At 39.8% G+C, this 144,179-nt stretch overlaps 1 long non-coding RNA gene across 2 annotated transcripts; it reads left to right on the forward strand.

Annotated features, from left to right (window-relative positions):
• The first annotated feature begins 11,088 nt into the window (after window positions 1-11,088).
• LOC102020199 lies at window positions 11,089-92,869 on the forward strand. 2 transcript variants are annotated; one of them, XR_262748.2, is made up of 6 exons: window positions 11,089-11,224; window positions 11,592-11,679; window positions 14,141-14,293; window positions 18,557-18,704; window positions 73,171-73,288; window positions 92,457-92,869. It is a non-coding gene; the product is annotated as an uncharacterized LOC102020199 (long non-coding RNA). The 2 variants fall into 2 exon arrangements; XR_262749.2 differs by lacking the exon at window positions 92,457-92,869 and adding an exon at window positions 90,068-90,103.
• The last annotated feature ends 51,310 nt before the right edge of the window (window positions 92,870-144,179 follow it).

Genomic DNA, 144,179 nt, shown 5'->3' on the forward strand with positions numbered 1-144,179 from the left:
GTCCTCAGTGTCTAGAGCCTTGCTGGCTCTCCACTTCTGCTCACCCTTGCAAGGTCACACACTTTTATTTATGTTACATTCAGGCAGAAAGCAGCCTGGAGCACTCTAGGGGCATTACCCAAGAAGAAATACAAATCAGATTTGACCAAAGAAAAAAGAAGCCTCAGACAGCTGCATGGGAATAGGAAGGATATTATATGCTACTTTACCTGGTCTCCTTCCTGCTCAGGGAAGTCAATGGATAAATGAGAAAATTTATAGCGCATGGAGGGTTGAGAGGCAAGATTCGCAGCATTTGATTCTGAGTTCCTGTCCTGGAAATGATGTTTATTCTGCTCCTAAATCCCTCATTTCCAAAGGAATCTGCTCTATTACTCAACAGCATCTTCTCAGTCTCCGTGTCCTGAGTGGGAGGTAGTGCCAAAGGCATGTCTATTTTGAAGGTGAGCAATGCACACTTTTTAGTTAAAATGGTTTTTTCTAAGGAAAAGTATGTTGTGGAATTGTGCATTCCTAAAGCTGCAAGAATCTTAGAATTCATGCTCCTTATTGTACAGGGAGAAAACAAAAGCATGGAAGAAGTAACAGATTTATTTAATGTGTCAGAAATATGAAGCAGAATGCACACTGCAGATATAAGGTAAAAATTCCAATTCCAGCCCTGAAAAGATCAGGTGGTAGACCGAACCTTGCCATCTACACAACGGAATCATCCTCTTTTCTTGTTACACGTTGGTTGGTTCTCATCCAAAAATATCCAGCTCAATCACTCACGTTGTCATCTGATACATGTGAGTCAGGTCTAATTCCTGTGTGGCTGCTATAGGAAGCAGTGCTTGTTCTGTCCAATTGCATTGGTATTGCCAAGATTTTGTGGACTCGGAGAAAGGAATTCCAGTGAACTTTTGTGTGAGCCTAGCACTGTTGGAACAGACATGTAATATACAAAGTGTATGAATGCAACTTTTAAAATCCGGTATACGTGGATGTTTACCCTCTCTGTCTTTGTGCCCTCTGTCATCAGAATCACAGGAAAAATCTAAGGTAGCTTGCTGGGGAATAAGAGACACATATCTCGCTTTGCTGATTGCCATGGCTGACAGCAAAGCAGCTGCCAGACTGTATAAATAGGACCGTCCTGCCTTCAGCTGGCCTTCCAGCCTAAGTAAGTTCATAAGCAGTTCAGGAGAGATCACCAGGGCTTGCCTAGACCAGATCTACTCAGTCAACCCAAAGAATCACAAGGCTAAAAAACAAATGGATGTTGGGCTGGGGGTATAACTCAGCGGCTTAAGCATTTGCCTGGCAAACCTGAGGTCATGAGTTTGATTCCCGGTACCAAAAAAAACCAACCAAACAAATGTCTGTTGATTGAAGCCATCAGGTTTTGAGGTGGCTTATTAGGCAGCCAAAACTAACTGATGCTCCTATGTATTCACACCCCAGATGAATGAGAGACAACATATGTAGAGAAGATGCCAAGAACCCTCCACCAGCAAAATTCCTTCCTCAGCAGAGAGGGTGGTTTGGCACAGAGTTATCTTTACCGTCTCCTTTTCGGGTGAATAGGGTCGTTGTGACCCCAGAAAGGAGACTGCTGGTTGGGTGCGGTGGATGACCAGGACATGACCTTGCCTCATTAACACCATGCTCTAAGCAGCTGAGCCAATCGGCTTTGCCTCTGTCTTCCTGGAAACTCGTACCACCCACTGTCTCCCACACTAAAGCACCCCACCCATCAGTCTTCCTGCTGAATCAAGACAGAAACATCATGGTAGAAGAGCATGGTAGAAGAAAGCTGTGAACCTTGTGGCAGCCAGGAAGTGAAGAGGGAAGGGAGGAGCCAGGGAAGGAGATAGAGCCTCCAAAGATAAGTGACACATCTCTTCCAGCCAGGCCCACCTCTTAAGGGCACATTTAGCTATGAACTTCTCAATGGATGAACTCACCAACAAGTATAGCTCAGCCATGATCCACTGACCTTTCAAAACCTTGCCTTAGACACTTTAAATCTAAACCTCTCTTCCTTTAAGTTGTGGGTGTTGGGTATCATGTTTTAACAAGTGGGGTAAATAGGAAAGAATCACAATGGGGTGTCGTTGGCTCCTTGGGACTATTTGCCAATCAGTAAAGAAAAATTCAGTATTCTATCAACCAAAACATCTATATTTGAACAGCTGGTAGAAATGTGATGTCATTTGGAGGCCCCTGCTACTCATCTGCCCTAGATTTCTCCTACAGACAATGTTAGTGTTCAGTTGGGAGCCTGAACTGATCCTACTGCTTTGATGGTGGCCTGCACAAAATTTACTGGAAAGGCAAATGCGTTTTGTTAAAAAGTGTACTCGTCTAGATATCTTTGCAAGGAAGAAACTGTCAGCCTCTTGGCCTACTATAGCTACAGTTCTTATGCTATTTGGAAATGAGAGAAAGTATCCGAGAAATAATAAGTAAGGTCATCATGGAATTTCAAGACCAGAAAGGAACTCACAAGTCTTTCTTTGAAGTCATTTATGTACAAATAAGGACACTAAAGCTCCAGGAGAGGAGGTAATTTGCACACTGTCACATTTGGGAAAAAGATGCTAGGGAGAGAAATAGCAAGGAATAAACAGGAAGAGAGGGGGCAGGTATGAGACAGCAAGGTAGGGAGGTTGCTCTATGTGGTTGTCCAAGAATAGGGAAGTGAAATTACAACCCCTCCAACAACGAACCTGTCCACTGCTTGGCTCCTAAAATCACCCAGGAGGAATTGTTTCAGTTTTTTTTTTTAAAGAAATTGCAAATAATAGTTATTAATATTGGTGTTATGATTAGTAAAATGTCCAGATGTGCTCGTATGAAATTTTTGACATTACTATACACTGCCTACTCTGTATGATGGATGCAACTCTCTGACCTTTATTGACACTCCAGCATCTGCCTCCTTAGACTGCTTAGATTACACAGCAGAAATTCTGACTTCAGGTTTCTCAGTGGTGTAATGCCGTCCTTCAGAGATGGAAAAGTTAATCTTAGCTGGATAGCTCATTCTCTTGTAAATCAGCTGATGGATCAGTTTTATTGAAATTCAGAGATTTTTACTGAAGCAGGCGTTGGGTTCTAAGCAAAGGCAGGCACCATGGAGAGTGCCTGACTAAGAATAGGAAGACCTGGAGTTTAGCCCAGGCCTTGACACTAACCAGCTGTGTGACCTCAGATGCGTCATGCTTCTCACTGTAAAACAAGCAGTTTGCACCGGATGACGTCTGAGATGACATCCAGCCCTGCCATCCTGAGGTTATGCTGGAGAAATGGGGCTGATCTGCCCTGACTTCCTGGACAGTCAGCTGGTGAGCAGGATATGAGCTCACAGGGAGGGGCCCACAGGAAGACTGAGGGTGGAGCACTCTGGTAAGACATATCCAGGTTCAGAACAGTCTCACATACTCCCAGAAGTTGGAGTGAGTGTAGGGTTAATAATCCTTACTTATTGTGGGCTCATCAGACCTACAATCTCCCAAATAAGTGGACAGTGAAGGCTTCAATAACAATTGAAGACAATTGAAATGATTTTAGGGTTCAAGATGGTCCAGCTCTCTTAAAAAATTTAGGATTCTCTGGGTAAAGACCCGGACTTCCCTAGGTGGCCTGTATTTATTTGGTGAAGAAAAGGCAGGAATCTGGGCACGACTTAGGAATCCCTTTAAGGACTTCTCCAAGTAATACTTTGTTATTTAGGAGAACTATGTTATCTCCAGGAAGGCCTTTGCTGCAGGAATGAGATACCTACAGCTACAGTCTCTTCAAGTTAATGGGGGTTGGAGCCAGACATCCTCAGCTGTGGCCTTGTCTTGTCTTTTGAGGCCTCATGCCTTCACCCACCATTACAGGCCTCAGTAGGGACCAGTGACTTACAAGCAAACATGGAAAGCCAGTTGGTTAATATAAGTCCTGCTCAGAGCTACTTCATAGTGGTTTCCATCAAGTGAGTGACCAGGGTAAGCTCTAGCACATTTTTCTCTGGAGTCATTCAAACAATACATTATTTTCCACCTTTAAGAACTGTAGAATATCCAAACTAATTATACACTTACAGGGAAATAAAAAACAGGCTGTGTCTACCTGCTAGCTATGGAAACATGAACTGGGGCCACCTCATTGAAGAGCAATTATCAATATCCATCAAAAAGATAAACATACATTTCTCTGACTTAGCAGTTCCTCACTACAATACACAAGTGCCCTCCTCCCCCAGTTGATGTGTTGAAACCCTAACCCCCAAGGTGATGGTATCAGGAATTGGGACCTTTGGGAGGTGATTGGGTCATGACAGTAGATTCCTCATGAATGGAATTTATGCCCTTAATGGAAGAGGTCCCAGAGAGACACTCAGCCCTTCTGTCATATGAGTACACAGCAAAAAGACACCATCTGTGAACCAAGAAGTAGGCCCTCACCAGACACTGAATCTGCTGGCAACTTGATTTTGGACTTCTCAGCTTCTAAAAATTCTGAGAGACAAATTGTGTTTGTAAGATAGGCCATTTATGGTATTTTGTTATAACTGGCCAGGTAGATTAAGAAACTCATCCAGGAAATCATCTGGCATTCTACTAACATACCTATCATCATAGCTGGTTTGCTTCTAATAACAAATAACTGAACACAATATGTGTTAATTAATAAGAGGCTGGTTAGCCAAATGGCTGTGCAAGAGCAATCTCTTCAGCTGTGAATTAAATGAGTATTTTAACAATCGGGGCTGATTTCTAAAGCAGCTGATGAGAAAAGCAAAATCTGCAGTAAAGAAATACTAAAAAAATTATAATGAAAGAATTGTGTGAGGAACCAACTGACAGAGCTCCTGATAGCCAAAATTGGAACAATGTGAGCAGTAAAATAAAGTACTATTGGATTATGCTATGGAATGAACTGTTTTCCAAAATTCATTAAAAAAGACTGCGAAGGTGACTATCTGAAGATTAAGTTTTAGGAAATGATTAAGGTTAAAGGGGGTAATAGGTAGGGCCCTGATCCTATAGGATTATGTCCTTATAAGAAGAGACAGAAGAGAGCTTCTTCTCTCTTTCTACCATTTAAAGAAAGACATAAGGAGAAAAAGCCTGCCTGCTATGCAGAAAGAATGCCTTCCAAGAAACCAGATTGGCAAGCACCTTGATCATGGACTTCCTGGCCTCCAGAACTGAGAGAAAATAAATTACTCTTGTCTATGGTATTTTTATAGCCACCCAAGTAGACTAATATAGATTCTAACACAAAATACAAAATAATGGGCCAGGGATGTAGCTCAGTGGCATAAGTACCTGCCTGGCAAGCACAAGGTCCTGAGTTCGATTCTTGGTACCAAAAAAAATCAAAATACAAAATAATATTTGTGAGTACATATTCCTACAAATAAATGACTGAATAAAGAAGAGGAAAATCTCTGTCCAAAGAACTCTAAATAATTCATGCAGATATCAAGATAAAGCATAAATTTCACTCAAACATAGACTGCATATAGTGACTTCCTTCTAAAGAACATGATATACAAAGAGTGAAACAAAAAGTTATCCTTGTTGTAGAGGAGAAGCTTGCAACCACATTCAGTCACCTGACCAAGGTTTATGAGTACCTTTGTTATGAAAGGGTCCTTTATCTCTATGGTCTTCCACCCATAACCATAGTCTATCAGAAAATCATCAGAGAAAACCCAAATGAGAGATGGTAAATAAAATACTGTACCTGCTCAGTACTTTTCAAAATTGTCAAGGTCTTTAAAAAAGCAAGGAAAATCTGAGAAACTGCTGCATACACAGGAACCTAAGAGGACACACAGACTAAATTTAGTGCATTGTCCTGGATAAGATCCTGTGACAGGAAAAGACACAAGGTTAAAAAAAATGAATTTAGAATGAAGTATGGGCTTTCAATAACAATATCATTACTGGTTCATTATTGTGACAAACCTACATTATTGATGTTAAGATGGTATTAGTAGGGGAAACCACTGAGGTAGGTGATGGGAATTCTATACTGTCATTGAAACTTTTCTATAAATCTAGGACTATTCTACAATTAGAAGTTCATAAAATGGTCCATATCCATATGTTTTATCATTATCTTGTGTTTTTAAAGGGGAAAAAGGACGTAGAAAGGAGAAAAGAACAAATATCTCTCAGAAAACATACAAAACTGGAGACTAGAGTAGGTAACACTTTCTGTGGTCGTCCCTTTTGTACATTCTGACTATCATTCTATGGGGATATATCATTTTTAAAGAAAATTAAATATGAAAAATATTGGAGAGCCCACTAAAAACCATTCTCCTTAGTACAAGAAGAGATGAAAAGACCTCAGAGCTCTCTGCAAACTTAGGGTTGTGAATGACCCTAAAACAATGACACTCTAACCTGTGTGGCGGGTAGGCACTGCCTGACACGTGGAGTGAGTTGCTTCCAGGAGAGGTGACAGAGCTTTGGAAGCTTCACAAGATCCTCAGCATCTGGAGAAGGGAGTTGAGGGACTGAGAGGGAAGGAGCAAGGTGAGATTTAAAGCCACCATAAAAGGTCAGGGCCACTGGTCCAGATGGTCCCATCTGGTTTCAGGCCTCTTCATGCTCCTTTCCCCAGGAAAGGATGTGACAACAATGTTAATTGGAAATAAGAACTTGGGTGCAGGAAGTCCCTTGTCTTGGGGTTCTGGGAGGCACTTGGGCGTTTCATGGTTTGTTTGTGTTGTTGTTGTTTATTCTATATGTACAGAAATACTTTAACCTTTTTGTATTACTATTTATTTTGTTGAAGTAGTTTCAGAAATTTCCTATGCTCCAGCCTAGATGCTTTAGTTTGGACAGCTTTGTGGACAAGGTCGTAATTCTTCCACCATCCACACAGCGTATTTAGGCCCTGATTAATTAAGTACTCAGCTACATCTGTGCACCTTCCTGCATTGTTCTCCAGAGACAGCAGAGCAGGAGGCTGTGCCCTCCCCATAATTAGCATACTCCTCAGAGAGGAAGCGTGTCTGTGCATCCGGTACATCCTGCAGCCAGCTTGGGGACAGATGAACAACTACTCCATTGTTTTAGACCAACCACACTATTCTGTCCCCTCATCTTCTGTGGGAGTGTATTTGTTCACTGAAGGGAGTGTAGAAACTATTGTCTCAAATAAGGACACTTTCAAGAGTGAAAATGTGGTGATTTAATAGTAGTGTGGGACATCAGGGTAAGTGGGGAATACCTCAGGGCAAACCAGGATGTTAGCTCAGGCCACCTGTATCACTTGCTATGTCTAGGAGTAGAGAAAAAAAGAGTCCAAATACCTGAATATCTAAAATCTATAGAGGAGAGTAAAGAAGTATTCAACAAATATGCACTGTCCTGATATGATATGATAGCTGCGGTGAGCTGGCTCCAGTCTCAGCTCTTGGGCCCTGGATCCTGGATCACCTCTTTTTTCTCTCTCTGGGGACCTTCCCACACCATGAGGAGCTTGGAGGGATATGTAAAGACTAACCAGCTCATGTTCTAAGTTCAATTCCTGCTTCCAGAATTAGCTGCCTCTTGACCACACACTGTGTGAGATGCCCACTCCTTGGGAAGAGAATTCTAGGGCCCCTGTGTCCCAGGATGTGGTCTAGAAGGTAGAACACCAGCGGTGGATGGGCCTGGTCCTGTGGTCTTGCAGACCCTTCACCCTCTGGGGGAGAGGATGACCAAAGGGAGCCAGAGCAGCATCTGTAAAGTGTGGCATAGGCAAGGCTCCTCTCACCTGGTGCTATAGACTCAATTGAGCCTTTACTTCCCAAGGTGACTGTATTTGCAGATAGCTGCCTTAAGGAGGTAAAATGAAATGAAAAAAAATCATATTAAAGTTATAAGGGCAGGGCCCTAAGACCAGAGGACTGGTGGCCTTATAAGAGGAAGATCTATCAAAGACCTCTCTCCTTGATCATGGACTTCCCACCTCTCGCACTTGAAGAAACACATGACAGTTGTCTAAACCCCCATCAGAGGTACTTTGCTATGGCAGCCTAAGCAGACTAATAGACCTGGGAAAGAATACAATCCTGTTGTTCAGAATCACCCCATCTAAGGCATGCTCTCTGCCTGGAAATGGGAGACCTAGATTAAGCAAAAAGGAGAAGGAGGTAGAATAAAGCAAACTGATAGGTCCAAAGCATGGAGCACTCTCAGGAAGACTGAGTCCCTGGGGCACTGTTCATTCATTCTTGCACCCATTTAACAAGTATGTGTTCAATTCCTACTTGTGCCAGGCATTGGGCAAGGCAGTAGAAACACAGTTTTGAAAAAGTGAAAGTCCTTGCACTCAGTTCACGTACTTTCTAGTAAGTTCACAGGGTGGTAGTGTTAGCATGGTTTTCTGAAAGAGTAAAGAGTTGGAGGAACAACACCCTTTCAGGAAAGCTTACTGGTCCAGGGATTCCTCAACTTCATTCTCCATATGTTCTTCATCTCAGATGGGGACTCAAGAGGGAGGAGACTCCCTGTGTTGCCTTGGTGATCACCTCTCCCCTGACACCTCTTGCAGTTACCAGGAGTGTGATAAGTCCTTGAAGCTCCTGAGCTCAGCTGGGCCCCGGATGTGGCTCTGGGGAGTGGTAGGATTGGGAGGTCGCAGAGAGGTGAGCTCACACAAGCCCTCTAATTCCCACATCTGTCTGTGAAGAGGTCAGGTCAGTGCAGCAGCTTCAGGATGGGAGGTTTCAGCTTCCTGAATGTTCTGAGTGGGCATAAGTGCCTCCAGGCTTCTTCCTTTCTGTCAATGGGCCAAAACCTTCCTGGACTTTCAGGCTACTTAATGTACCTAGGACTAACTTTGATTTTTACCTGCCCAAGAGGGATCACTTAGCACTTTCTTGTATTTTCTTTTAAAAAGAAAGAAAGGAAAAGTTGAGCTTTCCTTCTCCCTTTCTTCCTACCCCTTCTTTACTCTCTTCCCAGTGTGTGACTTCTGGAGCTCAGTTCAGTGTCCTGATTGACATTATTGGCATACTTGTGAGTCAGGATTTCAGTGATGTGTAAACCTCAGGGCCTTAACCTAAAGCCAGACTGATGAGCATTGATTATCTATATAAAACTTTTAAAAGCACTCGCTTATATTTTCAATTTCCCATCTCACCTCTTTGTATTGTCTGCCCTTTAAAAATCTATGAATGTCCAGATTCGTCCCATTCCAGAACATGCCTCTGGATTTTCAAAGTATGGAAATTAGAGGGAAAAGAACCCAAAAGTTACAGTTACTACTTCCAAGGCAGTTGAATGAAATGAAAGAGGAATGAGAGAGAAGTATATTCAACTCTTGAAAGTATCTTGACCATACAAATATTTCAAAATATTCTGAATATGGTTTGAATTTTTTTCTTTCTGGAAATTTTAAGCAAACAAATTTCAAATGCAAAATTTTTTTTCAAATAACCCTCCAAAATACCAAAGAAAGAGTCAAATCTCATATTTTTAAGGCCACTTTTAATTGAAAGGACAACCAGTAACTTGTGATTCTGAATGGAGTGGTCAGTCAGTCCTTGAGTTCATTTTCATTCTGGCTGTCTGACTGTCTTCCTTCCTCAATTCTTTGGGTCAAGTTATGGTTGTCTTTTAGTTCTAGAAGGATTAGTGTAAAAGAGCTATGCAAGCAGAGCAGATTCTGCTTCTGAAATGGAGTTAATGGAGAAAGTTAGTATCTCAACCAAAAGTACCTTTGGTACTTTCGTACACCTGCACTGCCTGCTTCATGGAACCATAAAGTCTTCCTCTTGCTTGCTCTTGAAGAGTCTTAGGGCTAGAATTTAGCTTTGAATCTTCAGTGGCCATCATCCAAGATTCTCACCCTCAAATCTGATCCCCACCCAGTCCCTGGATCTAAAATTAGTGTTTTCCCAGTGTGCATCAGCCTGGTCTCCCTGGCTCATCACTCACTCATTGGGCTGGATTTTCTGGCTACTGATGCAGGAAGCCTGCAGGGCAGAAGAAGAGATGGCACCAAGAAGCCTTCACAAATTCCCAAGGAGGCCAGCCTGGCACAAGTCTGCAGTGTATAAGAGCTACAGTTATCAGGATGCCTTGTCTCGACCTAGCTGGGGATCCTGGCCCTGTGTCCCTCCCAGCTCTAAAAAAACTCCTAAAATTTGTCCACCTCCACAAATCCCTACAAAAAAAACCAATGAAAACAGGAGAGGGTAGGGCTCTTGTTATTCAAATGTACCACTCGCAAAACATATGGCATCCATCATTATCAGATATCTACCCAACTGGCAAGACCAAGCATGTGTTACAAGGCACCAAGCTAAGCAGAAAATAAACAGAAAAATGACAAGCTAATCTCTAGTGAACTTGTGCAGAATGCTGCAATAAAAATATCTAGGGTGGGGGGAAGCTATTTTCCCTTGAGTAAAACTTGTTTTATCTTCTTAAAATGTGAATGTTGCATCAATTTTGTTCCTGTACCTGGGTCTCTTAGTGTCTTATTCCAAGCTTGCATATCATGGAAGCATCGCCAGTTCAGAGATTCTTACAGATGAGAATAGCCTTAGTTGTCCTAACTAGTTGTGTGACCGTGGTCAGTATAACTTTTCTGAGCCTCAGTTTCTTTTTGTGTCAAGTAAATAATTGGCCTCAATGTTTAAAATCACTTTCAGTTCTAAAAATCTGTGATGCTACAGCTTTATAGCAGTAGATAGCCCATGCATCAGTGGTACCCAACATTTTTGGCACTAGGCACCAGTTTAATGAAAGAAAATTGTTTTCCATAGATGGGGTTAAATTGGCAGTTCTGGATTAGATTCTCATAGGGAGCACGCAATCTAGAGCCCTCAAATGTGTAGCTCAAGGTAGTGCTTACTCTCCTATGAAGAATCTAACAGTACTGCTGCTGTGACAAGAGACAGAGCTGAAGAGGTCATGTGCTATAAATACAGATGAGTCTTCACTGGCAGTCCCACCACTCACTTGCTACTGTGTGGCTTGGTCCCTGACACCATGGACTCGTACCTGCAGAAAGGGAGCACCTTCCCTAATCTCACCTGTGCCAAGCTGCCTCCTGCCCCTCTTTTTTGAGACAAGGACTCAGTGTGTAGTCCAGGCCAGCCTTGAACTTTGACTGCACTTTCTACGCAAGCCATGCTAACCTCAAACTCAAAATCCTTCAGTTTTTCACAAGCCTTCTACCTGGACCAGTCCATGGCCTGGGGTTTGGACATCTGCTCTGCATAAACCAGGTGAGGTATAAGTCAACTTGTTCAGTTCTATACAATTGATTGCTGTCATTGTAGATGGAAGTCGTAGAAGCCACAGGCTTCTGTGGGGGCAGGGATGGAGCTCTGAGATGCCTTTGAATGGCTGCTCCTGTGAGAAATGGTGCATAGTTTGAAGTAGGAGGGAAAATGCATCCTCGAGGAGGCAAAGGACTCTCTAGGACTTGGGTACTCAGCACAAGCTGTGAACCTGTGAGAACCATGTTCCCAGGAAAGAGACTGGTAGAAAACAGACACTGGGCCCACATCTGCGCAGTTCCTGGAGTGCACAGTTCTTACTCAGCTCAGCCATGGAGAAAATGAAGTGTGCCTTCTCTGTCTTCCTTTCCAGATCCAGCCTGCCACCCCCAAAAGCAACCCTGGTGGTAGCCTGCCTGGGTGGTGACCTCTTGGGGAATGCAGTAAATCCCACCCTGCAGGTAATCTCTAGAAAACCTTCAGGCTTTGGTGCCTTGTGACTCCTGTGAAAACCTGGGCTCTTGGGAAAGGGGGTTGATTTCCAGGGAATTAGCCACAGCCCTATCTGTAATCAAAGACCCTCTCAGTCTTCAGCTCTGCCTGGGATATTGGAGACTGGCAGTCCACAGTAGATGCTACCTGCATGAAAGAGCAGCAGCCTCCTTGCAGTACTGTGCCACCACTTTGGACAGGTTCTACCAACATCATCCACGCAGGCTTCTTAGAGGCAGGGAGCTGGAAGTGTTTTAAAGGAAGAGGAGGCTAGGTATGGTGGTACATACACGTAGTCCCAGGAGTCCCAGAGTCTGAGGCAGAAGTACTGTGAGACGCTGGAGGAGTTTGAGTTTGAAGTCCGCATGGGCTGCATAGAAAGTTCAAGGCAAAGCTCAAAGCTGACCTGGACTACACAGTGAGTCCTTGTCTCAAAAAAGAGGTACAGGAGGCAGCTTTGCTGATCTGAGATTAGAGGAGGTGCTCCTTTGCTGCATGCAAAACCAAACTCATTAATTGCCTAAGTGCTAGAGGTTATGACCTCTGTGTACTCCTTCAGCGGGGGGTCTAGCCGTTATGAAAATTACCTGTTGACCCCCAAGAGAAAGCGGTGAGTGTGCTGCCCCCAGGTTTGGGCTGCTTGAGGGGTCCCTTCAATCCAGGGCAGGAGGCAGCCAAAAGCCCCAGTCAGTGGAGACCAGGCAGAGGTGAAGAGGAAAACGTGGTGGTGAAGTCTCAGGAGGGGGAGTCAGGATCTGCTCCTCTTTTTCTCCCTCTACTCTCCAAGGCCTTCCAGAACAAGCACTTTTCCCACCAGATGCTTTGAATAGGCTTTCCCTTCCTAACTGAAGACAGCTTTTCTTTTACTAAGCAAGGAGGAGGAACATATCCTGCAGCCCTTTCTCTCTCCTCCACTGTCTTTTTAAGGGTCTTTCACATTGCCTCCCATCTCCAGAATCAAACTCAATGCACAGAAGCCTGGGGCAGGGAAGCTCTCCATTTGCAAGCTTGGAGAGTGTTATAGATTGATCACCCAGCCACTTCCCAGCAAAAAGCATTCTCAGAGGGAAGCCAGTCCCCTTTTCTGGGGAGGAGGATGTGGTCTTCACCTCAGGCACCCTACCATTCACCCCATGGGCACTCACTTCCATCAGATATCTACAAATCCTTTCCTTCAGGTAACGTCACTTTCCAACAGTCATCAGGACCAATGCCTCTTTGGGCTGGACCAGACTTCTTTCTCTGGAAAGCCCTGAGGCCAGTCAGAAAAACCACTGACTCTTCTGCCCAGTACTACTGCAACCAAGGAGTTACAGATTACTACAGTGTAAAACAAGTCAGTCCCCCAAGGGCAGCAAATTAGTATCAGAATTCCTTTCACTTTCCTAGTGGCTCTGCATTTGCTTGCCCCGGGCTTCTGTGCATTGAGTGTGATTCTGGAGATCTGAGGCAAAGTGAAAGACCCTTATAAAGCACGGGTGGCGTAGCATCCCTTTCATTAATGGCCTACATTTTCCAGACCACCAAGCTTAGGGACAAAACCAGGATCCCACGAGTACACACACACACACACACACACACACACACACACACAAACACACACACACACAGTTTCTCCAGGAAAGTAGTCTGTTGTGGGGAAATTTAAGCTCTTTCTCAAATTTCTCCAGTAGTCCTGGGTTTCTGTCTCCCTTGATATCTCATCAGCAGCCTCTGGGGGTGTGTCCTGTGTACTCTGCAAACACATGTGACATCTGGTGCTTTTATTCTCTCCTACCCTAGCTCATGTAAGGCAATGACTCCAGTCACTGCTCATGTCTGCCTAAAAAGTTCAGTTACTGCCAGTGTCCGGTGCCAAGGTCATTAATGCGTATGGTATGACATCCTTGTCAGTTACTACAGAAAATACCAGCAACCATTCTGCTGAAGCCCTGCAAAGTAACAGCCTGGCCCTTTTTTTTTTTTTTTTGGCCTGGCTGTATCATAAATCCCACAAAATCATAGTGACTCATAGCCAACACAGATAGAATCTTCCCTTTCCTCTAGAACTAGTGGTGCCATATCCTGATAGCAAATACTTGTGCCCTGACACTAACTTCAGTAACAAGTTTTGTGTTTCCTTGTGTAAATACTCATGCAGAATGACCCCCATACATTTTCTGCATATGACACATCTCTTCTGAATAATTCTCATTTAAGCTAAAAATGACTCAGAATTACTATGACAGTGCTAGTTAAATGTTTGGATTTGAATCCTGGGTCTATCATTCACTCTCTCCCAGCCTTTATTTTCTCATATGTAAAAATGGATATACTAGTTCCTACATCACTGGGTTGCATTAAAAGCAATGTATGTGACTTCATCTAGTGTTTAGAATGCAGTCAGTAAATGTTGACCATTATAATTATCATTACTTTTTTTTCTTAAAGAGCAAGAGCTGAAATCAAGAGGACTGAGCTAGGATAACTTAACCCCAAGATCATACAGCCAGTGAATAGCAAAACCAATACAACCCATCTCCAGGTATCCAACCCCCGTTGAGTCAGCCTGAACACATCACAGTCCTTCCTACAGCTCCACAGGTGAGTTTCCACCTGCGTTATACTCACTTGGCAGTGTTTTATTCCTATTTTATGGCACTGCTGAGAACCTAACTGAAAGAACTTAGTAGACAAAGCCAGGGAAAGATGTGTAAAGGCACCAGACTACAAACTCCAGTGAAGCAAAGGAAATATTCATTCACTCTTCCATGGTGACCAGTGTCTTTAGCTCCTTGTTTTATGGAGAAAGAAGACAACACATTGGTGATTATTCCCTTATTTTAAAAATTCACACTTGAGACCACCAAAGCAAAAGGAACTTGGCTGTATGACACGTTCAGATCCAGGCAGAGCTTGAATAGAAGCTAGGTTTCATGCCTATTTTAATGTGGTGCTGATCTGAAATGTTTCCCTAAGGTTCCAGGGTCGGGATTTGAGAAGGAACACACTTCCCTCATCAAGACATCAGCTTCATACAAAGTGGGCACATGCAGGCAGCCAGAGGGAAGCTAAGAAGGCCTTGCTCATCTATTCTTCTTGCTACTGAGTCTTAGATGCCAAGGTGTTGGGAGTGGGAGAGTATATTTTCTAATGGGCTACTTTTTGAACAAAATAGGCAGCTGCTTTCACAGTGTAAGAGAGGTTGGTTAATTCTCAGTACTAGCTATAGATTGCTGCATTACAAATTACTCCTAAGCCTAATGGTTGAAACCAATTAGCAATTATTATCTCAGTTTTCCTTGCGTTGGAAATTTGAGAGCAGCTTAGGAGGGTAGTTCTGACTCAGAGTCTCTTGTGAAGTTCCAGTCAATGTCACAGGTGGGGCTGCTCTCATCTGAAGGCTCAGCTGTGGCTGGAGGATCTGTTTTCAAAATGATGTCCCTGCCAGCCATGGTCCTGCATGCCAGTAATCCCAGTCCTCAGGAGGCTGAGGCAGGAGAATCACTCACTACATAGTGAATTCAAGGTCAGCTTCAACTACATAGTGAGACCCTGCCTCTAAAAAATAAAATGGTATGATCAGATGGTCTTGGGACTGAAGTTGACTCCTTGTGATACAGGGGTGAAGAATCAGATATGGCAGCTGATGTGCCCTGGAAGATGTGTCAAGACAGACACCAAAGAGGAAATTGCAATGCCATTTATGACCTCACCTCAGAAGCCATACAGTGACATTTTTGCTATCTTCTAATCTTTAGGAGCAAGTTGCTAGGTCCAGTTCACACTTAATGGAAAAAGAATTAAGCTCCACCTCTTGAGGGAAGAATACCAAATTTGTGGATTTATTTTAAAATCATCATGTGCTCTATCTGCCTCAGCCTTATGCATGTGTTTGACATTACACCGTTAGTGAACTGAAGTGAAATAAGAGAATAATTTGTTTTCATATTCCAAACATTTTAAATTTATGTTAGTTATAAATTTAGGGATAAATTTATAGGAGTCAGAGGATCAGTTTCTATTTTACACCCCATTTCTGACATGCCATAAACCTTAGACATCTCATTCTCCTTCTGGGTTTCAGTTCCCTCATTTGTTCAGTGAGGTTCCTGCCTTTTCAACAAGTAGTCCTGGGGAAACTTGATATGTACATGCAAACCAATGATGCTAGACACTTACCTGCCACCATACACAAATGTTAACTCAGAATGGAAAAAAAGCCTATGTCTTGATTACTTTTCTCTTATTGCTAGGACAAAATACTCAACACCCAAATTAAAGAGGGAAAGGTTTATTCTGCTTACAGTTTGTGGAGGTTTCCAGTCCATAGTCAGCTGGTTCCACGACAGAGTGGCAAATGACAGAGGGCAAGAGTTCATGGCCAGGGAAGACAGCAAAAGCAACAAGAGTAAGAAAGGAGGAGCAGCAGCAGCAGCAGAGCACAAGCCTCTTACCCTCCCTTATATTGTATGCAAGGTACCTACCCCAGGGTGGGTGTAGCACTCACACCCACAATCCCAGCATTGGACCATAAATCAATCACAGACTCTAGAAGCCTGCCCCATGACTGCATGAGGCTTAGTGGGGGACATCCAGACACAAAGCATAACACCTTATAAAACTTAAAACTATAGACCCGTTAGTAAAAGTTAGGGCAAAAGCTTTACAACACTGGATTTGGCAATGACTTCTGGGAAGTCACACCCTGAAGGTATAGTAAACAAGATACAAAAAGGCAAATGTCACAAATATTTAAAAATAATTTGCGCATCAAAAATAAGTGATTGCTGAGTAAAATGTCAACCCACAAAATGGCTGAAAATGTTTGCATGTCACATATATGACAAGGAATTAATATCCAGTATTTGTAGAGAACTCTTAAAATTCCACAACAGAAAAACAAATAGCCCAATTTAAAAATGGCCAAAGGACTCCAATACGAGGCATACAAAGAACCAATAAACAAATCAACAGGATACAAAATCCAAAGATGTTATTCACAAAAACAGAAAAAAACAAACCTAAAATTCATGTGGAAGCACAAAAGATCAGAATAGCCAAAATAAATCTAAGCAGAGAGAGGAAGACTTGAGACAGCACAATACCTGATTTCAAATTATACTACAAAGCTGTAGTGACAATAATAACATTCATTGTATTGGCACAAAAATAAACACATAGACCAATGAAATAGAATAGAGGACACAGAAACAAATCCACTCAGTGACAGCCAGATGATTCTTGAAAAAAGAGCCAGAAACATATGTTGGAGAAAAGGCAACCTTTTTTACAAATGATACTAGGAAAACTGGATATCTATAATGCAGAAGATTGAAACTAGATGCCTAGCTCTCATCCTGTACAATTTAAAATGGATCAAAGAACTAGGTATAAGGCCGGAGACTTTGAATCTGCTAAATGAAAACATAGAGGAAATACTTGAGGTCCTAGGCACAGGCAAAAACTTCATGAATAGGATTACAGTTACACAGAAAATAATAGAAAGAATCAAGAAATGAGACTGCTTGAAATTAAAGTTTCTTCACAGCAAGGGAAACAACCAACAGAGTGAAGAGACAGTCTGCAGAATGGGAGAAATCTTTGCCAACTACGCTTCTGACAGAGGGTTAATATTTAGAATATAAAAAGAACCCACAAAACACCAAAATAGTCAAACAGCCCAATCAATAAATGGGCAAATAAATTGAACATATTTCTCAAAAGAAGTACAAATAGCCAATAAGTATGTGAAAAAAAAATCAATATCTTTAACTACCAGAGAAATGAAAATCAAAATTACACTGAGATTCCATCTCACCCCATCAGAATGGCTATCATTAAGAATACAAGGAACAATAAGTACTGGTGAGGATCCAGGGGTAAAAGAACCCTCCTACACTGCTGACGGGAATGTAAATTAGTACTGTGCATCTTGTATGGAAATCAGTATGGAGGTTCCTAAAAAGAACTAAAAATAGAGCTACCATTTGATGTAGCTATATCCCTGGTTGGTGCGTATATACCCAAACATATAGAAATATCTGCACACTCATGTTTACTGTGGCACAAGTCACAATAGCCAAGGTATGGAACAAGCTTAGATAAATGGACAAAAACAATGTGAGATACCTGATATATATAAATGTATGCCTGTATATACCAGAGTATTATTCAGCCATAAAGAAGAACAAAATTATGTCATTTTTAGGAAAATGAATGGAACTGGAGGTCATTGTGTCAAGCAAAATAAGCCAGGCCAAGAAAGAGAAGTATCATATGTTCTCCCTAGTATGTGGGGCTAAGAAAGGATGACATGAAAGTAGAAGCAGGACTATTATTAAACAACAGGAAAGGAGTGTGTGGATAGGGGGATTAGAGAAGATGAGTGGGTACTAGGTAAGATGTATATGATCAAAATATATTATACACATGGAAAACTAGTAGGTTATAAATTTAACAGGAACTAAAAAAAAAGGGCCAGTGACATAGCTCAGCAAAATAAGTGCCTGCCTGGCAAGCACAAGGTACTGAGTTCGATTCCCAATACAAAAAAAAAAAAAGAATAAATTTAATAGGGACTAACAAAAGCATTTAAAAATAAAAATAGTAAATCAAACAAAAATGTACAAAATAAAACAAATTTTGGCCAGAAGGTAGCAAAACTAGATTTCTTATACATCTTTGGTGAGAATGCAAAATGGTATAGTTGGTGTGGAAAATGATATTGTAGTTTTTCAAAATGATAAAAATGAAATTACTATATGATTGAGTAATTGCATTTCTGGATATATGACCCAAAGTATTGAAAGCTGGGTCTTGAGGAGATATTTGTACACCAAATTTATGTATCATTATTCATGACAGCAACACAAGAGTCTGCCAAATGGGTAAGAAAATATGGTGCATGCACAAAAAAAGAAAAGAGTTCTGCCATGGAGCAGCCTGAGGTCATCCTACTAAATGAAACAAACCAACTACGGAGACAAATACAGCAAGACTCCACTTATATAAGGTACTTAGAATAGTCAAAATCATAGACAAAGTTAAATGGTGGTTATCAGTTTTGTGGAGAATGGGGAGTTACAATTTCATGGGTATAGTGGTTCAGTTTCACAACAGGAAAATGTTACAGAGAGGGATGATAGTGACATTTGCATTACAAATGCACACACACCAAACTGTACAGCGACTTACAAATGGCTATGATGGAAAATGTATGTCATATGTGTTTTAGCATAGTGAAAGTAATCGGGAAAAAAACAGATGAAGTTTAATGCCTGAACTGAAATATTTTTAATGTCCCTCTGCCTCTGACATTCTCTTTTCCAGGATTATCTATTAGACTTTAGAGTTTAGATTTCGTCTGTGCCAGTCTCTCCTCTGCGATTGATCTGTCTGTCTGATTGTGTATATACTAATGTATATGTTCAACACATTTTTGCTCATGTCTTTATATTTCAAAAGTCTATTTAAATAACTCTTTCATGGCCCTTTAGTCTTTAGAGGGAAGGTGAGGCTGTTTATGTTACAAGAACATATTTTATTTGCCTACAGCAGCCAGAGCACAGCATGCTATTACTATAAATGGGGCATGATAGTGTTTTGTTATGAAATGCCTTTTGATGTAGGACAGCCACAGTCCAATGACTTCCAAATATATTTCAGCCTACTGTAAAAAATAAAATGACAGATCTTCTCATAGCCACAGGGTCTCTGTACACATTTCCAGGAACTCAAGGCCATTTACTAAATCCAGAGAAACATTGTTTTAATGGTTATAGATTGTCAACTCGGCTTTGAACAAGCCTTCCTCCCTCCTCTTCCCAGCTTGAGTCAGTCAACCTGGGTAACAAAAGAGTGCAACACTGGGGTATCTTTTCAAGACGAGACACCGACCCTCCACGTTGTTCCTCAAGGACTACCCACTTTACAGTAAATGCTTCTGGGGAAAACATCTTTTAAATGTAGCAGTCATCCCAATCTGTTCAGTTCCTGAACTCTGAGTGCTTCCCCATTTTTTGGGCTTCCCTTGTAGTTCCACTGTGTATGTGCCTCCCAGAAAACTGTTGATATTTGTCCAGAAGTGGGTCTTGCTCAAGGTATTCACAGCATGGTATTGGCATCTGTAGTAGAATTACAGTTGATCAGCAGTCTTTGTGCATCAGCAGATAAGTAAATTGTGGTAGATGTGCCAGGAATACTGTGCAATAATTAGAATCATATCAGTTATCTATTTCTGTCCAACAAATTATATCAAATTTAGCATCTTAAATCAACAAACATTTGCTATATCGCAGTTTCTATTATTCAGGAGCCAGGATGGCTTAGCTGGGTCCTTTGGCTTAGGGTCTCTCACAGTGCCGCAATCAAGAGCTGACAAGTGCAGCAGTCATCTCATATCTCAACTAGGCAAGGGGAGGATTTGCTTCCAAGCTTATCCACAAGGCTGTTGGCAGGATTCAGTCCCTCCCTGCTGTTGGACTGAGGCCCTTAATCTCATGTTGGCTGTTGGCTGGAGACTTCTCTCTGGTCTAAGTAATAGATTCTGTATACAGCAGCTTGCAAATTTGGGGCTGACTTCAACCAGAGGGAGCAAGTGAGAAAACAAGAGGGGAAGAGGGAGGCTTTTTTGTGATCTGATTTTGCAAGTGCCATTCCATCACTTTTGCCACATTCCATTCACTAAGAGCGAGTCACTAGGTCTAGTCCTCAAGGAAGGTCAAATGACTGCACAAGGTCGTGACTCCCAAGAGGCTGCCATTGTTGGGCGACATCTTAGGAGCTGCTCACTACAAAGTGACAAAAATAAAAGAGTGCACAGCTTTGAAGACAATGGTGAACAGAAGGGGGCAAGAGTTAAATGAAACTGGTAGCAGAATAAAATTTGTTTAAATTCCAGTGCCCAGGAAACAGTGTTGTTAGCTTTATAAAGACGCAAATCAATTCAAGAGTATGTAATCATCATCCATAATTGCCTCGTGGATATGGAAAAGAAAGTGCATAAGAGAACAAATGACTACATAAACTACATAAACAAAATAAATCTGTGGACGATGAACTCAGGACCAAGTTTGATCCCAGCACCATAGGTTCAAAAGACAGGAAAAGTAACCAAACAAATACTCTGGATCCCCCAAATACTCAAGCTCCTGCTGAAAGCTCTCCTTGAGATCTGTGTTTGTGGGAGTGCCTCATCCCAATGTCACTCTGGACTAAAGTTAACTCAAGGCATCAGAGAATTTTACCAAGTAGCATCTGTGTCAGAGTGGTATAACTTGGAGACTGTAAGACAGGTCTACAACTTTAGCATATAGAAGATGTGTCCACAGGGTGATCAACCATCGTGGGACTGAAGATGCTTCCTGAATACGATACCAAAACTTAATAAGTTCCAATACTTCCAATACTAAAACTTAATAAGTTGGCCACTTTACCACTCGAAGAGCTCATTAAACATACAAGCTGATGTATCTTACAGGAGGTTCTGCCTTGCTGTGCCTGATCTTGGCAAGGAATACATTCTAAGTAGCACCAGAAGCCCTTCTAACATGGGTAGCACATGGATCAACTTTGAAAGCCATGCTGTGGAAGGATAGCTTTGAAAGGTACTGCTATTAGTACCCTCACGGAACTGCCATTTTCAAGTGTATTATCACAAATATTATGCAGCCACCTCATGCTGTTTCACTTTTACCTGTTGATAATCCCAGGGCTCTAGGTCACAGTTCACTGATTCTACAATTTATCTTCCTTGTAATGCAGACAACAAGAACCAGGAGGCAAAGTTCATGACGAGGTCAGGACAGGAGTTTGGGGAGGAAGATTTCCCTGACTGGCTGTTACAAGACACCACACCCATGACTGGGTTAACCCTCTACAGAAAGGCTCTCCAGAGTCACCCACCCAGCATTGCCATCAGAAGAATATGTTAATAAGTCTAAGGTGAGAACTAGGTCAGCAGGAAACAAGATGCCCCACACGTAGAGCCTTAAAACATTTTTCATATTTTGGAAATAAAAAAGGTTACCCAAGCACATTGACAAGAGAACATGGAAGTGAGGTAATAGCAAATACCTCTCAAGATACAGCTCAAGGATGAGGGTGGGGAGTCTGATGTCAGAGGGAGTGGATCTTGCGAGGGTGCAGGCACACAACATACATCCATTTCCATCAGGAAGGGTGTATTGGACCACAGAGATTCTCCAAATATTCTTGGACCAGTCAATAGTCCTTGCTCTATTTTTATATTCACATAGTGATCTTTTGACCTCTGTATTCTTTGTTTTTCAGATACAGATTAAACAACATCTATGTAAGAAGGACTATGCTAAGCATAGTTTTAGAGCTATTAAGATTCTAGTTTTATTTTTTCTGTGGGATTTTAGGTCTTTCAAAGGTAGAATCCAATTACTAACAGACTAATGCAAATAAAGCATTTGGGAGAGGTCAGAGAGATGAGACATTCTCTAAAAAGAGCTGTTATGCTGGTTGTGGTGCTGCTTGCCTGTGATCCTAGCACTAAGGAGGCTGAGGCAGGAGGACATTTTAAGTTCAAGGCCAGCCTGGACTACATAGCAAGTCCCTGTTCCAAGAAAACAAAACAAACAAACAAAACAGCTGTTATGATTCCCATTTATCTCAAAGGTGCCCTGAGACAAGAATTCAAGTATCAGTAGTGTATTTTGCCTGTTATCCCTGGAAACACATTTAGTAGAGTGTGGGGTAAGTAAGGGAAGGCAAGGAAATTGATGAAAGGAGCTAACAAACCAGTCACCAGAGATGTGTTATCTTTCTAGAAAGGAACCAGTCTTTTTCTTCTGCTGCTAGCTGTTCTTTCTATTCTGGAACCTCAAATGCACATAGATTCTGTGTTTATCTTCTCTCTGGATACATTGGCCAAGCTCTCCACTGTGTTTTTGCTGATGACTTAAATTCCAACATCTCAAGAACCCATCATTTTCTTTGAACATCATTTCCAGCTGCTAGTTAGACATCATTGCTAGAATATCCCTAGCACCTCCAACTCAACAGAGCCATAATCAAGCCTATATTCTTATACGAACAAGGTAATTTTTTTCTGACTTCCCAGTATTCATGATTCCATCCTTTGTCAACTTGGCAAAGCTCAACACTTGCAATTGTCTTTGATTCCTTCTTGTCATCAGCATAGCCTATCTAACGAACCTCAAAACCTTGCTTATTCTATGCTACTACAATGTCCCTTAGAGTAGGTGGCCCCTCTGTCTTAAGTATAGCATAGCATTGTACAGTATAGTATAGTATAGTATAGTATAGTATAGTATAGTGAAGGGCCATAGAGTATAGGGTCAAAAGACAAAGTTACAGCAAATTTAAAGATCACATTTGTTTTGTTTGGAATTCCGCAATAAGGTAACTTCTTAGTCTGCATGATAAAATGAGTGTCCTATGAGCTGAGTAGAAGGATTGGCTTTATAGGCAAAAATGGAACAAAATGGGGACTGGTCATTTTCAAGTTACTTTTGTTGTGGGATCAAAACAGAAGGGACTTCTTCGATAGGCTAGATCAGGAACACTGGGCTCTTTTTGATTGGTTTCTGTGAATATCCTGTTTTCTTGAGAGCTTGCCCATTTCAGAGTTCAGTTTGGTTACATTTTACCTAGCATGAGTCTATTCTGATTTGGTCTGATCTTCTGTGGTCTAGTGAAGGAGGCTAGTTGAAAACAATGGCTCCCCATCAACTTGACTAAAATATAGCATGGCATGGCATGGCATGGCATAGCATAACATACTATAGCACGGCAGAGAATAGCTTAGTATAATACAGTAGTGTAGTGTAGTAGAGTAGAGTAGAGTAGAGCACAGCATAGCACATATAGTAGTATAATGTATTTTAAGTTTTCATTGCCTGTTGCTTAACCTTTTACCTGAAATATATCCAGATTCTTTATACTGTCTTCCCCCAAATATCTGAGGGTTCATCAGACTCAGAAGGTCATATATCACGTATTTCCTCCCATACGGGGAAACAGGCAGAGGGGGGCAGACATGAAAATAGAAGAGAGACTATTAGAAAAGAAGAAGAAGATGGAGGAGGGACAGAAAAGAGGAAGAAAGGTAATCAGAAGGATGATTAAAGTATGTTATTTGCCTCTCTGAGTACACCAAAATGAAACGCACTAGTCTGTTTAACAAATATGCACTAATAAGAAACAAATAGCATTTCATCCTCCTCTATATCTCATAGTATTTTGTTATATATTGTCTCTATTTGTAGCTATCTTATGATAACCATACCAAAAAGCAACACTAGTTCCCAGGTATTGTCTCAGTGCTTTGTGTTTTTATCTCTTTAAATCTTCAAAAACAAATGTTTTCACCACATTTTATAGATGAGAAAACTGAGTAATGGAGATAGTGACTTTTCCAAGATAACCCAGTAAGTGCCTGGAACTGAACTGAAATTCAGGCCTTGGCCTGTCTTACTAATCAAGTGCCATCTCTTGGCTTCATTTCTGGACTGTAGCCCCCCTTGAAGCGAGGATTGCTCTGTCTAAGCATGTGATCCCTACTCAGAGGCTCAGAGGAGCTTGAATGAGTGAGAATTCTGATTGATGGTAGGATTCAAGGGAATGCGAAGCCAGAGGACGCATGGGCCTACTGTTGCTGTAGATGGGAGACTACGCCTAACCCAATCTGATGACAAACTTTAACTACACCAGACCATTTAGATAGACCCTAGCTAGGGAAGAAATGACCCAGGAGCAATTAGGTGGCAGCCTACCTAAAATCAGACACTGGGCTTAAAACCATGTGCTGGCTCTGCCTCCCTCTCCAGATCTGTTTCTGATGGACTTTCTTTGTTGCCTAGCTATAAACACACACTCTTCTAAATCACACAAAAGAGGAATCATGATTAGAGACTTAAAAACACAAAGTGCACAGCTAGTAAGAGTTTGCAAAGGTGGGTGGAGCCACGGCTTTCTGGGAGGCCTGATAAAATTACTTTTTGGCTAAATGAGCTTGTAAACCTCTTCTTGAGTCTGAGCAGTGCTATTTCATGCCCCTGATGAAGGTCCCTTCTCTCTGAAAACACCAGTGACCCAAGAAAGCAGTTGGAGTTGAGAGGAGGGGGAGTCCTGAGCTAATCCTTGAGGTTGAGGCAAGAACACGGCAGCTTTGGACTTGGACTGGGCGATGCAGGGGAGGCATGGCTGCTTTGTTTGGAAAAGCCTGTCTTTGGCTGGCACGGTTCTGAGCACTCAAGGTCTCTGTCAATAAGCACTTTAAAGAGAAGATAAATGGATTTGGAGCTGAGGGTTGGGGGAGGGCATCTGGGGAAGAATAAACACATTATTTGATTGCTCTGCCCAAGCCCTTCACTGATGTGGCTCAGGAAAGCAGCCCTTGCCTTTAGGGAAGCTGGGTGGGGAGGGAGACTCTCTACACCTTTGGGAGGAGCACACTACAGAGGTCTAGCGTAACAGTAGTAGAGAATATTAGAGAACCAGGGCTTTGCAGCTTGCTTCACACATAGGAGAGCAGGTACTGGTCTAAAATATTAAATGTCAGTCCGACCACCATCTTGAAAAGACCAGAAACAACTGGCCTCTTGCAAAGAGAATATGAGCATTCATTCTAAAGGGGTATTTGTGGGAGTATAAATTAGTCCAGCTATTATGGAAAACAGCATGGAGTTTCCTCAAAAAAAGAAATAAAAATGGAACCATCATATCCAGCAGTTCTACTCTGAGTCTATCTCCAAAGCGTCGGTATATACAAAAAGGTATATGGAATCCTGTGTTCACTGTATCATTAGCCACACTATTCAGGATGTGGAATCAGCCCAAGCCTAATCATCCCTCAGCAGATGAATGAATAAAGAAAACGTGGTATAAGCTGGGCATGATGTTACATCCTTGTATTGCTAGCACTCTGGGAGGCTGAGGCAGGAGGACTGTAAATTCAAGGTCAACCTGGGCAATTTAGTGAGATCTTGTCTCAAAGTAAGAAATTATAAATGAGCTGGAGATGTAGCTCAGTGTAAATGCGCTGGCTTCAATATGCCTTTACACACACATACACACACACACACATATTTATGTGTGTAGGGTGTTATACATGTACAGTGGAAAACTTAGCCTCACTCAAGAGATGGATGGAAGGGGAATAGTAGGAAGGGAAAAAGAATGAAAAGAAAATTAAGATGTGTTATGTACGTGTACCAGCTCCTCACAAGGAATGGAAACATGTGCTACAAGTATGTACTAATAAAAACACTTAAATAAAAAATAAAATAAAATAAAATGCAAATTTAAAAAGAAGAGTCCTGTCAGTTATGATATCATGAGTGGACTGGAGGATATTGCTAAATAGAATATGCTGGGCATAGAAATAAATAACGGATCATCTCATTTATATGTGAAATTTTAGAAAGATGAGCTTTTCTTGAGACAGGATCTCACTATATAGTTCAGGCGGGCCTTGAAATCACCAGGTACTGCAGACTTGCCTCCAATTCACCGCAGCCCCCCCTGCTTCAGCCTCCTGAGAGCTGGGATTACAGAGGTGTGCCATCTCACCCAGCAACGATGAACTCTTAAAGAAATGGAGTAGAAATGGGACTACCAGGGTGTGGAGCAGAGGATGGGGTGGTGTGCTCAGCCTGAGATGTTGGCCTCAATGGCCCAAATTTTCAGTTAGGAGACATTTTTTAAAAGTTCTATAGTTAATAATGATGGATTACATTATTGAAAATGCAAAGAGAGGAGATTTAGTGTTTTACTACAAAAAGTATGTAAGGTAATGCATACATTAATTACCTTGATTTGGCCATTCCACAATGAACACATATATAAAACATGTTTTATACAATAAATATGTTTAATTAAAAATTAATAAATATTATGGGGGAAGAAGAAAAAAGGAAGGGAAAGTATATATATATATATATATATATATAATAGCTAACATAATTATACTGCCAATTTCTTTTAGTTCATTGAAAAGATTGGTTTTGTGCTTATATTGGTTGAACAATTTTACATGCCTACTTCTTGTCATCTGAGTAACAGCTTTGAAGACAACAGTATGCAATATATTAACCATTATTAATTTCTTATTATCCTGCTTTGAAACTCTGTATCATTGTTTTTATTTCTTTTTTATCTTTTTCTCTTTAAAATAAATTTTTTTAAATTAATAAATATTAAAAAATTAAACACAGATTGAGAAAGGGTAAGTGGCAATAGTCTAGAAACATTGGCGGTGAAAGCAAATGACTGGACAAATTCGGGAAAATATTACCATGTCTTCTAATCTAAAGAGAGTCCTTCCCAAGGAAATACAGCTTTGAGGAGAGGCTGATCCCTGCATGCTCTGGTCCTGAGGTACAAAATCATTTATTGATGACTTTGTGTCCTCAAACTTGACCTCATAGACAGCAGTCCAAGAAATCAGGCATCAGTGTTTAGTTGTGAAGAACAGGATTCTGAAAAATGATATCTATAGCTGGATTCCCTTCCAGTGCAGTTCAGCCTTGCCCAAATCTTCCAGAAGAGATTTGTCTTCTAGTAAGTCCCTATCTGATTGATAATTTTATCTTCAAATGAATAATGGTATCACTTCTGTTTTATCAGAGAGAAACAGTTTCTTGGTTTGAGTTCCTTCCCTCTCCCCAGACAGCTGCTGACACTGTGCATATATGCTCCATTTCGTTCAGTCCTCTGCACACTTAATGACCTCATAGCTACTAGAGCTCTAGATGTCGTATCTGTTATGTTGTGTACTGCGTCTCACCTCCACCACTCCAGAATCAAGAAGTTTTACCCAGTCCCTTGTTTAGAACTTTTTTGCTCTAGGCTCAACTACTCTGATTTTAATTACAGAAGTGGATGTCCTCTGTTACACCCAACTATTCTCCATCCTTTATGTTTTTGTCCTCATGCTTCTCTTTCTGCCTGGACTTAATCTCCTGCAGATCCACTATTACATGCTCCAAATTGAACTCTCTTGTGTTCATGAACTCTCATGAAGCCTAAGTCCTTCCTGCACTGTGCTATCAACACTTCTAGCCCCAGATGACTCTTTCAGTTCAGGGAGTAACATTCTCATGAAATCTGGTGCTACAATAAAAGCTTAAACATTTTAGATACTCCTCTTTACCTCATTCTCCTATATTCCTTATTCATTTGCACTCTTAAATATGCTTCTTAATTTTTTTCTTTCTCCTTATCTACATTTCCTTCAGCTCTCAGCTGAGTTATGGCTGTAGTCTCATAACATGCTTCCACTCACTTTCTGTACTTCCTTTGAAATGGATACTAAGGAACAGGAAATCAAATAAAATTTTCCTGTGGTCTCACAATTAAGCTGCTCACTGTCAATATCCCACTATGACTCCCTGTCTCCTGCCTGACACAAGATCCACCTTGATAAGAAAGGCAGAGTGAGTCACTGGAAAGACTGTAAGAGAAGCTACTTAAGGATCAGCCCCTTATCTCCTTATTTTCCCTTTCTAATACTTTGCGCAGACTGGAGGTTTGGTAAGTGCAGGGGAAGGCTTGGGCAGACCCTTCCCCATGCCCACGCATAGAATGAAAAGAAGTGAATGGGCAGAGCCCCTCCCACACATGCCTTGGTATCTTTGGCCACAAACAGTAAGAGGAAAACTTCCAATGGAATATGAGATAACAGCTTTAAATGGGATCATTTCTAATAACTGAAAATGGCCCCAAACTGACCACTAGAAAGCTGCATTCAAGAGACCAGAAAGGTATAGTTGAAAGCAGTGACTGGGGTCAGGGAATGCCCTCAGATACCTTCGTGTTTATACCAGTTAAGCAGAGACTGTCCAATCAATAAGTTGAAATAATGACACAGGGACCCATTCCTGATGAGAAGCTTCCAGTGACCCCTTATTCTCTACTCTGCAGCACAAAAACATGCTCTTGTGAGCAAGCACCTTTTGCTCTGATGGTGTTATTTATTTCTTAATTCCAAGTTTGACACTTGCAATTATCTCAACCTATCAGTCTCCACTGCTGTGTCTACTAAGAGACCACCTCTCCCACTAATCTACAAGGAAAACTCCAAGTCTTTGTTTAAGCAAGACATTTTTTATACAGCCTTTCCTAATACTTGCTGGTATAATTACTTCTTTTACTGTATTCCTTTTGTACGTAAGACTCAGTTAATCTTACTGAGCTACACAAGGCATTCGCAAGAAGATTATGTTCCTCGAGGACATTGACTATACTTTTCCTTTCAACCCCATGCCTGGCAAATGAAGGAGAGGAGCAAATGAACAAATGCAGAGCTCAGACTGAGAATATAACCAGACGTCTGTGACACTTGCTACTAACAGGCTGGCTTAAGTCTATATCTATGGAGACTTTGGGCTAGAGAGACAAAATCTGATTTGATCTACCAGGGTTCTTTCTATATTCGCCTCAAAGTCTAGTTGATCTTAATATCCTCATTTTCAGCTGATTTTAAAGGACCTCCACCCACTCGGGCTCAGGAACGTCTCCCTATCCTACAAAGTCTCAGGTATCTGTAGGATGCCACCTTCTGCTGGTTCTGCCAGGGCTGGTAGTAATAGTAACATGCAATGCATAAAACTCATTCATTTTCTACTATTTTTAGTTCCCTCTCTCTGGGTATAAATCCAATTTCATTTGGATTACAAATACCTAGAGAGCAGACTTTATCTTACTCTGCATTCCACACTGTGAAGAAACATTTAATTCTCTAAATGACGTCTTGAAATCTTACCTGAACCAGACAGTGTGACAGTGACAAATATGCATTGAAATGACCCTGGCCTTTGCCTTTAAAAGCCACAGAAGCTGGTCCTCCTCTGCCTTGAGAAATTGTTGCCTTTGACTTTGAAAGATGCTCTAGAGAGGTCCTAGGAGAAGTGGAGAGGCAGAGCAGAGCCAAAGTAGTGAGGCAGGTCATCAAGGCAGTCCACTGTGCAATCTGTTAGATGCACAAGTGTCCCCCAAATTATCCTCACAACGTTTTTGACTTCTAGCCCTGGAAACCCTTTGTCATATGTGGTTCTGAATACAATAATAGCTGCCAAAGAATGTGAAATACTAGAAAGAGATGAGTCTTAGAATCAAAGGTGATTAAATGCAAATTCCATTTTGCTTAAATAGAGCTCTTTAAATATAGGCACTTATTTTACCCTTTAAATTTACTAGGTTGACCAGTTTGCAATAATCTTAATACAAACACAGGAAGTAAATTGGAATCAGAGCATAATATATCAGAACGTTTCCTTGGATTTTTCCATTCCCTAATCGGCAGCCACCTCAGATTTGCTCTACACGCATGTACAAAGGAAACAGCTAACACATTCACCTTTCTGAGGGGGCCTTTTTTCCTCACCTCTCTCAATGAAATCTGTCTTTTCCTGAAGTGATTCTTCTGCTATCACCACCTCTCAAAAACTGTGTGGTTTTGTAACAGTAATTTCTATTTTGTTCCCATAAATGGCATCTGGGGTCTTTCACCTCAATAATTAGTACATGCTTCTAGAATTCCAAATATAGGCAAGTCTCTGCTTTTATATTTCTTCAGTCATGAGATTGAGAAACACAGTATATAAACAGACAAGTATGTGTACATGTATGCATCACATAACTGTAGATTTAAATGTGTGCACAGACACACAATACATATAAAAATATAATTTTTTCTCTCCTCTTTCCTTCTATCCTTGTTGTTAGGACAAAAACTTTGCTGGCCTCCTCTTTTGCTCCCAACCACTCCTCCCATTCATTCTCTAAACCCAGTTTTATCTCTGTCTTCTCAAGGAATTGCACTGTGATACTCTGAGCCCTCAGGCTAAACTCCGGTGTGCTTTTTAGTTAGTAAGGACATAAATCTTCCCCTTAGTTCTCTCTAAGGATTATTTAAATTGGTCAGATTGAGAAGCCATCTATTTCTTTAAAGCCCAACCCATGAATAGCTGTTAACACAATGCAAGAGTTTAAGGCCTTAAGCATGTACCTGCAAGTACTTTGCAATTCTTCCTTTCCCTCCCTCCCAAGTGTTTTCCAGAAGCCAGGGGTAAAGTGGGGGAGAGCAGAGAGCTGGTTTCTCTGGAAAAGCACTCCTCTGCATCTTTGCCATTTTAATAAAGCTTAGCTCCAGGAGAGATTTGGAGGCCTTCGGAAGGAAGCCCGTTAAAACAATTGAGCAGTGTGTCACACGCAGCTCAGGCCTAGCATCCCTGTCTTCAAACTGATGTCACCTCATAAATCCACAGGCACAGCCTGGACCCATCAGCAAGCTGCTTTTTCTGGAGATTAATTATTTGTTCAGACAGGAGTCAGGTGGAGGGGCTTTGAAAGATTTCTTCAGTGTTTGCCCCAACCCCTCTTACTGGGGCTAAAGCAGGATTCTGTGTGCAGCCTGTTTGTCCAGCAGGGGTGAGGGTGGGGTAGAAACTGCTGGCCAGGGAAGTGAAGGCAAAAGTTTGTCCCTTTGGCTCTGTACCGTGCTGCCCTGAGGTCATAGGTAACCCTCTGTCCCGAGGGTTGTCTACAGGCAGGTTGCAAATGTAAAACACTGAGAAAGGCACAGGGTTAGGGGAAGGTGGCTGACAGAGGGTCAGCGGGAAGTGCTTGCAATCCAAGGGGCCCACAGAGGCTGTCAGAGGCCTCTCAGCCACAGAGCAGAAGTTTCTCTCCAGGAAGTATAGGAGTTTGCACATCGGCCACCTGGATGTCCCTCTGGGGAATGACTTAATCACACTCGCAGAACAGCAATCACTTAACAGAAAGCAGGAAAGAGGAGAAAGGGCTGAGGTGCAGCTGTTGTCAAATGCATGAGGGTTTCCAGAAGGAAGATTGCAGGAGCTGCGTGCTCGCCCACTCAGAAATGGAGTTTCTCTGAGGAAGGGCCCGGCTGGATTAAAGTGGAGTTGGCCAGAAAGTGACTCAAGTTTTGTTCCCTAATTTTAGGGTGAGTTGTAAGCAGTGCTTTGCTGGTAAAAGTTTAAAAGCATTTTCCCTCTAAGTGGGAGAAGTAAAACTCTACTTATTCTATCTATCATCTATGATTTCTGTGATGGCAATACTCCCATCAGCCCTGATTTCAAGTGTAACATGAAGTCACTGAATGGGGTGTTGGAAATGAATATGAAAAATGGGCTCTTTGGCCTGGTGTAAGCTGGACCCAGCTTGCTGGTGGTTGTGATAAATACACTAAAAACGTTGTTAACAAGTGTCCCCAATTCTTGTGCCCTAAGGGGCTGCATGGTACAGCTCAAGATGGGGGAGAAGCAGCTCCAGGAACAATTCTTCTTTCCCACCTATGCCCAGCAATCTGTTAACAATTTGTACAGTACCTTTCTCTCCTCACCATATGTATATCTATAACTCATCTACATCTATATCTATATATAGATATAGATCTTCAATTTTCCTCCTCACTCCTGGGATAGTTCTAAATTCTGATGAGGTAGTAGATCAGGGTGCATGGTCAGCGGGTGCAAAGAGGAATTCCAGATTGCAACGAGTACGTGGTCTCCTTTTGGAGGCACTGGAAAGAGAAAGTTTAGTTCTCCTTCCAGATAAAGGGCCCTGTTGATGGAGCTCATGGAAAGTTCTGGAATGCAGTTTCTTTCACAGCACTCACTCCTATTTGCCTCAAACAAATACAGAGTTCAGGTGTTGGCTTCTGACAAATCTGCTGCAAGTGTTGGTGTAGCAAGCAGGGGTGGCCTGAAGCAGTGTTGCCACAGGGAGTTTGGGGTGGTGAGTGGCTAGGGAAGAGACCCCTGGAAGCCAATTGCAGCATCTTCCTGGTTTGGCAGTTGGCCTGGCAGCTCTGAGGCCTTCTGGGCAAAGCCCAGAGGAAAGGACAAGGTGAGCGAGAGAGGGGAGGAGGAGGGGACCTGCTCTCACAAGGCTGGGCAGGTTGTGTGCCTGTCAGGGCAGACTGCTGGCTCTTTCTTGGAGGGACTTTCTACACACAGAGAACAGAAAGTGAACTAAGGGGCAGAAGATACAGCACAGTCACTATTGTCTTTTGACCTCACAATGACCCCCCCCAGTGGGGCTGATTTTCATTCTGGTTTCTTAGTGAGACTGAGGCCCAGAGGGTAAACAAATAGGCTCAGCACCAGACATATATTAAATGCTAAATGGAGGACTGATCCTACTCTACTCAGCATATAAGTCTCTGTTCTCCTTTTGGTCTTAAAAGGCTCCCTTTTGGTACCTGTAAGTTAAACCTCCCAGCTCAGACAGGGCACCTATCGAACATGTCTTTATCTGGTTTTTGCTCGCTTCACTCTTTCTGTCTTATAACCAGCCCCTTGGTTGTGGGGTGGGCACCTGAGGTGCTGAGGGAAGGGGCTCTTAGTCTAGTCAATCTTGAGGATGAGGCCAATATAGCCCTGGAAATTGCAGCCGAAAGTCTTAGCTGTTTTGCAATACCCGGGGCAGCAGAGCAGTCCTCCGGCCAGAAGACGGCTAATAACACCAATGATTTCTTCGACTTCTGGCACTAGATACCGGCAACCTGTGTTAAATTGCCTCGGTGTCCTCACTAGAGCATCAGCTGCTCAGTCATAAATCCAGACAGGCCTGCTTATCTCTCTGCCCATCAGTCCTTGGCACTGCGCTGCCCTCCAAACCCTCCCTGCACAAACATGAAACTCAATGCAGACTGCTCACGAGGGCACTCAGCCCTTGGCCCACAGTCAGAATAAACAGGCAAGTCTCTAGACGCTAAACCCCAGCCTCAACAAGACACAAAGCCAGCAGGGCCACCTGCCGCCTCCCTTCCTGCCCCCTCACACCTCTGTTCCTTTTCACTGCCATTTTGTGCTTCTCTACTAAAAAGTCAAAAGCCAAAGTTCCTGCACTCTTTTGAGAACTATTGTTGAATTTTTCTGACTTAGATGAGCTACTCTGTTTCCTGTGTTGATATGGCAGTAGTTTTGCCGGCTGGGTCAGCAAGAGACTTTTCTCTCATTTGACTAGGCCTGTTTTACTGTTTTGCAAACACAGATATTTATAAGAGACTTCCACAAAGGATAGTGATAATACGTCCCAGTAATAATGATGGCAGCAGCTAACATTTATTGAGCACTTATAGTGTCCTGGATAATATATTAAATCCTTCTAAATATTAAGCTTTCACTGATCAGAGTTCTATAAGGTAGAGTCTACTATCTTCATTTTTATATGAGGAAAAAGAAATTCAGATAGTGAAGTTTAAACTCAAGTTTTCAAAATGAAGCTGGGGGTAGTGACACATGTATGTAGTCCTAGCTACTTGGGAGGCTGAGGTAGAAAGATCACTTGAACTCACAAGTGTGAGACCAGCCTGGATAACACAGACTCATAGGGGAAAAAAGTTTGCAAGCTTACTAACTAATCTGCTGCCAGAAATGCTGTCCTCAATGAATACCCTACATGACTATGAAGTCTAAAATATGCACGTGAATGCATCAGTTAAGGTGAACTGCAGGTGGTAATAGTTTCTTTGGAGATCAGAAACTGCCCAAAATCAGCAGTTTTATGTTTCTACCTGAACTACCAAACCCAAAATTCCTTGAAGGTAGTCACCAAACTTAGTTATGTATTTATCATTATGTATTTACGTCTCCTATAGAAAAGCTGTCAGTCACTACATGTTTTCTGAGCATAACCATGAGGAAGCAAGTGAGTATATGAGTGGGGAGATATAAATTATCAGAGCAAAGGCAGCAGTGAGGCAGGAGGGGGCAAGGGTGAGCGTATGTGTGTGAGCTCTTGGTGGACGGGGAGCAAGCCTCTCAAAAAAGCTTCACCCTGTTGTTGTCTTCTCTGTGTAGCTGCCTGATTACATGTATTTCCACCCCACATTTCTCCTTGTTTCTGTCACTGTTTTTTCTTTTCTTTATTAAAAATTTTTTAATTTTTATTTTTTTCCACCAATGTCTTTGCATCAGCATGCCAACACTGCCTTTGAAAGAAATGACTTGAACAGACATCCTTTGGAAGAAAGTTACTAATGAACTCTCACAGCTCTTTCCTAAAACCAAAAATCTAGGTTGAGACAGGATTGGTTTCAATTCAATGGGTATTGAGAGTTTTTATAATCCATCTATCTTAATTTACTTTTGCTTTCTCTTTTGTAATTTCCACTACCCAAGTGGGATTCCATAGCAAGGAGAAGAAGGAGATACTAGAGAGAAAGTCTGGTGGGAAAAGACATGTTTTGGGATAAGAACTAGGTTTTCCACGAGGAAAGTATGCAGGAAAGTCTGATGATCTTGTCAAAGAGGATGTCAGGGCATCCCAGGAGCAAAGACATTGTCTTCATCTGTTTTCTGTTGCTGTAACAGAATACCTGCAATGAAATGCTTTATAAGAATTATTTTGGCTAACAGTTCTGGAGGCTGGAACGTCCAAGAGCATGGCAGTGGCATCTGGCAAAGGTCTTATGTGGAATCATAATATAGGGGAAGGGGAAGTGTGTCTATGAATGGGCAAAGATGAGGATGGCCTCATTTTATAACATCCTGTTCTCAGTAGCTTGTCTAGGCCCGTCAGAGTGAGCACTCACTGCGGCAAGAATCTTTCTTAATGACATAGTCACTTTTTAAAGTCTCCATCACTTCTTATTGTTATATTGGGAATCAAATTTTAACCTGAGTTTTGGTGGGCACAAACCACATGGAAGCCATAGCAGACATCAAACCCTAAAATACAGAAAAACAGGAAACCAATTCTTATAACTCCTTTTCTCCTACCTAGAATGTCTTTGGACATGACTCAGGAGGGAAAATGAATAAAGTCAGCACAAAGAAGTGAAAGGAGGTTCACACACCTGGAGGAATACTATAGAGGAGAAAGGGAAGAGAGATGGAGACACATCCTTTGGTCACCCAAAAAACATAGCTGCAACCACACGTTCTGACTTTTCATTGCTCAATCTCTACAAGTAAAAATGTAGTTTGTACACCCCCCAAAACATGTATGCTTGTTCATTGCATATTATGCTACTTGCTTCCATGCTGATAGTTTATGTGCATTATGATATAGTCACAAAAATATAAATTATCATAAAATAACTAACAATAAAATTATACTTCTCTTTCTATGTCCCTGAGAAATTACTCCATTTACCCTCTGAGGTAAACTCATATCATTTTGGAAGTCTTTGGGTAAGAACAGTGCTGCCAATGAAAATATAATGCAAATCACATATATAGTTCATAATTTTATAGTGGTTGTACTTAAAAAATGTAAAAGACATTGATGAAATTAGTTCTAGTAATGTATTTGATGTAACCCAGCATAAAACACATACTGCCATTTCAATGAGTAGTCAATAAAATAGTAAGATATTTTAAATTATTCTGTAACAAATTGTACACACATTTTACACAATTAGGTAAGCCATATTTTGAGTGTCCAAGGGCTACATTTGGCTCATGACTAGTGCACAGGATTAGAGAGGCCTGAAGAGTTATTATTCTGGGAGGAGTAAGAGTCTGAGGGGACACTGACGTGTGGTTACATTGAAGACAGAAAACATTGGAATGTTTTGGATGCTAATCTGGCATGACCACCAATGTGAACTGCAATCTTTCAGCTCCTTTAATAAGGTGGACTTGAAGTAAACATATCGAGTTGCAGAATAACATGATCTCATTAAAGGGAATCAAGAATAATTACATAAATGTATGAGCATAGAGACAGTGTGCATAAATACACTTCAGCAGTGAATATTGGCCACTGAGGATATGGCATTAGGGGACAATGAAGAGTGGGTGATTAAGAATTTTTTATATTTACCTGTATAGTTTCAGTTGTTCAAATATATTTATTTAAAATTGTTTTAAAGGACAATAATCTTCTTAAGTGTGTGCATTTTTTGGAGTATACAACCAAACAATTTAATCCTTATTGATAAAATAGTCTTTGAGTTATGAAAACCAAAAATATTTGTAGACTCAGGGTTTTCCTCATATCAGATGAGCGCTCTCTCTCTCTCTCTCTCTCTCTCTCTCTCTCTCTCTCTCTCTCTCTCTCCCTTCTTCTTTCTTCACCTCCCTCTCTCTCTCTTTCTCTCTCCTTCTCTATCTCTTTTCCTTCTCAAGGGAAGCTTGGGAGAAAAGTCTTAGGCTGAGGGTTGCCAGATTAAAATACAATATAGTTAAATTTGAATTTCAGATAAACAATTTGAATTTCAGATAAGTTTTAGTATAAACACGTACCATACAATATGTCCTTTAAATGAGGTAGCAATAATCTTAGTATTTCCTGGGACATATGTATATATACTAAAAAAAACTATTCATTGCATATGTGAAATTCAAATTTTACTGGATAGCTTGTACTTGTATTTACCAAACTTATCAACCTTACTCGGGTTGCCACTATCAAAATGAACTGTGGTCTTCAGTGGGTGGTTTTGTCTGTTCTTTGGGGAAACGCTGCTTGCAAGGGAATTAGTACTATTAGTTGTTCCCAACGGGGATATGGTGGAAAGGTGCTTCTGATTCCTCCTTCCATGATATAATAATGATGAAAGTAGAATCACCTCTCTGTCTCTCAACCTCTCATCATATTTTTTCTCCAAGAAGGTCTTGGTTTCTCAAATTTCCATTTCTTCTCAATTGGTAAGTTCAGAAATTTGGAAAGGAGATATTGGGATTCTTAAATGTTCCCCAAAAGAACGTTACTAACTACAGCCATCCAAAGCCCTCAAATAATTTATAGCACTTAGTATGAAATATACTCCTCTATTTTTATTACATAACTATATGAAGCACTGAACTGGGATCATGCAACTTGTGTATATATTGTGTGTGTGTGTGTGTGTGTGTGTGTGTGTGTGTGTGTGTTCAGAAGTCCTCACCTTATACCAAGGACATTTGCCATAGCTTGTTTCTAATAACTGGTGATCAGATGGTGATTGACTTATATCAATCTTGTAGAAAACTAAAAAGCACAAAATCTTACACAGCTCAGTTCATCAAATAAAATTTTTAGATTCACCATCCAAAGGTTTGTTCCTTTCATTGAATGATTTAGGGATAAGCTTAGCCTTGAATAGCTAACTTGTCAACCTACTCCAAATGTAAATCCTTAAGAAATTAACCTGGGCACCTGCCTCAAGAGACCGCAGTGTTCTTTCCCTGGCATTTTAATGATATAAGAATCCTTTCATCCAGAGCTTTCTAATGTCTAATCCATTAGCAAAATTGCTTTTTCCACCACAGCCCTCTTTACTAGATTCAATTAGCTCTGTCTATGGAGCTCCACCCCAGATTGAACGATGTATGCTTAGCCCAATCTCCAAATAGCCCCATATGTAGCTTGAGTGTTAGCATTCAAAAAAGAAGGCATGAATATCTAATTCAAAGAAAAAAATAAAGTGTTATTAAACCCATAAAAATTCCAACTTTACCAGTACTCAAAGTAATGAGTTAAATTTAAATAATGTATTTTAAGCATGCATAAATTTGATTTTCATTTTGATGTTTGCAAAGCTGAATGAATTATGTAATTTTGTAGGCTAACAAATATACAATTTACAGAAGTAGGTTCTGTTGGAGATAGAAAGTTTTAAGCACACCACTTTTCACAGGAGAAATAGAGAAAGTTATAAGCAATGATTTTACGTTAGAGTACCAGGCCCAGATTACTTCTCAGAAAGGAGGTGGAAGGGTCAAAGAAAGAAAGATTATATTTTATCTTCAAAGACCAGAGAGCTAAAATGCTATACAAATTATTCCAGCGTAATGAAAACATGCTAATCCTTCTAATGAGATAAATAAGGCATTAATACTTAATTCAGATAAGAATAGTACACATGAAGAAATTTAAGGGCCAAAATCATTTAAAACAGATGATGTAAAAGTTCTAAATGAGATTTTAACAGAATCTAAAAAAACATGGAAAGTATATACTACAGTCAAGTATTATTTATTTCATAAATGCAAGAAATTATAAACTAGAAATTAGAAAATCCAAAATGTATATATATTAAAAATTCTAAAGAAAAACCATTGGATATACTCATTAGAGACAAGCTATGCTAAATGTCCTGGGTATATGATGAGGACTTCTGAACACACAGACACACAAATTCTGTCACCATTTCCCTACTTCAATAGGAATTGGTAGATAATTTCTTATCTTGATAAAAGTAAATGTTACTTGGTCTTAAAGGCTGTCTCTTATTGAAGAAACACTGAAGGTGCTTCTATTAATATCAGGAATAAAGCAAGTGCCTACTCTTTATGTACAACCTATTCCTTCACATGCTGGAATTATAAGCCAGGACAATTATACAAGAGCAATAAATTACAGACTCCTCCAAAAAAATTAGAAGAAATAAACTTTTTTCTACATGCAGGTTATGTAATCACATACATGTAACACTTTAGACAATAAATGGAAAAGTTATTCAAGCTATAGAAGTAATCACAAATATGACATTAGCATACAAAATAAGTAACTTTTATATGCACACACAGAAAAGCCAACCATGAGGTAATAGTAGAAAGAACTTATAGTAACAACAAAGAAAATATATTTTGGAAAGATGTGAAAAATTCAAAGTCAATGATAAAAATAGCAAAACTTGGCTTAAAGACACAAAAGCAGACAAGCAAATGAAAGGCATTCCATGCTTTTGGATAGGGTAATACTGCACCAGAAAAAAAAAGGACATTCTACCAAAGTTAGTTTATATACTTACTCCAACTCTAATGAGAATATCATCAAACTCTTTTTATATGTAAAAATAAAAAACTACATTTCATGTGTAACAATAAATATACAGAAAGAGACAGGAAAAGCTTGAAGAGGAAAGTTTTGATATTAGCTCCATCAGATATTACACATATAGTAATGTTTTGATAATTTAATAAAACCATAGCCCTCCCTTATTAATAGCCCCAGGGAGTAGAATGGAGAATGTGGAAATAGACATAGGACACATGGAAACTTGGTATGGCTGTGGGACAAAAATGGACTTTTAGTATAGCATGCTTAGCCATTTGAGACAGAGAGTGTCAGAACCCGACTTTGCACTTGTAAGTACCAATAAGGACATGTATGCACTCCTTTTCAACCTGGATTTAGGGGGAAAAAAGTTCTTTTCATAAAATTAAATGCACTAAAAGAGAAGATTGATAAATTTGACTCTATAAAAGCCAATAAAAATGAATGGTATTAGACATTAAACTGTATGAATAAAATTAAAAGACAATAAAGAGAAAATGCTTGCAACACATACCATAGATAACAAGTTAATATTCCAAACTCTTTTTTTAAAAAACAGGGTCTTGGTATGTAGTTCAGGCTGGCCTTGAACTCAATATGTAGTCCCGGATGGCAGTGAATTCACAGTAAGCCTCCTGCTGCAGTGCTGGGATTACAAGTGTGTACCACAATGCCTGGATTTTTTTTTGAGTCAAGGTCTCACTAATATGACAAATTTATTATGAACACTTGAGAAGGACAACTGGAGGCAGGAGATAAAACTGAATAGTTTATGATAAAAAGATGTGAAAGTTTACGTGTATGAAAAGTTGTGCACTATATTTATGAGAAAATCAAATTAAAATTACTTGGAGATCTTAGCAAGGCTTTTGGAAATCAGGTGTTCTCATACATTGCTGATGAGAATGTTACTGTTTTGTTTTGTTTATTTTTGAGACAAGGTCTTGTTATATAGTTCAGGCTGTCTTTGAATTCATGATGTGTGATGAGGCAGCTATCCTCCTGCCCCAACCTCCTAAGTGCTGGGACTATAGGTGTGCATCACCATGGCTAGCTGAGAATGTTGCTTGAAACAACTTTTAGAAGAAAAACTTGGTCATATGGAATAAAACTATGTGCACGCTTATTTTTTGACTCAGCAGTACATCTTTAGGAACTTTCTTGAGGATTACAAAATGTTATATACAGTAACATTATTTGTAGTTGGAAATAACTACATGCTTGTACAGGAAAAGGCTATGAATAAACTTTGTTATAACCACACAATGGAGTAACAGCTGTAAAAAGCAGTGGACAGCCAGATTTTGTGCACATGTCTATAATCTCAGCACTCTGCTAGTCTAAGCCAGGAGGATGCAAGTTTTCAAGTTTGAGCCCAGCCTGGGCAACTTAGTGAGATCCTGTCCCCCAAATTTTAAAATACAATAAAAGGGCATGGAAGGTAGCTCAGTGCAAAGGCTCTGGGTTCCAGCCCTAGTGAAACACACACACACACACACACACACACACGAAAAAAGAAAACAAGGACAAAGAACCTGTGAACATTCTCTGTAGTGTAGCATCAGTGTTGAGGAGTAAAGTGTCATCTTGTCAGCAAATAGATCCCTGAAAATACCTTTCAAATTTCAAATAGATCCCTGAAAATACATACAAACTTTCAAATAGATCCCTGAAAATACATACACATATCTGGTCCAAATCCACTTCTCAGCATCCATTTCTAGAAATGGTTAGATAAGGGAAGACAAGGCCTATGTCCACAGTGCAGGGGCTTCCTGCTCCTCTTCTGTTAAACATAGCTAATTTTCCCAGCAGGACTGGCTAGTGGCTGAAAGAGTAGAAAATACCACATTCCACCCCTTGGTGTGTCACTGCCTAAATACAGAGCTCACGTAGAGGTACAGCCTGCTTCACCTGTCTCTCAGTGGGGTGGTAAGGAGGGCCAAAGAGATAGAAGTCTGGCAAGGCTGAGCATCAGAATTAACCAGCCAAGAAATACAGTTCTCATTCTTCCAGGATCCCACAGAGAGCAGAAACTGGATCACTCTTACTTCTTATAATCCATGGAGAGAAGCACAGATTCCCTTTCCAGTGCACTGGGAGAAAGTTCTGCCTGTCTGGCCTGAGATGGGTAAAGCAGCTCAAGCCCTGAAAGCATAACAGCACCTCATCCCTGCTCCAGAGCAGGAGGGAGGAGGGAACACTTGCCAATGTCCGGCCGTTAAAAGCTTCCCACTGCTGGGCCGTGCACAGGCCACCAAACCTTAAGACCTACAGCACTGCTTGAGAAAGAGTCCATTGTGAACAAGCCATTGCTGGTTCTAGTGGTGCTATCTTCTCTGGGTACAGTCAGAAATCCCCAGAGCAGTGACAGTTCTTCAGGTAGACCACAATCTTTCTCTGTCTTCCATCCCTACCAGTACACCTGCTCTTCTAGATACCTCTTCCCTGTATGAGTCCTTGCTTTGTTAAACCCAGTGGTCAGTGTCAAGGCCCTTAAGAGCTGCAAATACACCAGCTACTTAATAACAGCGGGTCCCCATGACTGCCAAAGCCAGCCCCACAACTGCTTTGTTAATCCCGGCTGTTCTCAGAACAAATCTCTCTCTTACACTCTATCTCCATCTTTATATTCCCTGCCTTTTTCTTCAGAAAGGCACCAGCCAACTGGGGAAGGCCCCAGTCAGTCCAGACCACCTGCTGAGTGTCTGTGTCTCCCATGTGAACCTGCACATTTTAATGTTAATCTTTGTGCAGTTACAGTTCATTCCTGGCCCTATTTTAGGCTCTTGTATACTGCTGGCCTCAGCAGAAGCCTTTGCTTCTCTTTCTGCTAATGAATCTTGAAATTCAGAGTCTTAGTATTACTTTTATAAGAAAAGACCAACCTGAAGTTCCTTCTTAAGTGACAAGGGAACATTCTCACAAGCAACATGATAAGTGCTTTGCTGCCACAGGGCTGAGGTAGTTCAGTTTACTCAGCTTACGACAGGTCAGACTCCAATATAAGAGACATGGGAGTGAAAGGGAGTAATCTGGGCTTCCTCCCTGTATTAGAAACAGTAATCCCACCTACTTATAAGCCATGCCCCATTGACACACTGGTACATTGCTACCACCAAAGTATCCAAAAGCGATCCCATGAAGCTGTTATGAGAATGAGGATGAGGCTGTTACGAGAGACAATGGGGACAGGTGTCTAACCGAGCTGGTTACCACTGTGTGTAGCAAAAGCTGAGTCCAGTTATCATCTTCCAGTTATCAAGCCTGGGAAATAAACCAGGTCATACTGTACTGTGCCTTAGAAATATATGACAGCTACAAAAGTCAGTTCTCTGCCTCTCTCCCTACAATGCTCTCTGTGAACAAAGCCTTGTCTCCATGCCATTGTGTGCTTTTCTAAGACGTCTGGCATGGCCAGGAAACTCTTCGATATATCTTTTTTTTTTTTTTTTTTTTTTTTTGTATTGCACCAAGATAACAATCCTGCCTGCAAATAGTTGTATATTAATCATCTATTCCTGCATAGTCAGTTACTCCCAAGTTTAGATGCTTTATTATCTTATAGTTTACATGACAGGGAACCAAGGACAACTTAGCTGGGAGGCTATGCCTCAGGATCTCTCATAAGGCTGCAGTTTAGAGTTAACCAAGATGTAGTCACTGAAGATCTTGCCTGGGGTCTGCTTGCAAAGTGGCTCGCTGATGAGACTATTGGCCTCCAACAGGACACTACAGTCACTCAGCCTGTTCAGTGCTTCATGGGAACATTGCTATGGCCTTGTGTCATGGTGCTGGGCCTCTTCCAGCATAAGTGGCCCAAGAAGGAAAAGGAAGACAAAAGATGCAAGGTCTTTCATAATCTTGGAAGTCATTTTTGCCCTGTGGCATTTGTTAGAAGCAAGCTGCTAATTATACTAAATATAGTCTGTACCCAGGAAGAGAGGAATCAAGAGGGGAATACCTCTCCCTCTCCCCCCCCGCTCTGCTATGGATTGAATAGAGGTACTATGATCTCCAGAACCTAAGCTCTACCTCTTGATGGAATGCATATTAAATAATTTATGAGCACATTTTAAAACTGCTCATCGCAAGTGGCATGAGCAGACTAGAGTCTGGAACATCCAAAGTTATAATTCCTTGAATTCAGCTGGAGTCAATACAACCTAGCAGAGAGGAGAGCTTTGGGTTCTCTAGACTCAAGTGTGGGTCCACCCAGTGCTGTCGCATGGGCCCCACACACAGGATGGTCCTGGGTTTGGTTTACTACTCTGCTGATGTCATTTCAAAATTGCAATTCTTAATAATTCACAGTAGTTTTACCTTTGTTTTGTAAGTGAAGTCCAACGGAAGCACGGAGTATGTTGTGAGCAGGGAGATAACCCCAGCACAATCATTCAGGGTCACCTCTTGGTGTCCTGTGGTGTATGGTGCTTGTGCTACCCCATATGCAGAGGACTCCATTGCACCCACAATGCTTGAGTGTTAAGCAAGGATGCACAGCAGGTGTCTATGACTGAGCAAAGAGAATCAAGAGGTCACATTTTCCATTCAAGCCAGAACTTGCTTGGAAGGTAAAAGAGGGCAGCAGCATTCTAAGGAACAAGAATGAGCAGTTGTAGCATTTGTCACTCATGCTCCCTCTCTGCACTAGTCAACCACTTCCACTGAACATAATGACGTGGAAAGAAAGGGAAAGATCAGGCAACCCATAACCCCTTTTCTTTTCAGTCCTTGCTTACGTATCAGTAAGTCAAAGGTATAGACTACTGATAGGATATTAAGAAGTAAAGTGAAAATACCCGAATTAGTTTCAGTCAGTTTTTATACTTTTCTGCCAAGAATAAAATATATATGCTCACATAAACTAAGAATTATGAAGTATGTGGTTTTAGTCATTATTCACAAGAATGAAATGCTCATATATATGCATAAAAGTGTCATTGTACAATATAGTTGTCACTACCAAGTGAGTGACGTGGCAGAGTTCATCCCAGTACTACTCCACGGATACCAAAACCTGCAGATGCTAAAGTCCTTTACATAAAAATGGTGTAGTGTTTGCATATAGCCGGTCATAATCTTCTGTATACTCAAAATAATCTCTGGATTATTTATCCCTAACACAGTGCTTGTTGCTTTGTAAATTTTTATGAAACAATCATCTCACTATATAGTTAAGAATAGCCTTGAACTCCCTATGTAATCCAGGTTGGCTTCTAATCTATAATCCTCCTACCTCAGCTTCCAGAGTATTGGGATTACAGTCATGTAGCACCACACCTAGAAGGTGCCTAATACAATGTAAATGATACATAAATAGTTGTTAAACTATGTAGCTTAGGGAATTATTACCAACAGTATGTCTGTACGTATTCAGTACCAAGAAAATTTTCTTTCAGAATGTTTTTGATCTGCAGCTGAATTGAGAGATGTGGAACCCACAGATCTAGAAGGTCAAATACACACATTAGGACAAATAATACAACTCATGTTAATCATCTTAATTTTAATTTTTCTATATTTAGAAAAACATTAGCTATCAAACAAAAAAAACTAATGAGACAAGTCAAGGAAGACCAGGAAGAAAGCAAAAATCTTTATATTTTGTTACCTTTAATGACATTTTTCCCCTTACTTTTCAACCAAGTTCCACATTTCTATTTTGCAGAGCCTAAAAGCTATTTAACTACCTTGGTCCTGGCCCACTGTGTCTCTTATTTACTCCATAAAGACTCCTCAAATATCTGACTTCTCCAAACTTTAATTTTTGTCTTCTGTAAAGTGAGGATCCCAGCGGTAAGCTACTTATAAGGGTGTAGAAGGATAAAATGACAAGATGCTTAAAAAATATTTAGCTTAGTGTCTGCCTGGCATATGCTCAATAAATAAATGATAGCGCTGCCAGTTGGTAACCACTGGAGACACAAAGGTGGGAGTGGAAACAAAAGACGAGACCGAGACCCTGGAGCAAAGGTAGACACTCCCTGCGGCAGTGGAGTCTATGGCTGTGTTTAAATTTCTTTAAGAGATGGATTGGTTTTTTTTTGGCTTGCCTTGGGATGTTGTTTGCTGTCTTATTTACCACATCTCAGAACTGCTACTGAGATCCATCTTTGGAGGGTTCCAATCTTTGATTACTGTTTTTTTTTCTATCTAAAGGTATTGTCCCCTGAACTTAACCCAGGTTAGAAACTGAAAAGAGGATGTCAGCTCCATGTCAGTTTCTCAGCCATCCAAGGCCACCCAGTGCTGTCGCATGTTATTCCCCTCTCACTCGACAGGATGAGAAGGGGAGCTTGCTCTTATCCACGACTACTGTTGTTGGAGCTCAGAGGTGCAGCTGCTGTCCTTCTGAGCGCATCTTGCCTTTTCCTTCCCCCAGAGTGCTCCCTCTCCCACTTCCCAGACAGATTACAGCAAGAGAAATAAAAATCCTTCAAAGTCAAATAATAATAACACAGTTAATTAGGGTCTCTTTGATTATGATATGCTGCTTGGTTCTTTAAGAAATTTGACCTTATCGAAAACCATATTATCAAAACCACCATTACTATGGGAAAGTACAAATTATGAGCAAAAAGAGTTCGAGTCATTTTTTTTCCAGAAAAAAATGTGAAAAACCAGTTAGCTTTAGTAGTTTTAAGTTATTTTGTTATGGCTGAACTAAGCTAAATGTAACAACTTTATTATCAAATGACCAAAACAAATGTACTCATTGCTGAGAAAATGTTCAAAGGAACTGCAAGTGTCCTAATTTGCAAATGACTAGGTAAATTTTGGGACTGGTTCTCAGCTATTAATATTAAACAAAAAGTCATTGTGTCAAGTGAGTAGCCAGCCACTCAGACAAAGCAACTGTGGATTTGTACCATGTCTTTGAAGCCCACCTCCTCCCTCCCAGTGTATATCTGTGTCATAGTAATCATCAGGTGCAGATGCATTCTGACCAACAGTGACGGGCACAGTGCCAGAGTTACTGATATGGTCTGTTTGGACGGCTAATGTCAGATACCATAGGCCGAGTGGCTTGCAAACAGCACAAATTCTGAAGGCCAGGAAGTCCAAGGTCGAGACACTGGCAGATTTGTGTCTGATATGCTACTTTCTTGCTGTGTCCTCACATGGTATGGTGAAGGGAGAAGCTCTCTGGGGTGCCTTTTATAAAAATCCTGACTCACATGATGTAGTCACCTCCCAAAGATCCCAATTCCAAATATCATTACATTGCACATTAACATTTAACCTATGAATTCTATATTTATAAGCAGTTTATATTTATAGTGGAGGTGTATATCCTTGAACAGTAATAGAAATGGTAGGAATACAAAGTTAACTTGCAAGGAGCTGAGTGCAAATCCTAAAAAGTGGCTTCCCCTAGCAGTCTTTAGACAAGTCCATCAGTGGTGCTTATATAATACATGCCATAGGACTTGGAAGGTCTTTTTTTTTCCCACAGGAACAAAATATGGTTTAAGCTGAAGACAAAGATTGACAGTCATTGGTCAAGTCAGGAGGACTGAGAAATCTGGGGGAGAGAATGATTTCAAGTTCAGGAAGAATAGCCCCCAACAGGAAGAAGGAACTGAGAAACTAAAGCAGAAGTGCATATGGCAGGTTCAAGATGGCAGATCTAGAGTCCAGTTAGTAGGGGTGTATTTAAATGCAAAAAGAGTAGGAAAGAAGACAGTCAAACACCTTAGTTTCAACACACGTTGCAGAGGACAGAGCAGAGCAGCAGTAGCATGGCTGAGTCATGTGACCAGGATCTGCAACTCAGATTAATGGGAGAGGAGAAAGGACTCTAGAACTCCTTTGAATCAAGTCACAGTTTGGTTACTTTTCTCTCACTGCTGAGACAAAATACTCAGCACTCAGAATTAAGGAAGGAAAAGTTTATTTAGCTTAGTTTGTGGAGGTTTCAGTCTATAATCAACTGGCTCCAAGGCAGGGTGGCATGGCATAGGGGCAACACTTTAAGGTGGCACAAAACAGCAAAAGCAGCAAGAGCAAAAAAGGGGAGGGGAGCAAGCCTCTTTTCTTTCCTTATATTATATGCCAGCTATCCGCTCACTCCCTCCTCATCTCAGTGCCCACCTCTTGCACAGGCTAAGGATATAGAACTTCTGAGTCACTTAGCCAAGCCTCTAGACTCCTCAAGTTGACACAATATATCAGCCATAACAGCCACTCACTATCAGAAGATTAAACTGAGGCATGAAAATGTGCATGATTTTTCTAAAGTTATGAAAATTGATGGGAACAAAACTTGATATATCAATTTGTAATTTGCAGCTTTTTATACTGCATCAGAAAGTCAATTTTTAGCCCAAACAGGAATACCTAGGTTTTGTCATCAAAATATATCTTTCTCCTCTACATGCAGAAAGTAGAATGATGATCTGATCATTTCTACTTGGAAATAGCAATTGTGATGAAAAGAACTGGCTCCAAATCCCATTCCTAAATTTACATCTGAATCTATAGCTCTTAGAAAGTTTAAGCATGTACCAGAGACAAAGAAATTAAAGACCTAAAGATTACTTCCCTAAAGACTGCGAGTCCCTTGAGGTCAAAGTACTTTTCCATCTCCAACACCTGAATAACAGTCATCTTTTAATACATATCTGAATCTTTCATAAAGTAATTACTGTATTCCAGGGGTCCCTTGTATTGTTTCCTAACATTACATATAAATTCATTGAAACCAGAGAAATACAGACAAGCCTATGGTTGTAGAGTAAATTAAGATTACAACTCAAATTTACCCTTTTTGTCTCTTTTCTTTGCCAGTGCTGTTGCCATTTCTGTAGACCTAGGACAAAGTAAGAACTGAAGCAAAAATGGATGCAAGTTTGAAATATAATGCATCAGTTAAGTAGTCTGAAAAGTCAGGCTTAGAGAAAAATCTATGAGCTAGAACATGGATATTTAGCATTTCTGTAGAGTCTGAGGCTGGTATTTTTTCAGGTAGAGTGGTATCTACAGTATCTAAAACCAGGCTCGGCATAAGTCTCTACATTGCTTTTAGAGTGCAAAATAGTATATACTGTGGTAGACTACTCAGCAACATAGACTGAGCACCAACTCAGCACTTCAAATTTGAGTCCAGTTCACAGAAGCCTTCAAAAACAATACTGTGCAAGATGAATACAGTGGTTGTAATCTGTGGTCTGAAATTCCTTTACATAGTAAAGCTAATTTCAAAGATGATTTGAAGGTCAAATGAGGTCTGCATCAAAACAACACAGCATGCAGTGGGCTATGTGGGAAAAGGCCAAACAAGTTTCCCTGAGAACTAGAATTGAGTAATAGTCCTGTTCCTTGATAGTGTTATCCAAAGACGGCGGGAGTAAGTGGAATTCAATAATTAGGCTGTGAAAGAACAAGCTGAGGTGTGGGCGGAGTTGGGGGATGGGAAGGTCATAATCCAGAGGTATTGTAGGGTTTCTCAGTCTTTAAACATCCTCAAACAAAGAAAGCTCCAGAGCCATTATTCCGGTTTATTCTTATATCAGTTCTTTAACTGTGTGATGAGTGACACTTTACCAGAATTGATAGTAATTTCTATTTGTAGTTTTTTTAATACTAGGGAAAAAATAAATACTATTTACTTTCTTGACCCAGTACAACAGTTTTTGCAGAAAAGGGGATAGGCAATTTTGATGAAGAGAAAATAAAAGTATCTTGGTGAAGAAATGTCAGATTGGAACACTTGTGATTGTCTTAGAAATTATGCCTGGCTTTGGGGGCAAAATCAAAGTCTGCTTTAGAAGAACAGTGTTTCTAGTACGTTGGGCAGGCAAGAGTGGCTGGGTGAGTGGGAACATGGGGAAGGTTTGCAGAAAGCCATGTGAAAACCTGGGAAAGGAGGAGTATTTGGTTTGTTTAGACTGACAAAGCACTTGAGAAATCTTTAAGAGCCAGGGAGAGATAAGATTAATCAGAAGACGGGGCCCAGACACCTCCCCTTTCCTTGCCTGGAATAATTAACAAACCACAGAAGCAGGATAGGAAAGGAGGGAAGGAAGTAGATGGGGAGATTGGCACCGTTCCTCCACTCCACTGGTTAGACATAATAAGGTTATACTTAATACTGGGTTTCACAAGAGCATCAATCTTTGCCTCAGAAACATGTCTGAAGCCAATCCCTGGAATCAAGAGCCATATTCTTCCTTGTTTCCTTCTCTCCAAATCATTCCCTTTCATCTATTTTTCCAGCACAATGAGTAGAAAAAGAGCACAGGTTCAGGATTCAGGACAAAGATGAAGAAAGAGGAATTAATATTTTTTGAACACAAATACGCAGACATTTTGTTATCTGTCTGCCTTATTTATATGGTCCTCACAATTCTGAAGAACTGGACTTCAATCCTGGTTCTTGTACTAGAAGGTTGAGTGACAGTAGATGAGTCATGTCTCTTCTATCCTCCTTGCTGAGGAATGTAGATGGGATCAAAATGGTGAATCATGATATTTCCCCAGCTCCCCTGGAGTGTTGTTAGGATCAAAAGATAATGGACAAAGGAGTATTTAGCGAACTGTGAAATATTGACCATCGGCAAGGATTATTTCCCGATAAAGTCAGCCTAACCATTGAATTTGATTTGGTTCACCACCAATTCTTTTTGTGACCAGAATCATGGAAAGAATTAAGTTCTTGAACCGAGCTGCCACTGTAATTTACTCAATAAACTTCTTTGCAAGACATAGCCTTTGCAGTTGCCCCATCTGAGTGAGAGATGGGTCTTTTCTGCATTTACTTCAAAGATATATTGTGTCTCCAACCCTAAGTCACTTGGAAATTGGTCTGACCATGTCTTTGATGCCAGCCAGCAAATCAAACCTCCCATCCCATCTCTGTCTTTATTTGCAGTGAACATTCCCAATCAAGAAAACAAACCTCAAACTCTACTAAGAGTGAAACAAAGAGGATCAAAAGTCTCCCCTCCTAGCAGGGAGCTTGTCAGAGAAAGAAGAAATACCAGGTGATGACAAAGGAAGCCACTGGCATAAGGAGGGAAGTTGTCTTGATGATTAGGGTCTTAAAGAATGATGCTGTCTGGGAGACATTATTTTCCATGGACAGTCAGGAATACCAAACCATTCCTGGACAAAATGCAAACTGCTAGAGGAGGAAATTGGAGAAGGAGATTATAGGGAACTGGCAAAAAGAAATTTTTAAAGGAAAGGAGAACATCAAATCACTTGATCACCTGCTATGTGCCAGAGGCTGTATTATATGTTCGTGCTTACACACACCATCTCATTTCCTCCAGCTTGCACCCTGCCTGTTTATTGCTGACATGTTATCTTGGAGAGAGCACAGCCCAGGGTGGTAGTAGTCCAGTAGCACAACCCTTTAGGAATCCAGACAGTATCCACCCATTGACTGCTGGAAGGAAAAAAATCTGAATCAGGATGAGAGTTGACGTAGAGAAGGGAGGAGAAGTGGAACTTGGGGTGGTAGCCTTGGTGGAAGTGTATCAAATTTGGGAACATTCTCAACCAATAACTCATTCCTCTACTTATACAATGACACCTTCTACCCACCCCCCCATCCCAGCTCCTAGCCTCTGCCAAAACTCGGTTCAACCACCGGATTCTATCATCATGGTTAAAAGCTGAGATAATCTTGGATTCAAGTTCCAGTTCCTCTACTTACTAGCTGTGTGGCCTTGCATTGTTAGCTAACTCCTCAGACTCAGCTTCTATTAAACAAAATAATAAGGTTGAATAGATAAAATTGAGATAAGTTTGTAATGTGTTGAGCTCAAAGCTTATTTCAGTAATTATCTATCATGCTGGTGTCACATTCTAGCCATTATTATTTTCTCCAGGACAAGTTTTATTAAACTTTGACTACTTATTGTGTTAGTCTCATTAAGTCAAAACAGTCCCAGTCCCTGAGCTCAAAGAACAAATAGTCAGAGGCAAATAAGTAAAGAGATGTTCAGACTGCAAGGAAGTGCATCTGTGGCTTATTTTAGGGGTTACAGAAAACTGCGGGGTGTAACTGGGGACAGCTCTAGTCTGTATTCTAATGAGTGGAACTGAATCAGGAATCATGCAGTAGTGACTCCTGACCTGAATCTGCTGAGCTTTTAGTGGTTTTCAAGCTTTGTTCCATGCTGATGGGCCTAGGGCATGAGGAGATGTCTCAGAAGCCTTGCGGTGGAAGAAAGCAGGCAGAGGCAGTGGGTTCTCACTACACTTTTTGGTCCTCATCCAGAGCAGCTTTGAGTATATCTGTTTAATATATTTGAAATCTAAGTTGGATTCAAAGAAAATATCAAGCTGCTAAAAATATTTGGAAACCACTAGGCGAAATGATTTCTAAAATCCTTTCCCAAGATGAGATGTGAGCCTTCTCTCCAGCCTGTTTTGGCAGGAGAGTGCCCTGCACTGACACATCTCAGCTTTATGGTCATCCATATTCAGGGCCTGTGGGCTCCATGGACATCTATGACTCTGTATCCAGGGTTCTTTAATTCCACCCTGCTTTTCACAGAAATTTCCTAATGCCGCTTTATCAGCCCAATAAACATGGTTTGTTCCCACCCACTTAGAGAAATGGCCAAATGGTCCACAGCAAGGCTTAACCTGCTAAGAATTACTAGAGAAGCAAGTTCTCTGTTTGCAGAGGGACTAAGTGCAAACATAACAGGTCAAACAACTATTGACTTTATTTGACTTGAGCCCTATTTCATTAGCCAAAGTCTTGACCTAGAGGTCAGAGGTCAGGCTGTCAGAAATGTGCAAAAAAAAAAAAAAAAAAAAGCCCCCAGGGTAATGGGAGTGTAAGTGTCCCACTAAAGAGGCCTCTCTCAACTGCCTAGTTCCCAGGGCTGGAAGAGGATGCTCTGGCTAAAGAAAGGGCCTGGTGTGCTTTCTCACTATTGAAAACTATTCCTACACTGGATTGGGCTTACTTCCATACCCAAATATTGTTTGAATATAGACAAAATACAAGATTATTTTTGCCTTCTCTATCCCTTTATGACAAAGAGCAAAGTCTTTTATTTTAAAAAGCGATAGAAGAGAAACAAAAAAGAGAAAAGAAGGGAAGAGAAATTTTTGCAAAAAAAATAATCACATACAGTAAGTTAATTCTAATGTGCTTCCTCAAAACAGCAGTCTGTGTACATGGTTATGGCTATAATGTTTAAAATTCTAAATGTTGATCAGCACGGGAGTTTTGACCTGCTCCGTTTCCGACCTGGGCCGGTTCACCCCTCCTTAGGCAACCTGGTGGTACCCCGCTCCCGGGAGGTCACCATATTGGTGCCGAACTTAGTGCGGACACCCGATCGGCATAGCGCACTGCAGCCCAGAACTCGTGGACTCAAGCGATCCTTCCACCTCAGCCTCCCGAGCAGCTGGGACTACAGGCGCTCGCCACCGCGCCAGGCATATATCAATGTGTAATATAACAAGCATTGTTAATTTCCTGCCACTTTGTTTGTAACTCTGTATTGTCTGTACTGTTCTTTTGCTATTTAGTAAAAGGTTGTCTGTTAATGCTTTCCTCCTTTTATTTTTAAAATAAAAGAAAAAATTCTAAATATTTTTAGTGGATCATAAACTAGAAATAGAATATAAAGTTGTGATGGTTTATTCACAACCCTGGTGTTAGAAGCAACTGAGAAGACAATTTAACCACTGCATACAAAACGTACAGCTCTTCATGCTCCTGTGTTTCCATCCAAAATGGAACTATTGTGTCATACCTCATGGTCATATGTTAAGGGCAACACCCATGTTTCTGTGCAAAGAGCCAGAAGAAACAATGTGAACTAATTATACTGCAAAATTTTCTGACTTTGGTGATTTCTCATTAAGCAAATGTGAAAAATTGAATTTACACCTTGATTCATCCATCTCTTGGAGTAAAATAGGCTGAAATTAGGACTTTATGATGTACCATGTGTTTGTAAGCAAGGATCCGAATTCAAATTTTAGTCTCATTCCTGTGTAAGGGAATGTGTCTCTTTCTTAACCTAGATATTTTGGCCTCTCCTTGGATGGAAAGATGTTTGGAGCACATCTTGTCCAAAGGGCGGGGACAGTTGTGGTACAGTGAAAATAGGCTGGCCTGGAGCCTCACATACATGTGAATAAGAAGACATCTGGGGAGCATTTCCCTTTACCCTAGAGCTGTCTTCTGCTTGGTCCTACTGAAACTTTTAGAGAAAAGCTCTCTAGTGTGTCGCTCTCCATTCACTGATAAAGTAGTGTTTTATTTAGTCAGTTCCCCACTGTTTGTTAAGGTATGTTCTCTTTGTGTTATAAAACATCACGATAATGACTCAAGATTTAATTTTTTACCACCAAGAGCATGGACCAAAGGCTACTGTAGTGTATGATAATGGCTGAGTTTTTGGTTGATCTTATATCCTCATGATGCAGAGTTTGGAATGAATTGGGATCTAAATCAGAGAACTCACTACGGACCATCAGTTTGAGTACTACTGGATGGGAAGTCGAGGAGTCTGATCACTTGATATTTCCTCTAAGTAGAAATTCTGAGACCTGAGACTGAGTCTGGTTTGCAGAGTTGAGACTCACTCAGCCAGCTGCAACAGAACTGTGCTTCCCTATATCCAGTGGAACAGAAAGAATTCTGGAGTTGTAGTCCTGGGTGGAGTAAGGACCTGTATGTTCTGACATTTAACTTTACTGTCTGTAATCAACTAAGATCATGGGTCAATGACTAATGCTCCTCCTCTGTCCGTATCCTTCATTAATCAAAAAATTCTTCTTCCCCAGGAACCAACAGGAATGAAGGGAAGGTCTGATGAGTTCTCAAGAGCAATTGCTAGTAGTTATATGCTTTATAAATTTTTTATTTTAATATACTTTTTAACTGATGTGTCAACTATATGCTAGTGGGAAGATATCTGGTTGGAATCAGGTTTTATAATCTTATGATTTTTCATTTGGGGAGTGGGAATGTAGTGGCATGGTCATGCCCTGGGTTCAATCTCCAGCACCATGAAGAGGAGAGAGGTGGAGGAGAAAGAAGGGAAGGAAGAAGAGAAAGAGGAGGAAAAGGGAGAAGGGAGGATGAAGGGAGAGGAGGAGTGGAAAAAGAGAAAGGAGGGGACAAGAGGAAGGGGAAGGAGAGAAGGAAAAGAAGAAAAAGAAAAGGATTTTCATTTGGGTGCATTATACATACATTACCAGTATTTGAGAGTATACTGTGGACAAGCAAGCAGCAAGTTTGGGGGCTGTTTTTCAGATACTCATCTTATCTGTTTCATCTGTCAAAATCTTCTATATGTGTTAGAGCCACAGTAGCTTGGTATTTGTTTCTCTGAACATCTTTTTGCCCATATTGTCTTTCTCACCATTTTGGTTATTTGACGGTTTTATATTTTGTTATGGAATTATCAGTGTTTAAAAATAACTGCTCATGCCAGGCGTGGTGGCACATGCCTGTAATCCCAGCACTAGGGAGGATCGCTGTAAGTTTGAGAGCAGCCTGGGCTACAAAGTGAGCTCAAGGCCAGCCTGAACTGCATAGTGTGACCCTGTCTCAAAAAGACAAAATAAATAAACAAATAAATAAATAAATAAATAACTGCACTGTGAATTACAGCATTGGCCAATATAAAGTTTCCCAGATAATGTTAAAACATTTTAACATCTGTTTTTCATCCTACATTTTGTTTGAAATGTATATTAGCATTGCTGCTTTTGGTTCTGTTCTGTTTGCATAGGTAGGTAGATAATTAGATGTAGATAAATATAGTATGTTTATGTACTGTTCACACCATTAAAAGCAGCATGTAATATGCAGCATGCAATATTTTGTCCTATGACCCACCAAAGTCTGTGAATTTAAATTAGAAAATTCACAACTGGGACACATTTGTTCTCTGTCCTTTCACATGTAAGTGTTTGTGTGTGTGTGTAGGGTGGGACAGTACAGTAATCAGGAGTATTTCTGTGTATCGAGAAGGACACAGCTTAAATCTTGAATCTGCCTCTTAAAGCTGTTTGGCCACAGGAACAATTCATTTTCTTTGTGTTCCTATTGATTCTTCTATAGTATTAAAGCACTGTTACTGTCTTAGTCACTGGATCATCACAATTTAAAAAAAGTTTATCTTGGCTCATGGCTACAGTCAGTGATCAGTTTCCAAGCCAAAAAAGGCACAGAAGAGAGGCATGGTGGAGGAGAAGCTGCTCAGGTCAGGGCAGCAGGGAGGCCCATACCCTCCCAGGCCACGCCCCCAGGGTCCTGCCTCCTATCAGCAAGACAGCCATAAACCCTCATCATTCAGTCACTTCCAAAAGCCTCACCGTGAGCACATGAGACCTTTGGGGGACATTCTTGCTCCAAACTATAACAATGTCCAGGGTTGCTATAAAGATTCATTAAAAAATGAACACATGCAAGGCACCAGGCAGAGCTTGAAGCATTGTAGACAGAGTAGTATATGTCACAAATCTTAGCCAGAGCTATATACATAATGATAAATGCAAATATACTATAATTTTTTCTGTTGCTCCATTACTTTAGATTTTGTGCTTGCTAGTCCTCATATTACTTTCACATTTTTCATCTATTGCTATATGACTAGATTTTGTTTGCTTTCTCTGCACTAAGATTAATGGTTTGTGTTTATTTTATTAGTAGGTAGGTTTATGTTTTCCAAAGATAGTATTTAAATAATTTTCTATGATTAGCTTTATGTAATACTTATACTTTTCATTTATAATGTTTTTGTCTCCTTGATCTTTATTAAAATTATCTGTAGTTTCCACTGATAATTCTTTTTATAATAGATTAGTGTTTGTATAAAGCATATTTTCTTGTTTTTTTCTTTTTTCTTTTTTTTTGAGACAGGGTCTTACTATGTAGTTCAGGCTAACTTTAAACTCACTATGTAGCTCAGGCTGGCCTCAAATTTACGACAGTCCTCCTGCCTCAGCCTCCCAAGTGCTAGGATTACAAGTTTGTGCCACCACCTCCAGCTATAAAGCATATTTTCAACACAAAAAATAACATTGACTTGTTTTGTAACCATATTTATTAGATATAAGTCTACGTTTAACAGAATTAATGTTAAATATAGTCAATATATTTTTTCTTAATTTGTAAGTTTTGTGGTTACTTTTCTCCATTTTCTGAAGTATGTCATCCAGAAAAATTTTCAAGATGAAAATGTATTATTTATTTTTTTAAGCTCCACTGTTTTATTGAGAAGTGCTTTCACATGAGAGAGAGTTCCCTAGGCATGGCATCCGCAAAGTACAATCTTTTTCTACAAAACATTGTGGATTTTACCTTAACATGATGTAGTTTTGTAGTATTAAAGAGATTTTGCAACAGACATAAATGAAGCCTACGCTGTGTTTTGTATGTTAGTATGGAACAGGCACATTAATGACTTTTCCAACCTGCCATATCAGCATGGAGGTGAGGGGTAGGACCCACAAGAAGGACTACAGTTCTGGTTGGGTTTTTTTTTTTTTTTCTTCACATTATTTCAGTAGAAGGTGACCTTGGCATAGAAATTGAGTTGGAAATGTATGCTTTACCCTCAGTGTATTTCACCATAGCTGTTACATGGGCCAACTAGATACAAGTTGAGGAGAAAGGAGGACTCTCTTCCTCAACTGGTAGAGGGATCCCAGGGAAAGTGTAGGACTTAGTACATCCAGAGAAAAACATGAGGCCCACAAAGTTCCATGCCTGACCTTATGTCTTCAATAGGAAGGTCTAGGATAAGTTTGTTATAATTTTCTTGAATTAATTTAGTAATCTATTCTATCAGTCAACAGCAACAACAACAACATTTAACTCAATCCTTGCCACTGGGTCACTTAATCTACTCAGAAAGGAAAGAGAACAATTATATAGAAATCTTGTAATATAAAGCATGAAAAGGATTTTAGAGCGCAGGTTGCCTATTGGTAGCAAGTGGGTTGTAAGATAGGGTTGGTATGGAGGGTGAGGTGGGCTTTTCACAAGCAAGTTCTGAACATGTTATCTGGACTGAGAAGAAGAAAGTGAGGCCGGATGACTACTGATGTGAATATATGTAAAGCCTGGGCTCTTGATGTCTAAGGACCCTTTATCTGAGCTTCTATAAGAAAGAAAATACAAATAGAAGCATCTTGGAACACCCAGAACCTAATTCACCCTTCTCTTCAGAATGTCTGTCTCTAGTTAGTCTTTAAGGGTCTCCCTACCTTGTCAGCATTTTCATAATCACCCCTTCCTCCACAGTGGCCCAACCACTTCAGCTACTTGGAGAGCTTTTTTCCTATCCAGCAAGCATCTGTCAGCACTTGTGTTCTTGGTTTCCCTAAAACAAGGAGAAATCCTAATGTTTTAGGCAATAGGAAGACACTGAGGGCTGCCTGTTGTTCAACTTGGTTTCTTCCAGAGGGTAAAATGGGGGAAATTAACCTTTATTTCTTTATGTAATGTGTGATGGTAAAATATTGTGAAAGTTTGAAATTTTTAAAATTTATTGTAGTAAAAGACCTTAATTTCTCTTCAAATTAAGGCCATTAATTTCTCTTGAAATATTCCACCCTCACTTCAAGTACACTTATCCCACTGTTCTTATCACTTTCTGAAGCAATTCTGGGAGTTCTTTCCGTGAGTGTCTTTAGTTGCACTATAGCGGCCACCTCAATATCTGGAATTGATTCCATACATTTACTTTTCACAGTCATTTTTACTTTGAGGAAGAGCCAGAACTTGCATAGGCCAGACCCAGTGAATAACGTGGATGAGACACACCATACGTTTTTATGAGCCTGGCTTTCCATGGGACTTGGCTGAAGCACTCACAGTGTTTTTGATCACACCTCAGAAGGACACTTCCATTACAGGATCTCCAGATTTGCTTCAGAGAATGGCAAGAATGATGGGATGAATTTTTTCAGTATGAAGGAAAGTATTTTGAGGGGGGTTAATGGCAATGTGTCTTCCACAGTAATTTAAAAAAAACATTCACTATATATATCAATCATACCTTGTTAATGCAAGTATAGCATATAATTTTCTACTTTCATTATTAAGAAAGTCAGTGAAGCAAAAGAAAACCAAAAAGGTCAAGAAAAGAGAAGAAAAGAAGAAGAAGAAAAAGAAAGTTCTCTGTGCTCTGTTATGGTGTCCTGCCCTGAAACGATCTATTGAACAAGCCAGTTTTCCCATTGCCCACCTTGGCTTTTACCTTCTGGGTTCACTTCTGTATTCCTTTCTGAGTCTTTTGCTTAGAAAGGAAGAACCATTAGCATCGCTGCAACTTAATTTTATTCTGCTTACTCTGGCCCCACCAGCCCATGGGCACTCCCAAACCCACAGAAGATTATTATGACTTTTTCCCTCTACTTCCACAGGGGGAAAGAACTAAAAACCACAGATAGCAGAGGAGTGTTTCCTTTCAGGCTGAGAGCCCCTGAGCGCGAAGGACAGCAGGGCCTCAAGTCCTTCACTCCAGCTCTTGGCTTGCAGCAGAAGGGATCCCGTGGTGGTTTGAGGCTGAGGGCTGAGTTCTGTCTTCAACTTGGGATCTTAAAGCACTTTCTCACTGCCCAAAGCCCCAATTTCCTCCACCACACGTAAATGTAGCTGAGTCAGGATAATGATGAAAGGGCTAAATTTGTTTTTGCTCCTAGCCCTGTTTTCTTCTCAAGCCCTCAGGGCCCCTCCTGGACTCTTTTGGGCACTTCGTCTGCCTAGGCCTGCTTCTTCCTCTATGCTTGGCCACCCAGGGATCTCTCCTCTTCCATTCCCCCTGCAACTGGAGAGAGGTGTGCACTAAAGGAAGTGAGGCCTTACAGGCAGACAGGCCAGGGAGCTGTGTGAATTTGCACAAGGGTCTGGATCTCCCCTGAAGGTACAGGGGTGGAGGGATCAGGGACCAGAGGGGAAGTTGCCAGAGCGTGCTGGACACATCATGGCTTCTTGCCCACTTGTAAAATGAGCACAAGAATTACTGCTCACAGGGGAGAGTAGAGAGTTAATGAATCAGCCTATGGCACGATGCTGATGCCCCGTATCAGTGCTTCACAGTATTTCATTTCCACCAGGGCTTGCTCTCTGATAATTCCTTCATGTCCCTCTGCACGTGCCTCAGGCTAAACCCCAAGTATGGCTTAATAGGAGAGTCAGGTAACAGCTGTGCTTTCTTGCCATGATCACCTTCTGAGATGTGACTCTGGCCTTTGTTATCTAACCTATTAGAGGCAGTGATGGGGAGAGTGGCGCAAATACTCGTGGATTTGTGGAGACTGCCAGGCCCAAGTTATCTGATACCTAAGAGTCTCCAATTCTGCTTATAGAGGACTCTCTCATCACCTCTGCACAATCTGATCTTTGTCTTGTCTACCAAAAATGAATGATATCTTGCCTAGTCTTTTCACTCAGTCCATTAACAAGCAGATGGATCTTAAAATCTATCCTCCAAGCATGGCCATTCTCCAGTCACACATCACTTAAGCCCACGTCTGGCAGATTACATTCTTCTTGTGAAGAAAGGAGTTAAAATGAGAGAGAAAGAAACTATCAACAGAAGAAAAAGCCACTAGGGAAGCTCAAATCTAGCAAAGTTCAAGATGGGGAGCAAGACAGAGTGCTCCACAAATGCTTGGAAGATAAACTGATTTGTTACTCTGCCTTCAGAAATGCGATCCCAGGTAGAAGGCTCCAGTCTCTTCTTTCTGCATGGACACATCTCTAATATTTTGATAGCATTAAGTGGGGCATTTGGGAAGATCAGAATACAGGAAGGAAAAGTAGAACAAGGCCAGCCACATGCTGTGCAGGATTTTCTCCTGAGCATCATACCATTTGAATTTATTGAGTATGTACTATGCGCTAGGCTCTCAGATCTGTTTAAGTCTTCATCTGTTATTCACAGCAGGTTGATGAAACAATATTCTGCTGACCTCCTTTGCAGAAGTGGGGATGCAGAGCTCAGCAAGGTGGTAAAACTTCTCTCATTTCTGTTAAAAAGAAAAAAAATAAAAGGCCAACGTCCCTGCAGTCACACAATGACATGGCTATAATCCAGATCCAGGCCAAGATGCTGCTTCAGCTCTCAGCTCAGAATATGACCTTGAATGATTCACTTCCCCGCTTCCCGACTCTGAGTCTCATTTTCCCTCGCTCCAGCATGAGGAGACTAAGCAAAAATATTCTCTCTGTCCCCTTCTACCTTTTTCTCATTGTCCTTTCTACTCTTTCTTCTCCATTACAAAGGGAGAAAATTAAATAAAGCCCAATTTTCAATTCTCAGAAAAGTTAATGAGATTCCTCACTCAAAGTTACACATATAAAAATTTGTTGTTGTCTCTACACTGGGCACAGAGTCAGAACATTTTCTGTAAGTTGCCACACCTACCCCACCCATCCATTCAGCCTGTCCCTGCTCTTTGGTACAAACCAAAGCTGTCTCATGTAACAAAGAGAAAAGCCTTCTTCCTTTTTTCTTGTAAGTCTCGGCAGGCTGGAATTATATCCTTGAGCTCTGAAATACTTTCCCAGGACACTCCTTTCCCATATTTTTTACCTCTAGTATCCTGCTTTTCTGGTGTCTACAGACAGCCTTGGGTAGGACACCAATGTGTTGTATTTATAAAAACAATATTCACTTCCCGCCTTACATCCAAAGTGAAAGAGAAAGGAACCAACATCACTTAAGCATGGAAAATAAAATTGAACACAGTGTGTGCCAGTTCTAAAGCCCCAAACCAGTACCTCACATTCTGTTGCGGTTGCATGGAGTTAAAGGGAATGGGGAGGGGAACGCTATTTTAAGTTTCTGTACAGCGTTGAGGAAAAGTGCAGAAATACATCCAGACCCCTAAGATTGTGCAGAAGACAGCCAATGGCTTTATTCATTGGAATGGTAGGCTAATATTAGAACCTCCGCCTTAATAAGCAGCTATTTAAAAGAGAAAAAAGCCACCTTATTATAGAGAGGCATTCTCATGGCATTGGTGGGCAACTCCCAGGAAGAATATGGGAAGGAATCTGTAGCCAATATACACAGCCTTAAATGTTACTTTAAATTCAATTTTAAAAGCAGGGATTTAGCAGGCATGATTGAAGTCTGCAAACACAGGAATATGTGGCTGAGGAATTTAAACATTTATCATGGGCTTTAGATAGCTACCAACCTTTCAGCTGCCTTTGAATGTTTTAAAGATATATTTGCCTGATTTTTTCCTCCCAAAATATAGTGTTGTATTTAACAAGCAAAGAATTAGCATATTTTGATATGTATTGGGAGAAATGGATTGAAGTAAGGTAAAAAATAAAATGCTTAGAGGTTCTTGTTTTTTATTCTTTGATTAAGTTACTCTTTGATCTACTTGTACATGGTATAAATAATAAAGACAAAGCATATCAAGTTTCCATTTTAAAGTTAGGGTGGCTTTAAAATGAATTCATTCAATGACTCAAGTATCTTGTCAGATATCTGAGTTTTTCCCCTCTCTTTTTGCTTTGCCATCCTCAATCAGTCGGCACTATCCTTGTTCTCAACCCTTTCATGGTCACAATATGGCTAATGAAGTTCCAGATATTACCAAAAGATGTCACAACTTCCAGCAGAAGTGTTTTTGTTTTTTTGTTTTGTTTTGTTTTTTTTTTTGCTGAGTGTTTGTAAAAGACAGGAAACATTTCTAACAGTCTACTATAACAGCATAATATCTTCCTGACTTAGAGGCCAAGGTTTTATCCTATTGCTGCTACATAGTGAAAGTAACAAAGTCAACATGACCAATTTAGACTGATCAGGAGCCTCCTCCTAAAGTTTATGACCTTGGTGTGCAGGGTGGACATCAAAATCATCCACTTTTCAGTTGGAAGTTAGAAAGGAAAAGATAGATATTGTGAAGACAATCCATAGCATTAGCTGTACCCCATATTGCAATACTTTTGTGATGTTCTGCATTACCCTATACATTCAGAGAGCTCCAGCAGGAAAGCTTAGCAAGTATGAGGAAGCTTGTTTTCTTATGTGTATGACAATGATATTTCTCAAACTGTATATCTTTATGGGAAAAATGGATGAAAAGAAATATAAAACCTATAGTTTTTGGGTCTAAAATACAACCTGTGATACCCAGATGATGATGATGTGACTACACTATCAATCAGAAGACTTCAATTAGAGTATACATGACATTGCACCATTCAAGTGCACATGGAACTAAAGTCGATCAAATACTGGACAATAAGTCTCAATAAAAATAAAATTCGAAGTGTATGATATCTGTGCACAGTTTAAAAAATCAGATGATAGGACCTCTAGGAAGATGCTGGAGTGGTAAACACCAACAAATCAACCTCTCCAAGATTCAGAATCCAGATACTGGAAAATAACAACTTGGGGAAGAAACGGACAGAGGTGGTTCCCCAGGACCCAGGAAGGATCTGAAGGGAAAACTGGAGCCCACAGAGAAAGTAAAGAGACAGATTGCAATGCAGAAAAAGGAGAGGGCAATTTGCACTGCCTCTCCAGCTCCAGACTCATGGTGTAAGAGAGGAAGCTAGAATCTACACAGCCATGGTGAGCGTGGGTGACTCCAGAGGCCTCCAGGGAGAAACGTACAGGTGGGCCAGAACTGTGGATATTGTGATCTGCACCAGCTAGTGAGTGACTCCAGTTCACATGACTGCCATGTCCTCTGAAGAGGGTGCCTGGTCAGATGCCGTTTTAGAGAGAGGCCAACTGAACCAGGGACTTGGAGCAGCCATGGGTTGACTTTACCTCAGGGGTCCCAGTGTTGAAACTGCACAGTGAATGGGTAAGGGACAACAATGGGAGATGTCCAGGGTCAGAAAGCCAAGGTAAGACTGGCAAGAGACACCCAGAGGGTTGTAGGCTGAACAGCTCAGGCCCCAGCCCCATAGCCAGACTCCTGTATCAGTTTGAATCTCTGTGGTTTAAAGTATCCAATTAGCACTCAGCCCTAACTCTACTCCACACTTGTTAGGAGTGTCCAGTGCTTAGTCCTCATCCTACTTCAGGTTTACTGGGATCACCCAGCACTTATCTAGGCTCTTTCTGCCTCCTTTGTCTACCAGTGAAAGCAGAGACATGGGTTGAATTGGACACAACCACAAAACTGTAGACACCACAGGATAACCACAGGCTTCAAGTCAGAGAGAAATACTTTTATTTCTTTACTGCTTTTGTTTCTTGTGGCATTTGTTGATTACTCTATTTGTTTTTTCATGAGTATTTGTTTTTAGTTTTGTTTTGTTTTGTTCTTTTGTCTTTTACTTTTTTCTTTTCCTCCTGTCTTGTACACCAGTTTCCTGGAGCTTAGGTAATCTTCTTTTGTCCTTCTGTTTTGCTTCTAATCTTTTTCTCTTTACTTCTCTATTTTTTTCATCTCATCCCTTCAAAAGTTTCTGCCCAGAGGAGTAAGTCACTCTACTGAGTTGATATTCATAGTATATAATTTTCTGATTTGTTTTAGATTTTGTTGTATAACTGTAAATCTTGTATCTATGGTTAAAAGAGGAAAATTAACAGTTATCCCAGTTTATCATTTTCTACACTGTGCTTGATGCCATTGTCATTACTGATTGCACTACTTTAGCCAAGATGACATAGTTGTGATCAGTTGTTCTTCCTTGTATGCTAATATTGAGATGGCCTGAGGGTCATAAACAATACCATAGTCCAGTACCAATGAACTGGGTGCTAGACCAACCTCTCTTCCCTAATAAATTGAAGAGGCAGGATTCTTGGACAAACTCAAAAGCCAAAAGTCAGATACACATAGAAGATAGTTATGAAAAGTAGTCATTCCCTACAGAGGTCTCAATACTAGTAATAAAGCTACCCACCATAAGCAACTTACAAGCATCAATGAGGAAAATAAATAAAAAAGTAGAAAATGAGAAAACTCAGAAGTAAGATGCAACCCCAGACCTCAAACTTGCCTAAGGCAAATCCATGGGGCATTCAGGTGAAGAAGTCAAAAGCCATTCAGCTTAACTTTCTGGTAGGAGTATAAGTAAATAAGCAGATGAATGAATCTCTGGAAAAAAATCCAAATCAGAAATAATTAAACAGAAAACTAAAGAGATGATGACCACAATGAAGGATATGGTAGTGAATCTAGAGTAGATATAAATAAAAAACATAGAGGAGCATAGAGAAATGATGGAAATTATAAATGCTAAATATAAGAAAAAACAGGATTCCATAAAACAGATTTGAAGAGTTATTCAGGAGATGAAATATTATACTGAAAGGATACCCAGAAGAATCAATGAATGTGAAGACAGATCTAGCAGGTAGGCTTGCAGTTAGCAATCAGCAAATGAAGACTTCCTAAAAATAGAAAGGGACCATGAAAAATTAATTCAAGAACTACTAGATGATGGAAAGAAAAATAATGTAAAATGTATTGGTATCAATGAAAAATCAGAAGATAGCACCCCTATTCACAGAAGTAATAGCAAAAACCTGCCCATGTATAGAAAAAGAGGGCCAGAGATATAGGTCAGCGGCATAAGCCCTTACCTGGCAAGTGCAAGGTTCTGAGTTTGATTCCCAGTACCAAAAAAAAAAAAAAAAGCCAACCTAAAAAAGAATTTGACACACAGATAAGTGAGATATAGACAACTCCAATTAGCCATGATCAGAAAAAACTACATAAAGGTATATAGTAGCAAAGATTCTAGAAATTTAACACAGGAACAGAATATTAAAAGCTGTTAGAGAAACAGAACAACTTACCTATAAAGGAAAACCCTTCAGAATTAATAAACCCTGCACACTTAATACAAACCCTTAAGTCAAGGAGAGGTGGGAGTGAAGTGTTTCAAGCCCTAAAAGAAAACAACCTCCAATCCAGATTGATATGCCACACAAAATTCTCTTTCAAAATTGATGGAGAAATGAGATACTTCTACAATAAAGAACACCTGAAGAAATTCATGACCACCAAACCAGTAGTCCAGAAAATTCAGCAAGATGTTCTAGGAAAAGACAACAAACACAATTCTATGAATCCTTACAGAATAAATCACCAGGTTAGGAAAGTATTTAAACAGAGAGGAAACAAAGCAAACCAACAACAGGGAAATAATATGACACAAATAAGTCAATACATATTAATTATTGCCATCAATGTAAATGGTCTCAACTCACCAAGCAAAAGGAACAGACTGGAAGAATGGAAAAAGAAATAAGATCCAACAATATGCTGCATACAAAAAACATATTTAACTCAAAAACAAATTCATAGACCATAAATCAAAAGGTGGAAAACTATTTTATTTGCAGACATGGTGGATCTCAAACCAGGACTGATCAGAGGAGACAAAGAAGGTTGCTACCTACTTGTTAAAGGAACAATTTAAGAAGAAGAGATAACAAGCATAAATGCCAATATGATATACCAGAATTTATGGGGTGCAATGAAAGCAGTCCTATGAGGGAAATTTATAGCAGTGAATCCCCCTATCAGAAAAAGAGCAAACTCAAATAAGTATCCCAATGTTGATCTCCAAGTTTATAGCAAAAGAAGAGCAAGTTAAACCCAAAGTGCATATAAGGGAAGAAAGTATAAAAATCAGAGCAGAAACTAATGCAATTAAGCTAAAAATATGCAATGAATCAATGAGTCAAAGAGTTGGTTCTTTGAAAGATTGAATATCATAGATAAATGCTTATAGTTGTAGTCAGGGTTTGCAAAGGAATAGATTTAATACAGGACACATAATTCATAGGATTATTTTTATAGTCACCCAAAGTGTCAAATGCAGAAGTGTGTCAGAGATCTGGCCACACACTAGAGACCCAAACAATTTAGCTGAGGGCCTAGATCCCATGGTAATGAGATCTTCCAAATGAAGACATAGAGCCCATGGCAATGTCCTCTACAAATCCAGCTGGAGGCCTAGAGCCCATGACAATGTCTCATGAAAATCTAAACTAAGGATGTGCACTGGGAAGGCCCAGATATCAGTGGTGAGCAAGAAAGTCTGTGCCAGCAGGATGAAGGATCTGTGCCATTTAAGGTAAGGACCAGAGTTCCCCCAAAGAGAACTATAGCCATCCTCAATGACAGCAAGGACCTGAGCTCTTCCAATGATAAGAGCCAAGTTCATATCGGGAAAATCAACATGACAAGCTTTGCCAGGAGAATCAACACCATACCCTCATCCCCTCCAGTTCTCCCTTTATGCTCTTGTCCACAATCCTCAGGTGGACTATCCATACCCAGAGCCATGCTGGTTCAGTTTATCTGTGATCTGTTGGTTGTGGTAGAGGGTGTTACTTAATTTCCATGTGTTTATGTGGATTTTGTGGTTTCTCTTGCCATTGATTTCCAATTTCATTGCCCTATGGTTAGTTAATCTACCAACCTTATCAAAAAAAGGAAAGAAAAGCCTTAAATTCATGCAATTAGAAATGAAAGGGGTGAAATCAAAATGGATACTGCAATATTCCAGAAGATCAGCAGTACCTACTTTGAGAACCTGTACTCTAATAAGATAGAAAATGCAGAAGAAATGCACAGATCCCTAAATACATATGAATTACCAAAGCTGAACCAAGAATATATGAAAATACTAACTGATGCAATTTCAGTCAATGAAATCAAAGATGTAATTAAAAAACTACCAACAAAGAAAAGCCCAGGTCCTAATGAATTCACCAATGAAGTCTATAAGAACTTTAGAGATTATCTAATGTCATTACTCTTCAAATTCTTTAATGAAATTGGAAGGGAAGCATTACTCCCAAACTCATTCTTTGAAGTAAGCATTATGCTGATACTAAAACCAAAAGTAAGCGTTATGTTGATACCAACTAAAAGAGAACTATAGCCCAATCTCTTTAATGAACATAGATGCAAAAACCCTTAATAAGATACTGGCAAACAGAATATAATAACTCACCATGAAGATTATACACCATGACCAAGTACAATTCATCCCAGGGGTGCAAGGATTGCTCAACACAAAAAAGTCAATAAATGCAATATACCACATTAACATAACCAAGGGTCAAAACCACATGATCATCTTAATAGATGCAGAAAAAGTATTTGACAAAGTACATCACTTATTTATGATAAAAACTCTACATAAAATTTGAATGCATTTTTATCTTAATCTGATAAAAGCCATCTATGACAAACCAACAGCCAACATCATACTAAGTGGGCAAAAACTAAAAGTTTTCTCTCTAAAGTCAGGAACAAGACAAGGATGTCTACTGTCTCCAGTCTTTTCAATATAGTTCTGGAAACATCAGTCTGAGCAATTAGACACAAGAAAGAAGTAAAAGGGGTAAAGACAGGAAAGAAGAAGTTGAATTAACATTATTTGTGGATGATATCATATTCTACATAGAAAACCCCAAAAATTCAACCAAAAATTCCCAGATGTAATAACCAAATTCAGTAGCATAGCAAGATTAAAAAGTCATCACTAAAAAATCAATAGTATTCCTATACACAAATAACAAACTCACTGAATAAAATTAGGGAAACAACATCTTTCATGATAGCATCAGGAAAAATGCAGTACTTAGGAATCAATCTAGTGAAGGAATTAAAAGATCTTTACATTGAAAACTACAGTACCCTAAAAAAGGAGATCAAAGATTATATCAGAAAATGTAAAAATATCCCTTGTTCTTGGGTAGGAAGAACCAAGATAGTGAAAATGATCTAACTGATGCAATTTATAAAGATTGCAGTGTTATAAAGATTGCAATGTTATAAAGACTGCAATTTATAAAGATTACAATGTTATAAAGATTTGATGCAATTCCAATCAAAATACCAATAGCATTCCCCACAGAACTAGAGATAACAATCCTAAAATTCAATCGAATCAGAGAAGACCTAGAATACCAAAAACAATTTGGGGCAATAAAGGCAAGGGAGGGGCTGGCATAACCCCTGACTTACAATTATACTACAAATCCATCATGATAAAAACAGCATGGTACTGGCAAAAAAACAGACCTGAGGATCAATGGAACAGAATAAAAGATGCAGAAACAACTCCAAATACACTCAACCACTTTCTCCTGGACAAAGGGGCCAAACATGTTTACTAGAAGAACCCTTTTTTAATAAGAAAACTGGTTTGGGAAAACTGGCTTTCCACATGCCAAAGACTAAAACTCAATCCATGTCTATCACCATACACTAAACTAAAATCCAAATGGATCAATGATCTAAATATTAAAATGGAAACATTTTAATCTACTGAAGGTAGAATAGGTAAAATTCTTGAATACACATTATATGCAAAGATTTTATAAACAAAACCCTGATCACATAGAAAATATTACAAGGCATCAACAACTGGGATCACATTGTATTAAAACCTTTTTCACAGCAAAACAAAGCAAAACAGAAAAACAAAAACAAATGAACAGAGTAAAGAGACAACCCATAGAATGAGAAAAATCTTTTACCAGCTACTTCTCAGACAAAGGACTAATATCTAAAAGATATGAAGAACTCAAAATAAGCATAGTCTCCAAATTTTAAGACCCATTCCAAAAATGCACATGTAAAATGAATACAGACTTTCCATATGAAGAAGTATAAACAGTAAATAAATATATGAAGAAATGTTCAACAACACTGGCGATTCAAGAAATGCAAATTAAAAAAACAGTGAGATTCCATCTTACTCCAGAAAGAATGACTATCATCAAGAAATGAACCAATAACAAGTGCTAGCAAGGCAGTGGGAGAAAAAGAACCCCTCTCCACTGTTGGTGGGAGTGTAAATTGGAATAACTAATATAGAAATCAGTATGGAGAATCTTCAAAAAAACTAAAACTAGAGGTTCCATTTGACCCAGCTGTTTTCCTTCTAGGTATCTTCTAGAAAGAGCTAGAAGCATCATACCATAGCAATATATGCACACCCATGTTTATAGCAGCATAGTTTGTAATGGCTAAATCTTGGAAATAGTCCAAATGCCCATCAATAGATGAATGGATAAAGACAATGTGGTTTTTATTGACGGTGGAATACTACAGCACCATAAAGAAGGATAGAAGACAAAGGATAAAGGACATTTTTAAATAAATGGATGCAGCTTGAGAACATACTTTTAAGTAAAACAAGTTGAATACATATGTTTAAATATTACGTTGTTTCTCTTGTGTGAGAAACTGAAAGTGTAAATAAGGACAAAAATGGATGCTAGATATTGGGAAGTAAGACAAAAATGTTCAAATGGAAAGGGGAGCAAGGGAAGGAGCAGGATAAAGGGAGCAGAGGGAATAGCAATTTCAAAAAGTAAAAAAGAATGGAAAGAAAACAATAGAAACAAAATTTTGTAAAGGGTCAGGGGAAAATGGATTGAAAAGCAGGGGTGGGGATTGGGGAAAAATTAAAATATGTCATGTACAGGTGCAAATTCTCCCTGATGAATGTGATCATGATGTATACCAAAAGTTTACCAGTAAAAGTAATTAAAACAAACTAAAAACTAGGAAAAAGAAACAATACGATATGTAGAAATCCCCAAATATTATAAAATTAAGCACAATAATTCTAAATAATGCACAAATAAAAATGACTAAAATATTTTGAGCTATTAAAATTATACTTTGCAAAAACTCACAAGATGTAGCTAAAGCCGTGTTCAGTAGGGATTTCTTACCTTTAAATGCTCGTGTTAGAAAATAATTCTTTTTGAGACAGATTCTTGCTATTAGTTCAGGCTAGACTTGGGCTCATTAAGCAGCCCAAGTTGTCCTCATACTCATGGGAATCCTCCTGCCTCAGCATCCCAGGTGCTGGGATTACAGTCATGGAACCACCAGGCTCAGCCAAAGAAGAAAATTTTAAAATCAATGATTTAATCTTCTACCTTAAGAAGTTGGAAAGAGCCAACTTCGATTACGTAGAGTAAAAGTTCTCCAACAGGTCAAATAAATTGATTAAACATTTTGAAACAAAAAATGATCAAGAAGTTGTAGCAAAGCATTAATATGAGAAGCAAAATGGGAGATATCACTAAAAATTCTACATTTAAAGAATAATAAGGGAGTATTAAATAAAACTAAAACTTTGTGCATTACTTATATACTACTCTTTCTTGCTGGTACATATTTAAAATACACAATAATTACATTCATCTAGGAGAATTGATTCATGTACATGTTGCATCTTCTGGCACTTTCTTATAAAGTGAAACATAAAATTACTTTATGACCCATTGATTCTATTCCTAGATTTTCATCTAAAATGAAAGAAAACATATAATTACAAAAATATTTGTGGAAAAATGTCTATAGGATAGATCAAAAATCAAGTCTCTAATTGGAAACAAATCAAATATATTTCAACAAAAAATGAGATAACATACAGTATATTCAGAAAATGGAATATTACTCAGCAATAAAAAGGGAACAAACTACTGAAAAATCAGTTTTACAGACACTGAGTTAATGGAAACAAGCAAGATAAAAACTAATTCCATTGTCATGAAGTTCAAGAGCAGGCAAAACTAAAGCCATGATAATTTGACTCTAAAGGGCTGGAGAATCAACACAGAGAGTCACGAGTAGAGATGCATGGTAAACTGGCTCTCTGGGAGTGGTTGCCTGGCTTGTGGTATTGTGTTCATTTCTCATTACTGTGGTTTTAAAGCTACCAGCTTGGCTTTGTGAACGAAAGTTAGGGAGTAAATGTGCAGCTGGCCACAGCATATCACTGGCCTCAGGAGACTTTCCTAGGGTAATAGAAATGTTCTGTACTGTGGCTGGCTGGGACGGTGGCCGCACTGCTGTACACATTTGTCAAAACTCATTGCACTGGATAATTATGATCTGCATATTTCAAGGCATGTAATTTTTATCTCAATAAATAAACAAACACCCAAGCCACTATTCCTAGGATGTGAGCATTTAAAATACTGAAATGCTCTCATTGGCAGGTGTAAGAGAGGTCATGGCCGGAACGGTTGAAGTTGGAACGGGGCGGTGTGTGTGCAGCCTTTCTACAGAGGTGGTGCCCTCCTTCCGCTGTCTGCCCCCAGACAACTTCCTGCTGCTATCCTTAAATAGTTAACATGATTATGTGCATAAAATGACTCACCCTAAAAATGAGGAGCTTTGGGGACCAATTCTTCCTTTTCAGATTGTTCTTATTACATGTTTTTCTGTTTTCTGTATCTTTTCCCCTCCCTATGCATTTTTATAGCAGTCTCTGACTTCCACGAGGGATGTTTTGTATGGCTGAATTTATCAATTCATCCTTAAAGCTCTTCCTGAGTCCTGACTTTGCTTTTGGACTGCTCCATAAGGCCATGTGTAGTGGGCTGATGCAAACCCTTTGAAAATAGCATGACCAAGACTTGAAAACAATGACCAAGCAACTAAGAACACAGCAGTAAACAATGAAACACTCTTCCTTTACCAGAGGATTCTCTAACAGAACTTAAATCCTCCCTCCATATTGTGAAGATCGGACTCCTCCACAACAAATCTCCCCTTCAGACTCCACCAGCCTGGGGCTAGATAAAAGCCTATCCTTATTAAGGGATTTGTCGCTGAGCATTATTTGGTATTTTATTTTATTTTGAGTCAGAGACTTCAAAGCCTCAGCTTTTTTTTTTTCCATCTGTAAAACCCCCATTATATCTCCATATAGATCTGTCATTGATACGGGTCTATAAATACACACGGCTTTGTTTATATAGACATACAATATGTGCACCCGATTGCTATCTCTGTTGTGTGCACACCAGGCTTATATTTGGAGACAACTTTTGAAAGCCAAATTTGATACAGCGCAGAGGCAGCTGGCAGTGGGAGAGAGTGAGTCCCTGGTTATCAATATAGAAAGCAGGGATGAGCCACAGATACAGCCAATACTAAGTGTTCCTTAGAGACTGGGAGGCTGAGGATGCAGGAAAGAAAAGAAAGGGAAAGGGAGAGTCAGAAAGACGGCCGGCCTCCTCTCCCCATTTAGCTGCTCTTTTGTTTAGCTTTTTCTACCAGTAGGAACATGCTCCAAGTAAAAATGTCTCAGTGGAGGGACCTTATAACCAAGCTCTGCCAGACAGTTGTCTGCTGGCTGCCTGAGAAAGCCACTTACTCCTAAGAAAAGCCTGAGGACTAAGAAGGGGGGCAAAAAGAGAATAATTAAAATAAATTAGCAGGCGACTGGGGGATGGGAGAGCATGCCTGGTCCTGCCACTGAGCCTGAAGCTAAAGAGTGTTAAGGACAGGGCTGGGCACGATCATTCCAAGAAGAACGCCTTCTCCAAACCCTGTCCCCATCAGCTGTGCTGCACAGCCTCTACCCAGAGCCATGCCAGTGACTGCTGGCCTGGCGGCCTTAGATTGGACAGTCCTGCAGATCAGGAGCAAGCGGCCATGGTGCATGTATTTTAAAAAGCTCCGCATAGTTCCCCTTGATCTTTCCCATTTTACAAGAGTTTTCACTTGTTTATTTTGTTAAGTAGATCAGTGGTTCTCAACAAGGGATGATTTTTGCCTCCCAAGGGACATCTGGTGATGAGACAGAGATTTTTTTTTTTTACTGTCAAAATCCGGAACAAGTGTGTGCTGCTGGCATCTGATTGGGTTGATGAGTGGATTGTAGAACATCCACTACATTTAAATTTCAGTTAAACAAAGAGTGATGTTTTTAAGCATTAGAAGTTTCAAATGTTGTACAGACCATTTTTATTCTTAAAAAAACGTATTATATACCCGAAATTCAGTTTTCATGGTTTCTTATATTTTTTATTTTTCAGATACTACTAAACATCCTAGAGTGCACAGAGTGGCTTATTCCTGCTCCAACAAAGAATTTTCCAGCCCAAAACATCAAGAATTCTGAGGATGAGGAATCTTGTGGTATTTGATAGTCATGTAAGTACAATTCAGATGCTAGAGAATGCATGCCTTTAATTTCTGAGCGTAAAAATGAAATATAACTCAATGATGGATACCAGGAATAAGATAGTGATTTATCAGACACCAGCCTACCAGCTTATCCTTGAAAGTTGACCTGACCTCTCACCTTTGTGGGTGGGCCAGTCTGAATCCCTACATCAGAGTATGCCCCTCTAGGTACCTAAACTGGAGTACTTTTCTATGTTTCCTCTAAATTTTCAATTAAAACTTTTTTCACCTGTGAATTTGTGCTTTAGTTTTAATTTTCATCATTACTTACTAGATAGCCAGTGACACCATCACAACTGCCCTTATAAAAAGAGGTAGAGAAACATTACACATACAGAGGATACAATGTGGTAGAGCAGGACATGTGGAGATGATGTGGCCACAAGCCAAGGAATGCAGACAGACACTAGAAGCTGAAGAGTCAAGGAATAGATCCTACCCTAGAATCTCTGGAGGGAATACGCCTTGATTTCACTTCAGTGAAAATGACTTCAGGGTTCTTCTCTCCAGAATTGTAATAGAACACATTTCTGTTGCTTCTTAAGCCACCAAGTATGTAGTCATTTGCTGTAGTGACCGCAGAAGATTAATACAGTGTGCTCCTAAGGAGTGAAGTTGGAGACCACTCTTTCTAGGAAGGTATTGTGCACACCACAGATGGACCACACATGACCTCCTGGGTCCAAGGAAGGGAACCAGAAGCAGCAAAGATTTGTTTTTCTTAATCTTTCACCTTTGTGTCCTAATATGAGATATTTCTAGAGGTGGATTTTGAGCTTGAGCTTGGTTTTTACCTGAAAAACAGATGACCTCTTGGAGAGAAATGTGGGAGTTGAGGCTCTGCAAAGCTTATGTTTAGAACTTGGAAGAAATGTGCCTACCATAAAAGGAGGGGCAGGCATACCTGGCTCCCATCAACTGTGACTCAACTCAGCTATGCCTAGTGAGCTGGCACTTGGTGGGCGTACGACTTTGTGCTATGTGGGTCCCCTGTGTAGGTCTTAATATGATCTAGGGTTATATGATTGAGGGAAATGAGATTTTGGTTCACAGGAGGAAAGTACTGTATTTTGTGGCACAATATGTTTGTGAAGAGACAAGTCCCAGAGCATTGCTGCACATCTCCTTAAGAGCCTAGAGACACTTGGCTGGGCTTGTAGGGTAAGTGGCCAACAGCAGGAAAAGCACACACTTGTAAATTAAAAATAGGAAAACAAGAGAAAGGGCTAAGCATGATAAGAAGTTCTTATCTGTGGAGGAGCTAAAAAACATCCTGTGGTTATCACAGGGGAACAAACAAACAGAACCACTGAGATCTGTTCTGGGTCTGCATGTCTGGAAAGAATCCCAACTTTCTTCTCTAGTTCAATGTGGGACCTGAGTATTTTTCAATGCAATCTATAGGCTCTACCAGGTTGGTCTTGGAGGACCCATAGTCATCTCTCTGCTATGTAATTTCTGGAGTAAGACTTCAAGTTGCCCATGTCACTAGAATGCCATGGTGATGGTGCTTGGGGGAAGCAGGGTGTGTAACTGTGAAGTGGCCAAGACTCAGACAGCTGAATCCTACTGGGCCCAAATACTCCTTGAAGAACATGGAGATGATCCAGAGCTCAGTGAGTGGTCAGCCTCACCTCCGAGAGCCAGGACACTCAGCAGAAAAGCCTGCTCCGGATGGCTTCTGGAAGTGCTCGCTCTTGTTGACCAGAAAAACCAGGCTGTTGGGGTCAAGTTGAAGACTCTGGAGAGGAGCTTTCACTCTTAGATTGAATCTTAGCTAACAATTTACTAGTGCTGCAACTTTAGGGAGATTACCATTAAACTCCATGAATTTCAGTTTCTTAAATGTAAGAAAAATAGCTACTCTACAAGATTTAAAGATTATAGGGGATGGGGATTTAGCTCAGCAGCACAGCACCTGCCTGGCAAGCGCAAGGTCGTGAGTTCGATTCCCGGTACCAGAAAAAAACCAAAAAAAAGGAAGATTATGTGAGAAAACATATTCAAAATGCATAGCATGAAGCCTGTTGTATGGTATTCAATAAATAGTACAGAAATACATAAGTACAATAATAGCACATAATAGTGCAGTAATAAATAAGTAATCAATAAGTCATACAATATTATTAGAAGCTTCATTCAGGAACTGAGTGATGGCCAAGAGGTGGGTAGGAATTGCTGTCTTAGTGCACTGTGTACTAAAGTCCAATATAAAAAGACTACACACACACATACATTACTTTTCTTAATAATAGATACTATCAGTTTTCCAAGTTGATCTGATAATATGGAAAACATTATCAAGCTGAACAGCTGTCCATTTCTCCATTTATAGGATCCCACCTGTCACAAGAAATGTAAAATATGCTCCACAAATATATGAGATCATGTCCTCTGCATGTGTGTGTGCGTGTCTGTGCGCCCTACCGTTTTGGGCTAAAGCAAGCTAGCACTTTACTCCTAGTCTTTTATTGTATATACTTTCGGCTTGAGCACAACAGAATGGTGAACTGTATAGCGCATGTAGTTGACAACAGTTATTTTACTTCATTGCCTTGTCAGCTTCCCATCCCTCACCAGTTAAGCGAAGGCAGTGATTGAAGGTCTTCATGGAGAGTCTTTCATTCTGATTTCCTAATCCTAGTGAGATGTGTTTCCTTGGCAGGGCCACTGGCTGAGGAGTTTGGGAAGGTTTACATCTCATCGCTTACCTGCATGACTACATTAAATTATCTCTCTCAGCCTGTACTCTCTTAAATGCTCTTTGCCCCAGTGCTCTGTGTCTGGGGTGAAAGTTAGAAATAGATTTGCTGCAGCTGCTCTCCTCCTTTAGCGATTTACACGGTGGTGCACCAGGGTTTCTCAACCTCAGCACGATTACCATTCTGGGCCAGACAACTCTGTCTAGGGGCTGTCTTGTATATTGTAGGATATAGAGCAGCACAGCTAGCCTCCACTTTTAGAGTAGGTGCCAGTAGCAACTCTGATTTATGGTATCTAAAAATATCTCCTGGCATTCCCAAATGTCCCACGGAGGGCAAAATCACCCTCCAGTTACAGGAATTTTCATTATTTAAACTGGTTTAGAGGGTCCCCATACTTCAGTTCTCACCTTTCTCTATCTATACCACCCTTCTGCTCTCTGAGGCAGCAAGTAGAAGTCGTTTTGGGTCTGTGAAGGTGGCTCTTCCATGGCTCTTCCCTCAGCAGGGAATGTCATACCTCCTTCCAGCCCTGTTGTCACCTCTTACCTCACTCCCCAATTCTGAGTTAGGGGCCTCCATATTTTTTCTGCCATATCACTTATTCACTCTGTTACAATTGTTTCCATACTTTCTGTGACATGGTCCCTTCCCAATACTCTGCAGCTAGCTATAAGCATTGTGAGGACAAGAGATCTTCACTCTTTTATCCACTTTTGCAACCCAGGAGCTAGCACAATGCCTGGCATACCGCAGATGCTCAATAAATACTTAGTTAATGTACTACTTGGAAAATGATTCTGTGGAATCACTGAAGCCCTTTAATTTGTGGAGGCCAGAAGTAGGCCTCGCTGACCTTTTTTGTCCATACATTAGTGGGTCTTAATTATAGGATGGATGTCCTGGATTTTGAGGTTTATTTCATCAATTCCCTGACTCAATTGCAAGTTTATGCTTGAGCATTTTAGGCCGACCATTGTCATTAACTCTCAACACATGATCATCAACATATTTTTAAAGGGAAGAAAAGAGAGCCTGGAGCCAACAAGTCCCAGACCCCACCTCTGAGCTTCTGGTAGGAGCCAGCCCAGTGAGTGTAGCGAGGAGTCGGTGCAGATGCAGCCCAGTGTAAAAATAGTTAATAAGAGTGCCCTCAGAGTACGAAAGTTGCTGACAAAATCAGGACTATTTAGTCTACAGGGGAAGATTGAGAAGCAATCTGATAGTGGCGCTTTAAACTACCTGCAGCCTGGGGCCATCGTAAACAATGCAGATGGATGGTCTGTTTGAGGTGAGGGGACAGGCTCAAACTTGCCTCTACCGAGAGGGGGTTGCTTGTTAAAGGAATTTAAGTAGGCACTTTCTAGACTGTAATTCAAGCAAGCTTTTGGAACAAGTCTGCAAGTAAAAAGTAAAACAAACTCTGCTTAGGGACTGTCTCTAAATTTCCCACTAATCAGCTATTTACCCTGAATTTCACTTTGGGATGTAAATGAGACATTGAGGGCCATCTGGGTTCCACTCCTGGCTCTAGACAGTACTCAAACTAATTCAGGTGTTGGTTGCTTTTCAAAACATGTGCGTACTCCTGCCTTTGCACACAGCTTTACACACCAGCTTGCGGTATTTCCAGTCATGCATAATGCTAGATGCCCCTTTTCTTCTAAGGCCCACTTCCCCCTTTGTTCTTCCACAAGCATTCGTCTATCTGCTTGATTTTATCTTTGTTTAAATTATCAAATGTTGGAAGATAATTTTGAAGTCTTACTTCAGTCTCTTCGCCATGGAGAAGAGGAAGCTGAGCCATAGAGAATAAAGCATTTTTTCAAAGTACAGAGAGATTTAAAATACTTGAATTCAGGTCTCGGTTATTTAGTTAATTGCCACAACCTTCTCTGCATAAATATAACAAAGAGCCAGCGCAGAGAATGAGAGTCCTAGGAAATTAGAGCAGAAAACCCTGAGGAGTGGCTAGGATTAGTCAGGTGCACACAGCCTGTTTCAACCAAACTTAAATGTAAAAATTAAACCTTATGGAAAGTGATGTGAGATAACTCCTTTCTCAGTTCTCTCAAGGATAGTACTATCTGATACCATTCTAGACGCACAGAAGTTAATTACTTGTGAATAATGGATATCTTATGGCATTGGAAACTCATTCTCCAGAACAGAGATCATCAACTTTTTCTGTAAATGTTTTCAGCTTGGTTGGTAACTACATCTAAACCTTCCCTTTGCCTTTGTGTGAGGAAAACAGCAAGATATTCATAAATAAATGAATGTGCTTTTTCTTTACTAAAACCTTATATACTAAAATAAGTAACCACTGAATTCAGCCTTTGGGTTAGAGTTTATCCAATCCTGCTCCAATAGAACCCTGATGGAAGAGGACTGGGTGCACACAACAGAAATATTCCCAGATTGACTGAAGAAGGAGAATTATTTAAGGGCTCATAGAATCATTCGGCATGGAAGGGCCTTTGGGAAATTCCCAGGATCCACTTACTCTTTCCCCAGTGTGCCCGACTAGGAAAGATCCTTAAGTCCTAAAAGGCAGGCCTATTGACCAAAATGGGCCACGTGCTCCCTTGACGGGCAATCCCCTCGTGAGGACACAGTGTAAAGGAGAGAAGACTTCCTACATGTAGACTGAGGGGAAATGGTTTGGGGGTTACCAGAAAATGGTAAATGTTTGCTGTAGAATCTTTCTGAGTATAAAGGGACACGTTCCTTTGGATCCTGCAATCAGAGCACTGTAGAAAACAAATCAAACCAATCCTAGACTCTGTTGTAATTTCAGAGACCCCAGGTCCTGTAATCTTTAGCTCAAAGAAGTGTGATGGGAGGTCAGGGAGAAAAGAGTCAGGGAGAGCCTGTGCATAGTGCAAATGGCTACATTTTGACATTTCAGTCTTCATGCTTAACCAAAGATAGGCTGAAAGCTCCACTAAATAGAAACGAGGTCTGGTTTTCTTACTCTTGCTTCAATCATGATACAGTGGTAGGCATGCATCAATCTGTTCATTCAGTCGTAGATTCTCTCATTCACTCATGTAACACGGGCCTTCTCCATACAAGAAGGTGCTTTTCTATCTTTGCTGAGATCCACCATTTTGGAAAAACAACTCTACCCTTGTAGAACATAATATATGAGGGGTAAGGCAAAAGGAAGTGAACTTTAAAACCTTGAAGAAGTGCAAAATTATAATATGATAAAAGCTGCAAAATAGCAAAAGGGGGATCCATCATATGTGTAGGTAACAGGAATTGTGGATCAGGTCAGAGGAGCTCAGGAAAGGCTCCCTGAGGAAATGATTCTGAGTCCAGAAGGAAGAGTACAAGTTAAAGTGAAGAAGGGGGTAATGGGAAAAAACTACTTTCAGCAGGAGGACAGCACATGTAAAGGCCATGTGGCACGAGGAAGCATGAAATAAAGCTGATGTGGCTGGAATATAGAGAGCACATTAAATGAGGGAGCAGATGAAAGGAAAAGTGAGAAGGGGGCAGAATGTTTAAGACCTTAAAGAATAAGATTAAAATTTTGCCATTTATCCACAGAATCTAGGGAATCAGAATGGGGAGATATAATTCAGCTTTACATTAAAATTATGTCTCCAGTAGTAGAGGAGAAAAATGGGCTCGAGGATGACACAAACAGATATTCGTTAGAAAGCAGTTAGTAATTTGGTGGCAAAGTCTTGGGGAGAGGTGGCGGTAATGGAGACAGGTGAAAGGAAGTGAGTAAATTTGAAAGACATATAAAGAGTAAAAGAAATTCGGTTGACTGTGGATGATAAATACTGACTCCCAGGATTACTGGTGCCCAGTGTGTCTTTGCTGAATCATTCAATGAATATCTGTCCTTCAGTCTGGATACATAAAATTCCCTTAAAATATCTTCGTTCTGTAGATGTCATTCAGTGCTCACTGGTCACCTTAGCGACCTACTATTAAGCTTTATTCAAGTGCTCTTTCGAGGAACCCTCAGGACTCCACCCTTCTCCTTACTCTCTATGGAACACTTTGTTCACAGAACTACACTGTATTTATAAGATGGGTGGTGAATTGCAGGAAACGGAGTGTCTCAGACCATGAGCATTTTGAGGGCAGGCATCAGTCTCATGCATCCACCTGTTATCATAATACTTATTCCCGGAAGGGGCCAGAAAAGTTTGTTAAATTGTACGGAAGCTACATCTTCTCCTGCAGAGATTCCAGTCTGGCTGGGTAAATAGGACAAATAGGTATTTTTAAAAAATAAAATGAAAAACGAAAGCAAAGAATTGAGCAAGATGACTGGTTGAGGGAGTGTAGAGGACAAAATCCTCCCTCAGGTCCAAGGTTGCCTGAGAACCATCTGAGTACCATGTTGAGGACACCACTTGGACAGCACCTCCGGAGAGTGCCTTACCCAGCAGCATTGTGAATGGGTCTGTGCACACCTCCAACTGTCCTGAGGATTTACCTGTATTATGGAGAAGAGTGGGGTGGGCTGGGGAACAACTTTAACAGTGGCAAAGAGAATGGAAGGAGCATGTGCAAGAGCAGGTCTTGACAACTGTGGTTCCAGGAGACCTGAAAAGGCCTGGATGGTGTAATGGAAAGAACACCGATGGGCTTTGAATGTCTTTTTTTTTTTTGGTTTTTCTCCAGTACCGGGAACTGAACTCATGACCTTGCACTTGCCAGGCAGGTGCTTTGCCACTGAGCTAAATCCCCAGCCCTGGGCTTGAATGTCTTTAATCTTGACTTTGTCTCTTATTTAGCTGGATGCCCTAAGGCAAGGGGAAATATCTTACCATTTAACATTTATTAATGGGAATTCTGGTTTATACTCTCTACCTGCTCACTCCCTGCTGTTGACCTGACTCTCCAACAGTGAACTACAGTGGTGAGGAGTGCGCTTATTGTGGAGCATGCGCAGGAACAACATCTAGGTGGCATGAAAGATGCAGCACGGGCCAAGGAGAAGATGAGCTGTGAGACAGTTGCAACAAAGGCCATAGCTGGACTCACAGGCAGCTCTGGACCTGAATTGGGGTCCTGTGGCTGTGCCCCACCACCCTTGAGAGTACTAGAAACTGGAAAGGATAAAAAATTCCTGGGTGCTCTCAGAGATCAGTGCTCCCAGAGGCTCAGGGAATAAGTGCTTTGGCCTGGATGGAGCACTGCTCTTAGCATCTCTTTCCCTCTGCAGTTCCTCCAATACTTCTAAAGACACAGGAGCAAAATTCAGCACTCAAAATTCAGCATGATCTCACCAGAACTACAGGGTTATCTTTCTTGTATCTTCCTTTTGTTTCACCCAACTCATCTACTGTCCTTTCCTTGTGATTAACTCACTCCTGCACCTCAGGTCAATAAAGCCCTCATTCACTCTCTAATTCTTCACTTTCCTTCATGGTATATGTAATGGACAATTTAAATTTTTTGACTGTCTAGAATTTCTTCTTTTCTTATGGTAATACACACACACACACACACACACACACACACATGCACACAAACATTTACTTTTCTGTTTTGTGCATGGAATACTTTGGCCAGTGGTGCTAGCATATGACAAAGTTCTAACCAATTGTGAAAACAGCAAAAGATGTATTTACGTAAAAGATAAATACTTTCAGTTGCTCCCTAAGCCAAGATCCTGTGAAAATAATCAAAATGTTGCAGATATAAGATAATATTTCCAATAAACTCACACCCTTCATTCTAACAGATCTCTAATCCAAGAATGCTAAGTCAAATGTTTTTATGGTTTCAAATATTCTTTATAAAAGAAGAAAAATAACCAGACCACGACAAGGAACTGGACCAAGAGCAGGTAATAGAATTCAAGTTTGCATATTCTCTCAGTTTGAAAAAGTATAACTTCATTTTCTAAAATTTTAAATATTAATTTTTGTTTGTTTGTTTTCCTGGTCAGAATCGAACTCACGACCTCGCACTTGCCAGGCAGGCTCCGTGCCACTGAGCTAAATCCCCAACCCCTTAAATATTAATTTTTATTAGTACATGTTTGCAGTTCATAATGATTACAGTCATCATGGGGAGCTGGTACACGTATGTTGCACATTTTAATTCCTTTTATGTCCCCCTTGTCTCCTTTCCCTCCACCTCTTAGTCCCCTACTCATTTACAAACTAACTTTGAATGTGGCAATTTCCTCCCCTGGTCCTGGATTTCTCCATTTCTGAGAGAGAAAGTTGATAACCACAAATGTCCCTCTCACGGTCCCTGTGATTATAGGGAAAGGAAGAGGAAAACTCTAAGTTTCTCCATCTTCATCTCTTCCCATATTTCTTCCATCTTGTGCCATAGGGCACAGTTTGATTGAACAGCCTGTAGCTCCTCATTTCAGGCTTGGCTTCCTGCCCCTGGGCCTGAGCATCCTCCTTTCACAAGTTTACTTTCTCCTGGACTGATGGATCTGTATCAATTCTATACGTGCCAGTTTATGTACCATTTTCTCTGGGAAACTTCTCTTGTTCTCTTAGATTAGGTGGAGAACCAATGCAAGATCTCCCATTACATTTTGTATGTTGATCAGATCAGACATCTCACTTTATTAATTTGTTCATGTAATAATCTACATCCCCTATTCACACCCCACCAGACTATAAGGTGTAACACACAGTGGAACTTAAACTCTGACACTTGGTTTAATTAATTAATTGGTAAACAAATGTGACTTAAGCCAATGAAGAAAGAGTATGTGACTGATGATCATTTGCTTCTGGGCCTGTTTTTAATTCTGATAGTTATTCATCTTTTCCCACTGTGGGATAGATGTTCACATCCATTATCCATGAATCGTCATGAGAAAGGTCATCAACTCCACCAGAGGGAAAATAATGCTGAATGTAGTTGCAACCTCCTTTGACTTTCCAAGAATTGCTTTAAGTACATTGTGTTTTCGAAGATCAGCCTCTCTCCAACTTCCAAAAGCCTGTCCTGTCCTGTCCAGCTCATCCCTGGCTCTGGTTACTAGGGGGATAGTGAGTCCAGCAGTTTCTGAGCCAGTTCTAGCAGAAAAGTAGAGCATAGGGAGGTTGGAGGAAACAGGATTTGATATTCCTGGCCTCTGGATGCTCCCTGATTTTTTTTTTTTTCCAGTATTCTGAGAACAGATTAGGATGAAGCAGATTAGGGAACAGTCATGAGATATAAGCCACAATGAACCGCTCTCTGCTGCAGACATTCCCCTGGGGAAGGAATGAGGACATATTCTTCGGTAAAACAGAATAAGATTTGGGCCTACTCAGTGTGGGAGGAACCAAACCAAAGGGAGCCCACAGATCAGCTCTTTTTCTTCTCCTTTTCTCTCTACTTATTAATAAAAACTGGGTTAGATAAGAAGACCCAGTCATCAGAAGTAATGTGACTTTGTCATCTCCTTTCCTGACACATTGGTTTTCCGCACATAAGTACTTAGGAGTCTGTTGCAGAATCATGAAGGATCCCGCTTTTACCCCAAATTGGAATAATGTTAACTGTTGAAATTCTATATCTAAGTGCTGACCTCTTGGTAGTAAAGGTTGAAGTCCTAACTGGTAATTCCTTTTAATGGGCCATGAGGGACATCCATCTCTTAGCTTTGTGAGCCTGAGGTAACTGTGAAACTTGAAACCAGAGACATAAGTCTCTGATGTAGCCACTAACACAGAGGCTTCTCAGCAAAAGCTTATCTATTCAGCCTTTTATATGGGTGACCAAGGACAGGGGTGACCAGGGACCATCCCAGTCTATACCTATCATTCAGCATGATTATTAATTGTGTCCATTTTCTTCTAAAAAGTGTTCCAGTTAGATGATTGGTTTTATGGTCACCCTACGTAGGACTCAGAATCCAATGGAATCCATTTCTGAGTTGTTCACTCACTGAAAGGTCGCTTTCAAGCAATGGCATCTATTACAGACATCTGTCCCCAAGGACCCTCAGGTTCTGTTCACCTTTCTATCTATCTTCTTTCAGTTAATTTTCTAAGCTAAAGGCAGGCTCACATACTTTCCCTTCATTTGTGCTGGGAGAAACACTCGAAGCAGTATAGAAGTGACCCCAGCCCTAGATCTACCCAGGGCTGAACTTTATCTCCTCTCCATGCTGGCAAACACGTTTATCTCTAAGGAAATCATTTAGATCCCTTAGGATAAAGTTCAGAACGTTGCACAGTGCTCTGGGTAGCAAACAAATATGTGAACATCGAGGAAAAGCAAGGCAAATGGCAGGTTCTCAAAGACTCAATCATAGCATTTACCCAGCATGATGGAGGCCTAAATAGGTAATCAGCAAACGCTGAAGGAAGAGACTCCCAACTTTAGAGGACTATGGCAGCATCTCTGCAAGTTCAAAATACTAGGCAAAACAAAGAAAGTGCTCTGTGTGTCCACTTGTTAGATGACTTCAGCTTGTTCCGGAGGAGCTATCATTTTTACTGTTTGAATAAAGCCTAGGAACAGTTCGGATGAATAGGAGGGCCCCATGAGATGCTTTGATGAGGAAGTGGGGCTTTTAATCATTATTGTGATAGTTCAGAATATACAGTTAAAGGAAATTGTGGTGTTTTAACTTTTAATTTTACTTCCCCACACAGTGCTTCATGTGAACTCTGATGCCCCTAGCACATGCATATAAGCTTCCATCACTGTTTACACTTTCTCATCATTTTTGATTTGAGCTCAGCTCCTATGTCCCCCTACTCTGGCTTATTGATCACAGTTTTTAGTTTCTTTTTCAGTGAGCTGCTGCACGAAGCCAGGTGGCCACACCTGTGACCATTTGGCCTCAGGCCACCTCTAGTCAAGTGCCCTGCAAATAGCACTCAGAGTGCCTCCAGCTACCCTGAGTTCCTCTTCCTCTACACCTCTGTGTGGTGGGACCAGTCTTCCTGGCTACCATCCATTTCTGAACAAGGTGCCACAGCTAACTGCTACCAGACTAAAATTATTAATATTGATGATGATAAAACCTACCAAAAATGTCTGCCAAGAGCCAGCCCTGCTCACAATGAGATGTTTTCTAAACAAATGTGGAGGGGAAAAAAGGGAGGCGGCACAGAGCAGACACCAAGAATAACATCCGAGTTGGTGCTGCCAGGCCATTCCAGGTCTGGAAAAACAAGAGGCTGTATCCAGACTGGCTTCTGGGAAAGAAAGTGGACCCTTGTCTTTGCTGGTAGATGCAGTAGGAAGTGCCTGGCTGCCAGTGCAGCGGTGAGCCACAGGCTTCCCTTGGACCAGTTGGGCTTAGTGTGCAGCTGGATCCCAGGAATGAGGAGCTCATTAAGACGGAAAGACACTCATTGTGAATCTGGTGGCTCCCCATGGAAACTATAACTTGAAGTGAATGAACAGACTCTTGGATATGAGGCTCACACAGTGATCAGACATGAAGGAGGCAGACACCTTTCAGCAGGTGAAAGTGGCTTCAGCATTGCATGAAAACACCCACCTGCAGCACAGTACAAAGCTCCAAAGGCAGATGGCCTCACAGGAAGTGCCAGGAGACTGTTCAGCACAGATTTTCCTCTAAAATATTCATTCATCTCTGTCAGAAGTTCCATTTGCAAAAACATAGTTTTGAATGGGTCAACTGATCTTGTAAATGTTATAGTTTCCTTTTAAATAGGAGCAATATTCTTCTTCTGTCAGGTGACTGTTCTTAATGCTTGCAGCTGTTACAGGAAAGGGGGCGACTGTACCTTCCACTGTGGGCTTAATCTCCACTGCCACGTGATCTGTTCACTCAAATAATTGGAAAAAGTAAAAGGAGATTGCATTATCACATAGCTAGTTGGAACTCAGGGAAGTGAAGTTTAAAACATTATGATCTGTCAGTCTCAAGACATGCTTTGCCACAAACATATTTTGTGATTTAGGGCAAGGCAGTTACCATTTCCGAAACTTAGTTTTCCCATTTACAAGCATAATAAGACTGACTTCATCCATCTTATATGACTACTCTGAAAACCAAACTATAAATAATATAAAAATGATTTGAAAAGTGAAACATGTGTATGTAAATGCATACTAGAATAATGATTTAAAGATAGCAAAGACTGCTTCATTGTTGATTTATCATTAAATTAAAAGACCTACCTTTTAGAAATTAAAAAATAATAAAGGAACATCCTACAATTCTTTTTTTTAAACGCTCAGGGCATTTTCTTCAACTCACATTCCATTTTGTAGACTCTAAAATTGCAAAAAGCAGCTAAATTTCAGTTGTGGGATAAACATCTTGACTCTATCTGGATGGGGAAATGTCTGTTTCCATTAAGGGATCCCAATTTCAAGGGCTTCATCTGAGCCATAAACCATCACTCTCTACTTGGAAGGCAGAGGAGCAAATTTTGACACAGGATGGAAACTCAAAAGGTTGGCAACTCACAAAGATTCTTTATTTTCAAAAACGATGGCAAGAATTGGATTGGCAAACAGCAATTGTGCGCCCATGTGTGTGTGTACTTGTGCGTTTTTCCACTTCAGTATAAAGTAAATAATATGGATATGAAAGCAGCGAGTAATTTTTAGCTTCCCAACACAGTTCAAGAATAACATAACTGATTTTGCAGAAGGAAAAATGAGAAAATTTAAAGAAGAAAAGGAAAATAGATACAGTTTAGTTACTGGCATTAGTGACTGTAGACTTTGTTGGTTGTCTTCCCAACATTTGCCCCTTTCTTTTCCTCTTTCTTATCGAACCCACTGTGAATCAGGAATTGTATCCTTCCTTGCAAGGCCAGATGTCTCACACCACAAGCACAGTGATTGCGTTTCCTCACTGGTGATTGGATTTGAATGGAAATCTGCCCCTATTTTGGGTTCAACACTGATGTGTGGAAGAAGTCCTCTGGGAGGTTTGTGAGAAAGATACTTTCATTTATTTTATGATGCAGCCTATAGTTCTGCTGAAAGGTGTCTTGGTTGAAAGGAAACAAGCTCCTTCTAAACTTGAGAGAAGCTAGTCCGAAGATGCTAAGTCAGAAAAGTGAAAACACCCGTGTAGATAAAAATAAAGAGGTCCTCCTGATATTCTTGAGTAGCTAATAGCCAGTCTGGAATTGCCCTGCCTTTGGATTTCTTTTTTGTATGATCTATCACCAATCCTGTTGTTGACTTAATTTGAGATAGGGGCTTCTATTGATGGTATTCAGTATTACCCTAACTGCTTTATTATCCATTCATGCTTAACATGTGATGATGGTACTGTCATGGCACTGAAATTGCTCTGAATGAATGAGAACAATGGGCTGAGTTGGTGCCATGTAAAGCAACGTTAACACATCAGTTGAATGAACTGCCAAAGAGATTAAATGCATTCTCTGCCCTAGGCATCATGCTAGGTGCTTTGAGTTAAAGACCCAGTGTTGGTTCTCAGGGAGCCCAAGAGCAGATGTTTTCATATTTTTGAGTATATGACATTGCATTCTCAGAAGCAATAAAGTATACACACATTGCTCTGAGTCATAATTTTCCCACAGAACCTCTGCTTCTTTGTGTAACAAATTGCTTGTTTGCAATATGTACTTGCTTGTATATATATTTTCTCAACCCATTTAAAGCAAAAATGAATGTTTTAGACTGCTACATCTTGGCTCTATTAAGACCTGCTAAATGGATTATTGTTTTCCATAAAGCACCTGTTATATTAGGCAACCTGCCAGTGGCTTTAGGGGATATGAAATTTTAAAAGACAATCCTTGTCTTCAAAAGGCCTACAATTTAGGAGGAAAGACAAATAGTTATCATCTAGCTGAATTTGTGCCATATCAGCAGCACAAACGAGCTACTTGTATGGTGCAGACTGAGGAAGAAATGATGTCTTGCTGTATAATCAGACAAGGCTTCATGAGAGGCATGGAATCTGAGCTGCACTTTGAAAAACATGCAGAGTTTCAAAAAGCAGAGTACAGGGAAGGGCATGAGTATACAGGTGGAAGGATCAGCATCAGCCCAGGGTGGCAGAAGGACCCTGCAGAGCATGGTGACCAATGGGCTGATCAAGTCTTGAAACAACCCAGAACAGGGAGGGGGTGGTTGAAGCATTTGGATGACAGAGACCAACTGCAAAATATCTTGATAAGATGGAAAGATAGACGGAATCTAACATCATGAAAATGAGCTGGGTTAAATGTACCATTCTGCATTTGATCATTAAAGGGAAACGCATTCATAATCACAGCTGTTTATGTGAAAAAAGACCCTGTGGTTTTATTGCATGTAAGCTTCACATAAATTAATAATTTTGTTGCCATAAAAGCTGAGCCTGCCTGGGTCATATTTCTCTCCAAAAATACAGAATAGCTTATCATTCTTTTCAAATACATATTCATTTTTATTGATGCCGTAATAACTCATCACTAACTTAGTAGTTTAAAAACAATATGGTTTTTTAATAGTTTTGGAGGTCAGAAGTGCAGTACAGGTCTCACTGGACTAAAATCCAGGTGTCAGTAGCGTGCATTGTTTTCTGGGGACTGCATGGGAGAATCCATTTCCTGCTCTTTCCAGTTGTTGTTGGAATTCCATTCCTTAGATTTAAAGGACCAAGTTTCCTGTATTCTTGCTGAGTGTAAGCTGAGGGTCATTTAGAGCAGCTTCTAGAGTCACTACATCCCTTGGTTCATGGCTCTCTTCCTCAATCTTTAAAGCCAACAATGGCAAACTGAATCTCTCTCTCTCTCTCTCCCTGTTTGTCTCTCTATCTCTCTGTCTCTGTCTCTGTCTCTATTTCTCTCATTCTCTGTCTCTCTGTCTTTCTCTCTTGCTGTCTGTTACAAGGAAAAGCTTTTCATTTTTAAAGATTCATTGTACCTACCTAGATAATCTGGGAAAATTACATGTTCTCCAGATCTGAAAACTTCATTACATCTACAGAGCTTCTTGGCCATCTAAGGCAGCATATTTACATGTGTCAGGGAGTGGGGCATGGATGTCTTTGGGGAGCCATTATTCTGCCTGCTACATATATCTCTCCCATCTGAACTGTCATGCTCTGTGCTGGATGCCACCATATCAGCTGGGCATTGATAAACTCGGGGCAAATGCAAGTGATGTTAACCACACACTTAGAGAATTCAAAACTGTATCACTCCTCAAGTGAGAACATGTTCCCCTGGCATTTGGGAGGAAGGGGAAACATAAGAACTATTTCAAATCACCTGAAAGCCTGTCATATAAAATGAACTTACTCCCTATTGAACAGAATGTAGAGAAGACTCAAGAAAAAAGTAGAGAAATTTTAGTTCAGTGTAGGAAATGCAGTCCTTGATCTCCAAAAATGGCCCCAGGAAGCCATGGTGCTTTATGTACATGCACTTGTGTAGCCCTTTCCCATATTGAACATGGACCAACCTATGACTTGCTTAAACCAGGGAAATGCAGCAGAAGTAACAGTGCAGGACTTCTGAGCCCAGTCATTAAGAAGTCCTGGCACTTTAATTTGTATACTTTTACAAATCCTGAGCCATCATGTTAAAAGTCCAACTATGCTGCTACGGAGAGACCCCAAAAAACACCAGCAGTATTATCTAACTGAGTTCAACTCAAATTACCAACTTACAGAATAACAATCTAAATAAGTGGTTGTTGTCTTAAGCCACTAAGTGTTGGGATGATTTGTGATGCACCACAAAGCTAACTCATACACCATTCAGCGGATCGTATGCATGTATTTGTATATTTGTCCAAGCACATTTTGAATTTGTCATCATACAAAATAGAGTTTGTTTTTCTCCAATTTTTATTACAAAACAATATCATTGGCTTTCACAAACCATTTCAACTCCATTCCAACATTGTGCTTGATTTCATGTGTTGTTTATTGACACATGCCTCTATATTTCCTTTTCCTAATCTGATGATTTCCTTGATAACTCAAATGTATGGAGCACTCTTAGTCATTTTGCAGTCATAATTCATCTACCCTCAAAAATAACAAAATTTAAAGAGAATTTAAGCTGAAACATAGGTCAGTAATTAGAAACAGATGGTTTAAAGAGTGTGCTTGAAACAAATGTCTTTTTTTTTTTTCTGGTACCAGGAATCGAACTCAAGACATCGCACTTGCCAGGAAGGACCTGTACCACTCAGCTAAATCCCCAGCTGCTTGAAACAAATGAAAATACACAGATAGTGAAAGAAAAGCACAGAAAGCAGGACTCCCCCAAGATTTTGATGGACACAGTGTTGAAATTGACAGCAGCGAGGATAGCACTTTTGCAGTGAGAAGAAAACATTGGGAATAAGTATTGATGATCAGGCTGAGCAAACACGGATATATTTCCATTTGGAGTTTATTACTGTGCCAATTCAAATGAGCTTACACCTGGTATTTCTCTCTGTACAATAACTACACGAAATTCTAAATTTTGCAGTGATACCTTAAAAAGTACAATTTTGAATTAAAGTCTCCAAAGGCTTTGATGTCTAAAAAAGAAAAAGGCATACATACAGACAAAATGCAATCAGTGCTGATTTTTGATGCCTTATTTATGTGCTAGCTCCCACATGGAGTACTTCACACATTTTAAAACTTTTAAAGTTAATAACAGTTCTTCATAGAGTATTATTTTCCTTACTGTACAGATAAGGAAATCACCACAGAACAAATTTTGATTATTATTTTTAAATTGATAAATAAAATTATGTATATATATATATTTATTGTGTATGACATGTTCTGATATTTGTACACTTGGTAGAATGATAAATCAAAGTATTATTATATCGATTACCTTACAAAGTGATGAGATTACCTAATTACACTTTTCAAGAGAGTTATAAAGACCAATTTCAGAATTTTATTGCCTAAATAAGCTTAAATAATGACATGAACAAGATGAAATTCTGCACTGTGTCATGTTAGAATCCATTTGAGAGGTGGAAATAGCATCTACATTTAGAAAAGCATTTTGACCATATAACACTACTGGGTATTTTATTTTTTTATTTTTTTGGTTTTTTGATTTTTTTTTTTTCCGGTACCGGGAATTGAACTCATGGCCTTGTGCTTGCCAGGCAGGTGCTGTGCCAACTACTGGGTATTTTAAGGAGACATGTTGAAAGAACCATGTGATAGAACAAGTCTTATCCTGCAATGTTTGATCAAGGCATAGATTTTGGTTACTTGACTCCTCCGTAGAGTTATTTTATGTTGGTTTGTTTATAATGAATATGTGTGTGAAAAAAATGAAAAGAAATCTGTGGTGGGGGAAAGTGGTAAGAAAACTATAATAATAAAAAAGAGACAGTGTTCACCTCTTTCACATGCTATCATTAATATTCAAAAATGCCTTTCAAAATTAAACATGGCTCCAGTGTCATCTATATTCCATACAGTCAGGAAGTGTTCCAGATGTGCCCCATTCTCTATTTTATTAACTCCTCATGAGCATTCTGCAAAATGTGCAGTACTTTTTAAAATTTCTACAAAGCAAGAGCAAGTGGCACATTCAAATTTTTGCAGGTAGGAACAGGTAGAGCTGCTATTAAAGCCCGAGTTTTCCTGAGTTTTCCCCGTCCACTGCATCCTACCTGGAAGCTAGTAGGAAGTACTAATGGTTTTGTCAGGGAAGCAAAAATGGGTATTACATTACGCTCAGGACTCTAGAATCTGGGGGACCTCCAACCATGGACAGCTGATGCCCTGTAGCTTCCAAAATCAGGGGCATACACTCAATCAGCCTCGAGGTAAAATTATGTCACCATTTTCAGTGGCATGAGGAATACAATGAAGCATTGAACATGTGTTCTAAAGACAACATTTTTAGATATGAAGGTATATGTGAGATGAGACAGAAAATCTTTTTCAAATGGCTTCTGTTGATCCATATTACCACCAGCAAAAGAAAATACTATGGAAATAAATGAGGTTCATTTATTTATTCATTTACTATGGAAGTAAATGAGGTTCATTTTCTTAAACTCCATCAGTCCTACCTCAGGAACCTGCAAAGCATCTGGCACAAAGACATTCATTACAGCATTAAATTTTAAGAGCAAATGATCCTGATTCCACTTCATTAGTACTTGGGACTATAGGTGCATTCCACTATACCCAGCTGAGCTATCTATTTCATGCTTTCAGGTATATCTTAGAGTCTAACTGTTTTGAGTGTACAGCGTAACCTAGCATCTCCAAGACGACTTGGGAGTTTGTTGAAAACGCAATAGCTAATTGACATTCCAGCCATACTGAATGAAAATCTGGATAGATGTTTTCTATGTACCTTAAAATTGATGAAATACTATCTTAGATCATTTTTTTCTTCAGGTCTTTTACTTACAGTTTATTGGGAGGAGGGCAAGATATGTTTCAGAATTGGATTCCAGACAAACTTTCTATTGTTTTCCACTTATAAACTATCTGCTCATCAGATTCTATTAGTGGATCTATTTTTACATTGATTGCCATATGATTTTCTTTGCAGGCGACGGAGGAAAACAGTCCCAGATGCACAGTGCAGCTCTAAACAAGGCATGTGGTCTTAGACAAGCTTCATCAAGCTTCTCCAAGCTTCAGTTTTAGAAGTGAGAGATACAGAGATAACTTGCAAAACCGGGCACTGGAATTTCATTATTCTTCTGATCTCAAGACAAAATCACAAAAAGGGGTTACCATTATTTCATGAATGAAAACACTGCCTGAGTGAAGACTCAGCTACCACCACAGCTACATACTGCTAAAGGGGGCATCATGGTGGACATCAAGCCCTTGGTTCACATTAGCTGGGTGTATTCCTTTACCATTTCTATCAGTAGGTGAGTTTATACAACATCAACAGTGTCCTTAGCTTTTAGTGAGCACCTAGAGAAGACATCAAATAAAATGATAAACCCAGAAGGATCACCTGAAAGGGCAGAACTTCATTTCTCACTTTCATTTATGTCCTACTTTGATTCTCTCTCTCTTGTCATGGGGACATGTAGGAGAAGGTTCTGCTTCCTTCAGGATTCATTGATCTTATATGGGTAGAAGTTTTGTACCTTCAAAGGTTAAGGCAGAAATCCACTTTATCTCTCAGTGACCACACACACCTGGTGCAGGCAGGATTGAGGAGGAGCCAGGAGCTCGGCTCTATGAAATCACAAGCCTAAGGTAGAGGCAAAGACATCCAATCCTGCTTCCCTTGGGAAAGGGTGGACATCCGTGCCATGTTCTGTTGTGCATCCTTTGCCCTTATAGGTGTGTAAGTGACTTTAATCACCTAGTATATCCAATTCTTCCTAGAATTTGCCCTTAACTTTGGTTTAGTGAAAACAAAATACGTTCCAATGAAATGGAAAAATGTTTTTTGGGGGGAGCAAGTTTAAGAGGTAGATGAGAAATGACAAATGTGCATATACACAGGTAGTATCACACACACACACACATACACAAACACACACACATACACACACTCCTGCCTGCCCACAAGTACCCTGACTACTGTGGCTAATATTTACCTTCACTACCATAGTTCTTTTTGCCTCCCTACCCATTCTACTAATCTTCTTATAGGAGTTACTGTAGGAACTCTTAAGGGTAGAAATCACTCCAGAGATAGTGAACTTTCTAGGATAATTCATTTGAGTTAAGAACTCCTTCTAAATAATTTATTTGAGTTCCTCTACTAAAAAACCCATAAATAAAAACACTAGGAAGTTTAGATGGCTCTCAGAAAAAAAGATGGCACATAACACATGTTGAGGAGCTAGTCTGTACTAATTATTTTACAATGTCATAGCTCCTTTAATCACAACAATCTTAAAAAGTAAATACTGTTATCATTATTTCATGAATAAAGTAGGGCTTAGGCTTTTGTATGTAGCAAAATGGATTCCAATGCAGGGTTTTGGCAGTGAGCAGCCTTAGGCTCTCTATCTGTAGACATTGTTTCAGGAACATGTTTAAATATGGCAGTCTCTGATTCCAAAGAGGCATTGACAGACTAGTCTTTCTGGATCCCATCTGAAAGTGAACTTTGCATTTCTCTGATTTCTTTGAGAAGACCATGTGAAGACTATGCATCTATCTCTCCTTGACTCGTTTTGTGTTTCTAGTATTACTTTTTTGATAGGTAAATTTTTTATACGTGTGTAAAAGAAAGGAACCAAATGTGGAACTTTGTTCTTGCCCTTGTAAGGCAAAAGATGTGTCCTTAGATGTTTGGATGAAGACTCTGGGGCCAGGACACAGGTCCTTACTACCTATAGTAGGATTTGTCTCATTTTCCTGTACACTAACTTCATGGTGATTAATAAAAATAGTGATGACTGATAAAATATTTGGACATTAATAGAAGTTTTGTCACAGAGGGAATGGAAGGAAAGAAATCACAATCTTTTATCAACTGTATTTTTGGGCAGTGAGTGAGAAGTATAAAAAGAAAACAACAGTAAATACACTGAAATGGGAATTATCAGAAGAAAAGATAATGAAAACTGATGGATGAGAAGAAGATTAAGAGTGAAAAGACCTGGGTGAGTGTGGTACTGAATGCCACTTTGCCTCTTGAGGGCTCAGTGTTTTTATGTAAAATAAGGCCACAGGGAAGAAAGAGGTTGATGATCTCTAAGATCCTTTCCCACTCTAAAATTTGTGTCCCACAGCTGTGAAATAAAAGGCAGTTAAAAACTGGACTCTTTCTCCAGAAAAGCCTTTGTGTGTGTTGCTCATTAAAGAGATTAGCTGTCCATTTGCAAGGATGTCTCTCCAGTGAGGTAGGACAGAATGACCCAACACAGTTTCAGTTTTGATTTGCTGTATGAAGTACATTTCCAGTTCCTTAGCAAGTTAAGCCAAGCACATCTCCTCATATGTTTCAGAAATCTAAGTATTTGGCTGAGACAGAGAGCAAATGCCTCTTGTTAATGTGTGACAAATCCATATGGAAAAAAAACACTGTTTCTTCTTTCTCGTGTGATACAGCTGAGAAAGGCTGAATTTTCTGGCTTTGAAATGGTTCCATAAACCAGGTGGATGGTTTATTTCACAAACTGGTGACAATCTAGTGTGTCTCTCCCATAGAGACAAGATGGGATGAGAATTCTTCTGTTATAACCCAAGGCTGTCAGCAAGGTCTATACCATGAGCAATTAGGTCTTCTGCCAGGCTGAAGGCTAGATGAACCCTGTAAGGAAGAAGAGAGAGTAATTTAAAACCAGCGTAGGTCCTGGATCTGAACTTTCCTCAAAGCCCAGACCTTTGAGGATGGATCACTTCTTTCCATGCAAAACCCTCAAACCACTTCCCACCCTTTTCTCAATGCAGTAAGTGTGATGGAGCCTTCGGGTGGAGAGGGAAGGAAAGGCTCAGAGATTTCTAACCACTGTCAAACTGTAGATCTAGAGGATCATGATTCATTGGCTTCTAGTTTTAAACTAGTTTCAGCCTTTGGAAGACACAGTGGATCAGCCATTTCCCCCATAAGGTTTAAGATTTAGAAGAAAAAACACAGAGAAGATCACACTGACTAAATGTACATATAAATAAAACAGCCATAGTAACACAAATCTAATCAATCTCGATGTCTGAAATCATTTCACCTCTTTAAAAGAATAAGAAATTACACTGGAAAGAATATTAGTCATCTCCTCTGTCCTCCCTTCTAAGTTGGTATAAACTACAGAAGAACAGTGACTTTCATTGTACTTGGAATTTGGAGTGACACAATGAAGCTCTTATTTTTCTTTAATAGTGTTCTTGAATTAAATTTTTTACTTTTTTTTTTCGACCCAGGGTCTCATTATATAGTTCAGGCTGGCCTTGAAGTCACAGCAATACTCCTGCCTCAGCCTCCTAAGTGTTAGGATTACAGGCATGCACCCTTCCAACTTCTTTTTTAATGTTATAAGTAAGTAACTTTATATATGTCTCAATATATTCATCATGTGTCATATAGCCAGAACTAATCAAACACGAATATTCTTCCAGTGTATAATTTGACATTAAATACAATTAGACATAAATGTAACAGGCTGGTTACAAATGAAAAGTAATTAGGTGACAGGATATCAGTGTTGAAAAAGAAAAGCCAAAGATCTTATCACAATCCAGAAAATTAGAAACAAATAACTTATTAATAAAAAGGGATTTGGATAAACCCATACATGCCCCACCACAAGCACCCACACACATTTTGATTTCCTAGAAATGTGAGGGTAGATACAAACTTGCACTATTCTAGGAAAGTTCCTTAGAGAAGACTTCTTAATCATGGGAATTATGTAACTCACCATTTGAATGAAGCAATGTTCTTTCTTGAATGTATTTGTGGGCTCCATAAGTTCTAAAAATCTAAGCTTTTTCTCAAAGTTTATTTAGTCCAATAAAGGAACTTACCTGTAAAGTTTCTATATAAAAAATTAATCTATCATTGCTTGACCCTCAAGGAATTAGAAGCTTATCCCCAGACATGTTCCAGTGTCACACAACTGCAACCATTAAGAAGCTCTTTCTTATATTAAACAAGCATATATAGCATTCATTAGTGTTTTACTGGAACCATGTAGGTTACTTGAGTTACTCACATAATAAATTTAAGCTTTTGTGATCACTTGTGAACCATCATAACGCTCTTGTTTTCAGATAAAATATACCAAGAACAATATTTGAAACCATGCTGCGGAGGACAGAGTTGAATGAATGAGTGGAAGAGCGAATAAGCAAATTGGAAGATCTCACTAAGTTGGTGAAGAGATTTTTCATCAACATTTATTGTATATTATGTATTTGAAGTATACTAAGTTCTGAAGTTCCCTGACAAATGCCAATACTTGGAACTAGTCTCCACAGTCCAAATGCTTCTTCTTAGCTCAGAGTAGGCTGTGTCTACCATTACTTCTTGTGCTTTGCAGGGTGGTATAACTGAGAGAAAAAAGGAAGAGGTAATGCCATAGTAGCCTTAAACTAGTGATTCCACAAATAGCTTTAATTCTACAAAAAAGCTGAAGACTCAGTTTGAAAACCACAAGAGGGCACTAGACTACTACATGGCTCGGCTCTACTTAGCACCCCAAGTGCAAGGCAGGGTCAATACAGTATTGGCATTATGCTGATTGTGGTGATAGTAGACGACTGCATCAGTTGGATGCCCTCCATTTGTTTCTGATACAAAGTGTGTAAACATGAATGATATACAGTTATTGGCTGTAAAACACATATTCAGGTGGCATTCTCGGGTTATGCTAAACAATAAGTAGAACTCATGGGGAATTTGAAGAAAGTGAAAGAGAGAAATGTCCTCCCTCAAAGTTCCAAGAAAAAGTGAAGTAGTTCTTTAAACTGTGAATTTTGGAAACAACAAAGACAATTTGGTGAGAGTCAGGGGTAAACAGCAGGTATCAAACAGATGGAAACCTTCTGCATTTGTCTTAGGAAAGCCTGACGTTTGACAAGCCTCATGTTGGTCATCAGATTCTTTCTAGTCTATGAGATTTATACTGGGTATCATCCCAGGTACTCATCCTCTCTACTCCTGAGGTGTTCTGTGCTTTACTGATTTTTCAGAAAACTAGTCTCAGACTAAGGAAAGCATACTTAAAAAGCTCTCATAAATACAGACTGAGCCTACATAATTACCACTCCATTTGAAAAAGGCAAGAAATTTGGTCAAGTTATAGGTTAGTCTGAACAAAGTCAACAAATTATTTTTGGTCAGTGAAGAAGTATTTCTACAATTGCAAAATAGCCAATCATGTTCATTCAGCCAAATGTGAATCAACAGGGAGAAAAATGAATCAGAAATATTACTTGGGATGCTGGAAACCACATTCATGTTAGAAGTCTTGGGTTTCTCACTTTCAACTGTTACCTTTAATACTATATAGAGAAAATGATTGTTTTGGTATCATAATTATGCATGGTATGTATTCTTTCAGACAAAGTGAGAGAGAGAGAAAGAGAGACAGAGAGAGAATAGGCTCAGATAAAATATTATAGAAATGAGTTACTTGATTGATCAGACCAGAAGCTCTTGAAGCAGGAAGAAAAATGGGAGAGGGTCATTTTTCTGAGGTGGGATTTATTAGAGGCAATGAAAACCTAACTGGATTTCCGTGGAGCCAGCTAAACTTAATAAAGGAGATAGTCCCTTCCTCCTAGAGTTGCTTCTTTTTTTTTTTTTTTATCTGTCTTAGTTACTTTTTTCTCTGTTGCTGACACAAATTATCCGACACCCAAAGTTAAAGGAAGAAAGGTTTATTTACAGTTTGTAGAGGTTTCAGTCCATAATCAGCTGGCTCCAAGGCAGGGTGGCATGGCAGAGAGGCAACAGTTCAAAGCAGCAGAAGACAGCAGAAACAGCTAGAGAAGGGTGGGAGCAAGCCTGTTTTCCTCCTTATATTGTGTGCAGGTTCTCCACCCTAGGCTGAGTCCTTTATACCCACACCATATCCATGCCCTCCTCTTGCACAGGCTCTGGATGTTTACAAAATGAGGACCCTGGCCCCCTGGTGAGTCACTAAGCTTCTAAACTTCTCAAGTTGACACCATGTATAAACCATATCCAATTCTTCTTCTTTCCGAAAAGATGGTATGCTTTGGTTTTGGTGTGCAGTGTGATGTTTTGATCTGTTTACATAGTCTGGCCTCTGATTTCAGTCATTTGACTTCCACTGGTTCAGGCATGGTTCTGCGGCTCTGTTGTTTTGTCAAGCTCTGTCCTTCAGCTTTCTAGCTCTAGCCTAGTCTTTTCCCCCAGGAATCTTTCTTTTTCTGGAATTGATCTATTTATGACATTGCCTCAGTTTTTAGGTCGTTTTTAGTGTCAAGTGTTTGAATCTGTCAATAATATCTTGGCTTCTTGGCTTTGATCACTTTGCTTAGCTTCTACCTTTTAGGTCACCTTTTTCCTCTCTTGATTATGTATTTTCTGAATCATGGCTGCCATTTTGTCCAAATTTTCTATTTTTTTGACTCATTACCTTAGTGTTACACTTTAGCTTTTATCTTGAGTGAAGCTAAAACCCAGTTCAAACTGATAGGGTCCATCCTCTCTGCAGTCCCTTGCTGTCCACTTTGCCCCAGTATAGATTCATCTTCAGGGGCTTCCCAAACACTACCTGCGAGATAACTCAGGACTTTTTCTCTCTCCTTTTCCCATATGGCAGGACTTTGAAGCTGCCTTTCTGGTTTGTCTTCTCTTTTTATTGAACAGACTTTTTAAAACTAGGAAATTAAAATAATAGTTCTAGTAAGGAGCTCATCTAGTGTGCTGCAGCAAAAGCATGATTAATGGAGTTCAGGCTGTATGCCTGAGCCAGGAAGTGGTAGCTTATGCGGGAATGACTGAGACACACTAGCCTCACCCAACCTCAGAGCAGGTGAACTGGGCAGGGTGTTGGACCTGCCTGAGCCCCTTCAAGCTAGCCCATGGCCTTGGTAGAAAGTGTATCTCCAGTCAGGGCACGGTGGGCACAACTGTCCCAAATGAACATGGTAGTTTTCCAGTTCTTTGGTTTATCTAGACTGGCTCAGCCTGCAAGAACTTGTCAGCAGCCAGAACTCCTAGAATGGTTGTCCAGGTCACCTACATACAGAGATAATTTCAAAAGTCTCCTTTTACTAAGTGCCATGTAGACTTGTTCCTTTTTTTCTTTTTTTGGATTTGTGGCCTTATATGTAATATTCCTTAACCAGAGAGGAAAAAATAAAAGAAAGAAAAATGTAAGGAATTTGAGTTCTGAGGCTCAGAATTGAGTGTAGGAAAATTCCCTATGAGCTTGACAGAATAGTGTTTTTTTTTGCATCTGCCAATGTTGAAATTAACCTGCTTGCAGAAAATATAAAAAGATTGCCATGATATAATCTTATTTCACATGAGATTTGCAGTGCTAAAGACTTATAGCACAAACCCTCAGACAGTCTGGCTTAGTGCCAGGTGGTCCTTAGGGGGTTCATGGGCATGGACCATCATGATCATCATCCTTCATCTCCCACTGCCTGCCAAACTCCCATCACTACATCCAAGCCAAATGCTACTTCTTCTAGGAGATCTTACTCTTCTCATTTCTCTGTGATCCTTTGCTCAACTTGATAAGTTTTCTCCTTACCACTTAAGTTCATTTTTTTCCCTCACTAAAACATTCTTTAAGAATGAACTCTGCAAAAAATAAATAAGTGAAATAAAAGATGATTAAAAAATACTACTTAGATTTTCTGTGCTCCTTTCAGAAGAGAAAATTGTGGTTTTTTAACTACCCCAGGGACATAGGGAACACTAAAGAAATGATGTTCAAATGTGAGAAGTACCCCCACCAAATAAATCCCTTTAAAACACGTGATCTTACTTGGTCCCCAGATGTGGTTCTTTTCTCTTTAATAAAATAGAGATTGCAATGATTAGACTTAGAGAGGTAAAATCACTCTGCATAAAAATGGGGGAGATTAGAATCAAAGACCTGAATTTGTCTGTTCTTTCTCTCCACCATGTTGCCTTCCACTATGCCCCAGCATCCTTAGAAACAAAGGTCTGAGCTAAGCACAAAGGGACTTCTATTTTCATCTCTTCGTTCCAACAAGATGAGGATCAGCAGGTAAGCAGACACACTTGGGAATAATGGCTCTGCTCTCTCAATTGGGCCCCCCGCTCCCAATGCCTTTAGCCCCACGCGGATGACCTCGGCAGAACAAGCTCCCTCTGTAATGACCACTTCGTCAGCAGGGGCTGTGTATTTAGTAGCAGGAAATATAAGCTTTTGTGGTCAGTGTGACGTCACCTTATCCACTAAACAGGCCTTTATAATTTGACCACAAAAAGGCTTGAAAGGGACAGACACATACATGCAGGGAAAAAGGCGATAGGACTGTCAACAGTTGTGTGTGCAATGAAAAGAGCATTGTGCCTTCCAAATGTTTCCCAAAAGCCTGATGTTTGGTCTGCTGTAGACAAAACATCTGGATGATGTATGGCATATTTTCTTTGTAGTTGAATGTCTCAGCTCATCCTCTTCTTGTCCCTTTTTTCACTCCCTTAATACTTCATTTCTGTTTTTTCTTCCCTATTTTACTCTTCATTACTTGAAAACATCCAGTTAAAAAAGTTTAAAAAAACTTAGTTGTTTTTAAATATTTGGCTGTATAGTGCACCTACGCACCCCCACACAAACACGCACACATGCACACCAATTTTATTATTTTCTCCTGGATACTTCAATGATAGAGATGAAGAACAATAAAGAAAGTAACAAGTATGCAGAGAATATACACAGAGTGGTGGAAAGCATACAGACAGACATTTAAAAAGACATATCTAAGAGATTAATGTAACATTAAGATTTGCATTCTATTAATATATTGTCTCTATTTTCCCTCTCTAATGTCTCCATCTTCTAATAAATTTTATAGAGGAATAGTGCTAAGAGATCCAATACTTCTCAGTATATAATACAGAGAAAATGCAAATTCAAGGTAATATTTCACTTACACATTTCATTTTACCTTTTCTTTCAACTTTAAGTGAAAGAAGGGCACATGTTAGCCATGGCTACCGATACTACCATAATATACAAAGAAGAAAAGCAAAGAAAACAAAGATTGATTGTTACACTACATTTAACAAAAGATAACTAAAAGAAAAGATACAAAGAAACTGAAAAAATTTTCCTATACAATATACCAGTATAACGTTTTCACAAGCTTTTCAGAGCTTGGAAGCTAGGGAGAAATGGAGGGGTGCTAGAAAAGAAACTGGGAGTTTGTGGCTGGTATTTTTGATCTCTGAATTAGACTGATGGAAAAGCATGGCTTCCCTTAATTTGTGCCACTATGGAAAGCTCTCTCCTAGGGTTCTGAGTTCTATTCTGAAGTCTGAGCAGCAGGAAACATCTGCCTCACTTCTCTGCCGATTTTTTTCCCTTTTTAGGGAGTCTGGATGCCCTACCATTCCCTTTCCGTAGTGCACAAATGGGCAGGTGGATTTTCCACATGCCCTAATCTTTCTTAAGTGAGGAAGTCTGGAACTATCTGTTGGCATCTGATGCGCTTTGAGAACTTTCTGACCCCCTCACACTTTCTCTGCCTCCCAATTGGCTTTTATCATTGCTTTCTGAAACCAGCTTGCTCCATCACTTATGCTAATAATAATTTTTCTAAGAATAAATGAAGACTAAGAAACCTATTCAAAAAAGTTGAGAGACAAGTGTACATTCTGTTCATCTCAATTCCTAATTTTGAGTTTTGCCATTCCCCTTCTTGCAACCAAGGGGAAGCAAATGCAATTCCATTTTGGAAAGGCATGAACAACAGATGCAAGTACACATCCGATCAAGATAGTACCCTTCAAATACCCTCCCACTGGAGGGGCACTGAGTTATTAGCAACCTCCCTGAGTAGCCCTCGTTCACCACAGAAAACCATATTAGAACCTCACACAGAACGTAAAGAAAATTTCAGCATATAAAAATATTCTGAAATCCAGTTTTCATCAGGCTTGCAAAGACTTCTGGAGATCTCCATGTCTAGTTCCTGTTCTCTAAATAGAAAAACAGCTACAGAAATGTTTGCAGAACCATCTTTTCCCCACTGCTTTGTGCTTCTGTTCCATAGTACAACAAATCCTTCACTAGAAAAATGCAAATGGCAGAGAAAACAAAAAGAAGCCAGTTAAAGTGCTATTTGTCATTATTTTTTACAGCAACTTTTCTAATGTACCTATTCCTGGCAATTAAAAATGTATTTTTCTATATGATCAGAAGTAGAGTGGTATACTAGAATTGTAAGTGGTTTGGGAGCTAATAAATCATAATGAATCACTGGAAAATCAATGCTATAACTGTGGCACAGTGACAGCTACTACCTTTCTCTAAACTGTCGAATAATGGGTTAAAACAGGAGGGATAAATCAGAGCATCATCGAGGTTACTTCTGTCCATGAGTGACAGGATAGAGCTGGTTATCTTATTCAGATTTTTTCTAGAAACCAAGAAGAAAGTGAGAAACACCCAAATCCAACAATAAACAAGAAAGTAATATTTCATAAAGCAAATACTGAATGAGGTCAGGACATGACCAGAACCAATGTTCAAATTTTCGGTAATTAGGGAAATATAAATTAAAACGTTGAGCCTCGTGATTATCTCTTAGCCTGACCAAAATGTAAAAGATAATTTGCATAATTTTTAAAATCTTGGTATTGTTCATAGTAGGGACAACATTGGAAACAATGTGTATATGCCTCATTGTAGGACAGCAGTGCCCCCTTATCTGGAATGTCATTTTCCCCATTTCAGTTCCTCACAGTCAATCACGGTCTGAAAATATGAAATGGAACATTTCAGAAGTAAGCAATTTCTAAATTTTGAATTGCACACCATTCTGGGTGGCATGATAAGGTCTCCTGCCACTGCTTTATATCCCACCTGAGATGTGAATTATTCATTTGTTCGGTTGTATCCGTGCTGTATATGTTACCACCCTGTATTTACTTAGATGCCATCTTGGTTATCACATCAACTGTCAACTTCAACACGAACACCCTTATTTTACTTCATAATGGCCCTAAGGTGTACGAGTAGAGATACTGACAATTTGAATATTCCAAAGAGAGGCTGTAAAGTGCTTTCTTCTGGTAAGTAGGTGAAATACCTCAAGAAGTAAGGAATTGCATGGCAAAATTACTGAGATCTATAGTTAGAATAAAATTATGGAGGAGGAAGGAGAAACTCCTAACAGTTCTGCTCTTACACTCCAAACTGTAAAAATTATGGCCACAGTGCACAATTAATTAAGATGGAAAAAGCATTAAATTATGGGAATTAGAACTGGGGATGTAGCTCAGTGGTAAAATGCTTGCCCAGCATTCACAAGGCCCAGAGTTCAATCTGCAGTACCATGAAAAAAGAAAAGACAATGATAGGATTTAGTACTAACTACAGTTTTAGGTATCCACTGGGAGTCTTAGAATGTATCCACTGAGGATAAGAAGGGACTACTATCCTGTATATCCCTGTATTGGAATACCACCACTCATTAAAAATGATATGGGTCTATCTATATGTCCTAACAATGGAAACATGGATATCATGCATTAAGAAAAATATTACAAAACCTCTACACTATTGCTCCGCTTGCAGAAAATATATGTGTAGGCATATGCATAGAAAAGCACTTGAATGAACACATACCACAATATTAATAGGGACTATCTTGAGTTATTGAAGTAATTATGTCTTTTTATTTTTCCATATTGCTGAACTATTTTACAGTGAACATATACATTTATAATCAATAAATTTTACCCCTATTTGAGAATGATTTCAATGAAGTACAATGTTCTAAACATACTACACATAGGAGAATATTTGGAAACAGAAATCAACCTTACTTGGAAAGCAGATGGTAAGGAGAGCTGTTAACCTGATCTGCTCACTCAGAGTCCTGGAATCTGAGACATAATTACACATTGGCCCTGTGTGGTTCAGATATTCCTCTCTTATAAGTTATTTGTCTTTGATGAGCCTTGATTTCTTAATCTATAAAATAACCATAATAGTCCTCCTCTAGTCCAGTTATAATAGTTTTCCCCTTGTAAGGTAGCTAGCAAGAATTCAACAATGTGTAAATTATTTAGAATGAGCACATGCATATCAGCTACTGTAATATAAAATGAATATGTTTATTCTTTACAAACAAGTATTATTAAATTAAAGTTGTTAATTGATATAATCCATGCTGGAATGACATGCCATGTGTCATCTGTAGTTGTTGTGTGTTAACTTCTAAGGTCAGCAATTAGTAAGATATTGTTAACAACATGGTAGAGAAGTTTTTGGCCATAGGTAGCTTTACTTTTTTCAATCAGTAGTCTTCTGATTTCTCTGACACGCAGCCCCCAAGTCCCTAGCTACTAGCTGGTCAGTAATCACCACGTATGGAGTTCTAATATTAGCACAACACTGACCTAGATAAGGTGGAAGCATAAAATAGAAGAAAGCAAAAGATGCATATTCTGCTTTCACAGTGCTTACAGTCCAACGAGGAAAACAAACCAAAGTTCTCCAGACTGCTGTGTGGTAAAACATTATGTGTACAACAGAAAATAGAAACTATAGTGAAAGAGAAATTTATCTAATTTGCTTGAGTAGAGGTTTCAGAGAAGCTGTGATTCCAAACTATTTAACAGGGATATTCTACAAAGAAGATATAGAGAAGGATATGCCAGGCATTGAGGGAAGTGGAATATTGTACCAGGACACAGCAGGGATCTTCACAAAGAGCATGACCAGGGGAGAAATAGATGAGGTGAAGTTGGAGATGAGGGATTCTCTACCAGCTCTACATTATTGACTGTTGGGCAGAAATCCTTTAATACAGCTGAGCTTCTGATGGCTTGGCTTGGTGAGTGGGAGGAATGGAGGTGTGTAAGGTATATGAGCTTAATTAACCTACCAAGCTCATCTGGTTATATAAGGTGGTCCCAAGGTTTGTGAATTTTGAAGAGATATAGTATTTAAACATGGTGGTGTAGATGAGGCTTAGGAAAGATACTAGGGGCCTGAACTGAATCCCTATTTTCTGGGAAAGGGCGGGGCACTAACCGGAGCAGAATCTTCTCTCTCCAGATAGACATGCATAGGCGAAGTGGTGTTGGAGTCCTCAGTGAACTTGCTTTCAGTGACCTGAAAAAGGGTCAGTGAGTACTGGGAGGGTCAGTAAGATGAGTTTAAGAACAAGCTGAGAAAATATGACACCACAGGAAGGCTCTGGGAAAGAGCAGTCACCAGCAGAAAACTCTGGCACCCAGTTCCAACCAGCGAGCAGCCAACTTGGAAGCAAGCAGTGGCCTTTTGTGCCGAGCTCAAAGTAAGCAAGCAGGCTGGCTGGGACAGAGAAGTTCAGGGGTACAAAGCAGACAGGACAAGGCAGAGTCCTATGTGGTCAGCAGCACTCACAACTGCAAGACCATCTCTACTATATTCCCAGGCCTTCCCTCCACCCACAGCCTGACCTTCCTTTCTTTTCCACCTGCCTGAAAAACTGCGCTAGAAGTGAATGAGTTGGTGACTTTGTGCCTGTATCATCATCTGGGCCATATGATACTTATCTATACAGTGGAGATAATCAATGCCCTTCCTAGCTCACAGCGTTTCTTTTATTTGAGGGGAGGGGGAAGCAGTGTAAAAATGCCTTACAGGTGTCAAAAAGTACTCTAAGTGTATAAAGTATGAGTATTGTCTTGTCAGAACCTAATTAATCTTAGCTTTCAAGTTCCCTTTCAGACAAAGATACACTGGAATTTAAAGCCAAAAAAGATGAAGATTTGGTTTTATAAGTCTTCTTTGACAATATTCTCAGGATACCTTAACAATTATTATTTTATAAAATATTATAAAAAATATAAAGAAACTGTCCTGGTTCAAAGTAGAAAACTAGTCCATACTTGATATTAGCTGCATTCCTATTCAACTAAGCTTCTGTTGTCCAGAACAAATGTAATTTTCCAAAGAATCCTTTGTTATTAAACAGCAAAGACTCTGACCCTATACTCCCTGGCCTACATCCTTTAAGATTTGGTTTCCAAGAAGGGGTTGGTCTGAAAGATGTCTGCCATTTATCACATTCTGAGTATGCTATACACTCAGTATTTCTTGAGTCCCTCCTCTGCTGCTCAAACTGTATGGGGCTGAAAAGCGGCAGCTGTCGGACTTTTAGTCTCTACCTCAGGCATCTTAGAATAGTTGAAGAAGTGAGACACAAGTGGATAAATACATAAGTAGAAAATAAGCAAGTTTTCCCACTCATCTCTTGTTCCTATCAAGTGTGTGATTCATTTGTGTATCATTGCACACAGTTCCAAAAGGAACCTGTGATACAGGAGGGCCTGAGGTACAGGGAGGTGGGTTTGCATATGCACTTTATAGAGGCGGACAGTGAAGACTCCCAAGATGAGTGGCGTGCTGAGCTGGAGCAGAAGGTGTGACACAGTGGAATGTGCATAAGCTGTGAAGACGTGCAGGTCTGTGCTGTGGACTTCTTTCCACCTGGCAGACTTTGGGTGCGATGCCTAACCCAACTTTACACTTTTGGAGATAAAACAATGGGTTCAGGTGGAGTTGCTGCAATAATGTTAAGAACAGGAAGTGTATGTGAAGTGTACTCAAAGGGAATGGAGGTAACAGGCACCCAGTTCCTTTGGCAGCTTCACCACATGAAGTCAAAGCCTACTGGGGACTCGAAGCTCTGGCATGCTCTGCCATGTTTTCCTTTGGTCAGATGTCCATCTTAGACCTCCTCTAGTCCAGTTGTAAGTATGTTACTGGCATCTTCAGCAAGCCCAGCATTCTAAGAAAGTGCTCAGTTGAGACTATAGTGACATAGCCTTCCTGGGGGTGGCAAGGGAAGAGTGCAGAGCCAAAATTTTGAAAGGCAAGGCGGAGCCTGGAGAACCTGCCTTCTTTGATACCTGAAATAGCCTTGGCCCCATTGTCTCATATTTGTTTCCCCATGATGCAGAGGAAATGGGGAGGTGAAGGTAAGAAAAATATTTACTCCTCTCTTACCATTCTTGCAAACAGAGGCTTCATCAGGACAAATTTGAATTGAACTCCTTCCTCCTTGCTGGTCAATCAACCAGCCAGTGTTTATTGAGTACACACTGTGTTAAATCTCTGAGGAGGCTGTCATGTCTACCAAGGAGGGTAAAGAGAGAACAGCCTAGTCAGGAACACTGAAAATAAATCTTGGCTCTATTATTTACTAGCAATATATATATATTTTTGTCTTTTTGAGACAGGGTCTCACTATGTAGTTCAGACTGGTCTTGAACTCACTTTGTAGCCCAGATTGGCCTCAAACCCACAACAATCCTCCTGCCTCAGCCTCCTGAGTGCTGGGATTACAGGTGTGCACCACCATGCCCGGCTAGCAATATAATTTGGGGCAAGCTACTTAACTCAAATGAGACTTAGTGTTTTAAACTACAAAATGAGAGTAATATTTCCTACCTTGCAAGGTTAATATGAATAGTACAATAAAAACATGTATATCTAGAAAAATTAGGAGTTTAATAGATGATAGTTGTAGTTGCAGTTATTCCTATTATTATGTATACAATTAGAGATGAGCTACAGGCTAAACTGTGTAGGTTACTTCAGAGAGAAAGGTTATTAAGAACTAGAAGAAATGGATACAGAACATAGTAACTGGTGGGCAACACTTTGGGATGATGTGTGATTCTGCATCTGCTCTGTGTATACCACACTTTCACTTTGTTCAAAGCTTTGAGATCTGGAGTGAATTTAGATTGACAAAAGGGAATGAGGGGCATCTTGGAAAAGCATAATGAACAAAGTCAAAGAATCAAAGTATCAGAGATGCAAAAACCAGGTGCAGAATGCAGGAAGGTGCCTGGAGCAGGACTGAGGCTGGAACACATTGGACTTTATTCTGAGGAGGGAAAAAGAATAAGTTAGAGAAAGTGTGTGAACATAACTTGATGTCCAGATTGAAGCCACAAGAAATAGGGAGAAGCTGCATATTTTAGATCTAGGAGAGAGATACTGAAAACAGTTTTATGGCAGCATACAAGGTGAATTGGGGCAAGAACACATGCTGTATGGAGACCAGTGAAGGTCTGATGTAATAAACTGTGTGTGATGATAGAGGCACAGGTGACAGGAAGATGAGTCTATGTGACAGCCGGAACACAGCACTGCCACAGGAGGTGTTCATGGCCCTGTCTTCCTTTTCTTGGGCTTCTATTACTTTGAGAGCCTGGGTAGCAGCTCTGGGCAGCAGTTGGGGAGTAGGGGTGGCTGGTTCAGAGTAAGCAACATGAGCCTATCAAAGCCCGCAACAAGGATGCATGCATCACATTATAACTAGAAAGGACAGTCATCTTTTTTTCCAAAAGATGAAGAATAAAGGCATGCCTAGAAAATATTAGGTATGTTCAAGGCATTGAAATACTGCAGGGGATAAAGAACCTTCCTGCCCTTCTACTTACTTTTATGCTGAGGAAATACTCAAAACAAAATAGTTGGGTGTGCTACATGGCAAGTAGCAGCTAAGAGAAAGGGAAAATGGGGTAAGAAGGAAAAGGGGCTAGGGTTGGTCACTCATTATTTTATATGTGATGATCAATGTTCTCATTGATAATGGGACTTCTAAATTGATTGCTGAGAGGGAAGAAGAGGATAGGGACATTAGGGGAAAGTGTTGCAGACAGAAGGAAGAGGATCCAAGGCTGACAAGGTCAAAGTGACCAGAATGTAGGGACCACAATGGGAAGGTGGTGGGAGATGTGATCCTAGACATGGGAATGGGGTGAAGGGCCCATGAGAATTGGCCTTTGGAAGGATTTGAGCTCTTACTGTGGGTGAGATGGAGTCCCTGCTGAGAGCTAAGAACTGATGTCATCAGAATTGTGTTTTAAGAGCTTGCTCTCCTGACTTTACTACCAGCTATGTGACTGTATCTTGTAATAAATCTAGAAGTCTTTCAGTGGAGTTATTAGGGTCTTCTATGTAGAGTATCATGTCATCTGCAAATAATGAATACATAATTTCTTCCTTTTCTATCTTTATTCCTTTTATTTCTTTCTGTTGTCTAATTGCTCTGGCCAATATTTCCAGAACTGTATTTAATAGGAGTAGTGATAGTGGAGATCCTTGTCTTGTTCCTGATTTTAGAGTGAAAGCTTTCAGTTTTTGACCATCAAGTATGTTGTTGGCTGTTAGTTTGTCATAGATGGCTTTTATCAGATTGAGATAAAGACTGCTGTTCCAACTTTCTGTACGGCTTTTATCATGAGTGGGTATTGGACTTTGTTAAATGCTTTTCCTGCATATGATTGAGATGATCATATGGTTCCTGCCCTTGGCTCTATTAACATGGTGTATTACATTTATCGATTGGTTCATGTTGTACCTCCCCTACATCCCTGAGATGAATCATACTTGATTATGGTATATAATCTTCTGGAAGATTTGCTGCATTCTGTTTACCAGAATCTTATTGAGGATTTTTGCACCTATGTTCATTAGGGAGCTTGGCCTATAGTTCTCTTTTTTCATTGGGTCCTTCTCTGGCTTTGGTATCAGAGTAATACTTGCTTCCGGGAATGACTTCAGGAGTTTTGTTTCCCTTTTAGCTTCACTAAAGAGTTTTATGAGTAATAGCACTAGATCCTCTCTAAATTTCTTGTAGAGTTCACTGTTGAGTTCATCAGGGTCTGGGCTTTTCTTTGCTGGTAAGTTTGTAATTACATTTTCAATTTTATTTACTGGTATTGGGTTATTTAGAATTTTTATAGCTTCTTGATTCAACTTTGATAATTCATATGTGTCTAGGAATCTGTCTATTTTTTCAGTTTTCCATTTTATTAGAGTAAAAGTTCTCAAAGTAGATATTGATGATATCCTGGATTTCCAAACGATCCACTGTGATTTCACCCTTTTCATTTCTAATTGTATGAATTTGAGTCAACATTCAAAAATTAATATCATTCCATTATACAAACAACAAACTCACTGAGAAAGAAATTAGTGAAACTGCACCTTTCATAATAATATCAAAAGAGAGAAATACTTAAGAATTAATAAAAGAGAGAAAGTAAAATATCTCTATATTGAAAACTACAATACTCTGAAAAAAGAGATCAAAGAGGATATTAGAAAATGGAAAGATATCCCTTGCTTTTGGGTAGGAAGAACTAACATAATAAAAATGACTATACTCATAAAAGTTTTATACAGATTTAAAGCAATCCCAATAAAAATACCACTAGCATATTTCATAGAAATAGAGAAAATATTACTAAAATTAATTTGGAACCAGAAGAGACCTAGAATAGAAAAAACAGTTCTAGGTAACAAAGGTAAGGCAGGGAGCATCAGAATCCCTGATTTGAAATTATACTACAGAGCTACTGTGATAAAAATAGCAGGATATTGGCACAAAACAAAACAAAAAATACAACAATGAAAAACAGACCTGAGGCTCAATGGAACAGATTAGAAGATATACAAAGAGCTTCAAACACACTTGGCATTATCTTCAACAAAGAGGCCAACCATGTTCACGGGGAAAAAGACAGCCTCTTCAATAAATGGTGCTGGAAAAACCAGCCTTCTACATACTGAAGACTAAAGCTAGACCTATGTCTATCACCATTCACTAAACTAAATATGGAAATGGGTCAAAGATATAAACATTAAAACAGAAGCACTAAAGCTGCTGGAAGATAGAATAGGTAGAACTCTTGAAGACAAAGATGTAGGCAAAGACTTCGTAATCCAAACCCTGATGGCACAGGAAATACTACAAAAAATCAACTACTGGGATCTCATCTTATTAAAAAGCTTTTGCACAGCAAAAGAAATAACTGACAGAGTGAAAAGACAACTGAAAGGGTGGGAAAAAATCTTAGTCAGTGGTTCTTCAAACAAAGGACTAGTGTTTAGAATATATAAAGAATTGAAAAAAATCAAACCCCCAAATTTAAAGACCCAATCCAAAACTAAGTATCTGAAATGAATAGACAATTCTCAGAAGTACAAATGGCAAACAAATATATGAAAAAATGTTCAACATCGCTGATCATTCCAGAAATACAAATTAAAACAACACTGAGATTCCACCTCACTCCAGAAAGAGTGGTTATTATCAAGAAATCAACGTATAACAAATGCTTGTGGCGGTGTGAGGGAAACGGAGCCCTTCTCCACTGTTGGTGGGAGTGTAGACTGGTGCAACCACTGTGGAAATCAGTGTGGAGATTCCTCAAAAACTAGGGCTAGAAGTCCCATTTCACCCAGCTATTCCCTTTCTTATTATCTTCCCAAAAGAGTTAAAAACGGCATACCACAGTGACACATGCACACCTGTTTTTATAGCAGTGCAGTTTGTAATAGCTAAATCATGGAAAAAACCCAAATGCCCATCAACTGATGAATGGATAAAAAAGATGTGCTTTTAAAAAATATACAATGGAGTACTTCTCAGCCATAAAGAAGGATACACTTGAGACATTTAAAGCTAAGTAGATAGATCTTGAGACCATACTTTTAAATGAAACAAATTGCACACGTATGTGTAAATATTGCCTTGTCTCTCAGGTGTGGGAAGCTGAAAGTACAAATAAAAACCAAAATGTATCACGGGTATAGGTATTGTGAAATAGGAAGAGATTATTCAAAAGAAAAAGGGTTAGAGGGGGAGAAAGGAAGACAAAAGAAAAAATGAGAAAATGGAAACAAATCTTTGTAAATAAAGAGGGGAAGAAGGGTTGAAGGGAGGTGGAGAGAAATGGGAATAAGAAAGAGGAACAAAGATATATCATGTACAGGTACAAGTTCCCTATGATGAATGTAATCATTATCTTTATCTAATTTGTACCAGTAAACTCAATTTTAAAAAGATTGCTATCTTGGGAATCTACAGTAGGAGGGAATGTGAAATAACATACCTTATCTATTTGAAAATCAGTAAAGTATCAGGATAGTAGACACTTTTTAAACATTTATAACATATCAGAGTTTATGTTTCACACTTAAAAATAAGGTCTCTGTTACATAACAGGTCATTAAATAGACATTGCTATTCCTGGTTACATTTGAGGACACAGGCTTAGAAAGTGTACAAAAATCACCCACGTTAGCACAGCTAGTGAAGGATAAAATGTAGCTCTGATTCCAAAGCCTATAACCTGACCAGTCCCCTACATGTCCTCTGCTTTTGCTTTGCCCTCCACATATAAAATAATAAAGATTCTTAGAAAGCATAAATTGAATAGTCCCTAAATAGGTGCCTGCTAGTACTGAATCATCAGGTAGGTCTTTCTTCAAAGTGCTCCAAGACTGGTTCTTGGAGTAGTCAAAGAATTGCTTACCCAGCTTAACTGATGATCTAATTCATTCAGAAGGTTGATGATTAAGCCTGGCTCAGAGGCCAGATTTCTGGACTCTGTAGGCATCAGACCATAGGAAAAGTGCCTGTGAGACAGTTGACACCCAGGAATGGGTTGACATTCTTTGTTGGGCAGAGGGAGCATTATTCTTTAATGAAAATCAGAAAACCAGTCAATGTTGGGTGAGTTTGTCATGATAGACTTTTGAATATACTTGGAAAATGAGAGATTCCTTCAATAGAAAAACTTTTTTGTTTTGATTTGGCGTTGAACAGATAGATTGGTGTTGGCCACTTAGCAATCAGTTCAGTTGGAGAAATTAGCTTTTAGGGTAGACTCACATCGTTTGCATGTTTTAAGAAGTATAGTTGTGAACGTTTAGGGAGATAGATTGAGGAATGAAAGGGGAAAAAGAAAAATATCACACAGTAAAATGATCACAGAAAAAAATTCTCTGAGGTCAAGGTGCTACCTCTCAATAAATCCAGCACAATTACATATACCTCTAGCTTTGGAACTGAGTGTGCACATCATGTAACTGAACTATTAAAATATCTACAAGTGCAGAAACTTGACCTGTTCCCAAAGAAACAGATACTTAGGTATGCATGGTCTAATGAGAAGATGTTGAAGGCGCACGGCTCAATTGCTTCCATCTCTCCTTTTCTATCTCTCTTGTATCTTTAATAGAAAGCTATGTTCACCTGTTTTGCAGTCACTGCCTGCCACTGGACCCATATCTCCCTTTAAACTTTAAAGGCAGCATTTTCCTTCTCCTCAAATGAATCCCAGATTTCTTCACAACTCTTCCTATTTTGTTTGTTTTTAATTCCTTGTCCCCTCCCCTGAACCATTCTTGTAATCCTCAGTTCATTCCACTGTGTGTGACTCCCTTCTCTTGTCTACTAGATGATTTTCATGATACTTGTAAGTCATTCCTGTCTTCTGAATCTGAGTTAAATTTCTTTAAGCTATTTTCTTAGGTTATCATTAATATGTGTGGAGAGAAAAATGACATTTCTACACACTGCATATATTTTATGAGGAGAAAGGACAATGATTGTTGTTCTTTTCCAGTATGTTTATGGCTTTAAATCCATGGAATTTTTGTGAATAACTTAACTTATGAATCATACGTCCCGTTCTGCAAAGAACAATACTTCCTTCCCTGAGTAATTTCTTCAGTCTTCTTTCTTTCCTGTACAATTAAATGAAAAGAGAAAGACACCTTCAATATCAAGGTGGGAAATTTCCTAGGCACCTCCTCAAGACAGGAATGGGGTTTAAACTAAATATCGCTATGCTGGGATGCAGGATTTCAGTCAGCAGTTTGTCCATTCTTCTCTGTCTGGGTAGCACAGCCTTTGTATTGTGCCAGACGGATGTGTCTAATGGCCTCCAGAGAAGGGCATGCCACTCTACTCACAGAGCGTCTGGTCAATGGTTCCAGTGTCCTAAGAACTTGTCAGTTGTGAAATTCATTGTGTGCCTTGATCTCCACTGCTATGATTTTAACCACCATCCCTTTGCTCATTCCCCACTGGACGTGGAGAACAGATGGCCATTATCTTCTCCAGGGTGGAGCATTCAGAAGCATATGAATCTTAGCCAAAGTTGGTCAGTTACTTCCTTTCATCCGTCATCACTCTTCATAATACCCCCCATTCCTATCCTGTATCCACACCACATAAATTCCCACTGAAATATGAGATAAAATACATAATGGAAATAAAACGTGGAGCCTGTTAAATCTCTTTAAGGTCTGTGGCTGCCTAACATTTGACCTGTGGCAAATGGTCCTTGCTGATTATCTTTTCAAATGTAATAAATTCAATTGGTTCTGGAGACAACAGGTAACATACAGTAGAGATCAACAATGTGCCAGGCAGAGAGTAGCAATAATTATGTGTGTGATACCATAATTAAGAGCTTATATAAGAATCAGAAATGATCCTATGGGATAAGACAACCCCAAAGATATTCAGGGTGAATTCCTCTCTAGAAGGGTCTAGGGAACTTTCTGCTTGAGGTTGTATGTTCCTAAAATCCTCTAGGGTCCTAAAATCTCACCACACAGAGTACAACAATGACATAACTCATGTTAAACATATTTGCAAATAGGTCAAGCCAATTATTTATGTTTTCCTTAATTTGATCTTCTAGGTGTTGATGGGATAAAGTAGTAAGGACAGAGTAGTATGTTTAGACAGGAAATGTGGGAAGATATTGGCACCTTTTATTTTCCTAATCATTGTAGGAAAAAGATAGGACTCATTTACAAAGTTGGTAGAAAGGTGGAAGGATCAGAACTTTGAGGGAAAAGATAAAATGAGGGAAAAGATAAGATACCATGTTTATCAGGGAGAGTATTCAGGAAAAAGTTTGGGGAGTAGGAGAGGGACTCATGATAGTTGGAGAACTGAACAGAGGAGCTTGAGAAGAGCAAGAGGAGAGAAGGCAAGTAGGCGAGGGAGAAGGCCTGAGGTTAGCTGGGGCCATGGGTATGAAATGCGATAGTGCTAGCTAAGGTTTCAAAGCACTGGCTGATCACGAGAAACCACCTCCCTTGGAGGCCAGTCCCCATCCAGCTCACATCCCTTGGAGCCTAATCAAAAGGAGGTAAAGGAGTGCTAGAAGCTGTTTTCTAGTTTCCTGGTCAATGTTGGCATCACCTCTATGGCATCTCTGCCCTGAAGATGCCCTCACTCTGCTCAAACAACACCATTTCCAGGAGCTCATGAGCTTCCAACCTACCACTCCATATAAAGATGGCCATAGCCATTAAGACTTTGCTTCTTCCAAACCTGGGCCATGTAGAACTTGGACAGAATTGTCCTCAAATTTCAGAACCAATGACCTGGTGAGAAAGGATACTGTGGTCTTCTCAGTGCTCTAGAGGCCAAGGCCATTGCTGCTTATATTCTGCCTCACAGGGCTCAGAACAAAGTGTGGACCACAGTGTAGATCCTCCAGATGTATTCTCCATGGAGCTTATTGGGTGTCACTGGTATTTCATTTTTACTTTTGAAAGAAATCATTATTTCATGCAGAATTCAGGACTGATAGGTATTCTGGCATTAAACTACTATTTTATCTTCTTTTGAATACTACCTTAATGTCCATGGTGCAGAAAAGTAAAAAAAAAAATATATATGTTTGGATTTTTAGCAAATTTTTTAGAAATTTATAGAAATTTTTTTAGAAACTTATTTTGGAATTGGAGATAAGTTAAAGACTTTGATATTTGCAAAGGCAATAGTTTCATGAAAGTAATGGCCAACAGTTTTCATAGTCTAGTAAAACAAGGAGAGGAGGAGAGGGAGAGGAATAGAGGGACAGGGAAAGGGAGAAAGAGAATCACTTAGAACACTTTGAAATCCTGTCCCACCTTGGTACACAGACTTTGGGCTCTAGAAGCACTTCCTTGCCTTTGGCTGTGGTTCGCACCTCCTTCACAGGGCTCACATACTTTGTAACCTCACTCTAGGCTGAGGGGTGTGAGGATTTCAGTTGCTGCACTGTTGGTACAAAGGCTGGGAGGGTTCTTAGGTCTCTGTGCTCTGGAAGAGGCAGGGAGTGTCACTCTAGCACTATTTAAGAGGCCAGGAAAGGACAGAAGCAGTGATTGGTGAGCAGATTTTTGCTGGAAGTGATAGTTGCTAAAGATAGAGACCAATCTCAGCAGAGGCAATTCAGAAGGTTTGAGCAGAATAGCCTTCTTGCTTTAAACCTTCTTTTGTACCAAACCCAACCTAGACAGATGGCTAGGACTCCAGATTCCAAACCCATCCAAAGAGACAACAAACACTGTAGTATAATACTTTCTAATGTTTAGAACTATTTATTTTTCACCACAAGATCTTTTTTTATGTAATCAAATTTCTTCTTCTTGCATGCACACTGATTACATCGTGGTTATACCTTCTAGTCAGGAATAAGTTGAAGAATTAGCAAAGAGAATTGATTCTGGGCAGTGCCTCACTCTTACACACATCACAGTGTCCTGTATTTACATGAATGTCCCCTACTCTACCACCTTCTCACGCTCTTTCACACAAATGCATTTATCTCAAGCCTCCCTGAATGTTGACTTTTTTCCAGCTATCCACATAGGGAAATTATGAGCCAAAGAGTAGAAGCCCTAGACTGTTTAAGGCATTTTGTGGGGAAGAAGGCCCATTTCTACGTTTAAAAGTGAGTGCCTTTTTTCAGTAGCTGAGTTCTCTGAGTTTCAAGCTGACATGAGGTCAAAGAAGAGAAGGCAAATCTAACAGCAGGTCAGGATTCAAATACTCACAAGGGAATACTGAAAGTCCACCCACTGCAGCCCCCTCTTTCCCTGGCCTACTACCAAATCCAAGCTGACTTAAGTCTCAGAAAGACACATTGACTTTGAAGAGGTGAAGAAATCACACCAGGAATAACATACCTTATGAAGGATAAGGATGGATGTTCAATCATATTACAAATAATTACAGGACCATTTAAAAAACCCAAACGATTTTTCTCAATGAGGATGGTAAATTAATTGACTTAATGTTTCCAGCTTTCACTGTAATGATTTTTGGCAAGATGTTCTGATGGGCTGTTTCTCTGTGGGCACAGATGAAGTATTTGCTTTGGCCAATGGGAGTTAGCAAGTAAGGCACAAATGTAGTTCTAAAAACCATGTAAAGTGCTGTTTCCTTTCTTGTCACCTGTGTTGCCTTGCCGTAAAGATGTGCCTAGTTTAACCTGCTATAAAATACCAGAGATATGAAGGGAAGAAAACCAAGCTTTCTCAGCTGAGGCCGTCCTAGACTAGTCATTGCCCTTCTGATCTGAAGCTGATAACTAATCCATAAGTGAGTCCAAGCAAGCTTCTCTAAGCCTGGCTCAGAGCAGCAGAATTATCCATCTGCCCCAAAACTCAAGATAGAGAGCAAATGTTCATTATTTCAGAGCACTGGGGTTGGAAGTGGTTATATAGCAATAGCTAATGGATAAAACTTCTAATGAAATGATACTGAAGAGAAATACTGGAAGAGTAAGCACAAAAACTAGTAAGAGGGGTGTCACAGGGTGAGGGTCACTGTAATATTAGAGAAAACATTTCCCTTTAGCTTCCTCCTGCCCCTCACCACTCAATACCATATATTTCTTCAGGACCATCTCTGTAAGATTTAGTTCTTGGGTTGTTGGAGGTGACCATGAACAGAAATGAGGTATTTACTTGCAGTTATGCTCTGGGTTGAACTAAAAGTTACACTTGAGGATTTAGCATAGACTGTCAGACTTTTTTTTTTTTTTTTTTTGGTGGTACTGGGTATTGTCAGATCTCTTTGATTTTAGTTTGATCTTTTTGAACTTTTTGATCCTGCATGCTTTATATGTCATTTCAGATATATCAGCAGGTATTTGACATTTTTTCTAATCATACATAGGGATGAAAGCCAGAACAGGGAGTAACAGGCTTTTGTAAAAGACATCAATAGATTGGAAAATAGGGTGGTTGGGGGAAAGTGGAAAAAGAACAAGGAATAATAACAAAGAAAAGTTTATATATCTGCTGTAGAGAGAGTCAAACACTTTTCTAGTAGTCTCTAAACTGAGTATATTTATTGACTTGCTAAAAAGCTCTCAACCAGCATTAGCTGGATGGCAATACACAGCTGTTCCAAAATCCTTCTGATGTGGGACATGCTTTCATTAACATCCCAGAGACACTGATGAGATGCACTTCTCAGAATTTTACTCCTCCTAATATATCCAGAACTGAGAGCCACTGTGTTAGACGACAAAAGTTATTGTAATTATTTATAGCTGACCCCCACCAAATGATCTATTCTCCACTTCTGTAAATCAGGACTGGCCAAGTGACTTGCTTTCACCACTGGGGCACTAGCAAATAGGGCCTAAGCAGAGACTTAGAATGAACCTCCTTTTTGAAACTTGCCCTCTTTTTGATTTTGGGCTCTGCAGCCACCATAAGCTTGAGGTATCCTGCTGGAAGGTAAAAGACAAATAGCAGGATCTCACTCATTATTTCAACCACAGGTCATCCAATCCTCAGAAGAAGATTTACCTTGTTGGACAATAGCAAACTAAAAGCTGACAGCGAGCCTAGTTTAAATTCAAAGAACACCTATCCTTAAAATAAATGGAGATATTCTTTCATAAATGTAACTCCCCAAAGCTGACAAAAAAGAAATGGGAATTTTTTCTATTTTCAATTTTTATTTTTTATTAGTACACGTCTATGGTGCATAATGATAACATTCTCTGTAGGGAATTGGTGCAGGTACATGACACATCTTCATTCTTTTCTATCCCCTTCCTCTTCTCTCCCTTTCTACTCTTTCATCTCGTGGTCCCCTTCTCTTTTGCAAAAGTTCTACCTCCGTATTTCCTATTATCTGTCTTTTATTTTGCTCTTTATTCGTATTTTGTGTTTCTCATATCAGAGAAATCATGCAATATTTAAGTTTGTGTCTCATTGCATTTAACATTACTCTCTCAAGATGCATTCACTTTCTTACAAATGACTCAATTTTATCTTTCTTTATGGCAAAGTAGTACTCTGTTCTGTATACACACCACATTTTCTTTATTCATTCATCTAAGATGGACATATGCATGAACATTTTAGAAATACACAAGCTACTAAAATTAATTCAATAAGAAATATAAAACAAGTGGATTTATAATAAGAGACAGAATAAGGAATAAAAAAAAAAAACTTCCCACAAAGAGAAACCGGAACCAAGTTGTTTCAGTGGTGAATTCTGCCAAATGTTAAAAATTAAAATGAACATATTGCACACTCTTCCAAAAAGTAGAAGACATAACACTGTCTAATATGTTCTATAAGACCAGTGTTACTTTGCTAACATTACCTTTGAAACCAGACAAAGACCTATAGAGAAAGGAACATATAGATCTTTATGAATACATAAAACATTCTATAAAAACTAGAAAAATGAAAGAGAAATGTACAAGAGAATTATACACCATATCCAAATAAGACTTATCCCAAGCATTCAAAATTGATACAACATATTAAAATCAATATAACATACAACACCAACAGAAGAAAGAACAAAAATCACACATCGTCTTAAAAGATGAAGAAAATTATGTGACAAAATCCAACACTTTTTCATCATAAAGAACTTACACTAATGAAGGACATGTATAAGAACTCAAAGCTAGCATCACAGTAATGAAAGACTAAAAGATTTCTTCCTGAGATTTGGAATAACATGAGTATGTCTACACATGTGTTACTTCTACTCAATATGTACTGGAAGTTCTGGCCAAGGAAATTGAACAGAAAAAAGGACATTCATATTTGGTAAGGGTAAAATTGTGTATTTGCAGATGACATGATCTTCTATTTAGAAAATCCTACACAGCCTGCACACATAGACAAATTCTAAGATCAAAGATAAATAAAACTAAGTAAACATTCAAACTATGGTAGCATTAATAAATAAAGTTCTTAAGACTATATTTAGCAAAAATGTGCAAAACTTTTACACTGAAAACAACTATGCAGCAACATTTAAAGGAATTAAAGAAGACAAATAAATGGAAAGATATCTGAAATGGAAGATTCAATATTAAGATGGAAACATGCTTCAAATTGACCTATAAATTTAATTCAATTTCTATCAAACTCACAAATACCTCTTTTACAGAAAATGACAAGGTTATACTAAAGTTTGCCTGAAAATATGAGATCTAGAAGAGTCAAACAAATCTTGAAAAAGAAAAAAGTTGGAAGAGATACTGCCCTATTTCAAGCATTCAGTGCCAAGTTACAATAATTAAGACTCTGTTACTGGGAAAAAGATGGACTCTTATACTAACCATGAAATAAAATTGGAAATCCAAAAATAAAGTCATAAACTGATAGGGACTTGATTTTAAACAGATGTGACAAAACAATGCAATGGGGGAAAATTAGTCTTTTCAATAAGTACTACTGGGACAATGGAATACCTACATACAAAAGACTAAAGCTGAATATTTTCCTCATAACATACACAAAAATCAACTCAGAATGGACCAACAGTTAAATATAAAAGCTAAAATTAAAATAATCTTAAAAATACTAGAGTAAATCTTCACAATATTAGTTTAAACAATAATTTTGTATATTTGATGACAAAAGTGAGAGCAACAAAATTGAAGTAGATAAATTTAAAACTTTTGTGTTTCAGAAAATAATATTAAGACAGTTAAAGTACAACTCAAATATTGGGAGAAATTTTGCAAATCATGTACCCGCTAAGAGTTATATGTGTGTGTGGTATGTGTATGTATACACATAAACATTAATGAAAATAACCATATATATAGACATAAACATATACACTCATATATATTTATATTATATATGGGATATATGAAGATCTTTTAGGACAATTCAACAATTAAAAGACAAATAACCTAATTGAAAGGGACAAAATATTCAGATGGACATTTCTTCAAAAAGGTACATAAATGGCTGATAAATACATTAAAGGATATTCATCATTAGGGAAATGCAAATCTAAATAATATCAACTTATCGCCTCATAGCCAATAGGTTGGCTGCTGGAAGAAAGATTACAACAGCAAGTGTTGGGAGAAATTGGAGTCTGTTATGGTGTATATCTAGATAGACCCCTCCAAGGCCTCATATGCTCAGAGGCAGGACCTTTGGAAGGTGATTGGATTATGGAGACATTATAGATAAATGTGATGTTTAGAGATGGAGCCTGGTTAGGAGAGGCAGATCCATGGGGCGTGATCTTGAAGGAGATAGCTCCCTCCTCCATTCCATCCTTTACCTTCTCTCCTTCCTAGTCAACATGATGTGAAAAGCTCTCTGCCACAATGCCCCTCTGACATGCCATCCTGCCTTGGAGCCAGCCAACAATGGATTGAAACCTCTAAAAAATATGAGGCAAAATATACCTCTCCTCTTAAATCATAGGTATCAGGTACTGTGTCCCAGTGATGATAAAATGATAAAGACAGATTTTGGTATCAAAAGTGGGATCATTGCTGAGTCACTACTTGGCCATGTAGCTCATAAGCCTTTGGAATTGGCTTGTAGCAGGAGTTTGGAAAGGTTTGAAAATGTTAACTGGAGAATGAATCGTAAGACCAAAGTGCTCATAGAAATCCAGATGATAAAGAACAGATTCAGATTTTGGTTGGGAAGAAGGACTGTACTGGCAGTTTAATTATGTTCTAGGGGAAATCTCTCTACACTTTGCTCATGTTCTGAGATTTTGTGGGAGACTGAGATTAAGGGCAGCAGAATAATTAATCTGGCAGAGGAAATCTCAAAGCAGTCCAATGTTCAGGCTGTGACATGGATACACTTTGCTGCTTTTAGCCGGCTCTATGCTGAAAATCAACAGCAAGAGGCATAGCTAAATGATTTAAAAAGTTTTGAGTTTGGCCATGATGAAAACTCTCATACAGCTGGGGCCTGCAAAGTTGGAGCAGGGCAGAGCTTGGCTATTGTAACGATTAAAAAGTCAAATACTTTCAATCAGGACAATAGGAAAAGTTGCTTGAGGTCATGTCAGAAATCTACACAACCCCACCCTTCACAGCTTGAAATTGCAAAAAATGAAAGACTTTGTTGGGGCTGGGGATTTAGTTCAGCGACACAGCGCCTGCCTGGCAAGTGCAAGGTGTCGTGAGTTCGGTTCCCGGTACCAGAAAAAAAAAAAAAAAAAGACTTTGCTCTGAGCAGAGGGCTCCAGGACAGCAAGCTTGAGAATGCCTCCTAGGGAATTTGTTCCCTGGGATTCAGTTCAGAGTGCTCATCTATACAGGTACTGAGAAACTTCTACAGCTATAACACAAATGAGAATGGCTACTGCTAAATCTGGTGGCAGACCTTGGAACTGTCCAAATGGTTCTGGTTTTACAGGCACGCAGAGTGCAAGAAGAATGGGGTCAGGGGGCTTCTAGCCAGATTTCAGAAGAAAGCTAAGAAGGTTGGGCAGTGTGTTTCTCAGAGTGAGAGTGAATCTAAAAGTGCAGTGAAAACCCCAGGAAGTTGGACAAGTCAGGAATATGGAGTGCCTGAGGAAAGCCACAAGAAATGTGCAAAGCAAAACCAAGAGAAAAGTTGTGAGAGTTGAAACCACCAGCAGTGCCATAGGTGTGGAGACACACAAGCCCTGTGGAGTTCACCTGACATCTCCACAACTTGCCCTGGGTGCTGGCCATGGAATGATGGAATTTAATGTTTCATTGATGGGTTTCTGTCTGTTTTGCTTTGGTCCTGTTGGTTTCTATCCTAGTTTCTCCTTTCGGAATGGGAATGCTTATCTTGTGCCATTATGTGTTGGAAGTGTTTAACTTTCTTTTGATTTTTACAACCAAGAATTTAATTTGGGTGTCAGAGCAGACTTTGAACTTGGACTTTTCAACAATGTTGGAACTGTTAACATTTGGACAACTCTTAGAGATGACCTAAATGTACTTTACATAAACGGATGGCATGAGTCTTTTGGAGGCCAGAGGTGGAATGGTTTATATCTGGATGTCCTCCCCCAAAATTTCATGTGCTCAGAGGCAAGACTTTTGGAAGGTGATTGAATTATGGGGGAGTTATAGATAGATGTGATGCTAGAAGGTGGGGCCTTGTCAGAAGAGGCGGATCAGTGGGAATGTGACCTGGAAAGATGTATCTTCATTCACGCGCCTCCTTTTGCCATACCTTCTTCCAGGCCAAACTGACAAGAGCAGCTGTCCTCCAACATGTCCCTCTGACATGCCATCCTGTCTTGGAACCAGCCAACTATGGACTGAAATTTCTAAAAAACATGAAGCAAACATAAACCACCTTTAAATTGTGGGTGTTGGATATTATGTCCCAGTGACAAGAAAGTGATCAAACAGATCCTCGTGCATTACTGATGCCAGTGCAAAATGATACAGCTGCCTTGAAAAATAATTTGGCAGCTCCTCAAAATATTAAATGGAAAATTACCATACTATCCAGTAATTCCACTTCTGGTTGCAATCCCAAGAGAAGTTATGTTCACATAAAACAATTACACAAATGTTAATAGCAGCATTTTTTAGAATAGCCAAAAGTGAAAACAATCTAAATATCAAAACAACTGATCAGTGGATAAGCAAAATGTAATGTGCTATATCCATCCAATAGAATACTATATGACAATTAAAAAGGATGAAGTGCTGATACATGCTATAACACAGGTGAACTTTGAAAATGCTATTATTAGTACAAGAATCCAGACACAAAAGACCATATATTATATGATTCCAATTATATAAAATGTCCAGGAAAGGAAAATACAAAGAGACGGAAGGTAATGTTAGTAGTTTCCAAAGCTGGAGATAGAGAATGGGGAATTGCTGGTGATGGCTATGTGGTTCCTTTTTCAGCTGAAGAAAGTATTCTAGAACTAGATAGTGATGATTATTGGACAATTCTGTGAGTATAGTAAAAACTACTCAATTGTTTAATATGGAATTTCCAAATTTCTTTCCAAAGCAGCTATACCAGCAGTATACAAGGGCTCCAAATTCTCTCAACATTTGCTATTGTCTTGTGTGTGTATATGTCTGTGTGTGTGTGTGTGTGTGTGTGTGTGTGTGTGTCTGTTTGAGACCCAATCGAGTATGAAGTGAAATATCATTGCAATTTGCATTTGCATTTTCCTAATGACCTGAAGTGTATATTTTTCATATGTGTGAAATAACTAGAAGTGTATGTACTTGTACATTGGTCTCTGCCCTGGGTTTCTGGCACAGAGCTCTTAAAATCCTTGTAATCTCCTGAGTGATAGCTTCCTTTGGAGGATCAGTTGTTCTAGAGAAGAGACCCTTGATGAACTCCTGGTGACATTCAGGACATAAACTTCCTCTAAAAAAACCATGATTAAAAATTTAGAATTTTTAGCCACACACTCCCATCTTCCAGGATTAGAAGAGGGCTGAAGATTGAGTTAATAACCTAACATTCATTCTTAAGAAAGACCCTTTTGTATATGAAAGTATACCGATAGTATACTGTGCAGCAATATAAAAGAATTAACTACTGTCCTTAAGGACAGTTTGTAGAATTACTGAGTAGTGTCAGGGGTGACATATCCCAGCTTAGTGGAATAGAAGCTTTTGTGCTTTATATCCATCCAGACCTCACATTGGGTATCTCTTTACTTGTATTCTTTATGATAAACAAGTAAGTACAAATATTTTCTAAGTGTTGTTAGCTATTATAGCAAATTATTGAACATGAAGAGAAGACCATGAAAAGCCCCTTGTGTAGCAGAGTCAGATAGAATGTTGGTAACTTCATAATTAATCTCAGTTGTTAACTTGATTGGCTTGGGAGCTCCCCAGGTGATTAGTAAAGCACACTTCTGGGTGTGTCTGGGTGGGTCAGGGAGGCCTGACTTTGGGGCCTTTATCTGGTCCCAGACTCCTCTCTAATGCTATTCTCTTATTCAGCTTTCTACCCATCATGACCTAAGCATCTTTGCTCTTCCGCATCTTTCTATCATGGTGCTTCTGCCTTGGAATCAGCCAACCATGGGCTGAAACCTGTAAAATTAGTTAATAAAACTCTCCTCTTTTAAATTAGGGGTGTCCAATGTTTGGGTCCAGTGACTAGAAGCTGTGGTGGATTGATAACTGGTGATCAACTTATAATACCCAACTGAACTGAGTACATGTATTGCTGGGTGTGAGAGGCCCACCTGCGGATTGTTGCCAGCAGCATAAGAGGCAGAACAGAAGAAGAAGGGAAAAGGTTGTTGGGAGCTGGGAGAAGCTGTTGGGAGCCTGTTGGAAGCTATTGAGAAGCTATAAGGAGCTGTTGGTTCTCTTGGAGGAGCTTGTCATACTGGCTTTCCTAATAAACTTTGCTGTTTTCATCCTCCAAGGAGCTCGGGACCTCATTGGTACTGAGAATGGCTTTGGTTCACTTTGGGGCAGCTCTGGTCCTCACTCTGAGCATTGCTTTCTGGCTCCAGAGGGGAAAATGGTGCACTGCTGGTCTCCTGGAGGAGCTTGTCACATTGGCTTTCCTGGTGGGAACTCAGCTTTCCTCATCATTGAAAGAGCTCGGAACCTCACTGTTGCTAAGGGTGGCTGTGGTACTTTTTGGGGGAGCTCCGGTTCTTACTTTGAGCATCGCTTCCTGATTCCAGTGCTGGTCCCTCAACCTGTTAACATATATTTTTTATCCCAGTGGCACAGACTTTCTAGATTCCACCACTGACCTTTGGGCCTTCCCAGTGCAGATCCATGAAACAGGTGTGCATGAGATGTTGTCATGGGCTCTAGGCCTCCAGCTGGGTTTGTAGGAGGCATTGTTAGAAGCTCTAGGTCTTCAGCTGGACCCATGCCAGACATTATTGTGGGATCCAGGCCCTCAGCTGGATTCTTTAGTCTTTAGTATGTGGACAGATTTCCTGCACTCTCTTGTGTATGATTTTTTTGGATGACTATTGTAAATAATCTTATATAATATGTGTCCTGTATTATATTGCTCACCTTGCAATATCCTCCAAACTATAACAGGAGCTGATCAGTACAACTGGGGACCCACTGCTTGGGATTAGTATCTAAAATGAGGACAGTTTCATGAGATTGAGCTCATAACCCATAGTCTCCATAGTTAACTCTAGGTAGTATAACTGAATTACAGAATATCTAGTTGGTGTTCAAGAATTGATTGGTATGGGGAAAGTCCCACATCTAGTGTGAAAACTGAAATATGAGAAATGGGTATGGGGATTATATACAGTTACGTATACACTTTTCCTATAACACTGCAATGTAACTTTCATATGTTTATCTAAGAGAAAATAAAGCATACATGCACAAAAACTATATAAAGATGTCTAGGTCAGCTTTGAACTGCAGTGGTTCAAATGTCCATGGGTAGATAAATGAATAAATTATGTCATTCACACAATGGTATACTGTGCAGCAATATAAAAGAATTAACTACAAAAACATGAAAAATCTCAGAACTAGTAACTTAATGAAAGAGAACAGGCTCAAAAATACTTTTTGTATACCTACCTTTTTATGGACTTTTGGAACAACAAAATTAATATGCGTGGTGATAGAAATAAAAATGTTTTCTTATAGGTTGTGAAGTTTCCTTCATTTAAAGGAATGTGGGAGAATTTTCAAGGTGTTTTAAATGTCCTATGTTGATTGGGATGTCAAAGATATGGATGTATACCTTACCTAAAATCATCAAATTTTATAATGAAGTATCTACGCATCTTATGCTATGTAAATTGAGGGCTGGGGATGTAGCTCAGTAGTAGAGCACTTACATAGCATACACAAGGCCTTGGGCTCCATCCCCAGCACTACACACACACACACACACACACACACACACACCTACCTAAAAACAATCCCATTGTCATTATATGTAAGCTGCTTATTTTTTTAAAGTCTCAAGAAACATTTTGACTCAGCGTAAGATCAGACTAGAAAGTTAGAGGGTTTGGGGCAGCTTTGTTGAGATATAATTGATATATAAGAAAGTAAACTTATTTAAAGTGCACAGTCTGAGGAGTTTCTAGGTGGAGGAGAACTCATGAACACAGGCAGTAGGGAGACATCAGGGAAAGGACATGCTTCTGATGGGAGTAAGGAAAATGTTCATGGAGGAATCACTGAAGACTTCTGACTACTGACTCATACATTAATGTAGAGACCCCAAGCCTATTGCAAAGACTGTTTCAGAAGGAAGAGGAGGAAATGCCAACTGCATGCCTATTTTCCTCTTACTCTATCAATTTATTTTATCCTAAAGACAAACCAAGACTCACTGTTTCAACTCATCTGCTTTTTTTTTAATACAATGTTTCAAGTACCTTAAATTCCTTGTTCTCTATTTTTGAGTACTTCCTGTTGGCGACAGTGGAGACAGACTTGAAAATGGAGTAGGAGAAGAAAAACTTTTCCAAAATTAGATCGTTCAACAAATCCCCACAAAGTCACAGCTCTTTCAGGAGAAAGGGTCAATGAAATTTCCAATCTACATTTTTTTTCTTGACTTCCTCTGGACACACCTTCATTGTCCAACCCTGAACCCAATACGTTTACTCTGTGCTACAATTTGATACAAGAGAATATAGATAATGGCTACTTATGACTTGAAAACAGTCCAATTGCTTGGTTGCTTCAGTTTTAAGCCATACTGATGGGGCTGATTTCTAGCTTGGACATTATGGTTCTAGGAAGAAGATAACAGGATCAGCTTCCCCCAAGTTAGAGATGGGTCCATATGACCTTCAGCCAATGTTGAATCTTCCTCCAGTAGCAAATTTCACAGCTGGAACTTTAACTTGCTAATGGCCAAGCAGATCATTTAATGCTAGATTTCTCACCTCCTCAGTTCTAGTTACCAACATAACTTAAAACCCCCACTTTGAATTTAGCAAAAGGCACTGCAAAATGAAAACCACTAAGAAGCATAAAATGAAGAGGGATGTGTTGCTGCTCTCTGGCTTTGAATTCCACTCTCTCTGCAGCTCCACCCGTTACCCCAGGCCCAAACCAACATGCTGATTCCAATTCTAACCAAATAGGCTGCAAAGAGGACCCTCCCTCTGGAAGCTGCCTGGGTTTTGCTGAGGCACTGGTCTCACCCCAGGGGAATATCCCCCTGCTCCAGAAGAAGCCATTATAAAATTAACTGGTGATAAAACCAACCACAGGGGGATTGTGGGGCATTTATCTTTTTCAAACGCCTTGTTGTTTTTGTCCATCTGGTTGCATTTAGTCCAGAGGTATAATTTTCATGCTGCTCTTTTCTGGTAGACCATACAATTAAGGTATTTGAAAAACAAACAGCTCTTAACCACTGCCTGGTGAGGAGCTAGTTTAGCAATCTGTGACCCATTTTCCCTGAGCAAACACAGTTCTATATCCAAGGCAGTCATAAAGCAAGAACTGAAACTCAGGAATAATTATTTAATGTAATCATCTAACCTTTTCTGGCATTCCTCAGAGAAAAGAAAGTGAAATGTGAAGAAAGCAAAGAGAAGAAGCTGTTGAAGAAACTGTACTTGTGCCTGTCCTCATGAATCCTTACTATTATCTTTAGGGCTTTCACAAAAGAGTGTATATATTTGGAATTCTCAAAGGGAAAGGCTCAGAGATGGTAAGCTCATGCTGGCAGACAGTGTGGAATCAGGATAAGAAGAGCAATTGGGTCACATTCAAGAGAAGCATGGCTGTCAGTTCCTGAAAGCTGCTACCAGTTGGTATCCACATGTGACCACAGAAGTACACATATGTCCATTGAATGTGTAAAATTTTTGATACTATAGTCATTCCTATGCCTTTGTGCTTTAACCTGCATTATGAGACTAAATTTGCTTTTAATAATGTATTCATATAAATAAATGTCACACTTGAATCTTACATGGGAATCTCTTTACATATTTTTTCTATGGACACTATGGTTCAGTCCAATTTTGGAATCTTTCAAAATCTTTTTTGGAAGAGGAAATGAGTATGATATATACAGACACACTGGGTTTTTCTCGGAAGAACCACTCATAGCCTGGTCATTAATGTTATTTATCAACTTTGATTCCCAGTATTTTACCCCTTCCAAAAAGAGAAAAGAAAATTTTACCCAAACAAAATGAAGATACTTCGCCCATAATGAAATTCAAAGGAATTGGAATTTGCTTTGAACTTTGAAGTCCTTTTGCAAAATAAAATTTCCTAAGAGATATTTTAAGCTATGTTTATGTTCTCTGAGTGAAAAAGCTCCAAGAATTCTCAACCAAAATTTAGACATACAAGTCCCTACCATCTTATAGTGGCACCTTTCCCCAGGCAGGGGAAAAGTGCACTTCGCAAGGTCATGCTTCTTGTTCTTCCACTTCTGTCCTGACTTGAAAGCACCTACAATTCTGATTCTACCCTCAAGTCCATGAGGACAGACTGGAACTCCTTTGAGAGTTCCTCCATGAGGAACTCCTTTGAGTTCCCTTCACTGACAATGGGAAGGTTCCTCTTAACAGTAACACATCCTCTCCATTGGGAAAAGGAGAGGTTGGAGATGGGTGTGCCTCTGCTAGAGACCAAAGAGTGTACCCCAAAGGTGCTTGTGGGTAGGTTCTTTGTCCTGGTGAAGGTAATCAGAGATGGGACTATGTTATTTTAGGATTGTTTTCCTTCCTTTTATGTACTGCATTGGGAAAATAAAGATGAGGGGTAATGAATAATACATTTCCCTTGAGAAAGTGGGAACTTGTGGAGAGGAAGGAGTGATGAGCTTAGATACCTGATAAGTGCTCTCTAACACTACATTTTTTGTGGGGAGAGGGTATGGAATCCTGGGCCTTCACACTAAGCTACATCTCATCGCCATTTTTACTTTTAGTTTTGTTTTTGAGTCTGGACCTCATCAGCCTAAGTCGCCCGGACTGGGTCCAAACTTTCAATCCTCTTGCCTTAGCCTCTTACAATCCTGGGATTATGGGTGTGTGTCACCATGCTTACTTCATTTTCCGTACAACTTAGAGTCATTAAGAAAAATGTTCTGGGTAGTGGGCTCTGTGAAAGAAAGCCCCAGATGAGTATGGACCCTTTTGTCTTCAGGGTCTCTGATCCTAGTCTTTCTTTTTGGCTTTCACTTTCTTCTCTGGTTCTTAGTTGTACTACTTACACCAGGAGAAATTAGACATGAATAATCTACCAGAAAGATGGTTTGGTTGAATATAACAATTCAGATTTTATTTTCCAAAGGACATTATCTTGCAGAAAAAAAATCTAACTAGAATAACAGCAGGGAAAAACAGATCTGGCTGAAAAGAAATAAAAATACTGTGAATCCATTAAGCATCAAAAGTTGTTATGAAAGCAGAATCAACTTTCTCCCTAAGAGAGCCTGGAAACCCACAACACGTCACTCTCCCCATCCATTTCAAGTACATACAGCTCAAGGAGATGCTTTAAATGAGCATATCAAGAAGTCTGAGTTTGCAGTCTAACAGTTTTGCTCATCTTCTTTTTCACTCTCCAGCAACAGCTGCCCCTCCTCACTCAGAATGCAGACACAGTTCCAGGGTCCCCTCCCAACCCTTCCAGCAACCTGTGCAGCTGAGTTCCTCACACTCCTCAGCCAGCTGCTGAGTGAAGTCACAAGGTATTTTGGTCCCAGTGACGGAGGTGTGGATGGCAGTTTCTAACTCAGATGAGATTATACATGTAAAATGCTCATTGCAATTTACAAAATCCTGATTAGACAAATACAAGACCGATTATTTTATAAGTCTGAAATTCAGTGCCATCGGAAGAATGATTGAGTACCTTCCCTGCACCTCCAGTGTCATCTCTTTTCTTCCCTCTTTGACAGCATTCCCATTTCCTGGATTCCTCTTCACTGGAATGAATTGAATGCAAGAGTTCAGTGTACAAAGACAGGTGAGATAATTTTTGGATCATTCTTTCTTGCACATTGTAAAGTGTATTCCTCCTGTTATAATGAAGGCACTAAGTATCACTGAAGACCAAAGTAGCAAGCCTTCCCCGGAATCCTCTCTGATGAGCGGGTTCATAGCCAGTCATATGCCATGGTATGAGTCCATGATGGATGAATATAGAACAGTGATCCTATAAGATTATAATGGAGCTGAAAAAATCTGATCACCTAGTGATACATAGCCATCATAATGTCTCAGCATAGTGTGTGTACTCATATTTCTGTGGTGATGCTGGCATAAAAAAACCTACTGTGCTACCAGTCATATAAAAGTATAGCATATACAATCATATACAATAATTAATGCTTAAGAGATATAAAAGTCCTAAATAAACCAATATCAAATTGAAGATGTAATTGAAAGCCTACCAACAAACAAAAGCCCAGGCTCTGATAGACACACTGTTGAATTCTACAAGAAATTTAGCAAAGACCTAATACTTCTACTTTTCAAACTCTTTAAGAAAACTGAAAGGAAAGCAGTACTCCCAAATTCATTCCTGCAAGCAAGCATTAACCCAATTTCAAAATCAGAAGAGGACCCAAGTAACTAGCCACCTTCCTGTGCATGAATTACAAACACATTGAGAGAGAAATTAAGGAAACAACACCTTTCACAATAGTATTCAAAAAGTGAAATATCTAGGAATCAATCTAACAAAGGGTGTAAAAGACTTCTACATTGAAAACTACAGAACCCTGAAAAAGGAGATTGAAGCAAATATCAGAAAATGGAAAGATATCCCTTGCTCTTGGGTAGGAAGAACCAGTATAGTGAAGATGCTCATATTTCCAAAACTGTTACACAGATTTAATGCATTTCACATCAAAATTCCAATAGCATATCTCACAGAATTAGAGAAAACAATCTTAAAATTAATTTGGAATCAGAGGAGACTTAGAATAACAAAGGCAGTTCTGGACAACAAAGGCAAGGCAGGAGTCATCACAATCCCTGGCTAGAAATTACCAAGCTACTGTGATAAAATCAGCATGGTACTGGCAAAAAGAAAGAAAGAAAGAAAGAAAAACAGACCTGAAGATCAGTGGAACAGGTTAGGAAATGCAGAAACAACTCCAGACATACTCAGCCACCTTATCTCTGACAAAAGTGCTGAACATATTCACTGGAAGAAAGATAGCTTTTTAAATATATGGTGGTGGAAAAACTGGGTCTGCACATGTCAAAGTTTAAAATTGGACCCATATCTCTCACTATGTAGTAAACTAAATTCAAAATGAATCAAAGATCTAAATATTAAAACAGAATCATTAAATCTGCTAAGATGGAATAGGTAAAACTCTTGAAGATATTGGTGTAAGCAAGGACTTTATGAACAAAACTCCAATCACAAAGAATCAACAACTGGGATTTCATCTTATTAAAAAGATTTTACATAGCAAGAGAAACCACCGACAGAGTGAAGAGAATCTACAATGTAGGAAGAAATGTTTGCCAGCTGTTCCTCAGACAAGGGATTACTATCAAGAACATATAAAGAACTTCAAATAATCAAACCTCCCAAATTTAAAGACCCAATTCAAAAATGGGCATCTGAGATGAATACACACTTCTCAGATGAAGAAATCCAAAGAGCAAATAAATATATATAAAATGTTCAACATCATTGGTCATTTGAGAGATGCAAATTAGAAGAACACTGAGATTCCATCTCACCCCAGAAGAATGGTTATCATCAAGAATCGATGGATAACAAATGTGGATGTGGCTGTGGGAAAAGAGAACCCTTTTCCACTGTTGGTGGGAGTGTAGACTGGTGTAATAACTGTGGAAATCAGTGTGCAAATTCCTCAAAAAACTAGGATTAGAGGTCCCATTTGACCTAACTATTTCCTTGTTGGGTATCTTCCTAGAAGAATTAAAAACAGTGTTCCGCAGTGATATATATGCATGCATGTTTATAGCAGCACAATTTGTAATAGTTGTATCTTGGAAACAACCCAAAAGCCCATCAACAAAGGAACAGATGAAAAAGATATGGTCTTTTTATTCAGTGGAGTACTACTCAGCCATAAAAAGGGATAAACTGGAGACTTTTATAGGTAAATGGATGCAATTCGAGACCATACACATAAGTGAAATAAACCAAACATACATGTGTAAACATCTTGTCTCCCTAGTGTGAGAAGCTAAAAGAGTAGATAAGACCCAAAATATATAATAGATATTGTAAAATGGGAAGAAATTTTAAAAGGAAAGAGAAATTTGGATATGGGAATGGAGAAAAGAAGGGAAAAGAAAATATATATATATAAGATAGTTATATTACTAATTTCTCCTAGCTCACTGAAAAGAAAGGTTTGTGCTAATACTGTTTGGACAATTAATGCCGATATCTTATACTCTGAGTAACTAATTTAAAGATAACAATATGCAATGCATTAACTACTGTTACCCTCCTATTAGCTTGTTTTGAAATTTTGTTTTATTTTTATCTCTTTAAAATAAAAATAATACTTGATAATAGTAACTTCATTACTGGTAAACGCATTTACTGTACTATGTATTTCTTGTTACTTTAACAATACCTATAAAAGCTTACTATAAAATGGACTGGCATATTATGCTGGCTGCCACTCACACATCTCGTGCTCACTTTGTCTCTTGATCATATCAGATGTCAGGTAGAGCGAATGACCTGTACCAGTGATGGTGAACATTTTATAGCTTTCAATGACACAAACAGCCTGCTGTGGCATGCGTATCATAGGTTTGCCACCAGTGATGTACCATCCAGATAAGTATACTCCATGATGTTCACACGATGACAAAAATCACCTAAAAATGCATTTCTCAGAGTGTACAGCTGTTGTTAAGCCATAGTTGACATTTTAAAAAAATTTCTATACATTAGTTCTCAAGGTCTGTGTCTACAATGACTATGTTAAAGGCAGAATTTAAAGCATAGGACTGCATAATTCCATACAAACTAGAAAATAAGGGGAACATGTAATTTTGGTCTTCTAATTCACCAGATATCTGCTTGTCCTAGCTGGTGAAGATACACTCAGGATAGCAATTATCCATCAGTCTCTTTGTCTCTAGCTGTTGTGATTTAGATCTAAATGTCCCCTAAAATCCTCATGTGTTCAGAGCCGGGGCTTATAGAAGGTGGTTGGGTCATAGGTATGCTGTACTAGTCAGTGGATTCATCCATTGAGGAGTCCATAGTTGAATGAGCTGTTAGCAAGTGGACCTGGTCAGAAGAGGTGGGTCACTGGTCACAGAAGAGGAGTGACCTGCACAGGTGTTTCTCCCATCCTGGCTTCTCCCTTTCCTCTCTGCTTCCCAGTTGCCCTAAGTTGAGTACCTTATCCTCTGCCATACCCCTCTGCCATCTTGTTTCTGTCCAACCATAGGTTAAAACCGTTAGCCAAAATAACCTCTCCATCTTTAGGCTGTATCAGGTATTTTGTCTCAGTGACTGGAAAATGACTAAGACTCCACGTCTGTGCACATTTACTGCACAGCCCCTGGCCTAGATCCGTCACATTGGCCAGTGCTCCCTACATGACTTTGAAGTGGCTGGGGTGATCGGGATGTCTCCTCTTCTGACTAACACTTCTCTCTTACATTCCACTTCAGTTCCAGATGTTGAGTCTGAATCCAGGGAAAACTGACTTACACCTCTCTCCCAGAAAGAGGGTGACATTTTACCGAAGCTCCACTACATTTGATTAAACCACCCTTCCGTCACTGCGCTTTGGCTAGGGACTCCACCAAAATGGGTGACTGCAGCTCGGAAAAGTGGAGTTCTCTTCATCTGCCTCCACTTTCCAGTTTCTTGTGTTATCTCAAGTGCTTTCTTCTTAGAACTTAACTTATTTCTAATTAACGTTGGTAATACACATTCGTACTTTCCTTCCCAGGAATTAAGGTCTTAAAGATAATACCAAGGTTCTCCATGGTCATTTCCCTCCTTAGCTCTCTCTACACATAACTTCAGGTATTGCCTGGTGTGAATTCTAAAAACATTTCTGTGCATTATCTTTACACAGATATACACAAAGACCATGCAGGGGAGCTGGATGTGTATTTCTAAGGAAATTACACCATACTATATGTATTGCTATATGAATTGCTTGGTTCCTACCTAATTTGCCTTTGAGATTTACATGTTTTATAAAGTTTTGCCCTATTAAAAATAAAAAGCTACATTGCACTTGATCATATGTATTTTCATTTTTTATTTAGCTTTCACCAAATTGATGTATTTTAGGTTATTTCTAATTTTGACTCTTGTGTAAGAGCTGCAATGCACACACTGACATGGGCCGCCTATAAAATACATGAGGTTTTTTGAGAAAAACATTGAGACATGATATAGAAGATGAAAGACTATCCATATTTTGTATATACCAGAGAGAGGGAGGGAGAGAGACAGAGACAGAGACAGAGACAAAGACAGGAGAGAGAACCTCAGTTCATGAACTTTTTTGTTCTATGATTTTGGAAAAGGTGGTAACAGTTGTGTTTGTCACCTGATGCAGAGTTTGAGAACAAAAACAAAATTTTTCCAAATGTTTCTGTTTGTTAACCAAATTGTTTGCAAAAAAGGTGCTCATGAACTATATATACAGATATATCTAATGTTCGTCCAGATATCTATGCCAACTTTTAATGTTTCCTCTCTTATTATAAAGACACCCAGGCCCCACACTCCAGCAGTTGTTTCTTTGCTGGGCTACTTGCCCCACATTTTTTCAAGCTGACCAGAACCACTGGCTATGATTCTCCTCTCAGGTAGCTGTCAAGGGTTTGACATGGTTATCTGGACATCTGAGGAGGGGATGTGGTTAGGAGCGATCCGTTCACTCAGTGGATTTCAGAAAGTCTTCTTGAAAGGGCAAGCTACAGCCTTATTCCTATATTCAACTAAATTTGTCCAAATTGACCTTAACTTCCATAAGTCCATTGAGCCATCCTCTGAGCAAGAAAAATCAGCAATCAATTTAAGGCAGATTTACTGCTCCTCTGTCAAGGCATGGGGTCATGCCAGGTACTATGTATAGTAGATGTGACTACAAGTTTTATCCCTTGCTTCCAGGTGCTTGTGACTGGGTTAAGAAGGAAGGGCTAATTACAAGCATAACACAGGTAATAAGGTGAGGCCTTTGGGGATTAAATGCTAAGCATTAGTAACTGCAAATGTATAAAGAAAAAAAGAGTGCTCTTTGAAGGCACACCAACTTGCAAAGCTTTAAGGAGCAAAGGAGGATTGAGCTGAGTCTGAGCTGATGTGAGGACTTTTTCTGGGAAATAGAAAACATTGATGGGAAGAGCTACTTAAGGGCTAATTTGGGTTGGGGGACTGGGGAGTTAGAGGAGCTGGCTGCAATGTTGAGATTAAGCAGGAGAAGATAGTGGGGTGGTTAAATATGGTTTAGGGCATCTTTAATGTCCAGTGATTGTGAGTCATTTTTCATTACTTCAACAAAAATTGGAGGTGAATCAGTTTCTGCTCAGTAGTGCCTGATTTCTGTTGTCATGATAAATGGAAACCATCCAAAGAGTAGAGGGGAGCAGGGAGCTATAAAACAAAACTAGTTAATCTGGTCTTGGGAGTGTTATCGTGAACATAGTTAGGAGCGGCCATGGAAAGTTTTAATGACAGAAGTAAAAGTACCTCCAAGAATGAGAGAATGAGATGGTTTTTAAGTAAGGCCATTAATACATAATCAAGGTCTGCTAGGAAACCTGCTCTGAGGTAATTTTGGATGTTCAGTGCTTTTCTAGGCCTATCCTCCTCCTCCTCCTCCTCCTCCACCTCTCTTTCATTTTATCTTTCTCCTTCTCTCTGTCTCTCTGTCTCTCTCTTTCTCTTAGCACCTCTTACTTAAAGGCAGGAAAAGGATGGAGTAGCTTCCCCTAGTTTCATGGCATATAGAGCACTTATAAATCTCTTTCAAGAGGCCACAGTGCACACCTATATTGAGAGGATAGATAAGTAGCAGAAATGTGTGTCTCCTACTTACCTAGTGTCTGACAAATTAAAGTTTACAAAAGGCATTCCTATGAGGACAAATGATGCAAGCCATTGTGTATCCACAATTAAATTCTTTTTCCACTCAAGAATCCAAAATTGCCTTGCAATTCCCTCATTTATGGCTTTCTAATTTTAAGAATTTTTTTCGTATAGGGGCTCCTCCATGCCCTTTATTTCATAATTTTCTTAGGCAGACCCAAAATCATTGATCATACAATGAAATCAAGAAGATAGATACTATATATCATTTAGTTAAAGAAAGCCAAACAACCTACAGCTGGAGGGTTAGGTAGTTTGGGAATTATTCAGAGAACCGGGTGAGAATGTTTGAAATTCCTTCTACCTCATTCCTCTGTCCCCAAGTACAAGAAATCATAGCCAGAGAAGGAGAAACAAAGGTATAGATTCATAATTTTATTCATTCAAAGCTGAAGGCAAGACTCCTCTACCCCGAGGTCATTTATAGGTACTTGTGGTTGTTTGCGTGCATCTGTACCTGGACATAGGTAGGCACATGCATTTGGACTCTGGTGAGACCAGGCTTTCACCTAAAGCACAAGTCAGGGCAGTATCTTTACCCCAAATGGAAAGCATATTGGAAAAGCTAGATGTGGGGAGGGGCGCAGAGTGATGGAAGAAACGTCTGGGTTCCCAGTCTGAACATTCCCAAAAGGTAACAAAGGACAACCAGGAAGCATCACTGGTAGGGAGAATCACACAGCTTTCCTGAGAGTAGGCAGCAGATGGCATTGGACTCTTATCCCAGCTGAGGTGAATTCCTTGGTCAGGAATACCAAGAACCCATCTACCTAGGGGAGTTAAAATGATTTTCTTGAAGATTTGAGGAATTAAGAGCTATAAGCATTCTTACAAAAAATTGAGAAGCCTTACAAGCTTTTGAAACTGACCTCATTTCTTCTCTCTGTGCGTCTCTGCCCTCCTGTTTCCTGTCTTCTGCCTACATCCTCAGTGTTACCGCTGACCACCTTCTGTCCTGAATGTGACTTTATAACACAGATGCTTCTTGTGCTGTGTAGTCCATAGATCCTGTTCAGTCCCGCCAAGTAAGGCATGGGAGGGAAGAATCAACTCTGGATTTGAAGGATTAATGCCAAGAGCTTTCCCATTGCAGGCAGAGTGGCCATGGAGTGGAGGAACTGCAGTTCTCACTTACTGTTATTGGTTAAACCAACAGACATTCAGAAAGGGTCACCAGAGGACCACTTCCGGCTGATGTCTTGAGGTTAAGACTAAGGACAGATTGACCCAGCTCTAAGAGACTGCCCAGGAGGAAAGCATCTCAAACAGGCAGACAGAGTGTTAATGTGGAAAGAGAGAATTCAGGGAAATACTTGTACTTATATAACACTCACAGGCATTGATGAAGCCAGATAATTCTTACTGTTGGAAAAATATACATGATAAAAAGAAGCATTAGGTTAAGAAAAATATTGGAGGAACAGAGGCAGAAGGACCTGGTGGACTGAAACTCCAGATATTCTGCTTAGTGTCCAATGGGATGAAAGGTTGTAAAACTAAGTCTTGGTCTGGGAGAAAACAGTGGATTTCCAGAATCAATACAGAATTTCTCCCAGCAATCTCAACCCCAGGAGCTGACAGTCTTTTGCTAACTAACTTTCCTGCATTCTATTGGTGGTGAGCCACACATTGGAATGCTTGAATGGAAGGCTTGCAGAGGACGGGAATCATTCTTATTTTGCTAGTTGGACAGATGAATTAGCTCATACCTTTTATTCTTCAAAATTTGAGTACCTGGCCAATTTGAGACTAATGAACACCCACATCCCTGATAGATTAGTGACAGCTGGCTATGGCCTCCAACCCTGCAATATGTTATTAGGATAAAATGAATATGTGGCTAACGTAAGATGAAAACTCAACTGTGAGAGGAAAAGAAGAAAAAACATCGAGATAAAAAGATAGGGAGCGATGAGAAAAATCTCAGTAGTCAGAAAGTGTCATGCAGTGAGCAAAGGAAAAATTTAGACTGAAAAATAGTTGTGATAATCTACCATGCCTGGAAACAAGGCAGTAGTCAAAAAATATCTGGTCCATTTGCAGCCACCCAATTCCAATTCTACCATCAGATGTATGGAAAAGAAACCTTATAATATGTATGTATGTATGTATGTATGTATTGAGACAAGGTCTTGCTATAGTTCAGGCAGACCTTGAATGCACTATGCAGCCCAGGTGGGCCTCAAACTCACAGTGATCCTCTTGCCTCAGCCTCCTGAGTGCTGGGATTACAAACATGTGCTACCATTCTCATGTTTTTATTTTTAATTTTTTTACATTCATTTTTATTGTTTTTATTTTTTTCTCCTTCTATTCAAATGCACGGTTGGTCTTGAGATATTGTACATTATCCCAATCTAAGCAAACCTGAAATATCTAAATTTTCATTGCAGTCCACAAAGGGGTAAAGGTCAAAGGAAAGTAATAACTAACAGTTTCAAGCTAAGGAAGGCCAAGAATTGCCAGCAACTCTGAAACATTAGAAAGAAGCAAGGAATGATCCACCCCTAGAACATTCAGAGGAAATGGCCCTGACACTTTCATTTCGGATTCTAAACCTTCAGGACCATTGTTTTTGAACCACTTTGTTTGCAGTAATTGGTCAAGGTAGCCCTAGGATACCAATACATCCCCTCTTTTCTGTACTTCCTTTGGAAATCTCCTTTCAGAAAGGAGCTGATAGGAATCCTCCCTCCCTAGACAACCATGGAAGCTTGCAGGTGACTATGATTAACCAGAGATAAGAAAGAAACCAGAGATAAGATTGGAAAGAAAGCTCTTCTGCAATGTAGATTCCCAGCAAAGCATTTGGGTCTGTGTTTTATGAACTCTGAAGTCACTCCATCAAACCTATATTGATGAGCTAGTCCCTGCTCAGCAAATTGAGAAAAGAAGGGCAAGAGTGGATATAAATAACATTTGCTAAGAGTTTATTTCATGCCAGGCACCAGTCTATATGCTTTACAAGGAGTATATCATCTAACCTAAGGTAGACATGACAAACATGGAGGATAATTGTCTCAAAAAAGTCATTTGCTTATGGCATTCACCTAGTAAGTGGTAGAAGCAGGGTTTGACTCGAGGCAGTCCCTAAATGATTACTTCAAGTTAAGAAGAATTTAGGATTTAAGGAGAATTTAGGATTTCCAATCCAGTTTGAAGCTCAATTTAGAAAAAGCTTCCATTAGATCCTGGATAGATGTGGTCCGAGTCCTGGGGTTTACTTGCCAGTCCTTCCCTCAGTGGGTGGAAAGATCTGCATTAAAGATGTCACCACAAAAGCCTTCAGGTAAAAGATGTTATTAAGGGAGTCAGTCAGTTTATTGGCCAAGAGAACAGGCTGTTTGGAGGTATCCACAATCAAATAAACAAAGAATCAAAGATAGGGAGACAAAGATTTCAGCCACTGAACTAGCCTAGCAGGCTTGGTCAGATTCAATCTCATGGAAGCCCAGAGCCCAACGTATGATCCTGAGCTGCGCGAGCCAAATCTGAAAAGGGTGGGAAGGTTGCAACCAGACAACATCTGGGTGTGGAGGAGTCATGGTGGCTTGTTCTCCTCTCCATATCCAGAAAGACCTCAGGAAAACAGACATAAGAGGGAGGAGGATGAAGGAGACTGAGCTGCATCCCTAAACCTGATCATTGTGGAAATGGCACGGGGCCATTTTTGGTTTTAATTTGTTTGTTCTTTGCATGATTTGGTATGTGTCCCCTGAATATTCAGTTATATAGAAGGCGTTTGACATGTGGATGTTTAAAGATACTCTTTGGGGCAAAGTGTTCACTCCGTTGTCTCTAAAAGCTAGACCCGGTGGAGACACTAGAATTTGAGGGTAGGGGGAGGAAGCTCATGGGAAAAGATGTGGAGAGAAAGGCATTGCCTTGCCTGCAGTGGTGTTCTCTGGAGAAGAAGGGTAAGGGGAGAGGGAGGTCAGAGGTCCCAGGAGCGGAGAGGTGGGGCTGAAGGGAGGACCCCTGCCACGGAGGGTGGACAGATCTCTGAGTCCCACACATACTCCACCAAGATGCAGTGTCTTGTGTGAGACCCTAAAAATATAGCCTAGATGTGGCTGGCCTGGATGCCTGGAGGATGAAAATCTTTTTTTTTTTTTTTTTTTTTTTTGGGTTTTTCTCTGGTACCAGGAACCGAACTCATGACCTTGCGCTTGCCAAGCAGGCGCTTTTGCCGCTGAGCTAAATCCCCAGCCCCAGGATGAAAATCTTATTTATGCAAATAGATAAGTAATATTTCCTTCACACTTGAGCTGATGAATTGAGGTTGAAATCATAGCAGAATGACCAGATCTGCAATCAGTGGAAAGATTCCATTTGGGAGCATCCTTGGTCTCCAGGTATTGTTTATTCACTGTCACAGAAAAACCCTACCACACCATGTGGGGAGGGTGGCAGATACCATGAAGCCTGTTCAGCACCATCTCTTGCAACCTGGTCCACTGGTAAGGTCACCTGTACTCCTCCACACCTCTGGTACCTATAGCCATCTCTTGTACCCCCTACAAACTCCTTCACTGGCAAGGCCACCTACAGCTCTTCACACCCTCCTGCTGGGGCTTAGGACTAGGGACACTGCCTGACTTTGTGCTCTAAGGTAGGGCCCATGACTGACTTTACAGGGTTTGTGCTTTGCTACATGGCATCAGAAGGAAACTCCATCTTGACTCATCCTGGTCAGTGTGACGAGTCCCTGTAAGGAGGACTATGATGAATGTTCAACAGGTGCAACATTTAGAAATGATGTCTGTGGCTCTGGCTGGTGTGGGGCATATGTCATAGACAACTTCACTGGGTACACAACTGTGATATGAACTTGAAGGACTCATAAATTCATCAGTTAACCTTTGCTTTATCCTTTGCTTTTTAGCTAAATGAACAGAGAGAGACTCTGCTTATTACAGCAAAGAGAAGAAATTCTGAGTACTCTGCTACCAGTAGTATCTTACTTTATCAGTCTATAAGCTCATCTACTCCCCTGGAATCATGTAATCTGTATACGAAGGGATTACATATGGGCCTTATTTTTATGAAGGGAAAGGTGACAGTCATGAAAATTCCAGTATGGAAAAACCAAGTAATGCAGAGAGGACCACTTTTATGGGAGATCTGTGAAGTGTTTGTCTTGCTTTATTTTTGCCAGGTATTTTTTACTGGTCCTCCCAGTAGATCCCACCCTGACCCCTGAAGGAATTTATGGGGAACAAACCAAGTCCATCCTAAACATTCCATGCAGGGTGATTAGGCAGTTTATGGTGATGTCACAGAAAAAGCAGCCCACAGAAATCTCCGGGACTCCAATGCAAATTCATCACCAGAGAAGTTGTTATATAAATAAGAGGTACATTAAATTATTCATCAAAGTTATCAATTCTTCATGCTCAAAATCTCATTTTGACCCTAAAAATATTACTATTTTTTTCTTTAGGTCATTGACAGTCAATTCTGATTTTGTTCCAAATAAGAACAGAGTAGGAGTCACCCCATGGTCTGTGGCTGAGTGGAAGGAATGCTTGGGCTAAGAAAGCCTGAGGTCTGGAGTCCTACCACTTGTGTTCTACCACAAGTTAATCTCTGCATCCATAAAGTGGAGGGTCGGAGTATAGGTGATCACTGCATTTTTGCCTACCTCGATATTCACCAACTCTACAGTTACTGGATGTGTGACCACAGCTGACGTGTTGGTTTAAGGGATCCCGGACAATGAGTCCTGTCCTGACCAAGGGATATAGAAGATTCAGATAAACAGGACCCATAGCTGGAAAGCAGTCCACTGAGAACAATGCTTTCTACAGAGGACGTGGTCAGTAGTTAATATACGTGAAATATATTTTTTTCCGGATGCGTGTTTCCTTTGAGAAGGGTTTCATTTTCATAGTTGGATAAAAGAACAATCCATAATTCCTAGAGCAAAGCCTTCATGAAACATGATCTGGGCCCAGAAGCAAGTCATCATAAGGCCCAAACCAAAAGAAGTCTAGTGATGAAAATAAGAGGAAATTATATGAGGAAAAATATATGCCTTTTACTACAATTTATGTCTGTCATAAAGAGTCAGTTGATTGCCATGACTTATCATATGTGCTCCAAAAAGCAAATACCACAAGAACCAAAATCCATGATTTCTCTCAACCACCAAGCGCCAGCTGTAAACCAAGACACCCTGTTCAGCACTATTGCTCCTCAGAGCAGGCAGCTCTTCCCAGGGTTGTATTTGGGCTGGGACCAAAAGTCTGAGTATTGTAAATGTGCAGCTGGTAGGTTTGTTTAGCTCCCGCTCAGATTCAATGCCATGGACTTCTCCCCCAGAATATGCATCTTATTGTGATTGGATTTAACAAACATAATGTTCAGTTTTCCATTACAGTGAGAGAAGTTCTGATTTAACCCCTGAACTCCATGAGGTCAGGGGTCAGATGGTAGATATTCTTATACCTCCAACAAATAGCTTAGTAGTGCCACAGGGTAAATTCTTAATAACTTGCTAAATGAATAGATGAGGGTTGTTGATTACATGTGTTGCTTCTCCCCCTACACACACTGTCCTCTGCCATGCTAGTCCCTAGCTCCGTTTTGCATTCAAGACAAAGGACAGAATGGTGACTTTCACACATGAGCACTCAATGTGGCCACTATGGTATAATGCCCTACCCACCCATCTTTCCCTGGAACGAGAGCTTTCTTCTATGGAGAAGGCAGACAAGGCTTTGTAAAACTCACTCATCTCATTTTCCTGTTGGTCTTGCAAAAGCTTGGAATCTGGAAATC

Source organism: Chinchilla lanigera, unplaced genomic scaffold (genome assembly GCF_000276665.1).
Source record: "Chinchilla lanigera isolate Chin_1 unplaced genomic scaffold, ChiLan1.0 scaffold00052, whole genome shotgun sequence".
NCBI lineage: Eukaryota > Metazoa > Chordata > Mammalia > Rodentia > Chinchillidae > Chinchilla > Chinchilla lanigera.